The 139,055-nt window shown below is 48.5% G+C and overlaps 3 protein-coding genes across 3 annotated transcripts; 1 reads left to right on the plus strand and 2 right to left on the minus strand.

The window, feature by feature from the left end:
* Positions 1-1,949: 1,949 nt before the first annotated feature.
* On the plus strand, positions 1,950-23,603 carry IGFBP5 (insulin like growth factor binding protein 5; the record flags this gene model as incomplete). Its single annotated transcript, XM_080620897.1, has 4 exons — positions 1,950-2,280; positions 20,628-20,854; positions 21,030-21,149; positions 21,545-23,603. 4 exons carry the CDS (start codon positions 1,950-1,952, stop codon positions 21,674-21,676), a joined length of 810 nt encoding a protein of 269 aa, XP_080477023.1. The 3' UTR covers positions 21,677-23,603.
* Positions 23,604-31,296: 7,693 nt separating this feature from the next.
* Positions 31,297-93,861, minus strand: IGFBP2 (insulin like growth factor binding protein 2; the record flags this gene model as incomplete). Its single annotated transcript, XM_080621198.1, has 4 exons — positions 31,297-31,464; positions 33,684-33,824; positions 36,139-36,362; positions 93,459-93,861. 4 exons carry the CDS (start codon positions 93,859-93,861, stop codon positions 31,297-31,299), a joined length of 936 nt encoding a protein of 311 aa, XP_080477324.1.
* A 35,318-nt stretch (positions 93,862-129,179) lies between these two features.
* On the minus strand, positions 129,180-132,411 carry RPL37A (ribosomal protein L37a). The gene is made up of 4 exons (XM_080621660.1): positions 132,291-132,411; positions 131,559-131,687; positions 130,588-130,670; positions 129,180-129,355 (listed from the first exon to the last, which is right to left on the minus strand). Exons 1-4 carry the CDS (start codon positions 132,291-132,293, stop codon positions 129,292-129,294), a joined length of 279 nt encoding a protein of 92 aa, XP_080477786.1. The 5' UTR covers positions 132,294-132,411; the 3' UTR covers positions 129,180-129,291.
* Positions 132,412-139,055: the final 6,644 nt, after the last annotated feature.

Raw genomic sequence — 139,055 nt, forward strand, 5'->3', positions numbered from 1 at the left:
TGCAAAGCGCTTTTTCTTTTCTTCCCTTCTCCCTCCCCGCTTTGTGCAGGGCAAGAGGCAGAAGAATGAGCTAAAACGTGCAAATTGGACTTCACATGGCAAAATTCCCCGTTTTCTGGCATGCCCTAAGCAACAGCGAACTTTTCCAAAGAGGAATCTAAGAGTTCTTACAAGCAGCCCACCCCTCCCTCCTGCGGGATTAACCCTTGCTGTTTGGGAGTGTCATGGGCGCACCCTGGCACTAGGCAGAGCCTCACTGCGGTTTTACACCGGGCAGAGGGGCAGGCGAGGCGAGCTGGGCACCCTGTGCACACACAAAGGCTCCTTCCCAGGCCAGGGCGGGCGAGAGCGGCTCCTTGGCGCGCATCCAGCCATCTCCCTCCTGTGCTCACCTTGGGAGCTGAGGGGTAGGTGGGTGCACCCGATCCCGGCTCCGATGGCCCCCAGCCCCCCACGCAGAAGTTGGGGGTCCCTGCCCCACCAGCACAGCGTACAGCTGGGGCAGGATCAGGCCGTGCTAACTCACCCCCAAATGCAGAGCCCTGACCTCTCCCTCCCTGACTCCCCACAACCCAGACCGCTGTGCAACCCAATTGCAACCACTTTTCTCCTTTTTTCCTTTGCTTAAACCGTGAAGATCTGAACTTCTCCCCCCTCCTCTCTTCTCTTCCCCTCCCCATCCTCGCCTTTCCCTTCCCCCTCCTCCTCCTCCCCTTGTCTCTCCTCATAATATTATCCTTGATCAGTGCCCGGGGTTTGAAGCCCAGAAGTCAGGAGCGGTGCTCCCCACCCCCACTGGCTCGAGTGCGCACTGATAGGGCCCTCGCTGCTGGCACCTAGTCAAGCTGAGGTGTCATTGGGATCTCAAATTGCAGCGAGGGGCTGGCAGGCAGCCAGGGGCAGTCTATTTAAAAGACAGCCTGTTCTGCAGTATTCAGTCTCTTTAGAAACTTCTCCAGGGGAAAAGTGTTGGGAGATCTACAAAGTGGATTTTTTTTCCTTTTTTTTCTTTTTTTCCCCCCCCTTCCCCGTTTTTTACCGCTCCTCTGCAGACTTTGCAACAAAACACTCCAACTTTGCAGAAAACTTTTCTTTTTTCTATTTTTAAATTTTTTGCCTTTTCTAGTTGTTGGGGTTTTTTTGTTTGTTTGTTTTTGGGGTTTTTTTTTTCCGCTTCATTTTGCCTTTGCAAATCCTGGAAGAGGAAAGCGGGAGGGTTGAACAGAGCCGATCGAAACACAACTTTGCTTCATACCAGGCTTCCCAGCACCTCGCTGAGTCGGGAGGGACTGTTTCTCTTCCTGCAGAAGAAGAGAGAGGGAAGGGGAGCTTTGCATCCCCTCTTCCTTCTGCTGCGTGTTGGGTTTCTTTTTTTCTACCCCTCTTGACCGCTTTGATGCATTAATAGCAGGACACTGGTTTTCAAGGAACTTTGTTCTCTTCCCACCCTGCCTCCTCCCAGCCCTTTGGGAAGAGTGTGTGTGTGTGCGTGAGTGTGTGAAACCGCCGTCCCACCTCCCCAAATCCCCCTACTCCCCTCCGCCTTCCCCTGCAACCTGTAGGCTGTGCAACCCCTGCAGGCTTTGCTCCCTTCCCCCCCCCCCCTTCCTTCCCCCTCTTGCGCTCCCGCAGATTGCTGTGCGAATTCCCCCTTTCGAGGCGACAAAAAGCAGAAAGAAGGAGAAAAACGGACAAAAAAGACAAAAAGCAAACCTAGAGGCCCCCCCTCTCCCAACGCCAAAAGAAAAGCAGGAGGGTCTCGCACCCCGACAATAAACCCCAGAGTGGGGCGCCTGCACATAGGGGCTGCGCTTTCTGCCCCTTTTACTTCTTGAATTTTTATTTCTTTTTCTCTTTTTTTGCCCCAGAAGGGGCAAGCGGGAAGCCAACGCCGCCCGCCCCCCGCCCGCGGCACCCCCCGCGCCCCGTCCCGCAGTATCCCCGCCGCGATGCTGCTGCGGCTCCTAGTGCTGCTGGGCGCCTGCCCGGGGCTGTCGCGGTGCCTGGGCTCCTTCGTGCAGTGCGAGCCCTGCGACGGCAAGGCGCTGTCGCTGTGCCCGCCGCCGCCGCTGGGCTGCGAGCTAGTGAAGGAGCCCGGCTGCGGCTGCTGCCTCACCTGCGCCCTGCCCGCCGGCCAGCCCTGCGGCGTCTACACCGAGCGCTGCGCCCGCGGGCTCCGCTGCCTCCCGCGGCAGGGCGAGGAGAAGCCGCTGCACGCCCTGCTCCACGGCACCGCCGTCTGCCTCAGCGAGAAGAGCTACCGCGAGCAAGCCAAGGCCGGTGAGTGACGCCCGCCTCGCCCTCCCTCATCTTCCCGGCTGCTTTTCCGTCTGCCCGCCTGCTTTTTCCACCCCACCACCGTCTCCCGGCTGCATTTTTCCCTCTTCCTGGGTGTTCTTCCGTCCCCTCCGCTTGCTTTTCCGCCTTTCCGGCTCCCTTTCCATCTTTCCGCTGGCTTTTCTACTCCCTCCCACTGACTGCTCTTCCCTGCTCCCCCTTCCCCCGCCCCCGGCTGCCTTCCTATTCTTCCGGCTGCTTTTCCATCTTCCCAGGTGCTCTTTCATGCATCCGCTTGCTTTTCCGCCTTCCCGGCTACTTTCCCGTCTTTCCACCCGCTTTTCCATTCCCACTCTTGCCCAGCTGCTCTTCCATCCTCCTTCCCCCGCCGTGTGCTTTTCTGCCTTCCCGGCTGCTCTTCCATTCCCCTCCACCACCACCAGCTGCTTTTCCATCTTTCTGGCTACTTTTACATCTTTTTGCCTGATTTTTTTCGCTTTCTCACATACACACGTATACAGACCCCAGCTGCTTTTCCATCTTTCCAACTATTTCCCCATTCCTCCCCACCCCTTCCACCAGCAGGTTTTCCAAGCCCAATGGTTCTTTTACATCTTTTCTTGCTCCTTCTCCACCACCACCACTTCCCTTGTCTGCTCTGCCATCCTCCTATTGCTTTTCAACCTTCTTTTTCCATCTTTCTGGCTACTCTTCCACCCCTTCCATTTGCTTTTCCATGTTTTCCAGCTGCTCTTCCACTCCCCTTGCTGTTCTTCCATGCTCCTCACTGCTTTCCCATCCTTCTTTCCATCCATGCCCTTGTTGAACCTCCTGTTGCATCATCTCACAGCCCCCCCTTAAATCATCACCTCCTGGTTGCCCTATCCCCAATGGAAAGCTTTTCTTCCGCCACCTCACAGGTGCACCCTCTTAGTCACAGCTGCATCTCAGTCCTTCCCCAGTTGCATCATTTACATCTTTCCTGCATCCCCATCCTCACCCTCTCCCTGACCCCTTTCTCTCACCATATCTTCCACCTTGCTGTGGGGCCCAAATTGACCTCTGCAGCTTGAAATACAGGGGAGGGCAGGGCACCTTCTTGCAACCACCTGCCCCATCCTTAAAGTCGTCAAGCACCCGGGGTTTGTTGCTCAGATTCCCACTTTCCCCTCACCATCACTGCAGCCCTGTCTTCCTGCCTGCTTGCCTGCCTGCTTCTGGACGCCTTTGTTGGGCAGTGGGTTTTAGCCCAGGGAGGTGAAGAGAGCAGGTGCATTAAGGGCAGGGGATCTGCGATTGCAAAAAATAATGATGGCGTCGCTAATAATCAGAACAGGTTAAAAGCAAGCACGAAGGCTGGTGTGGTAGCGCCAGTGCAAAGCCAAGCTTCTGAAATATTTGCACCTTGCACGTGACAAAAGCACGAAAGTAAGCACTCCTCCTCTTTGGCACTCGTTTAACTCCTGTTTCTGGATCCTGTAGCTTGTGCAAGGACGCTTTCCCTTTACTCCTCCAAATACATTTGTATTTCTGCCATAAGGTGAAGAGGAGGCAGGGAGGGTGTCTGCATGGCCAGGGGACTGGGGAAGCACTTGGCAAAAAAAAAAAAAAAACAGAAACAAGCCCCCCGCTTTTTTTTTGTTCCATGAGAAACTCATTTTTGCTTGTTAGCAAGCTTCTGCTCATACCCACGCAATGGGAATCCGTTCCTCCTTCCTAGCACCTAATAAATCTTGATGGTTTTATTATTTTTCCCCTTAGCTGCTTGCAGGCGGTGGTTGTGTTGCTATGCTCCATCCTTCAGGGCAAAACCAACTTCTGTGTGTATAAATTCCCTTCTCCCTCAAATGACAACAAATGTCCAAACTCCCTTAAAGCCATCCAGAAACAGCAAAGCTGAGCTTGGTTTTCTGAAGGAGAGCTGGAAGGGGTGAGGGTTGGGAGGGGACCCACACAGGGCAAAGCCAGGAGCTGCGTTCCTGCTGTGGAGCCCAGGAAGCTGGGCAATAACTTGCTGGCAGCAGAGCTATGTGAAGTATCTGGGAGCGCATCATCCCTGGTGTTTATTTACTCTGCGCATGTGTGCACACAGCCAGGGGCAGGCGCTGTGCTCTGGAAGGCAAACTGTGCAGCTGAAGCCCAGCAGCACCTGGGAAACAAGGGCTGAACTTTCCGCCCATGACACAGGTGCCCCATGCAGGCCAAAGGCATCTGAAAAAGCTGTGGTGCTTCATTCCCAGCAGGAATCTAACTTGGTTCCACCTGCTTTGCTCTTCTCAAGGAAACTAGTACTTTAGCAGGTGGTTTGCGTGAAAACCTTGTAATATCACTGGGTTTGGTTTTGTTGGGATGGGGAGTATCTGTTGAATGAACAAGGAGAGGAATAGGAAAGAGGTTGCAGGTTGGTTGCAAAACCACCCCCCTGGCACTACCTGCACTTCCAGTTTGGACTCCCTGAGCGCTGCAGGGGGCTCTTTTTGACAGGTTTTGTTCGCAGCTAGGAGATGAGCCTGGATCCAAAAGGCTGCTGCAAGAAGCTGTGGGAGACCAGCAGGCTCCTCTTGAGATTTGTGAGATTGCAAAAAAGAAAGAAAAAATAAATGAGGAATTCCTGAGGATGGGAGAGGAAAAAAACTCCTGGCATTCGACTGGTAGCGTGTGAGAACAAAGTATATTTTCATAGGCGTGTTCCTAAGCAACGGGGCAAGGAAAGAAATTAAGTTTGACTTGAACTTTCTGGCCTCTGCCAGTTTGGCCAGCAGTGCAGGGACCATGTGCTGGGGAAGCTGGCCTGACCCTCCCATCTGTCAATGACCAAAATTGGCCCTGAGCTGTGAACCACTGAGAAAGAATCAGCACTCTGCAAAATAAACTATGTGACAGCAGCAAGGACTAGATCAAACTGCATTTCTATCTATTCCTGCTCTTGGCGCTGGCCAAGTTCAAAATCACAGATGCTTTCCTCTTTATAGTTGAGGTGGAGAAGCAACAAGCGGTATTGCAAGAGCCCAAGCCTGGGAGGCTGGGCTTGGCTCTTCTGTAGACCAGATGTCTTGCCTGAGGATAAGATGCTCCCGGGTACCATGCCTCAGTTTCCTCATCTTTAAGCTGGGCACAGCTGTACTGACAAATGCTGGACCTACTGAGCAGAATATGTTCATGGTTCGCTGAGAGGTCGGAAATGAAAGAAAGCGTGGGATTAGAGGGCTTTGGTAAGGCTCATTTTAAGTAGACCGATATGTAGGTACTGACGGGACAGTCCCTGTAATCCTTCCTGGCACAACTGTCCTTTACTGAAAGCCAAACATTATGGCCGTAATGGACTGTTCCTGGTAAAAAAGCATGAATGAGCTTCATTTATGGCACAGGCTGCAGGATTCTGTGTTTTCTCTGTTTTGTTTAGGTTTCCTTTGAAATACACCATGTCTTTCCATTTTTCTGCCCCATGCTCCTGCCAGACTTCCTCCTGCTGAGACAGCAAGGTCATGCCGAGTGCCAGGGAGTGGAGGGCACAGATTGGAGCCTGCTGCCCTTAAAAAGGCTTGTGGAAAAACAAAGGTTGTCAAATATTTCCTTCTCCTCTCTCATTCCTGCTCTCTTTCTAGAAAGCGAGCAAGACTTGGCAAGTTTCCGCACGAAACTGTGAGCCAACGATAACCAGGAGGGGAAAGGAGGGGGGTTGCAGAATTAGCCCTAAGAAAATCATCTTTGCTGCGTCAGCTGGAAGTAGGCGGAGGAGGAGCGCTGCCGAGCCCAAGTTTCCTGCGGCGCATGTTCGGTGCAGTCCTTTATCCCTCCACAACTTATTCCCCCCCCCCATTTCTCCTTCTCGCGCTCTTGTGCTCCCTATTCAGGGACGCAGGGCTTCAGGAGTGAGCAATGGGGATGTGGCAGGGCAGGTGGGCAGCTGAGGTCTGGGGTCCAGGGTGAGGGGGAAGGTTAGGGCAGGGGTCGTGGGAGCGGGGCGCTTGGGATGCACCGTCTTGCAGCCATGTGTTGCTCAGGGAGGGACCCGGCTGGTGCAAGCGGCAGGTCCTTTGTGCGAAGCAGCTCCTGAGCTGTCAAGGCAAAAGCTAGTAGCAACAGGCCTGCAAAGCCTCAGATCTGAAACAGGAAAATCTCCATTTTTCTTTTGATCTGAAGTTTCAACAACAATAACAATATATTAAAAAAAAAAAAGTGAAATCCATCAGGTGCCAGCGAGAGCTGGGTTTCTGCGGTGTGTGTACGGGGGAGGGAGGGATGGGGTGGTTCAAACAGGAAAGGAGGGGCCTTGGCTGGAAAGATTTTTCTGCAGCCTGGTTTCTAAGGAAGGAGGGAGAATATTAAGTAGTTGATCCAAATGAAATTCCTGCCGGGTGCCAGCAGAGTTCACCGGAGAAAAGACGTGGCTCTGTGCGTGCGTGCATGCATGATAGATCTGGTCCCCAGCTCCCGCACAGCGCTGTCAGCCTGGACCCGCTCCAGGTGAATGAAGGGAGCCCCTCCAGAGCCTGTCCTGCTGCAGGGGAGAGCTGAGGCTGGCCTTAAATGAGATCTCCCGCAAACCTGAGAGGTGGCTGTGTGCCTCCTCGCGTCGGTATTTAAGCACCAGCATCCTGTGCCCAGATGTCTGTCGCGGCTTTGGCACATCAGTGTGTGACCAGAGTTGTGTGCAACTGGAAGCGTTTGCGTGATTGCGGGTACAGGTGTCTCCTCAGGCCCAGAAGAAGGGAGTAGGAGAGCTCGGGTATGTTTTGTGCCAGCTTCAAGACAGCCCCTGGTTTCTTTTGTCGCGTAGTTTGGCTCACATGTGTCAGGGCAGACAGGGAGGAAGAAGAGAAGTGAGCAGGCACTGCCTTGCTCAGAGTGTGGTCCTCTGCTTCCTCCTAACGTTCGCTGGAAGTTTTACTCATGCTGGGCTGAGAGACATCACAGATGTGAGAGTAGCTGTGGGAGTTTTTACAGCGGGGATGGTTCTCTGTGCTCTTCACCTAAACTGGAAAGCCTGGGAACACTCTGGGAAGGGGCAGGAACCTCCACCCCCTCCTCTGCTCAGCAGGTGAGCTGCTAAGAACAGCTGCAGCTCATTTCACCTCTGTTCAGTTACAGGGGAGATAAAAGGGCCCAAGACACAGCAAATCTTGCCTATTTTTTTACCAAGCACTTAGTAGTGCTGGTTTAAGGTCAGACATAAATGGAGAATTTGGCTGGAACACACCTGCCCTCAATGTGGGCTGCAGAGCAGCAGGATTAACATGCACAGGAAAGATATGCCTGTGAACATACACACACATGTACCATGTTGACACACCCACACATGCCTGCACAATGGTTTAATGTGTGCAGATACACACACAGAGCACTTTTGTCTCTCGGGCAGAATGGTTTTCAGGGAGCACACGCAAACCTCTCTTAGGTGCAGTGGTTCTGCTTATGAGTGGCACACCAGTATTTTGACATCAAGACTAGATACTGGCATACAGACCAGCCTACCCTATTCGCCCACTGAGGGCTGAGAAATGAGATGCTGCAGGTGAGCATATCAAACAACAGGAGCCAAGGAAGGAGACAGATGCAAGATACTCCTCCCAGACAGCTGTGTGGATCTGAACTCACCCCCTGTGCTTGGTAGTGGCTTGTGTTTTTTGGGATAGAGCAAGTCTACGTTAGTTAAATACCTTGAGAGATATCCCAGTGAAGATGGAGATTGCAGTTTGCAGAGGGCAGCCAGTCCACCTCCTGCCCCATGCCAGGGCTGCAGGATATGTGCAGAAGGCAGTGGTGCCTGGTGGCATCAGTGGAGATCATGCTAGGGGCACTGAAGGAGCTGGGACCCTTCAAACTTCTCTTTGCCCAGGCAGCAACAACTGGCCTTTGGGAAAGTGAGAAGAAGAACTTAATTGGGAAAAGATAGCAAAGCTGCTAAGATGTGGCAGGCTGAGGGCAGGAGGAAGAAGCAGCAGGACCTGAAGCCATGGTGCATGCACAAGTCAAAGATGATCCAAAGAGTTTGGCTTGGGTGAACTCACTGGCAGCCAGTATAATAATCACCTAGTCATTTGTAAGGAGATTTTTTACAGGCAGAAAGATAGATACTATCTGTTTATCCTCAGGACGGGTGTAGCTGAAAGTATGAGGAAGCTCTGCTGGCGAGGAGGAGGAGGGATATTTGGTGCCCGCATTCTGGGATCCCCTAAAACCTGGGTCTACTGGGTCTATATAGCAAGAGCCTCCACACTGAGTCTCCTGTGGGGCTGTTCCATAACTCCTGGGCCTGGGGGCTGCCTGTTTGAGATGACTGGGCATGGGTTGTGCTTGATGCCTCGGCCCTTCCTGGAAGGCTCACATCACATCTGGTGATGAAGGAGTGACATCCCCATCCTCTCGCCACTCAACCCCCGCAAGACATGCTCTTCTCCCTCAGCTGTGTAGCCAAGGCAACTCTCAGCAAGATGTGGGTTTTGAGGTGGCTCTTTGATGCTAGTGATCTGAGGGAACCCCTCAGTGTCAATCCGCTGCTTGCAGTTAATCCCAGCAGGAGCCAGCATAATGTGTTTGCAGAAATTTGGGACTTTTGTTGGTTTGATGTGGGCAAATTTGCTCTCAAGGAACTCAAGGAAGCTGTTTCTCAACATGTTTTGATGGGTCTCCTGTCTGTTTATGATCTTTCCAGGACAAGTGTGCTAACTGTCCATCAATCCACGTCTTTTAGATATCAGCTTTTGGCTAGGAGACCACACCTGCACTGAGCAATGCCTGCAGGAAGGTCCAAGCGTTGCCTGAGGGGAGAGAGATCCAGTCGACAGGCTAAACCCTCGGAAGGCATCTTAAATGTATGCCTGTGGAGTCAGTGGGCATTTCATGTGTTGTACGCATAAAGCCTTGCTCTCACTATTACCCTCATTCTGTAGAACCCTCAGATATTCTCACAATTTTTCCCGATGCCTCCACCCCAGTGGTACTGCCTCTTTCATGCAGAATTTGGGAAGGAGGTGTCAATACCCACCACCACAAACCGGCATATCATTCCCTATTAGCCTGGCAGGGCTTGATCCTGCAAGATGCTGAGCACCAGAGCATCACAGATTGGGGCAGCTAACCTCCTCCATGGGAGCCAGCCACCTCAGTCCTCAAAGGTCTGCAAGGCCAAAGCAGAAGATTATGTTGGGTTAGGTAGGATTGGAAAGCTCTTAGCAGCTGTCTGCCTTAAGGGCTGTTGGTTTGTTTGCTTGCTGGATGGACACAGCTGGCTGACTGATGGAGATAATTGTTACGTTGATGGAGATAACTGGTCTGGTTGCTGTTTAAAGCAAGAAGGTTATCCTGAGAGGTACTTCAGGAAATGATCCTTTAGCTAACCAAGAGAGGGAATGTGTCATAAAGGTAACTTTGGATATAAGTTGGCCAATAGTAGTAATTCCTTTGTAGAAAACTAGTAGAAATATTTTCTTTTTCCAGATTCAGATAGGATTCAACCTCCAAAGACAATTAAATCAACAGACCCGTTTATTATTCATGCTTAAGAGATCAGATGTTATGCACTGGACTAATGAAAAAAATCTAGTAATTAAGCAAGCCAGGGAACAACTGGCTTGCAGAACCCGCCTCTCATTTTTTAATTTAAAAGAGATGCTGGAAAAGAAGTTTTGTTAGGGAGGGACTGCATAGTTTTTATAACTGTCCAGCAGTCAGTTATGGTGCTGCCACAGCCACAGTTGTGTCTTAGTAATGTCTAAATACACAGTGGCATACAGTCGCTTTGCTTTGACTTGTGGCTTCAGCTTTCCTAAAGAAATAGCAGAAATGGGTGAAATTTTACTGCATCATTTCATAACCATTTCAGTGTTCAGTTATTTAGTTTTGTAATAGCAGAGGTGGCTTGAAGTTGCTGGAATAATTAAGAAGTGCAACAGGGATTTTATTATTCCAAAAAGGCTTTGGACTTGATAACCCTCTGGCAAAGGGTGATCAGTTTTCTTTCTCGGAATTTCACACCACAGACTGGAGGTCTGTACCCTTTGCTCCATCAAAGGACACATATTTTTAATATTGAAAAGCATCTTTGCATTGTGTTGGACCAAATGGAATTGGTTTATTGGTATGCAGTGATCTAGTGTAAGGAGGGAAATGATTAGGAGAGACAAGAGTCATCTGCCAGGATCAAGCTTGGGCAAGTTACTGCTTATCAGTATTGTCAGAGTGTGAACATCAAACTTCTGCTACTTTTTTGTGGTACTGCTTAGGTGGACTGAGAGATTAAATAATGAGCAGGCCTACTCCAGGTGAAGGTTTTCTGAGAGAAAGAGCTGTTAAGAAAGTAGAAGGGAGTCCTGAGGGCATAGGTGGAAATCTCATCGCTCGGAACTTGTAAAAGTCAGGTTGGACAGTACATGTGACATTGTGTCATCTGGTGCTGACGCAGGGTTGAGCAACGGATGATCTCACACGTCCTTTCCATCTAGTTTAAGGCAGAGCTGTGAAAGTCAGGCTGAGGGCCTAGAAATTAATCCAGGTTAGGCTGGAGGTTGCAATCACAGCTGCACACCTGAAATACTTGTGGTGTTCCACCAGTTTTCACCCTGCACCTGATACAGATGCATCTGCACACTCCATCTGATATGCCTTCACCTCTCTTTGGGGCAAGCAAAGGGTTTGGCTTTCTTGGATCTTCGAGTTACTGGCTGCTATATATAACATAATTGGGGATGGGTCTTTTGATGGAGACTACCAGCCTCCAGCGAGAGCAGCATCTCCTGGATTCAGTTCCAGTAAATCAATTGTTAAATCTTCTGCTTAATACGAAACTAAATCAGATTCAAAACCCTGACCAAAAGGAAAAAGCCACCTTCATCCGTAAGCAGGCCAGAGAGCTTAGCATAAACTGTAGTGGCTACTTTCACAGTACATCCTCTTCTCAGGATCATCTCCTTTAATACAGTCTTCCCGTCAGTTGTACAGTGTTCATAGTACTGCTACAATATCCACAGTGATATCCCAGCTTTTAATAGCCACCAGCAACAGTCTTCTTGGTTATGCTTCTAAGGTCTTCTTAGCACCTGGCTCTACAATGATTTGTCAGATTTGAGTTTCAGTGGTTAGAATAGCATCGGCATCATGGCAGCATCCTGCTTTCAAGTCCAGGTTCCTTGACAGTGCTTGTATATTGACACCAACCTTCAGCTGAGTTTTAAAGACAGACCCCACATAGTCCAAGAGGGCAAAGCTACCTAATCTTTTCCCTGGTGACATTTCCTCCATCACTGCTGTACAGCTGCCTGCATCCAAAGAAGTCCCCATGTTCTCTTCTTTCTCATATAATAATTATAGTTGATGGACGCTATTGGAGTTCTATTCCAACCCATCACACCTCCTTCTTTCCTAAGGCCACGGCAAGATTTTTTTCAAGTGATCTCTGATGACCAAATGAGCAGTTCACGCCCTTTTGTTTCTATTCAGAAGATTTGAAAGCATGTGAGTTTTCTAAGTAGGGTTTCCTTTTTATGACACAGATAAGCCCCATGGAGAAACTACTGGTAAACAATTCAGTGATGCTGTTAAGAGTTACTCCAGATTTTCCTCACCTTTACTGTCAGTTGGACAGAAACTGTCATGCAGTCTTCTTCCCTGAGTTTTCTTTCTTTGTTCGTTTCTGCTCTTAATTCCTTGACAGCCTGGTGGGGTTTTTGCCTCCTTTATAACAGCCAGTGGAATATGCTACTAGGGTGGATTTGTTGGAAAAGATGCAAGACTAAGAAAGACAAATTATTTCATCCTTTCAGGAAGGAAGAATATGTCTTGGTCACTATGATATTGAAAGATGATTTATTTAGATTTCTCTCGGTCATTCTTCAATTCAGCTCTCAGCTTCTTCTGCAGTTTCAGCATATGGAATGGGGAACATCTGCAGTCTCCAGATGATGTGAAGGAAATATGTTTTATCTTCCTATCATCAGTGCATCAGCAACAGGAGCTTCTTGATGTAAATCTAATCCTGAAATACTTCCTTCCCCTCCACTTGGCAGTTCAGTTCACTGGAAGATAACTTTGTTAAGGAAATGTCAGGCTGATACCAGCAGCTGTCTAGAAACAGAGTGCCTGCAATTTTGCATGATCAGCATTCATTTAATTGAAATGGATGGATGTTTGTTCATGTTCTTACCAAAGGGAAAAGCTCTGGAAAGTTTCCCAACTCTTTTACTGGTTAGACATTTTGGGTTCCCTCTTGCATAGAAATGGTTGTCAGTGACAGCCCAAAGTCTCTGGCCATGCAGCCTGTTGACCCATACCCTTACCTGGTCTTGGTGCGTCATGTATATGCATTGCAAACTCCCTTTGCTATAGCCTTTGCTGAGAATTGATCATAGCCAGATTTGGGAGCTCTCTGGAGAGAAAGAGGTGGATCAAAGACAACACCTCTCGGTGAGCCCTAGTCCTTGCTTGTACATGCTAGATCAGAAGCAGCCGAGCCCACCAGCTGGTGCCCATCCTTGGCTCTTCCAGCACAGCAAGGTTGCTTAGAGTCTGTCAAACTAACTTCTAACAATGTATAGGGAGCTCCTATACATTATGGAGCTCCCCATTTCTAAACCTGCTTTTCTCCTTGCACTGGAGAGTTGCTCCCAGAGAGTTTTATTTTGTGGCTGCAGCAAGAAAAGGCAAGTCAGGAAAGCACCATTTGGCACACAGCAACACAGATCCTTCTTTACACTTCCAGTTCCCATAGCTGTACATCTCCCACCTCCATGGCACTTGCTGGCACTGCGGAGAAGTGGTGCTGACCCAGAGATCCATTCCTACAGATAGGCTCTGCGCTTCCAGAGCAGACCGAAACATGAGCTGGTTCCCTTGAGAGCTCCTTTCCCACATGCTGAGCTGTATTTCTCCCCCATCCAGCTCTGTACGAGGACACCGAGGTCATCAGGACAATGATCTCCCTTTCCCATGAATCCTGTGTGAACCTGGGGGCAGCCCAAGCACCTGATATTCACGCTCTGCAGGTGAGCCCTGCCTGATGCAGCAGAATCTGCATCCACAGGTTTCTGCTGAGGAGACATTACTCTCCTGAGAAAGAGCTGGTCTTCCAGGAGAGTTCAGCAAAGCCCAAACAATAACTTCAAAAAAAGGGCAGAGTATGACAGTGTAGCACATCCCTCTGCTATCCGTCCCTGCTCTCTGAGGCTTGTAAGGTATTCCTGAGCTGTTCCCAAGCATCCTTCTGGCTCTTGGATTAATAAAATGGAGATAAGTTTAACCCAGGGTTGTCCTTCCAGCCCTCTGGCAGCTTTTTCACCTCTTTTCTGAGCCTGGTCCCACTGCTCCATATCCTTCTCTTAAAAAGTGTCTCTGTGGGACAAGAGAGTGAGGTCCCAGGAACTTTCAGCATGCTGTCACAGGGATATAAGGTACTGGAATACCCCTGAGCTCTCTTCCAAAAGCTTGTATGGCTTCTGGGACATGGACTGTTTGGACTCTGATCATATGTCTTTGCAGGGGACTGGGCATGGTGGGGTATAGTTGGTGTTTTTGTGGGCGCTTCATGATGCTTTGACTGCTAAAGACTTCCTTCCATGCTCTGCAAATCACAAAGGTGATTTGCCGCCTTTGGCATTTGTTGGGATACCTAATTCCCAGTGAAGAACACAGGGTCTGGGTTTTCTTACCACCACCCCTGTGCCTGTAAAACAGTTTGTCACTGCCGCCCGCAAGAGCTACGTAACAGAGCTATGTAACAGCTGCTGCAAGGGGACCAGTACTAAAGAGGTTGTAAGATTTATCTTTCTTAACTTCAGATCTTTGGAAGCTAAGAGTGACCATTGGAGGTACAGGAGGAGAGGCTGCAGCCTCCAGAGATATGTTGTTCCAACCTAAAATCAGCACCCAAGGCAAATGATGGAGCTGGTCACAATTTGGAGGGTGCAGCATCTCTGCAATGAGTTAGACATGGAATTTAGTCATCCAGCAAAGCCCAGACACTTCTGTATTAGTAGATGGGTATTATTTAACCCAGATCTGTCATAAATGCCTGTTGCACATTGTTGGGACTTGGGGGCGGTGGGGTGGCAGTCCAAGCAGGGCTGCTGTTTTCCTATCCTTCTCAGTGTGTGGTGTCTCCTCCCAGTTTCTCACCGCCCACGAGCATCACCAGCGTGCTCCCTCGCCAGTCCCTGCTAGATGAGCCATGCCGGCCTGCTGCCGAGTCCCCACCAAAGCACAAAAGTTCGTCGAAAGTCCAAGATACATAGCAGCTGGCTCTGCAGCAGCCAACACCCTGGGCTAGCAAGGGACCGGCCAGAGCCTGCATCCCCAGCCCTGGCTGCTCCTCCTCTGGTGGGTGCCAGACAGCCTGGGGCTGGGCGGGCGCCTGAGATCACTGCCTGACCTCACCAGGGTGGTGATCTGGGCTCAGTGACCCCAGCCCCGGGCACAGCACCTGAGCCGGCTTCACTGCCCACCCTGCAGGGCTGTGCACAGGGCTGGAGGTCATTCACTGCTGTGCTAGGGTTGTGCCTGCAATGGGACCGTAAATGAGCTGTTCTTCATTAGGGCAGTGAAAGCTCCCTTCTGGGCTGATCTTTGTGGCCTCCAGGGAGCTCAGGAATGCTTTTGCTCAGTTGTGCTCTCCAGCTGCCAAAGGGCGCGAGATGAGATGAAATGACCCTCCTTGCTCCACATCCCTGCCCTGCCTGCATTCTGAGCATGTAAACACAGCGGCTGACCCTGTGTGCTGATCAGGAGGGAGAGATCTTTATTTTCCCGTCATGGGCACAGGTCCAAGGCTGGAGAAGAACTTGCCTGCCCATCCCAGCAGGTTTTGGTGTAGGTTTGGTACATCCCCTCCTCTGGATTGGGGACAAGTGGGGAGGGCAGCTGGGTGAAATGCATGAGCAGGGTTTTTACCAGCCAGGGTCCTGAGCACAGACTTCTGCATAAGACCGGGACTGAAGAAAAATAGGTACACCTCTAATGTGATTTCCAATAAAACACTGATTACAGGGAGAGCACTGACATTCCTCTTCTCCCAGCCACAGGGAGCCGGGGAAGCTGCTTTACATTGCCCAGCACTAAGCAGTATCATAAGGGATGGGGGAGGAAGGAGAAATGGGAGGATCCTGCCCCTCTGGCAAGTACAGGGAAGAAGACAAACATTGATTTCAGCACTTACTGCCTCTGCCTGTGTGTGTGTAAAGTCCAGCAAGAAGACACAAGCAACCAGCGTGGGGCTGGGCAGATAATGGAGCCATGGTAGATAGGAGTCTGCAGCTGTTTGTGCTGGTGACCTGTTGTTATGGGTGAAGCTCAGAGGGAGTATCCATATCTGGCTCTGATTAGTACTTTGGGGTCCTGATCAATGAGAACTGCAGGAAAAAATCCCTCCCTCTCTCTCTCTGCCTCTCCCTTAAGTTTCTTCCTTTCTCCATCACTAGCCACCAGCTGCCTAGGTGTGTTATCCCAAAATGTTTTCCCTCCCTTCAAAAAGAAAGCCGAAATGTCAGAGATCACACAGCCAGATTTGAAAACCACCATGCTGTAAGCAGTAATGGAATGGAAACTGGGGTCATCCAAAGACAGCTGCCACCAGGGCCCAAATTTACAAAGAGCCCATTGGAAAAGTGGGGTGGTAGCATAACTCGTGAAGTCCTGCAGCTGGGGATATGCCCTCCATGGGCATAGTGGGAGGTAGCACTTAATGTTGAGGGTAAATCCTCCTCCATTGGAGAGTGGAGGCGTTGTGCACCATTGCACTGTGCTATTCAGTGGGAGACTGCTCTATAATCAACAATGTTTCACCCCTGGATAATGTAAGCCTTGATTTCCATCTTGCAATGAGCACTTCTGAACAGAGATGGCTGAGTTTGGGGATGGAGGAAAGACAGGGAAACTTCTCAAAGTCTCCACCAGTGACATTTGTCATTCCTATGGTAGAGGTTTAATTGAGATCCCGGTTAAGTCTTCCTCCAACAGCTTTCTGCTCAAGTGGTGTGTTATGCTAGTGCTTACACTGTAAATAGTAATAATCATGATAATAATCAAGAGCAAGGTTGTGCTATGGTTGTGCTTGTTTTTCTTAAGGTGTATGTGGCTTTTGGGGGAGGTTTTGAACAGGACAGCAAGTTCTCTAGCAGTGGTCTGTGGAAGTAACAAGCATGGATCATTACCAGACGCAGTCAATAAGATACTTTCCCTACTTTTCTGCCAGAAACCAAGGAAAACATGTTACAAAAATTCCAGCCATTTGGATAAAGCTTCCTGCTCTGCTCTGTAAAGTCAGCAGTGTCAGGCAGTGTTCCCACTTGCCCCGCACCCACGTGTGAACACACACCCCTGCCCTGTGGGGAACTCACACATTTCCAACACATCTGAAGTGTGGAAGCACCCGGGCTGGGTTTTGGCCCAGATGCAGGAAAGTGCCTGGGCTGCTCTGGGTGGTATCTGTTGAGGACAGCAGCCAGACAGACAGAAGCAGTTTGCAGCTTTCCAGAACTGTACCTGGTATTTTGCTACACTGCATCCTTTGTGGGTAGGCAAAGTGAATGGGTTGGAAACTGCTCCTGCTAGAGAGCTCCTTCTGGTCAGTCCAGGGTGGGGAGAGGGACCGTGGCCTCAGCCTGGGACAGAGGACAGTCCACACTCTGCTATGAGTATTTTCTGTCTCTCAGGGCTCATGGGAGCCTGCATGGATTTGGACATTAACACCACAGTCCTTCTGGCCTAGCCTGTGTCAGGACCATATGCAGATGCTCACCCCTTTTTCCCTGGGTCCTCCATGGGCACCACAGCATCAGATCAGACAAAAGGCCACAGGCTGGCTTTGAGTTGTGTTTAGTCTCCTGCTTTGGCTGTATGGTCAACATCCTCTTCAGGTGGCTACAGCTGAAGTCTCATCTGCAGAGTAACCAAGCATCCTTGTCTTGGCCAGCAATGTCATTCTTCTGTGTGGCCAGTGAGCCTGGGACTTCCTCCTGAGAAAGGGTGGAGGTGTGAAAGCCATCTCCTGCTTCCCAGTGTCCCCAGGCTGGGAATATGGTGAGCAGGGCCTTCCTGCCAATGCCTTGTGCCCATAGCTGAAATAGAGACATGCAGCATGCTCTGTCTCTGCAAAGAGCTGCCTGCCTAAAACCCAGTCACTGGTTTGGCAAGGTGGGTGGGAGCAGGCAGAAAAGGTCTGTGCAGCGGGCCAGATGCCGACAGCAAGGGAGGAGGAACTCCAGCCTCCTTCCTCAGTCACAAACAGGCACAATTAGGGCTCTTTTGGGGAAACTGGGAGTTGCTGCTGCTGGCATCTCCTCAGGAGCAGAGGTGCAGCAGTGCCAATGCTGCCTGCCACAAGCCAGCCAGGGTGGCAGATGGAGGTTAATGGACAATCTGGAGGGTGAGGATGAGTGTAGGGGCTCTGGAAATGCTGACAAGCATGCCTGGTCCTGGCTGCTGGTTGATGAAGGTGATCCAGCCAGAAGGCGAAGGGGGGCACTGCAGGGTGCAGTCCGCCCTGGCTCTGCCTTTCCCTCTCCTGTTGGCATCAGGAAGCTCCCTCACCAGCTGCCCAGAGCTTGTCAGGAGCTTCTGTGTCAAGAGACCTCTGCCCTTCAATTTGTCAAAATTGGCTTGTTAGTATCAAATTAGGGAATAGATAGGTGTGTGAGCAGGGAGTGCTTCAGCCTTGTTGCTGAAGGAAATTAGGCTATAAAAATCATCAGAGGGTGGATGAAAAGGATCCCTCCAAGGCATCCACGGGGTTCTCACTGGGAATTAAAGACCTGAACTAGACACCACTGCTGAGCAGCAGACGGAGGAGTCCTACCACATCCCTTGCTGTGTTGCTGCTTGACCTGTGGGTGCCAGGGAGAGTGAAGAGGGTCTCTTCCAGGTGCCTTTTTGGTCCCACACTGGACTCAGGCTAGGAGCTAGGCAGCTTTCCATGCATGCTAGCTCTCAGCTCCCTCTGCAGAGCACTGGGCTCCTGCGACTCCTTCCCGTCTCCCCTTGCTGAAAGGGCTCCACGTTAGTCCCCAGCTTGCTCTGGAGCAGCTTGCAGGAAGCAGGGAAATAAGGTGTTTTCAGAGGCTGAAGCTGCTGACCATGTGAGTAGGCTGAGCTGCTGCAAACACCCATTGCACCTCAAGTCCTGGGGACTGGATGCCCTGTGCTGTTTTTCTGACTGACCCTCACTGCCTTGTTTGTTATTTTAGGTTTGCCTAGGTAGCTGTGCCTTTTGTGTTTGTTATTGCAGAGGTAATGAGCTGTGTCCCTCTTGTGTGATTGCAGGGTTGCCTGCCCCGGTGTGAATCCTGCCCTTAATTATGGTCAGTCGAGATGCCCTGGCTCTGCCTTTTGTGGCTCTGGCAATGTGTGCCAGAGGGGATTCCCGGGACAGATCACAGCATGCTTCGTTGCTGTGGAAGGGCTTAGTCACTGCGGCTGTCTCCCGTCTCTTTTCGGACCTTGGGTGCTGCAACTTCTTTGAGGCAAAGCATTCACTTCTGCTGCACCTTGTACAGTGACATTTCCTGGAGAACAAGATCATTCCCAGTTACAACAATCTATTCCCTGTCCCTTGTCTGTTATCCCCTTATAATAGAGGAGCCCTGACCTGTAGGGCCTTTGAGTCCTGCAGCAAGAAAGAAACCCCAGGCATATGCACATCGTGGGGCAAAATGGCAAGAGGACCCTGTCCTGAAGAGACGTGCGAGTCCTGGGGATGGTGCATGGTGTCATTTAAGTAGTGTGGGCAGTTAGAAGGGTGCTGAGTCTGAGATGCTGATCCAGCGCTGTTCTTGTGGAAGGAGAAAACAAAGAAAAGTGCTGCTTTAACATATAAGTGGCCGTGGAAAACTTCCGGGTTCTGCTGGGAGAGAGCAGGTTCACCTCGTCAAGGAGGAAGAAGAGACGGAGATCCGTGGCAGGCTTGAGGACTCAGTGACCAGCCTGTCCCGTGGGCCACCTCCAAGACGCCGTTGCGATGTATGTGATGGGCCAGTGCTGCCATCTGCCGCTGAGCAGCGCGTCTGGCCGTGTCTGTGCCTGTCCGCCGTCACCGGGCATCCCCAAGGCAGCCCGGTGGGGCAGAGGCATCTGCCTTCCCCCTGGGCGGCATCTGGGCTCCGGGGAGCAGCCGGTCTGCAGGGAGATTAATGTTTGCCTTGTTGGGGAGGGAGGTTATCTGTCTTTATTCTCATCCTGAGCCTTTTGTCCAAACAGTGATGTTGGTAGGGGGGCAAAATTAGTTCCCTGCTGACTTCACCATAGGGTTGCAGGAGGGAATGAGCCGGGTTCACTGGCATTGGAGTCGTGGGAGACACCTTGCAGGGAGGGATTTCAATGACTCTATGCTTTTCCTTCTGCTGCTGTGGGTTTCCCTGTGCTCACCCGCCAGACCTAGCACAAGCCTGGTGTTAGTGTGGGGTTGCTGGGAACCAGGGGCTGGGAGAGCAGGAGCCTCAAGAGCTTTAAACTCTATTCCAATTTAGTCCAGAAATAACCCTTTTTCACTCTGGTGGCTGTACTAAATGTCACAAGTCATCTAAGTTTAGACTGTCACCAGCTCGCTCCTATATATAACCACACAGTGCCCCTGCCTGCATCCTGCTGGCACAGGTCACGCTGGAGCGATCTGAGGGATCTATAGGAAGGCAACTGCCATGGACAGAGCCTAAACGTGCTGTCAGTACCATTGGTGGCAGCTGCAGGCAGGCAGCTTTGCTGTCACCCCAGGCTTTGCTGGCTGCTTAGTGCGTGCTAGCAGACAGGGGCTGGTTCAGTCCTGTCAACATGGGGCTGCAAGTGGAATTCCCAGGAGATCCCAGCACTTGTCAGCCACATCTTTGGCATCGCTGCTGAAGTGTCTGCCCAGCCAAACAGTGGCTTTGCTGTGTGATTGACCTTGACTTTGGAGTTGTCGCATCTTCGAGCATCCCTGGCTTTTGCTCTTCCATCTCAAGGTGGGGTGGAGTGTGAATTTGTCACTTAATCCTCTCACCATGGCTAGAGAGAGGCTTCTCTGCCACGTTTTGTGTCTCATCTGGTCCTTACTGGGTGTGAGAGAAACCTTCCACCAGTCTTTTTACACTGACACACTGCAAACAAGGGGGGTCTTATATGTAGGAGCCTATCCTAGACACCCAGTTCTTCCATGCCCTCAGATACCTTCCTATCCTGAGCTTGGGGATCACACAAAAGCTATGCCAAGTCCCACACAGTGGAATAAAGGCAGGGCTGTAGGCAGCAGTTGGGAAAGGGATTTATTTGGTCTCTTGTTCCCATCCTGCCTGGTGCAAAGATGTCCTCTGGGGTTGTGCAGGAGGCTCTCTATGCCAAGGCAAGCCCCAGCCAGCTGATGGAGACCTGACAGTTTGGTACCCCTTATTTTCCAGAACGGGAGTCCCGAGAGCATGAGGAGCCGACCACGTCGGAGATGACGGAGGAGACCTACCCACCCAAGGCCTACCGGCCGAAGCATGGACGCCTCTCCGAGCTCAAGGCTGAGGCCCTGAAGAAGGATCGCCGTAAGAAGCTGACCCTGGCTAAGTTTGTGGGCATGGCGGAGAACACAGCTCATCCTCGAGTTGTCATCCCTGAGCTCCGGCAGGAGTTTGAGCTGGTGGGTGCCTTCACCTTCCCTCCATGGGGCTCCTGTGGGCAGGGCACTGTGGGAAGGCTTTGTCCCCCTGGGGAGCAGGTGCCAGTGTGGGGTCAGGGAATCTGGGGGCATTTGCAGCTGGAGGCTTGCTGTGAAGTTCTCCCCTTCTCACACTCCATCTTCTCCCTGCTGGCAGGGTCCCTGCCGCAGGCACATGGAGGCATCCCTGCAGGAGCTGAAGAGCAGCCAGCGGATGGTCCCCCGTGCCGTCCACCTCCCCAACTGCGACCGAAAGGGTTTCTATAAGAGGAAGCAGGTAAGAGCCCCGTGGAGAGATGCTCCCTGCTCAGGGAGGCTTTTTTCTGCTGCTGCCCTGGATGGAAAGTATGGAGGTTTTCCTCTGCTGGGCTGGTGGGGAGGCACATTTAGTGGTGGGTGGCCTTGCTGATGGCGCCATGTGCCATTTGGCCTGCAGCGAGCATCCTGAAGGAGCTTTTCAGGGAGGAGGAAGAGTCAGAGAGCCCTTGGCTGAATTAGCAGTGGGGATGGAGATGTGCTGAAAGCAGAGAGCAGGGGCTAGGTTCTACCCAGGGGATTGCATTGCTGAGGTGAAAGGAGCAAAGCGCAGGAGTGATCCTGGTCTCCAGCACAAGGGAGCCACACAGTGTCTGATAGCCAGCTCCTAATCTCTGCCCTTGGTTGTCTCTGCAGTGCAAGCCCTCTCGCGGCCGGAAGCGTGGGTTGTGTTGGTGCGTGGACAAATACGGCATGAAGCTGCCAGGGACTGACTACCTGAGCGGAGACCTGCAGTGCCACGCATTCGACAGCAGCAATGTGGAGTGAAGTCGCATCCCCTCCCTCCGCCCCATCACTACCTACCCAGGCTCCCTTCCACCCTCCCCTCCACACCTCCCCGCGCCCCACGACTCCGATTCCTTTCATCTCATGTAAGAAGAAAAAAAGACAGGAAAAGAAAAAAGAGAAAGGAAGGAAAAGGAAAAGGGAAAAAAAAGAGGAAGAGAAAGAAAGAAGTAAAGAAAGGAAAAGCAGAAAGAAAAGAAAAAAGGAAGAAGAAGAAATAAAAGAAAGGGAAAAAAAGAAGAGAAAAGGAAAAGAAAGGAGAAAAGAGAAAAAAGAAAAGAAAAAATAAGAGAAAAGAAACGAAGACAAAAGAAAAGAGAAAAGAAAAAAGAAAAGAAAAATAAAAGAGAAAAGGAGAAAAACAAACCCTGAAGAAACTGAGGACTCGGAATCTGCAGCAGCCTCTTGACGACAAGGACTCAGCAAGGAAAGCACAGAGCCAGAGACAAAACAGTTGCGGCCACTCCACCATCCTGCACTGACCCATGCCTCTCCCAGTGCTGCCTGCGCTTCCCTGCTGCTTGAGCAGAGGCTTCCACTTGTAGGAAGCTCTCTGAGTTGGTGGTTTTCCAGTATGGCTTTTAGGCAGGTTGATTTTATTTGGGGGGGAGGAGGAGGAGATAATTTTTGTCTAAAGGGTCTCAAGAGAAAACCTTGTGGCTGCCAGTATCCTCCCTCCTTGCTGCAGTCCTCCAGAGTCTCCTCCCCACATCACTGGGACTCACTTGACTCTAGTTGGTTTCCATCTCAAATGACCGCCGCAGATTGAAGCAGATTTCAACGCATCGGGAGGAGGCATGGGACTGCTGGGTTTTTGTCTGGTGATGAGCCGGGGAGGGAAACACAGCTCCTGCAATGGCACAAATACCCCTGCAAGAATATTGGTGGACTTTGAAATCATCCAAAAAGGAAAGATACCCTTCTCCATCCAGTTCCTCTTGAATGGGAGGTCAGAAATCTTTTTGGACAAGCAGGACTCTGACTGTTGTCCATCCAGGTGTGGAAGCACTTGTTTCCTGCGTGCATGTGTGCAAGCATGTGTGTGCGCAGATGTGGCTTTTCCTCCTTGCAAAACTTTGCCTTGAAACCTGCAATCTGGAGGGCTTCACTCTTAAGCAGGGGGAAAGATGCTGCCCCTCCCAAAGAATAATAACCTGCTGGACTAAGCATGGGAGCAGAGTTACAGAGGAGCATCAGTGCCTGCGGGATCAGGGTCACACCAATGCCGAGGGCTGCATCCAAGCTGACTCCACAGATAACTCCATCACTGTCCAGGCTGAAGCATCTGTACATGAGGACAGGGGAATCGGGGCCAAAACTCTTCACCACCCTTTGCTGCCATGAGGAAGACCAACTATGGAGATTTCTTTTTAATTTTTTTTTTTTTCCACAGCCAAAAAAGTGGTTTGCTCCAGGGAAGGGGAAAACCAAACCTACATTTTATTTTGCATTGGATTTTTGTTAAGGCTGGTTTATAGCCTTCCACATGGGTAGGAAAATGCTGGTCTCTATCCTTTCACTCATGTTGCCACAGCTGACTCCCACCACCCTGCAGTAAGATACTGCAACAGGCCCTCGCCTTAAACGTGGGGACCCCAATCCTTGTTGAGTGACAGCAGCCACCGCACCATGGAGACCCACTGCCTCAGGCATGCTGGCGCAGCCCTCAGCTGCCTTCCTGACTTTGTTTTTCATTTTTACGTTCAATTTCAGGACTCTTGCCTTTTGCTTCCCCATGACAAGGGTCTCTGCGATGTTGCCGCTGGGAGGAGATCCTGCAGCAAAGGAAGGAAAGGAAAGCAAACCATGGCATCTGGCTGCTGCCGTCCCAGTGGGCAAATACACACCCACTATGGACCACATCCCACTGCCACGGCTGGAGCTGGCAGCTGGCACTGGCCAAAGGACACAGCTGATCTCAGAGGGAAGGTTTCTGCACCCCAAAGCCTCTTTGAGCATCCCAGGCCTGGGCATAGAGGCCAGGGAGTCCACAGCACCACTGGGTCCCTGCCAGCAGGGATGGGACAAGGGGGATTTAGTGACAAGGGGATCTGGTGGAGGCTCCTCTCTGTCACCAGTGAGGCGCCCTCATAACCTCCCATGGCATGGCATCATTCTCTGGAGCACCTTGCAGGCACCCCACCAAGACACTTGCCCCAGTCAAGGGCAGAGCTGGATGTCCCCCAGTTATTTCATTTGGAGTTGCAGCGGGGGCAAGTTTGCCAATGGACTTCAGTGGAGACCCAGTGAGGCATGTTTGGAGCTGGGGGTGAGGCATCTTCCCTTGCTGAAAAGAAGGGAGGGTGCCACCAAATGCAGATCTGCCCTCCTCAAAAGAAACTGCCGGAGCAGGATGATCCTGTGTTGCTGGAGGGGGAGAATGGCAGGTGCTGGAGCCAAGGGAGAAACCCCTCTGGGCTCTGCAGGGCTGATGGAGCAGGTTGGTTTGACCAGTGTGGTGGGTTAATGGTGCAGTGAAGGTGGAGTGAAGAATGTAGTGATGACAGCAGATGATGAGGAGCTCATGCTAACCCAAACGGCCACAGGTTGCCATCGTCGATGCTGTCCCCATCTCCTCTGCTCACTGATCCCTGTGCAAAACCTCCTGTTATAGGCCAGTACCACCTTCCCCAGGACCCTTCCCTCCTTCTCTCTCTCTCTTGCTTTTTTGTTTGTTTGTTTGTTTTGTTGTTTAATTTCCCAAAACTTGAAAGCCTTTGGCTGCAGAGAAAGGAGATGTGCTGCTAGTGCGGGATGGGAGCTTCTGCAAGGTGAGGCTCAGCTCACGGGGCCTGGTGTGGTCGCATGATGTGGCCACCACAGTGACACTGGGAGGGGCATTAAGGGTGCCTCCCTGACCTCTCCCTACAAAGCAAGTCTCAGCCATGGCCTGAGAGCCAAAAATCCATCCCAGCCTCCCTCCCTGGTGCACATCCATTGCTGGGACAGCACTGCCTGTCCTGTCCCCACCAACCTGGGGGAGGAGGATGCAGGAGAAGGCTGCCCAAACCACCTTTGGCCCCCCAGACCACCTTGGCTCCTGGGACAGGGCACCAAGTGAGCCCCCAGCTGCCTGGTCCCTAGATGAACCCTGGCCGGATGAGGCTGTTTGCAGGCTGCACTAATATTTAGGACGAGGGTTGGAGCCTGGGTCGGGGTGGGGGCAAGAACAGCTTCAGGAGGGGTGGCAATGACAAGGTGCTGCCGTTCTCAGCACCCAGCAGCACCCCTTTGCATTTAGGGTGAGAAAAGCAAAAGGGGGAGATGTGGGAGCTGGGGAGGATGGGTAGGAGGGGGTGAGGCATGTGGGGAGATGGTGGCTATTGGTGCATAAGGGAGAGATGTGAGGCTCGGGGGTCTCCAGCCACAGTCTTTGCACTGAGGCTGCACTGGTACTCAGTATGCGAGCTGAGGAAAGAACAAGAATGGTGCAGGGGTCAGGACAGCCTTTCCACCACATCTCCCTGGGGAACAGTGCTCAGCAGCTGGGCTACCCCTTGTCTGTACTGCAGTGGACCTCAAAAACCACTAGTACAAGAGCATTTTGCACTATTTCTCTGCTCTTCCTCCTCTTTTTCTCCCCCTTCCCCATGAAAACTCTTTTTTGCTGTTGGGTGGGTGGTTTTTGGTTTGGGTTTTTTTTGGGTTTTTTTTTTTTTTTTTTTTTTTTTTGGGGGGTTGTTAACTGATTTTAGTTTTTTTTCCCAAATGGAGCATTCTATATTTAATGACCGACAGTTCACCTCGCTTCCAGACCGCTGTCCTGGCCATGGCTAGGATCCCTGCCTACTGTGCCCTGCTCTCCAGCCCCGCCAGCCCCCCACCACTGCCAATGGGACAGGCGTCATTGCACACATTACCCACTGTTGTAACACAGTTGTTAAAACACACCAGATTCCGAGTTTCCTGCCTGGTTTTTATCTTTAGCAATACTCACTACACATTTTACGGTAGCTTTTTATAGCTTTACATACATACGGTAGCTCTGTTTTTTTGTTTCGTTTTGTTTTTGTTGTTTTGGGTGGTTTTTTTTCCAGTAAACAAGAAATACTCATAATCTTACTGGTGGGGAAAAAAAAAAAAAAGCAGTTTGTGAAAAACTGACAGTGGAAGAAGAGCTTAATGCTCTGTTTAGCATTTTGTACTTTAAAAAATCTCACATTTTATTAAAAAGTGAAGATTGCTGTATACTATTTATTCAACTTATAATTTATGTTACTCTTTGATCTTTGTCTTTTCTCATGACAAAGCATTTATTTAATAAAGTTATGCATTCAGTTAGCTTGTGCCTGACCCTCCTGGAGCATCTGTGTGCTGGAGCCTGCTAGTGAGGGGCTTTGGCCCCTAGCATCCCCTGGCCTTGTGCCCCTGGGGACTCAGCCAGCTCCATAGGGGTGCCAGGGGAGGTACAGGGCCTGGGGCACTGGTTTAGGAGAGCTTTCGATACTGGAGCAGTGTGCTTAGTTAGTGGTAAAACTGAAGTTTGAGTTCACAACACACTTAAGCAGAGCTGCCCAATTTTTTTAGAAATATCTTTGCATGTGTATGACAGTGGGGCACAACACTGCACTCAGATGGCTTATGCGGGAGAGGGATGCTAAGCCCCTAGATTCTTGCCCAAACTGAGTCTTATAGTTTGGGATTGGACATGATATTTGAGCCTCAGACCTCTGGGCAGCTGAAGTATTTACCACAGTGTCCTAGAGCATTCCTGTGCCATCTGTGGGGCAGCTCGGCCCAGCCCAGCCAGGTCCTCAGACACCTTGTGGTAGCCCTTAGCCCTTAGCCCTTTGTTCTACCCTGTGTCCTCCCCAGTTCTGGATCTGACGCTCCCTGTGCCCATGTAGCCATCACCCTTCATCCTCCCATTCACCCCCTCATCTCCCTTCTCCTGTGCCCCCCATCCCCTCCACCCACCCGGCTGCCAGCATCACCCCATGTGCCCGGGGCAGGGTGGGAGGCAAAATCTTCCCCGTTGGCCCCCGCTGTGCCAACACATCCGCCATGCTATTTGCACCACCCGGGGCTGGCACAGCCACCCACTCCCTCCTCTCCCCATAGCACAGCTGGTGCCAAACATGCTGCCCCAAGCGACCGAGGCGGAGGGGTTGGAACCCCGCTGCACCTCCGTTGCCACCCCACTAGGCTGGACCCGCTGCCTTCAGGCACCCCATGGTGCAGGAGCCGCACGGCACCGCAGCGGCACCAGGCGGCGCTGGGCAGCGAGGCGCTGCTGTTGCTTTCAGCCATACAGGCACTGGAAATGGGTTTTCCACCCGAGAAGTTAATGCTTTTCTCCCCCGCCTTCAGCTAGCAGGCTAGTAAGTTATACTCCTACCCTCAAACTATCGCTGTCTATATGGATACTGATATGGCTATAGATAGCTATAGCTGTACATAGATAGTCATACAGTCTTACACTAATTCTTTATAGTAAATATTACTGTATTATACTACTGCATAATTTTTATGGTCTACTAAAACTGTAGTTTGCCAGTGTATGTAGTTTTGTGTGTGTACACCAGGGCTGCTGGGGTTTCAGCTAGTACCCTATGTGCAGCTGGCTAAGCCTTAGTGCACAACCACATGTCTGATTACCCAGAGCTCAGGAGGCACAAAGCTGGCCCAGACAAAACCCCAGAGCCAGGATCTAAGCAGTGACACCCATCAAACCCATGCACACACGCATGCAGCCTTTAAGGCCACATTGCAATCCTGGGGAAACCTAAACAGGAGCTCTTTGCACCTCTTGCCTTACTGCTGCCCCTGCCCCTCTGCAAGGTGCCCAGCCAGCTGCAAGCTCCCTTTACTGGGCTGAGGGCTCCTGTTATCCTCCAGCACTTGACCAAGAGGGTGCCCCCGTACCTCGAACTTCTGCCCCCCCAAGCCCTCCCAAAGGCAGTACCTGGGTTGGAGCACCCTTGTGCCCCACAGTGCTACTTGGCATCCCCTGAGCCACCTTCAGCTCCCCCAGGGGCACAAAAGACAATATTAATTGTTAATTTTGCTCCTTTCCTCATGTTCTCCTCCTTACATCCCACTCCCCATCCTACCCATCCTATGTCTGTCCTTGCAGCCCTGTGCACTGACTGCCTTCTGTCTCCATAAGTGTTCCTGGGGCTCCCTGCCACTGCCCAGCCCCTCAGCACACATCGGTCCCACTCAGCATTCTCGCATGGGATAGGAGGAAACAGACGGGGAAGCAGCCTAGTGGTTTTGCCTTCCTTTGGGGAGGCCAAAGGGAAACCACGGACACCTGGATGTTGGCTGTCAAATGCACATGGGGCCTCTCCTTCAATGCTGCAAATTTAATTGAATGCAGCATGGGTTTTTTTCCGTTATTATTGTTATTCTCTGCCTTCCAGTGGTGCCCCAAACATTGAGTTGTGTTGTGATGCTCCTTTTGGCAGCACTTCTTAACCCGGGAGAAGGTGCAGGCTCCTCAAGAGGCCTGTCTCCAAAGCCCCATGAGTGGAGCAGCCCAGGCCTTCCTGCACCTTCCCAGCAGCCCATGTTGGGGAAAGGCTTCACACAGGAACACTAAAGCTGGCTCTTCAGCCAGCTCAAATTTTGCCCTCCTTGCACAAGCAAAGGTCAGAGTCCTTGCAGGGTTTCTCCCTGCATCATCCCACTCAGCCAAGGAACTATTTTCACAGGGGGCAGTGGAGACCAAAACTGTAGCAAGATACCTAAAGGAACCTGGATGATTCATAGAGAACAGGCCCATCTGCCATCTAATAAACAGCATGAACAACTCAAGAAGACTCTGAGGTACCAAGGCTGGGAAGACAGAAAAAACAGAGCACCCTTATCCTTATGGCCTTTGCCCAGGAATCAGCAAAGGTCTCCATTGTCCCTGTGCTGGGTAGGAGGGCCCTTACCTTGCAAAGCTGCTGCCCTGCTCAAGAAGCAGGAAGTTCCTGCTTTCACACAGCCTCTCTCCAGCTCAGGAAGCTCCACAAGCATCACACTGGATAGGGCATTCACACTGCCGTCCTCTCCACCCAGCAAAGTGGGACACAGCCACCCTTTGCCACTAAATCTAGCTGCTGTCAGCAGGGAGGATGGTCTCCACACATATGCTGGCCAGATGTTGACTTGAGGGTACGGTTGCATTTTGCAGGCTCAGAAGATACCACATGTGGAGCAGGAACATAACAGGCCAGCCAACAAGTGACACCAGTTCCTCCCTGCTCGCACAACTGGGACCAGTGACGATGAAAGGCCGAACTCCCATTGCTGCTTGTCAGGCCCAGTGTTTACAAAACCCCCCCCGGACAAAAGCTGAACAGGCCCAAATTTGTGTGTGATGCACTAGGCAAGGAAACATTTCCTATAAGCAGAGGGGAGTGGAGAGGGGGAAGATGACAGTTTTCTGGCATCCCATTTAATTTATTCCAACTTTATGCAGCTCAGCTTTTCCAAAAGAGAAAAAAAAGAAAAACACAAAAGAAAACTTCTTGGTTCCTAAACAAAACAAAAAGTACAAACCATAGATGAGAGCCAGCGTGTGCAAGGTTTACATGAACAAGCAGAACACCCTCGGCTGTTAACAGAAAACAGGTAGCATCATTTTTACAGTTACTTGGCTTTGCATGGAGATGTGGTTTGTTTTCTCTCTTGCTCCCTCTCATACACATTCTCATGTGCACCCACACATCCCTGACTTTCCAAAGGGGTCCCCTTCCCCATCTCTTCCACTGCCACGTCCAAAGCCCTGGAAAGTTGCAAGGGGCTTAATTTGCAGAGACTGCCGTGCCCTTTGCACTTAGGATCTGAAATATGGGGCCAAAAGGGGGAAAGCAACAAATCCCAGCAGTCCCCTTCCTCCAGAGCCTGTGGGCTTTTTGCTTTTCCTTCTCCAGACCAAAGTCCCCAGATGAGGGAGTACCAGCAGTGGGAACCCTGATGGGGTGTTTTTTTAGCACAGTTTAGTGTTTCCAAGGTGTGCTGGCAGTCACCAGGGGATGGTCCCATCCCTGAAGGTCATGGTCAGGTAGATTTGCTGCCTGGCACCCACCATGCAGGCACAGGGTGCTCCCCACCAGCACACACAGTCACCAAGGAACCCCCTTCCTCCACCCTAATTGAACCTAACCCCATAATGGACCTGGGACCTGGAGTCCACTTGCTACTCAGAAGCATTTGCCAAAAATTGGGAGATGCTTTATTCTCCACCCTGCCCCCAGCCTTGATTTCATTTAGGGAAAGCCTGAGACTTCTACTGTAAGGAGAGGATTTTTGCAACTGCTCTGCAAATAGTATCCGTATTAAAAAGGAAGGAGGGGAAAACAAATGGTAGAAAACAAATCTCCTTGCTTAGGTGACAGGGAAGTTATTTATTCTCAGTGTCTGTGTGTTCTGTACAGGAAGAAATCAACAGGTGAAATAACAGCAGAGACATCTCGGAGTGGCATGTCCAGCTCAAAACCTCTCTGAGCGGTTGGATCGCTTGGATTTAATCTACTCAAACGTGTATGTGGGCAGAGGGGTGCATGTGTGTCAGGACCTTTACAAAGCACGATACATACTGTAATTTACTTACAAAAAAAAGATAGCGTGTGCTGAATAGCAAATGCTCACTCCAGTCCCAAGAGAAAATGGAGGAACAAGGGCAGCTGCTTGGGAGTGCAGGTTTTAGATGGGTTTTTCCTATCTAGAATGAAAGAAAGAGTGAATAAGAGAGAAAGAGACAGACAGAGACACTCCCTGGCTTGTTATCCTAAATCTACACAGGCATCCTTCCAGCCATCCCCAGCAAGTTCACTTTAGCTCCCTCAGCATAAGCTGATTCTGAGAAATACTCGGCAATAGCCCTTCAAATCTCCTGGAAAACCAAGTGTTTAGCTTCACCATCATCCAAAGGCCCTGTCATCCCAAAACCTGGGGCTGGCTGTGCCTCAGCACCAGGAAGAAAAGCACCCAGGGATGCTTTAGGAGGCAGAGAGAGCTGTCTCATCTTTAGCCCTTTCCCTCACTGATGCCTTCCTGGGGGATGCATCCTGACTGTGCCAGCATATTCCAGCTGGGAACACAGGGGCTTTCCTTCTTCCCTCCCTCCCACACTGCATCCCATGCCACAACCAATGGCTAGGCTGGGGCACAGGGGACCAGCAAGATGCAAGAGGCAGGCCACACAGTATTTACAGTCTTTGGTCTTGGGGAAGGGAGGGAAAGAAAGGGAAGCGTGGGGTTTTAACTTTTTTTGTTTGCTTTGTCCCACTCCCACTTATGGCAAAGGGTTTTGTTCCCTGGGAAGTGTCAGGGAGCACACGGCATTCTGTGCTGAAGGGTGCAGGAAGATGCCGCAAAGCAGCAGGGATGGCAGGGCTGCAGGGCAAGGAGCAAAAAAGACCAATTCTCTGGCTTACATTGGGTGAAAGACTATAGGAAAGCAGTCCCTTCTCCTTGCAACTCCCCCACCGCCCTTTCCCTCCCGTTATCTCTCCCCTCCCCAGAAGCCGGGCAGCAGGGGAAGGAGAGCAGCACGCAGGACCCAACCCCAGTCTCTTCCAGAGCCTTAAAGAGACACGCTGAAACCCATGTAAAATCCAGCACTGGGGCCATAGCGAGCCGCCTCCAGCAAGCAGGATCACGTCTGTCTACTGGCTTCGAAGGGCATGTGCTCCCCGGTCCTCCTGCTCATGAGCTGTGTAGAAGAGGTGGCACTCAGGGTCCCCGCGGATGGTGGGAGCACCCTGGATCACCTTCCCATGGATTGGGTCCACGCACCAGCACTCACCACGCTGCCCATTCACCGACATCTTGCACTGCATGGAGAGGGACAGGGCAGGCGTCAGAGGAGGAAATAGGAGGACAAAACAACCACACACACCCCCAGGCCCACCAGCCCAAAGCCTTAGCACAGGCAGAGCTGGGGCTTCTACAGCCATTTGGCACTACTTTGGATTTAGGCAAGAGTCATGGATGTTGCACTCAAGACACCCCAAAGTCTGTGCTGCACCAGCAGTACAGGCTGAGGGCTGGACCTCTGCCCCCACGGTGCCAGAGACCAAGAAGTCAATTTTCATGAACCACAAGGACAACTATCCCTAAGATGCACCACGCTTTGTCAACTGTGGATAAAATCATCCATAGAGTCAAAAATTCCTGAGGGAAGAGGGATGAGACAGACTGGCACATGAGCTGTGTAAGCTGCTTCTTACCTGCAAATTGGGCTAAACAAACTGGAACATGAGAGCAAGGCCACCACAGCCAGACGCAAATAGGTTTCCAAACAGGGTTTCATGCTGTCACAGACCACAGGTGGGGACCGTGGTGCATGTGGACCTGGATTCTGCCCTACACACAGCCTTGTTAGAGAGGTTTCTTGCCCTAATGGCAACCTAATATCCACCTCTTGCCCTGGAAGGGCTGCAGGCACTTCGAACCCAATGCTCATCTCTGCATCCCCAGCAGATACGTTTCTGAATAGGGCGTAGTGGGAGACACAGAGGTTACTCCAGCAGACTGGCCTCTGCGTGCACTCTGTGAAGCTGAATTCAAGCCCTTTTCTGCAGCTGGACTGAAGTCAAAAATGCAGTTTTGTTCATGGGAATAAAAATCACAAAAAGAAAGGAGGAAAAAGCCTCCCCAGCAGGAAAGTGCATCCAGACACTCTCCACCCGAGTACTGGCCCACAGGAGGTGGGAGCAACTGGGAATGCTTTTGTTGGCATCCACTTTCCAGCAAATGAAAAGGAGGTGATGCTCAGCTCTGGAAACGCAGATGGAGGGAAATGGGTATCGCTTCATATTTGCCCTGTTTGCCCTTAACCAGGGGGGAAGAAGAGAAAGCAGATTTTGTCCCCTCTCTTTCTCTGCAGCAGTGACCAGTGTGTCAGCACAGGCTGACTTGCTTCCCAGGCACAAGGAGCAGCAAAGACTGGCTTTTCTTTTGTAGCACTCAGTGCTTTGCTGTATTGCCCAGGCTCATTCCCCAGACACGGCTCATCTCCTTAACAAGGAATTTGCCAGCTTTTCTCCATCTACTCCTTCCAAGTGTGCTCATGCTGGGGGTTCCAGCCAGCCCATGGGGCTCTTCAGGGGGAGGCAGAGTGTAAGGGGCCAGGCAGGACAAGGAAGAGAGAGGGGACAAAGGAAGATAATCTCAGAACAACCTACTTTTTCAATGCCCTTTTTTTTAATGCTCCTGACCAAGGGGTAAAAGTAGCCCTAAGGAAAAGGCTTAGCCATGAATCAGGTTTCCTGGGGTTCCCTCCAAAGGCTCGGTTACACATAGCTATAAAGAGTGCTCGTATCCATGTACTATTCACACGTGGCTGCCAGTTAACCCTGGACAAGCTGATGTTTAGCTGCCCAAGAGATTTTTCCTGGCATTTTTTTCCCCATGCCTCAGCCGCTGACACCTGCTGATTTTACATTAATAAAGCCAAGAAGTCAGAATTCAGACACACATTAAGTCATTTGAGTCCTGTTGGGTCCCATAAATACTTTCAGAAGCACGCTGCACCCTAACCCACATCTCACCTGGAAGGAATCCCTCCTGGAGCTGTGGGACCAGCCTCGATTTGTGGAGGAAAACCAGTAAATGCACTAGAAACCTTCCTGACCTTAGGACAAAGTGCCTTCTGCTTTGTCTGTAAGACTGGCCAGCATTCAGCTCCTCCATGCTTTTCTTCTGTAGCAGGGCCCAGCCAGGCCAAGAGCTGGTTCAAAATACATGAAAATAGACCTGGACATATAAGCAGCTCTTGTGGGAAAGAATGGGCTCTGAACTAGATAGATTCTCCATCTCTGGTCTGCTTGCAGCCACATGTGGACATGGGTCTCACACCTTCACTTGCTAGCCCATGGCTGCAGGTGCACCTGACTGTTACTAAACCTGTCCATGCCACATGTGATATTTGTACAACATCAGCCCAGGCCCAAGCATGTCCTCTGTGGCTGCGCATGGTGGACATGCATAATGAGCCAAGGGCTGCTGGAGGAGTGCAGCCAGCCCTGGGACTCTGGCTCTTCTCACTTACCTGTTTGAGATTGTACAAGCCATGCTTGTCACAGTTGGGGATGTGGAGAGAGTAGAGGTGCTCCAGGGGACCTCGCTCATCCGGCAGCCGCATAGTGGAGATGCGTTCAAGGACCTGATCCAGCTCCTGCTGACAACGGGTCTGGAAAGAGCCCAGAAACAACAAAACAAAAATCAAGGCAATGGGACTATTCAGTGTCAATACTTTGGACAACAGAAACACCAGTAGGGATGAACACCTACGTGCACCTGCTCATGACACAGACTTCACCTGCAGCCACCCAAAATCAGTGTTGTATGTCTACACATGCCAGTATGTGGAGATCCACACAGGAAGACATGATCATCTCTCCCACCTGCCTCATGTGGCCAAGAGCCAACATGACACCAGGTCACAGGCCCTGGAAGAGAAGAAGCCTTAGAGATGCTCCCATGGGTCCCACTAGTGAGAAGTGATGTGAAGCAGGACTAATCCAGACAGACCAGGAGTGTTTCCATCGGCATCCTGCACCTGGGATGCAGTTTTGGCTCAGAAGTGCAACTCAAAGCATGTAAGTGGAGGGGAAGCCTTGGGAGTGAGAGCACCCAGCAAAGCTAGCCTCTGGAGGCACCCCTCTTGCTCCACAGTAGCCCTAAGCCAGGGCTCCCAGCCAAGGCAATCTGGTTGAATAACGCCTGATGCGAGCTGGAGTGAGTCCATACCTCTCTGCTTTTGCAGTTGCTGGGGTTGGTTTGTTGGGTTTGGGTTTTTTTTTTTCTTCCAAAGGAGCAGCAGTGTGGGAGCTCTCTAAGTTGATGGTGCCTGCAGCTTGTTTTGAACCTCTGCTTTACCTGTTCCTTGGAGGGATGAGGGCTCTTTTAAAGCCCCTTTCTGTAGAAACACCCTGTATGTTTACACAGACACATACTATGGACCTTTTCACAGAATCACAGAATATTAGGAATTGGAAGGGACCTCAAAAGATCATCTAGTCCAATCCCCCTGCCGGAGCAGGAACACCTAGATGAGGCTACACAGGAAGGCGTCCAGGCGGGTTTTGAATGTCTCCAGAGAAGGAGACTCCACAACCCCCCTGGGCAGCCTGTTCCAGTGTTCCGTCACCCTCACTGAGAAGAAGTTTCTTCTCAAGTTTAAGTGGAACCTCTTGTGTTCCAGTTTGAGCCCACTGCCCCTTGTCTTACCATTGGTTGTCACCGAGAAGAGCCTGGCTCCATCCTCGTGACACTCCCCCTTTATATATTTATAAACATTAATGAGGTCACCCCTCAGTCTCCTCTTTTCCAAACTAAAGAGACCCAGCTCCCTCAGCCTTTCCTCATAAGGGAGATGCTCCACTCCCTTAATCATCTTTGTCGCCCTGCGTTGCACTCTCCCCAGCAGTTCCCTGTCCTTCTTGAACTGAGGGGCCCAGAACTGGACACAATATTCCAGATGTGGTCTCACCAGGGCAGAGTAGAGAGGAAGGAGAACCTCTTTTCACCTACTGACCACCCCCCTTCTAATACACCCCAGGATGCCATTGGCCTTCCTGGCCACAAGGGCACAGTGCTGGCTCATGGTCATCCTGCTGTCCACCAGGACCCCCAGGTCCCTTTCCCCTACAGTGCTCTCTAACAGGTCGTTCCCCAACCCGGTGTTGTTCCTACCCAGATGTAACACTCTACACTTCCCCTTGTTATATTTCATCACATTTTTCACAGCCCAACTCTCCAGCCTGTCCAGGTCTCGCTGGATGGCAGCACAGCCTTCTGGCGTGTCAGCCACTCCTCCCAGCTTAGTGTCATCAGAAAACTTGCTGATAGTACGCTTTTGGGATGGCTTTCCATCCCCATCCCTTCTAGTTGCCTTGACCAAGCTGCCCACTAGAGGGAAACCACGGCCAAGGACTGGAGGGCAACGAGCGAGAGGGAAGAAGGGGACAAGGAGGACTCTGGGCACTTCCCCTGCTATGTGACAGCCCCACAGACCATCTTCAGGGGCTCTGGGCACCCTCAGCCCGGACTGAGGCTGCCCTACAGCAGGCAGACCACCACCGCCTATTCCCAAATCCCTTTGGGCCATCCCTAGCACTTGCTTGGGGGAAAAGGGTATGAGAAAGCCAGTCCATGGGCAAAGGGCATGCTCACACCCCTGTGGAGGTACATGTCAAGCTAGCAGGACCCCCTTTTCCCTGGCTCTGCTGGTAGGAGGTGAAGATACAATGAAAATAAAGCCTCCTTGCCAGCACATCAAAGTTCATCAGATGGTGTACTTGGCCTCAGCTTTAGGCCAAAACAAATGTTTGCTTTTTCTTTTTTTCTCTCTCTCCCTCTCCCCGCTTTTTTTTTTTTCTTTTCCTCCCTCTTTTTTTTTTTCAAGACGTTGTGTTCCAGATGCCACTGAGCCTTTGCCTTCAGCATTTCCCAGTGAGTCCACAGCAGCCTCTCTTAGCTCCCCACATCCCTTGCCCTCTCACCCTGCCCGTTGACAGCCGCGACTTCTTGGAGTCCTCGTGGTTGTGATGAGGCTTGCCGACTTTGCCCATCTGCCGTTGCTGCTCGTTCACCTTCTCCCTCATAACTGCCAGCTCCTTCATGCCCGTCTTCATGGGCTTCCTCCCACCAGCTCCACTCAGGATCCCTGTGGTGCCATCCACATGGTTCTCAGCAAGGATGCTCTCGGACCGGTCATCGCCATTATCTGCAGTAGACAGGGCAGACAAAGAAAGGGTCAAGCTCAGCCAGGCATTCTCTCATGTGTTCCTCCCATCCTGGATCACTTTCAAGTGTGGCTGGTTACCAAGCCATAAAATTTTTGCATGCAAAAATTTTAAATTGCATTAGCCCTTTCATCTGGAAGGTGAGAATAGATCCTTTCATTCTGGAGTTATTACCACACTAAAAGACAGTTTAGAGAACAGGGGAAATCGCTGCTGGAGAAGTTCTTTCTAGTTTTTCTTTGACCTTGTAAATTACTTCCCGGAGAATGTAATTTTCCCATCACAAGTCCAGTTGGGCTGAGGATGCCAAGTGTACTTCAGCTCCAAAACTTAAAACCACAGTGATTAGTAACAATACCTTGAGTCCATCTATCATCCCCCGGAGTATCTCCAGGAATACTTACTCAATATTAATGTGCTAAAATAAATTCTTAGTCCTGCTTTCAAAAATACCTTTCCTCTGTTTTATGGCCACCCCAATTTCCCTCAGAGATCCTGCCATTTCAGTGACCGTCCTTGCTGTATCGTCTTTCATATCGTTTGTCATACAGTGCATTACTCATTTAGCTTCTACCTACTTCTGCTGACTGTGGAACTGCTCCACATGGCCTGGGCCCAACTCTGCCACCGCTGCAAGCTGCAAGACCCCCAGCTAATTCACCCATTTCAAAGTCAGTTAACAGAAACCTGAGGATAAAACACTGGACTTTTGTTAACCTCCCCTACTCTCTGCTTTGTGCCTCTTCCCAGTTCACTGGCTGCTGTTTCTGAGAGCGATGCCTGCCAAAGTAGGCCACAGCGGTCATGATGCTGTAGACATCTGTCCCTCTGGCCTTTGCAGTGGCAGTGAGGACAGATCTCAGTTCCTCCGGCTTGCTCCAGGGAGCCCAGAACATGACAGCTAACCCCTCCTTAGTCCCCAGTCTTATGTGGCTGAGCAAGCACATCTAACACTGTAGCTGGATCTAACATTAAGCTGGCTCTGATTTAAGCAGGAGCTTGGACCAAGACCTCTAGAGGTCCTTTCCAGCCCAAATTAGGATTCAACCCCTGCACATCACCTGTCACCACAATAACCCAGGCTTAGTACATATCTGCATATATCTCTGTATACAGGAGCTCTTCAGCAGCTCCACAGGGCCCACATCAGTGACAGACCAGGCCATTCTGGTCCCACAGTGGTGACAAACAGGAAGTGTCTTTTAGCATATACCAAGAAGGAACTGTAACACTTAGCCTCCCAGCATCAGCATTCTCTCCAGCACCTCCAGTTTCAGCTTTCCAGCACTCCAGAACTCAGGCACTTATATAGAAATAAAGAGATCACATCAAACTGTGCACAACGGAGGGCAAGCAATATTTTCACTTATATCACAACGCCTAATTTACATCTCTTGCCTGCTTCTTGGAAGCCCAAGCACACAGAACATTTACAGGTTTTTAACATTTCCTTTTTTCAGAAGTTTTGTCACAGCATAGCTCTGCTGTCATGACAGAGAGTGAAAAATCATAATAACAAGTGTTTGATTTCTGCCACAGCTTTCCAAGTTCTTTTCAGGTGTTAGAACCCCAGGCTTACACAGGAGAAACTGCAAGAAGAGTTTTCATAGAATCATAGAATAGTCAGGGTTGGAAAGGACCTTAAGATCATCTAGTTCCAACCCCCCTGCCATGGGCAGGGATACCTCACACTAAACCATGTCACCCAAGGCCTCATCCAACCTGGCCTTGAACACCGCCAGGGATGGAGCATTCACAACCTCCCTGGGCAACCCATTCCAGTGCCTCACCACCCTCACAGTAAAGAATTTCTTCCTTAGATCCAATCTAAACTTCCCCTGTTTAAGTTTGAACCCATTACCCCTTGTCCTGTCACTACAGTCCCTGATGTCTCAACTCACTGAGCAAATGTGCAGCTGCCTGAAAACCGATGGCTAGAGAATGGCTGGATCAAAGAGCCACCCCAGCCCAGCATGCCATCCACAAGAGACCAGCAGCAGCTGCTAAGGGACACCCGTCAGAAGGACCAGTGTGCTGCAGACCAGCAGTAAAAGCACTTTCATGGCTGGCGGCTTCATCTGACCCACAGGACTTAAAAGCTACCAACAAACCCATCCCTCAATGGATTTGTTCAATACCCTTTAGAACTTTCTCGCCATCTTGGCCTCAGATCTCCTAATAGCTGGATCGTCCCACTTCCCAGAAATACTAAATGTGTTTGGTCTGCAGGTTTTTAGCTTCATAGGTAGCAACTGAAAAAGCAAACATGGGGCAAAACCAATCTGGCAAAGTCCATGAATTTCCTCAATACTGGTTCCAGACGAGAACTGGGACCAGGTCTGATAGCCAGATGGGCGAGCTCAAAGTCTGGGCTGCTGCCTGGCGATTGCCATCTGGCCGTCATCCTAGAAGCCGGACAAGGAATATTTTGAGCAGGAATCTTCTGTTTATACACCAGTCTCCCTGTTAATTAGAAACACATAGTGAGAAGAGTGAAGGCCATGACGCCGCCCTTCAGACAGGATCAAATGAAAAAGCACCATGCAAGAGACAGGCAAGGCTGGCCAGGCTCTGATTCTCAGTGAACTGCTTAGGAGGGTTTTAGCCTGACATCTTTTGTACTTCTCTCCTCAGTGTCCCACCAAGCTGTCAACAACAGCAGAACAACAAGCACAGCAGCAGCACAGCATCTCAGACACGTTGCAGTCCCCTGCTTCATTCAGAAAACCAATGGTACAACCAGACAGAAAAGCAGGAAACTGGAAGCGGTGCCTTCTCCCATAGATTCTCGCTCCTTCCTGCCTCCAACTAAAATATATAGACATCTGCCCAAATAAGCACTGAGCTAGTAAATGAAGGCAAGCTGGTAAGCCTCTTGTCGGCTGATTCATTCACAAAACCTGCTTCTGATAATATTTTCACTCATTTTTCTCACTTTCCAATGCTAACAAATATCAGCCCAAAGAAAACCACCGATGGGAGCAGAGTGTGCAAGCCCATGTGCATGAACACACCCAGGGATCAGAGAGATTGGTCTTGGCTCCCCAGGCACCATCGCAGGAGCAAGCCTGGAGCAGAGGCTGGGAACATCTAGCTGCTATGGATCGAAAGCTCTCTTCTCCAAGGCCAAGCCAACTCTGATGCACTGTACCTTCATCCTGCTGCCAGTCTGGACTGATCCACCTGGGGCTAGTGCCAGAGCCCCATCACAGCTCTTCCCTCTCCCAAATCCAGCACTGCTCTTAGGAGGAGCTCTCCTCACCTGGGGCTTACAGAGATGACTCAATCACTAGGAAAGGGAGATTGGACAGGAGAGGCTGGCCTCAAAGCCCTGGCATCTCCTCCACAGACAAGCTGCATGCACAGGAGGAGGCTGAGCATCAGGTATGAAGAACCACATTTCAAAGAGCAAATGGGCTGGGTAGCGATGACAAGAGCAGAGACATCAAGACTCAAGGTCAGGAGAACACAAAGCATGCCACAAGCCAAACAACACCTTTTTCAGCCAGATAATGCTTGTTAACACTGCCCAAAAGCAGAGCTGTGCGTACTTGCTTATGACCATCCATGAACCAACTAAGCCACCCACCTAAACCCTACTGGCATGGGATGGGCAGGTATGCAATTGCCTCAGATACACAACACTAATCTGTTTGTCATCCTGGCAAATGCCCTTTCGCTGACCAATTTCAATTCACACTAAAAATATTTGTGAATGGACTGGTGCCAAACTCCAAAACAATTATGTTTTATAGTTCTTCCATTTTCCTATGGCATGTGGAAAACATCTCCTGTGCTATTTTGGATCAAAACGTAGAGAGCTTTGTGAAGGGTGGGACAAGTGTGGCAGGAATTAAAGCAGATAGCTGAAGTTCTCCTGAATGCTGATGTGAAGCCCATGAAACACCTCTCCTCATGCCAAGAAAATGATTTCTTTATGGCCTTCTTCAAGGAAAATTCCCATTGGCTTTAACGGGGCAAGGACTTGGCTGAGGTGAAAGTGTATTCAAATGCCCATTAACTGATGTCTGTAGGGAGCTGCACAGTCTAGCCAACATTTTCAACAGCGGCTACCAATTTCCAGCGCTGAAATTTGGGGAATTTGCTTTGAGACCTCTAGGAACCTCTGCCGAGACAGCAAGAAACAGAGGGGCTTAAAAACAACCTGCCACTTCCAGAGCTACATGAAGAAAAAAGCACCACACAAAAAAAGGCAGCTGCCTGAAGTTAAAAATACATCTTCATCCCTTTGAAGAGCCCCAAAGCATATCTGGGCTGCAGGATGGGACCGAGCCGGTAGCACTCACTTAGCACAAGAGGGCCAGCCTATATCACAGGGAGCACACACTATGCCAAGGACCTCAGCCACCCTCTCCTGCACTGCTCTCTCTCTGCACTTGCTTTCCTTCAACGACAGCTTGCCCAGAGGGTTTCACGTGCATTTGCTTATCTATCAGGGTGTTAGCATAGCATTTCAGTGCTGACTAAGGTCCCAGACCCATAGAAAGTTTCACTTAAGTGGCCTTGAATGAAAGGGCCTGAAGCCCTGCTAGCCCCAGATCCTGTCTGTGCCCTGGGCTGGATTAAGGCTTATATCTCCTTCCCACAGCCATCACACCTTCCATTGGCCAACACTTTCCCTATGAAGACATCAAAATGCTTTGCAGTTCATTAATTACCCTGGAGAGGTGTTCATCCTGGGTTGCACATGATAAAAAACAAAAGGCATGGAAAAATTCCCAAAGCCACGCAGGGAATTGATGAGTGAACCCAGAAGCCTGTGCTCCTGGCCTGGCACTGCACCAGGCACAGGAGTAATCACACTTGGAGCTGCAAATACAGCATCCAAAGAGTGATTCTTCACCCTGAGCAGTGTTGTTTGTCTCATCTAATTTTGTTTGGTTTTTTATTCCCTCCAACACTTCTAGCTTCTTGTAGCCATAAGTTCTACCATTTCAGGATAATTTAAGAGGCTGTTCTGGGTTTTGCTTGCCACTTTTCATTTTAAGGAGCAGAACTGCCCATCTTGGGCTGCCAGGAACCCAGCACTTGTTCTTCACACCCTTAGAGCAGAGACAAGGCCTTTAAACCTCACCTTTAACATGCACAACAGCCATGGCCAGAGAAGTACTTGCAGGAAGGTCGGGAAGGAGCAGACAAACCCTGAGTGCAGCCCTGGTGACCTCTGCCTCATCAGAGTGCAAAGCATTTCTAGGAGAGCCCTGGGCAAAGGTTCCTATGCAATAGCTTTAGTGTGGGTGTTGTTGACCTGGAGCTCGGATACCTCAGAAAACATCTGCCAGCATGATTACACCAGCATTGCAATTTCCTCACAGCAGGAGCTGCCAAGAACAAAGCTCCCCCCACCCCAGGCCCTCTGGCCCATCTACCCCAAAAAGGACCAGGGTTTGCTGATCACTTCTGCCAAACTGCAAAGCGCTCAGCTACAGAGCTCAGCATCCATCAGTGATCAGCTGGCAGCAGAGGAGGAATGTGGGGGCATAGTACATGGTCTGGCCCCAGGCATAATCAAGCTGGGCTAGATGCAGCTCTCCAGAGGCAAATGAAACCAAAGCAGCCTCTCAAGTTTCACTCTTCACACAAAAAAAAACCTCTCTGAAATGCCATAGAAGGAGCACAAGCAATGGGCCATGTAGGAGAGGGGAAATGGACAGAGAAGGGATGCAGAATGGATGTAGAGCAGAGAAGCAGCACCCCTGCCCAGAACAACATTTCTGACAGCTGCCAACTGGATGCTCAGGGGAGGAGCTGAAGAAAGGACATAATTACAGAGCAGTTCCTCCCCAGCTCTCATCCTGGCAATCAGCAGTTCAGGAGCCAAAGGCTGCATCTAAACTGGGTTTAATAGCCACTGACAGGCTTTACTGGGGAGGAGTCATGGATGATCCCTTTTCGGACTCAACTACAAGGACCCCCTCATACCTCCTCCAGGTCTCCCTCCCCAGCCAGCAGCCGGTTCTGCTTAGCCACATCCATTTCTGGACAGGAGACATGGATGTTTAAGCACTAGATTTGCTTGCAGAGGACACACAGCCAGCATTTACAGGCAGCCCAGGGGTGCCCATGCCACCCAGCTTTGGGGAGAGCTGGTCTCCCAGATCTTTCAGTCATGGGCTTCCATGAGACAGATGGAGATCAGCTTGGAGCATCTACATCTGCCAAGGAGCTCTGAGGCCAGATTCCCAGGATCCTCTGCCTGCCTGCACTCCCCAGGGTTACTGAGCCAACTTGCTCAGTAACAGCGAGGCAACTGTACACCACAGCCAAAAAAATTCCTGAATCAGTCTCCAAGGGCATGTTTTACCTCTGTGATAAGCTGTCCACAAAGCACTCTGAGAGCCCGTGGAGCTGAGAGCACTGGGGCTCTGCAGACACCTTTTATTTTTGCCATGAGATCTTTCCAACCCATCTCTACCAGCAGGGAGGGCAGGACTGGGGAGGGAACAGCATGTTCTGGCCAGGGGTTGCTTAGTAAGTTCTTCTCCCTGTCCCAAAAGCAGCTGGCACCGAGGGGTGATCCAAGGGGCACCCAGTGCCTTCCTTTGGCTCAGGCATCCTGCAGGAAATGCTTTATGCTCCTCCAAAGCGCCAGGGACATTGACTCAGGGCAGCACAGCTTTCAGCAGCCTGCTGTACTCTTCTCTGCCCATTGCCGGTGGCTGGAGAGAGCAACTTTCCCTGCTCCATTCACCTAGGTCCAGAGCCAAAGAAAAACCTCTTACCCACTGCACAGTGCCCTATAGTGCACCTGTGCCCTATAGCACACAAACTCCTCTGGCACCCTAGATCAAGCACAGAAGTGACACTGAAATGGGGCTGATGTCAACTGAGGGAAGACTGCAGTGTCCCTTTTCCTGGGCTATTCCTCAGTCAAGTCCTTTTGTGGTTTTGTGGTTTTTTTTCTAATCGTGTTTGTAGACTGGTTTCCCAAGGATACAGGACTTGTGCAATAACACAGCCTGCGTCTATGTGTTTCTGCATGTGCATGCGTTTGCATGACTGCCTGTCTCGCTATTAGCCCTCCTCCACTTCCACCTCCCAACATACACATCTACAAACACGTCAGCAAATGCCAACTACATCTCAAACAGGAACACAATTCTCAAAAATAGCAAGTTTCCACCATTTCATGGAAATGTGCAGGCAGCCTGAAGAGAGATAAAATAGCAAGGTTTGTTTTGTTAGCTTGCTTTCCAAACGATTTGACTGATGGGACGTGTAGCACATCCCCAGCCCACTCTGTGTGGACCCAGCGGAGCACAATCCACTGCTGGGAAAGGTCTGCTCCAGTCCTCCTCCTGCCAACATAGAGCCCACAAGTGTTGTTAGCAACATCCTGTTCCCTTCTGTGCCAGCTGTTCACTACATGCCAAGAGTGATAAGGGAAAATGCTGTTCAGGTCCCTCAAAAATGCAGGAGAACGCTTCAAGTCCCCTCAGTTACCCAACTTCCACTTGCAATCCTGCTTTTCTTTCACCCGTTAAACTTCTTTCCCCAGGCATGGGGCTGCGAGCATCCCAAGGCAGAGACTCTCTGGAGTCACATAAAAGCTGAGGAGCAAGAAGGGTCATCTTGTGTTTGATGACAGTGGTTTTGCACACATGCTTAACTTCAGCATGCGTGAAGACAGGTTGCTCAGGGGAAAGACCTCAACATGTGTGGAAGGTTTTGCTGAGTGAGGCTTTCTGAGCTCCCTGCTGCCATAAAAGCATTCCCCCTTGCTAGTGACCCATATCTCAGCCCTTTCAACATGCTTCTCCAATTAGCCCTTTGCGAAGCTGCAATCTTCCAGCAAAGCCAAATGAATTAACTTGAAAACACTTCCAAGCTTAACTTAATTGCACTGCAGCTTCCCAATTTGACCTTGACCCTGTCTGTAAAACCCCCAGGGTAGCTACTGCTCTGTCATTAGGGGCTTCTGCCTGGATGGAACAAGTCATTAACATTACCAGGCCAAGTCTCTGCTCTTCTTCCCAGCAACTCACGTGCAGCCATGTGGTCTTCAGTACCCCAGACACACCAAAAAGCCTGCACTGACTTCAAGTATAACCTCAGCTCCTAAATCCTCAGTTCCTACAAATTTCCAGCATGAAACCAGATCACAAAACCACCTAATTCATTTCCTACAGGTTCTACTGCTGTGTTTGAATTACCTTTATGTCCCCAGTTTGTTTTAGGAAACACAGGCTCATCTCTGACTCTGAGTCCAAACCCATCTGGGGCTTCTGCATCCTACAGTCCCTATGATGCAAGCACAGAAGAGCTTTCTTTACTGCAGCCTCCATGAGGGTGCCTGCGTGTTAATCATTATCTCAATGATCTCTGTTTGGCATTGGGATGCTGCACCACTCTTTGCTGCAGGAGAGCTAAAGGCTGGCAGAGTTACAGGAGCTGTGAATCTTAATAAGGCTGATTTCCAGGTATGGTGCTCTGCAGCCCACCAGAAAGGTCTGATGAAGGACTGATGGTCTGAGGGACACACAGTCACAAACAAGAAACACTTCTCTGAATTCAGACTAAACGTTTCCTCCTCCCTTGCACATTTTTGAAAAAAGTATAATAATATACAGAACCTGTTCGGACTCTTCTCCTATGTTAAGATTACCACCTTTCTATGTGCAGGCAGTGACAAGCAAATACCAAGTTAGCTGGAGACAGACTGTCAAAAACCGATTTGAACCGGCACCAAGGAAAGATGTGCTACTGGAGAAAGTGCGCACATCTGTTCATTAGGGTCTTCAAACCCACACAGTGTGTCTCTTAGATAGGATGCTTTAGCCAAATACACCTTGCTCCAAGGAGAGGTGGCTGAGGGAAATTTTGTGGTCTCTATCACACATGAAGCTAAGGGACATAGTCTAGGGGTTGTTTCTGACAATGTCCTCTGCTTGATATGGCCCCCTCAAGGATGACTTAGCTCACCAGAATGATGTCCTCTGGCTCTGGAAGCCCAACTGTGCCTTTTGGTACCTGTTCATAACCCTCATCAAGATGAGTGGCTGGTGGAGAAGCAGCTCTGGACAGGACATGAAGAGAGGAGCCTACAGCAGAGTACTTATGCTGAGTACTACCTTCTGGGAAGGCTGCATGCAGAGCGGCCAGAAGCCTGACCTTCTGCCCATCACAAAGGTGGAAAAGCTTCAAGATCAAGAAGAAAAAAAAATGTATTACAAGTAAAGAAAAAATACTTAAAACCCCGAAAAGGTCAGAGCACTGCCACACCTTGCCTGTGAGAGCTGTCCCTCGCCTATCTCTGGTATTGCTCCACTCCCTTCTCAGCCACATTGGCCTCTCCAGTTATTATGACTATTGCATGCAAATAGAATGAACTTCAGCCATTTGTATTACTAGTTGCTAAATAACATCTCACTTTTCCACAATCGATTTTCCAGACAGTGGCTCAGTCCAGGGCTACCCTCACCACCCATCCAAATCTCACTGTGCATTCCCTCAAAGTCTGCCTTTCTCAAAACTCATTATTATCACAGTAATTCCTTCTCCTACCTTCTCCTCAGAAACCCTGCCAGAGCTAAACGGCAGTTACCACCAATGTCACGTCAAGATCTGCCGGACCCACTGTCCCCGTGCAGCCCCTTAGCCAAGCACCAGCCCTTAAAGCTAACAACTGCATCTGCTTTTTCCCCAGGAACCTGCATTCTCCAGGGATAAAGCCCAAGTGCCTCCAAAAAAACCAGAGCACTGAACTGTAGCTGGAAAGAGACAGTATCTACTGTAATTTAGTTGTGAGTCTTTTCTGCCCACCAGATCTCCCAGCTGCCTCCAGCACTCACAGACATTATCCTTCCCTCCTCATGGGGGCTATTACCAAGTTGCCATATCCTTCATTTAAGCCCCAAGTTTCTTTTCACAGATTATGGGGTTTTTCCTCATTTGATGTTGAAGCTAAACAACATTGCAATTATTTCAGGTTACGTCAAAACACTTTGTTCATCTGTTCTTGGGGCAGTATTTCACTCAGTTTTGCACTCAGTGGTGGATTTCTTTAACCCTTGTTTTATCCTTCTCCCAGGTAGGGATAGAGCTGACTTTGAACCCTCATGTTACAGTACCCCATGAGGAGGGACTGAACCTGGTCTCACATGTGTATTTATTATGCATGTTCACTATTTATTTTACAATGTGCATTTACTGAAATAAGGCAGATGCCACTCTCTAGGCATGAAGTCTTTATTGATACAACACTGCTACTGAAATAAACACAAGTTTTGCCAAAATTAAGACTTGTGGATATGTCCCACTGCTGAGTGACATGCATACACGTGCAGTAATGCCACGAAGGGCTCAGACTCATGGACAGGATACCAGAAGGCAGCAATTTACTGCAGATGAGCTGACCTGTAGTAACTGTCTGTGGCATACAATGGCCATGCACGTGCAAGTAATGCAAGTTACCTTTATGATCTTTCAGTGACTTCCAACCTCTAGAACCTACAGCATGGTCAGATCAGTGTCACTTGGCCTTCACAAGGAGAAGTTTCCTCCCACACAGGTGGGAGGGAAGCAGGGCAAGGCAGCCTGCAGCTCTGCCCTGCTGTCATTGCTTTGGTCTCTTGTCTTGATAGAAACAGGGGCTGGATCACACTTTGTCTGCAAACGACTTTGTATTCTGGGCCACCCATGAAGTTGCCCAGGCTCAGGAGTATGCGGACTCCACTGAGCGAAAGGCAGGAAGAGCAAGTCGTAAAACTGTGGTGGAGGAAGGAAGAAAAGAAAAGGGAACATCAGTCAGCTGCATTCCCAAGGAGGAGGGGAGGCATTGCAAAGCTTAAAAAACAGACCCACCACAAAACAGAGTGATGGAGACAGATGTGATAAGCCAGCTGAACCACTGGAAAAGAAGCTCAGATGTGCAACAGTCAGCTTTCCACTCAGACAGCTCCAGAAAGCATTAAACATACATACAGCCAGCACGCTCAGCACCACCAGGGCGCTGGTGTGTTTGCTGCGCACCTGGTCTGCAGAGCACTCCTACCCTGGGGAGGAGGACCCAGCTATCACGTAAAGGCTTAGAAGATACCAGCCTTATAGCAAAGAGCCCTTTCATTGGGGAGCTGCTGGTGTGTGGTGATGGGGTGGTCCCCAAGTTAGAGCAAACCACCCCTGCCTGTGGTAACAAGCCAAACAGTTAAAACACCGAGCTTCTGAGAAAAAAACATGAGGAAATCCCCTGGCTTCAAGAAGCATCAGTGTTCTCATGGAGTTCAACCCAAAACACTGGACAGCTTCAGCTGGCTTATGAGATACTGATGTTTAAGTCTTTCTCCAAACCAGCTCTGCACATGGTCTAAGCCTGGCCCAGGTGAGCCTCCCCAGCCAAAACCCAACCAGCTGCTCAGCCCCAAGTATCATTCACACTGTACATTGTAGGTGTTGTACAGCATGTGAATAACAGGTTTTACGTGGCCTTTATCCATCTTTCTACAGCCAAGAGCATCTGGCAGCTTTTTGATGCATTTCTGAACCCCAAAATTTGCAAAACAAAATGTGGCAGTCATTTAAGTGCATGTAACTCCCCAGGCACAGGATCTGGGGAACTTAACAAGGGGGCCACCACAACCTCCCTCCGGGAGCACTGAGGTGGGAGGCTGTCATTAGATAATTTCCCTGGAGGGCTATAATTAACCCGCCCTCTCTGCTCTCAGACAGACGACCTCAACTGAAAAGCACTGTAACTGCAGCCATCCCAGGGGCAAGGGGCAGGAGCCGAGGAGACAGTGGGAAACATCAGCGCTGAGCACCCACATACCCGCCAAGGGCTTTCATCAGCCCCCAGAACAAAAGCACTGCTGTGCCATTTCCCAGCCAGGAAGCAATGGGCACATGCACCCGCCTCCATCGAACTGGGTCCATAAAACCCCACTTCATTAGAGCCACTGTTGCCACATCTGTTACTGCTTTAAAGCACGTACATCTGGCTTAATGGAGCACTTGAATTTATTGCTGCTTTATCTCCGTTTTCTGAACAGGCCCTGGGGAGATGGGCTTTGTGCATTTTGGATTTGGGGATTTTTTTTTTTTTTGTCCTTCTTCCGTTTTTAATTTTTTCCACTGAAATCCCACCCGAAGCAGGAACAAAACCCTCTGTGACAGTTGCTCACATGCTAGGAGCTGCTTTTAGGAAAGTCTCTCCTCTAGACAATGAACCCCATCCTACATATTCTGGTTTATGTGTTCCATAGCTGCAGAGCCTCAACACACCAGTCCTCCCCTCCCACTCTCCCTCTGCTCCCCCTTGGAAAAAAAAAAAAAAAAATCATGATTACTGGCGGAAGGTATTGCAGTACATGCCAGAGAGAAGAGAAAGAAAAGAAAAAGGATCTTGCTGCCCCTGCAGTCTCTGAAACTTTGCCTCTGCCAAGTTACAACAAACAGGAAAGGCAGAATCAAAACACAGCCCCCACGTCCCCCTTCATCCACCCAGCACAGGCTGCGCTACTGCCAGCTACTGCTCACAATCACACTGCAAGCCTCCCCTGGCACATCCTTCCAGGTGGCCTGAACAACAGAAGAACCCAGCTCAGGAAGCCTGCATCCAATGCATGGGGTGCTTGAAATCCCTTCCAGGAAGGGCAGAGGTCCTCCATGCCCCCAAACAGAGGAGATGTTACCTGAAAGCCCCTCAGCCAGATCCTACACTGGAAAATGCTTGTGTTTCCCTATTAAAGTGGAAGCCAGGCATGCAGTAGCTGGGAACAGAGAGGAGTATTGGCTTCAAAGTTGGCTGCTTTCCCACTAAGCCACCCCAAGTGCTTCCCAGCCGTTGGGAGAACAACAGGACGGGTCCCTCATGCAGGAAGGAGATGCTGGGCTGCAGTATCCTCCCAGGGACCTGTGCCCAGCATCTTTCCATGGTTTTCAGGCCATGATCTGGCATGTGCAGGTACCAGCAGCGTCTCCATAGCTTGGCTTTAAAATACTGCCCTAAATAGCATTTCTCTTAATGCAGTCTGAGGCTGGGATCTCTCAGTGGGCAGCCTAGCTTTCAGGGAGCACCAGATGCACAGCAGATGCATTGTCCTTATTGATGCTAACACAGAATACAACCCACATGTGCAGCTCAGGAGCTTTATACCTGCTAAAAGCAGGACAACCTGCTGAAACCAGGACTACTGCAGCTTCAAGTGGCTAGATGAGAAGTGATGCCTTGCCACATCACCATATATCAAGGCTGTGATGCTGCAATACCCACAATCTGTTTAAGACAGTCAGAAGCAAGCTCCTCAGTTACACCACTTGCTTTTCATGCCTGTCAGGACTGGTGGGGGTGAAGAATGCACATCTTCCCAGATGTGCTGCCCTGACCATCAGCTACTTGTTCTCCTGCCCCCCAACCCACAAGGGAGTCCTGTTCAGCCAGTGTCACACCTTGTAAGCTCTGGCTTTCAACAATTCAGATGGAAGCAGGCATCAATGTCCTGCCTGTCACCCTTCCTACGAGAGTAAGATATTAAAAGTGCTGTCAACTTTCTTAATACTGTGTTCCAGTTCAATTTCATGCTGCAGTGCTGAGTCCAACCATCTTTTATCCCCGCTCCCTGGTATCTTTTCTCAGATGTCTAAACACAAAAGCCACCCATGAAGCAAGCAAAAATGCGTACAAGCAGCAGCCGAATGAGCTCCCCTGGTCCTTCCTGTCCTGATCCAACAAGACTTCAAGCACAGGAGATGAAACTTCTGAATAGTGAAGTAAAAGAGGGTCAAATTGTAACTTAAGTTCTGCACTTCCTATCCCAAAATGTAAGTGGGTGTTGCTGGGGATTTGAGGGTTACTCAGGCACTCTTGCTTCACGGGAGAGGAAAATAGTCCCATCTTTAATAAGAGAAGTTCTTCTGGATTCCTTGGGAGGAAGGCAGTAAGCAAATTATAATTTCTAAACCTCTTCCTGTCCCTTCCCTTCCTCCAGCAAGGCTCATATGCACAAAGCAGAGACATCTTTCCTATCAAAAAATTCCCCCTTTTGGTTTTCTAACTGAACCTAGCCTGGGCTCTACCCACAGGAAGACCAACTCATTGTACCCTCAAAAGGACACCCCATCTTCCAAAGCTGGGGAAGGCAGAGAATTTAGATACTGCAGTACATGAAAAGCAAAACCTGCAACCAGAGCCCCTCACTGTATGTCCTCTGCTCAAGGCCCACGTGCCCCATGAACTGAATATGGCTTACATGCAGCCCATGTTAATCCCCCTTCAGCTGAGAGCCACGGAAAGTGGACAGCGGAGGGCATCTGCAGTGATGCTCACCAGTGGGAGTGGGTTGTGGCAGTTCTTTGTGCAGAAACCAGTCACGAGCCCAAAACGCAAGCTGACCATGACACAGAGGCTCATCCACACAGAGGCTGAGGGAGGCACAGGGCAAACCCAACCAGCTGCACGCAGCTTGTTTGAGGCCCCAGCACATGACTCTTCTTCATGTCTCCCTGCCAAGGCACCAGCATGCTCCTCCAGCACCAGGCTGAGATCTCTGTGATCCGCAAGCAGCTACAGCTGTGGTCTGCAGCAGATGTTGTGAGGAGTATAAGGACTGATCTTTTCCTCTGCTTCTGGAAACCAATGATGTAAGGACTTTTCAAGACAGAGGCTGAACATGGATCTTCATATTTCATAGCTAGCCATCCCTCTATGAATTCCTATACTGCCTTTTAGAAGCCATTTTTAACAAGGACATTTCCAACTTCCTACAGCAATGACTTTCATGGTTTAATCCTGTGCCCTGCTCCCCTAGATGTGCTGCTTGATCTCTGCATGGAATGCTGACCGAAACTGAAAAAACAGCAACCTTCTTGTTCTTTCCACTATTCGCAGTTCCATAGCTCTCCATCTCAGCCCACAGAAGCAAGTCAGCAGAAAGACCTGAACACCAAAGTGCAGGTATTCATGCTCTGTTGAGACAGGTTTTGAAGACCCCCTAATCAGGGGGTGATGTTTGGAAAGCAGTGTGCACCTGCTGTGTGCCACACATGCCTCCAAAATCAACCATAGCCCTTATGAGCAGCTGGGAGCCAGGACACCTCTTCTTTAAAGAGAAAGAAAAATGCCCGGCCTTTTCACAAATACAGAAGGCCTTGGCACAAGCTGAGGGCACAGGAACAAAGCCAAAGCACATGGAAAACAGCAGCAGCAGCAGTTCTTACTGCTGCCTGTCTAATTGGAGAGCTGGGACACCACCCCAGAGCAAGGGATCCACTGCAAGCTCCTGACAAGCTGCACAGGGTGCCCCAACATGGAGAAAGACCCCTCCAGCACTGCCTTGATGGCCCCAGCCCATCAGCACTTGCTCTTGTCACATGCTGCTCTTCCTCAAAAGCCTGTGAAGCATGTTGGCTGAGTCCCAATGAAAGCACCTTCTAATGGGATTTTTCAGATTTCAAGGATATCAGTGTCTGGCACAGGCTGAAGTAATTACGAGGACATCCAACAGGCGATCTGGCATTGATTAACTAGCTATTTACCCGATAAGTCCCACTCTAAAACTCTGCACCAAAACACTTGCTTTTTCCTAATTGTTTTCTCCCTTGCCCCATCCTTGCCTTTCATAAAGCTCAGCTGCAGTCTCTCTCACACTACTCCTCCCTCAGCCTCATCACACTTTGCCTTGCTAAATAAACCATGATGGTGTCAGCCGGGCTAAAGCTGGAAGGCTTGCTGAGGGTTAAAGGGAAAAGCGTGTTGCTCTTGGCAAGCAGATGAACCCAGTTTTCACTGAACAGGCCTCAAGATGGACAGCCACAGCCACATGTGCTTGCAATCATCATGTTAGCATTTGACTCTTCCTATTAAATACTAGGGTAAGAAAAACTTTGGGCTGCTCTCATTTCTACCGGCTTCACTGGGCTGATCCCTACACAGCCACAGATCTGTTCATGATCAAGTTCTTCCAGACCAGAGACATCCCTCAAGCTGCAACAGCTAAGTTGTAGGTAGACTCACTTCACCACAACTCCCTCCTACATCACATAGAAAGTGTTCCCGGAGGAGCAGAAAACAGGTAGCCCTGGAGGGAATGGTTTGTAGGCACCTGTGAAGTTACTGGTGGCATTTAACACCTCACAGGAATGGTAATGCAAATTCTGCAGGGAGAGAGCATTCAAAGACAGGATCTGTTACAGAAGCCGAGACAGCAGGTCCAGCTTCACTGGAGGCAGGCTGGGGCCTCCACCCAGGGGAAGACCAACCCATACAGCAGGCTGGGCAAGCCCTGCAAAGTTTGTTAGAGGTCTTATCATGCAACAGCCCAACACACAGAGAACCAATGATCAATTGGGGTTTAAGAGCAACTGCTGTTTCCACACACAGACCAGACTGCATATCACACTGTATGGGCCACCTCTTCTATACACCCCAAGCAAATTATAAGAGTACTTCCACATTCTGCATGAAGTATCACCATGGGGTACCTCCCCCCCTCTCTCTGAAAGAGAAGTAGGAAGGTTTCCTACTCCCAGGGAGCTCCACAGGAGTAAAATGCACCCAGCACGTCCAGTATTTGGGTTCCCCCATCAAAGCTATATTATCTTTCCTCCCAGTGCCCCCAGAGCAGCATGTGAGATGCATGGAAAGACTAGGAATTGGTGGGGCAGGCCTCTGTCTCTTTTAAGGTCTGCAGAATACTATGCAAATTGATGGGGCAGCAGAAATATGTATTATTAAGGAAGTGTAAGGGGAGAATGGAAACTGCTAATCAATAATGAAAAGCAGAAGTGAATAAAGCCTTTAGAGAAAATTCCCCAGAAGCTTCTTACTCATTCCTAAAATACAGCCGTAATGGAGAGCCACAGAAGAAGGCAGGATAAATTGGTCAGATAGATACTAGAAAAGTGCAACTGGGGAAAATCTGACCATCTACAGTTAAGTATATGAAGACCAAAAAGGAATTTTAAATACCCAACTGTTACTGAGATGAAGACTACTTACTGGATGAGGCAAACACGGACAATCCAAATAATTAGCTACTGGAACAGTTTACAAAAGGGTTGATAGCATCTCCTGTTATGAGGAATTTTAAAGGCAAAACTGAATAGGTTTTGTAACACTCTAGTCAAAACAGCAATTCACACTGCAAAAATCTGTGGTCTGAACTTGATCAGGAGTCAGGCTTGAGGATGGAACACCATCTTTCTGGCCTTAAAGCTGTGAAAAATGAACCTGGGAGCACCAGAGATGGATGCACCTAGAAGGCCTGACATTGCATGGGCTGAGCCCTCAACCCAATACTTCCAAAGAACAAGGCATTGCTCAGATCAGATCTGCTACTGCAGAGCTGGTAAGCATGGGACATAAGTCTCCAGATGATGATTTCTTACAAAAGCAGCCTTGTCAGTTTCCAGGACTGATGAGGTTAGCATAAATCCTTAAATCAGACAGGAAATGAGGCAGCGTTGATACAACAGAGCAGCTCCGGAGATGGACAAAGGAACAATCTCTTAATAGAGCATCAGGTGGTGGAAAATGTGAGAAGTCATCAGAGAAGTCATCCAGACAAATTAACTGGAAAATGGCAGAAGGCTGATGAATATTTGGCCCTGAAACAGCCATCAGCCTCCCTGGGATGTTCCCAGAATGAAACTGTAGAATGAGCTGTAAATAGTCTGAAGTGCATCTTGCTCCCTTGCCCCAAAGGCAGCACGGGTGTGCTGAGGGAGCTCAGAGGTGGGTAAAAGCAAATGCCTAAAATCCAGCTCTCATTGAGTCACAGGAATAAATCACTCTACAGCAATCTACAAAGGACCACTGTAAGATGAGGAAGAGCCTTCTGGAGAGCTTAAAGGCATGTGATGTGTCTCAATTTCTCTCCTGACAGCTTTTGTTTCATTTGCAATTAAAGTATCAGAGATGCCAGCTATCCTTTTCCCTGTTTCTGCTGGGGCTGTTGGCCTCAATGTATCTGATACCTCCTCTGGAGCAACCAGTTCTCTATCAAGGGCTTCCTAAGTTTACCATATTATCTAGTAGTTATTTTAGTTACATAGCTCTAAAACAAGGGCTTTGTTTTAAAGTCTTCTCCCATTTCCCCATTGCAAATATTAACTTTCTGAACACTTGCCATTTCTCCATTCCCTAAATCCCTTTTATTGAAAGTTTAAGGTCACAAAGTACAGATTTCCTCATTTCTGTCCCCTCCTCTCCTCCTCCTCTCCCCCTCCCACCTCCCTCCCCCAACCTGGTGTAATTTGACTTGGCTGCAAGGCAAAATCTAGAGCCTAAAGAAAACAAATAGGACACTTCTGTTACCCTGAAATGCTGAGCAATAAAATCTCAGTAAATAAATAAATAGATGGAAACTTGCTTTAGGTCAGAGTATGTCATGCTGCTTGGTTTGCTACAATTAAAAATAAAAACTATTAAAAAAACCAAACAACCAAACCAACAAACAAACAAAACCAAAAGCCAAACCAAAACAACAGACAGGCAGACTGTGGTCCTACACCTAGAAAACAGTATGAACAAAGACAGCAAGAGATCTCTACATTCTTCATTCCCTTTGAAAATTCAGTACAGTAACTTACCGTGAAACATGAGCACTGCTTTAGCTTAGATCTAACTGCACTTTGAATCAGACCCCACATTCTCAACACAATTTTATTTCGGTGAAAAAATATTGATCTCTAACAACCACTCTCCCATGACAAAACTTCCCTTTGCCAAGCCAAAGGAACATGACATGTGGCCTTCCTCTTCCCCTAGCAAGGGGGCTTTAGGGTAAGATGCAGTGGAGTGGAACAAACCAGAGCCTGATGATGACAGAAGCAACCTAACCTAGTGTTCCAATCCCTTTGGCAGGGGGGTTAGAACGAGATGAACTTTAAGGTCCCTTCCAACCCAGACGATTCTATGATTCTATGAAGGTTAGCTCTACATTTCCGTGTGCACTGACAAAATCTGCTGGAACCATAAGCAGAACTAAAAAGATTTTTAAATTCTTGTTTAAGTAAAAAAACCAAAAAAAAACCAGAAAAAACCCTCCCTAGCAAGGGCCTCCTGAGCCACTGGATGTGGGACTTGCCATCAGCCACATCACACCACCTTCTGTAGCAGCAGAAAAGCAACTGCCCTGCCCTCCAGGTTCCACCTGCAGAAGATATCCTAGAAGGACAGTGCTCCAGCCAGCAGAAGATGCTGTGTTTTCTAGACAGGATATTATTAGGACCAAGTTATGGTATGCTGTCCTCATGCCAGCACCCTTCTCTAGCTTACGGCACTTTTTCCCCTCCCTGTCTTTGTTTCCCTCCTGTACCTCACAAGAGCAGCCAAGTCCTCCTCTGCCAAGCCCTCTCCATGGCACATGCTCCCACTGCCCTGGAGCTCATCCCTGCACCTGCACCTGCCCACAGCCATTTGTTCAAGTTCATGACTGCAGTCCAGGGCTTGCCAGCTGCTTTCAGAGGGACTAATGCTTCCCTTCCCATGCGACACTTCTCCCTGGATATAGGGTGACTGGCTGCAAAGCAGGACAAGTTACAGTCTACTCTCATCCTGGGATCAATTATAACATACAGGGCTTAACTGTCCACTGACAGATTTTGCTAGCAAAAGTCCCATTTAAGTCTTTCCAGCCTGGTCTTTCACTGCCTGTCCCAGCACTCTGTGCTATTCAGTTTTATCCCATTCCTGACCCTGTCACTCCTCCACATCACTTATCCTAAAGAGTCTTCCTAAGCTTTCTCTCTCCATGACAATAAACATAACTCAGTGCAATCACAGGTATTCAACACCTTCACACCTACAGTTTCCACCACAGCTATCACTGCCAACCCATAGCCAGGCACACCTCACTTATTCTGGAGGAGGCCTCTGCACACAAATCCAACCATCCCCACACAAGCCTCTGTCACTCCCTCACCACTGAGGGAATGATCAGGCAAACTGACTTGCCTTGCCACTATTTTAAGGAGTATCTTCTCACATGCATTTGTGTCTATTGCTCCATGGGAGACAACACAGACAACTCATTTTTCAGAAAACTGCAGTGCATCAGACAACAACATCAGCTCAGCTAAGAGCTACAGCAGTCAACACGCCATGATCCACCTTTGCTGTATCTGCTTGGCATTCACCTTTATTACTTTAATAAGGACTTCAGTCTTTTATTACCCTGTCCTCCAGATCTACCAGTGTCATCCACAGCTGAGGCTGGATTAATGGGTCTATATTTGTCTGAATCACTCCCCCACCTTTGGCAATCTGAAATACTGGGTCCCTGTCTCCTATTTGCCACCAGGACCTAAAAATCTTTGAATGTTGTTGGATTCTTTGGTTTTTCTTTTCTTTTCGTCAGCTGGTTTTGTCCTGGTCCCTTCAGGAACTGGGGCCAGTGTTCCTGGCTTCTTTTCTCTGACCAATTTCAATCAATTTAATTATTTGACTTTTGGTTTTTCCCCTGTTTTCAGTGTTTCCATGTCTTCATCCTTTCCAACTGTACTGAACACTGAAGCAAAGTTTGGTTAATACTGGAGCCATACCTAGATCATCTTTAATCTCCAGTTGGTCTTCACTGCACAGCAGCTTCAAGTCTCTTTTTATTTATATAGCTGAGAAACCTGTTGCTATTTGTTTTAATTTCCTTTGCCAGGCCTAACGCAGCTTGACTTTTGGCAATTCTCATTTTATCCCTACCCCTCCTGACCTCTAAGACATTGCTTTTTTGCCAATTAGTCTTTTTTTCCATTACTTGCAGACTCTCTATTTAATCCCAACTATCCTTTTTAAGGTGGCTATTCATGAGCTTCAGGAAGGAGCCCTTTCCTGCTGTATTTTCCTCTTTTGCTTGGGATCCCTGGTCCAGATAATTTCTGTACCTCTGAATTACATAGAGGCTCTGCATCCTCTGCATTCAAGTTTTTGCATTTCTCTGCCCAGATGACTTCACCCAGTAGGTTTCTTCATTTTTCAAAGTTTGCCCTTTCAAAGACAAGCATCCTAGTTCCAGACGTACTTTTGTTTAGGCTTCCATTTAATTTAAAAGGAATCCATTTTATGAGCACAGTCCAAGATTCCTCTGTACAACAAGGCCCTCCTGTAACATCAACACTAGTTACCAAAACAAAACCTAAAATAACACCTCCATTTGCTGGTGCTGTTACTATTTAATGAAAAAATCTGGGCTATCATATCCAGGAATATCTATGTTTTACCTTATTAATACAATGTAGTTGCCAGCGTGTATTCCTAGATATTAAGATACATTCCTAGGCTCCCACAGCAATATTATTTTGGTAATATTATCTTTCTAACAACATTACAGACAGATCTATCCACACAGCTCCTGCCACTCCTCATTTCACAGTCTGCAGCTCTATCTGTCTATTTACCTATTTATCTATCTATCCATCCATATCTATTTCCCAAGGTACGTTGATGAACTGCAGCCTTCTAAGTTATTTTGCGAATACCTTCAAGTGGCCCTATCACCAGGATGGCTCTCCAAACAACCAGCCCATCACAGGAACAACTATACCAGCTCACACCACAGGTCCACATAGCCTCTTCTCCTACAGCAGACAAATAGTGGGTGGAGACTGAGGGGATTTCAACCCCCATTAATTTCCCCAGTCTCCCCTTGAGCACTTGGAAATTTTGAGCATTCACAGCATCCTCTGCAATGCAAACCCACATCTCAGCTACTGATGCTATGGAAAGGCACATTCTTTTATTTGGGCAGCCTCTGACCTCTCAGCTGTGGTCCTTGAAAGAGACCTTCAAAAGGCAAGCTTGGAAACAAGCATTCATAACTCTACTAGATACTAGAAATCCTGGTCTCAACAAGGAGATTGGCTTTATTGTCTACTGTAGTTCTGTCCTGCCTCCCCCCAGATAATCCCACGTTCAACAGATGTTTGGGGTTTTTTCTCTCCCACAGAAAGTAATTTCCTTCATTTCACTTCTTTTTTTTTTTTTTTTTTTTTGCTAACAGCCCTTTCATATACAGGTATGAATTACCTTTCTCTCCAACAATCTACATAATTAACCTTCCTCATTAAGCTTGGAGTATTTGCTCTCAAACTCAGTGTAGCTTTGAAGATTGTCATCTCTGTTCCAAACTTCAACATATGTACCTGAAAGTTTGGCTAACAGCCTAATAAGAAAAGTTACCCTTCCCCACAAAGCCTGCCTTGCTAATGTCCTTAGCCTACTACAGCTAGGGCAACAACACTTGTCTACATAGTCTACATGCTAGTGCTTGTGGGGTCACCAACTCTGGGGCCCTTGACTTCTGATCACAGCCACCCAGACCCTCCTCCTTTCTGAGGATACTATTAAAGAAAACAAAACGCACCACCACATAAAAACACCACCACTAAAAACCTTCACTGAAGATCATTTAAGTTTTTGCTGCTTGTGTCCTCATCTCTGGCCTGCTTGAGATGGACTCAGGACTGTTTTCTCAGTGTAAGGAACTGTGAATGGACTTGTCATGGAAGTCACAGGCTCTGGCATGTTTCTTCATCAAAACCAATGTTATCCAAAAAAAAGGGAAAATGCAAATGAGAAAGGATGAATTAAACTAAGACAAAAATAGATCCTGGTAGACTAAGGAAGTCCTAGTGCCCATTCCGTTGCTGACGGTGAGGCCAAAGAGCTTTGCTTTCAGTACGGTCTTTGTTCCTGCTCCCACTCCAATTTCTGTACACTGTGTTTCACAGTAAAGTCCTTAAAAGCAGCTAATGTCCTGGCCATAATCTGCTTAAGGCAGTTTACACTGGTGCAATATAGCCGACCTCAGGGAAGTAAATCCTGACACCAGGAAGGTCCCATAAACAGTCTCAGAGCCAAGTTCATGAACTGGGATTCAAGAAAATTGAATTCAAGCTGTCTTACCCTCCTTCCCCCTCAAGAGACCTTGAGGAAGTAATTTTATCACTCCATCCAGCAGTAAAAATCTATAAAAAAGAGGTCATAAAAATCCCATACTTGACAGAATGACTGTTAGCTTTAAGCCAGCAGATAGAAGGAAGTCCTTGTAACTATGGCAAGGACAGCCATATAGCCACACTGGATAGATACTTAGGTACAAGTCCCTTGCTCTGACAATGACTGTGCTTTTAGTGCCATATAAATAATTCCACCTTATTTTTCACATTATTATCTCTGCATATACAGGTTAAAGTGAAAAGGGGGAGAAAAAAAAAAGGCAGCTTGCTTTCTCTCTTCAGCCCTGTAAAGGCTGAAGCTGTTTAGTGAAATCTGAGGGGGAAAAGACTGTGGCAATTACCTCACCTACTTTACTCTGAAGACTGCCTCTTCACAAAAAAACTCATGCATTGCAGCTGCCCAAACTAAGACAACACCTGAGCTGTGCATCTGACTTGTGTTTTATCTCAGGCTATGCAGAATAAGCAAAACTGACCCCATGCAGAAACCCAGGAGAGATAGCTGCCTCTGGATGCTAACCCTGACATGGCTTCCACCCCAAACCACCCAGCAGGCTGCAGGAGAAATGCAGCTCTTTCCCCACTACACCAAACACAATCCACCTAACCATATCACCTTGTTACCTACTGGAAAGCTTCTATTCTTGCTTGGCACCAGGCCCTGTGATTACTGAGTGTGGCAGAAGTTCGAACTCCTCAAACTCGGGACTGTCAGGAAAAATTTGGATGTATCTTCATTTACCTCCCATAAAATAAGAATCAGCAATTTTGCAGTATTTGCATTTTCTCAGCTCAGTCATTTTTCATATCAAAGAGATGTACGTGCCAAAACACACATGAGCCTAGGCACGTAAGAGGTAGCAGGAGTCTCCAACTTGCCCTTGAGAAAAGTCAGGCAGGAACAAGCTATTTACTCATGGGGAAAAAGCTGCTCCCAGTCAGTGAACAGCTTGAGGGACCAAGGTTTGGTCTCAAAAGAACTGAAAGACCCCAGGAGAAAAGGTCAGATTCTGACTTCTAGATGTGATAAATCTAATTCTACACCTGAGCCACTTCATTGAATGCTATTGCTGTCACTTAAGATGAACATGTTGACCTGAGGTCTCTTCAGGACAACATAGGCCCATCTCACAATTTGCTGAACAAACCTATTTATAGAGCTAATCTTGTCTCCTAAACACTTCTTCATCGAAGCAAAACAGCCAGGCTTTAAGTGAAGAGATGAGCACCCCTAATCTCATTGCTTCATGATTGGATTAGCTAATGTGGATCTTCAGGTTCAAGCCCTGAAGCTGAGCTCCCTCAAATCCACCTGCTCCTGCTGGACCTCCTGGGGCCTGGCTGACTGAAAGGCTGCAGTAATCAGACATATTATGGAGAAAGTCCTCCAGCCCAGAGCCTTCATTCTCCTTGGATGCATCAAGGTTTATAAGTTCTCCGAAATCAACAGTGCACCATCACAATGCTTACATACAGCAGACAGGCAAGCTGGAGCAACTTGGGTCATCTGCTCAAGATCATGCAGACGTCCATGGCAGATCTGGGAGACAGTCCTAGCCCTTGCTTTTTCCACAGTGGATAGCGTAACTCCAGGGTTAGGCAACTTGACTTGTGCAAGTCCAGACTGACTGCTCCTCCCACCATAACAAATGCTCTTGCCTACTTTCCATTGTATGATCTGGATGGCCATGGGTTTGGAAGTAGGACAAAGCAGAGACAAAGGAACAATACAGCGGTATAAGACAGCAGCCTGGTCTCTCATGTTGCCCTATCTCCTCAGCTGGTTATAATCTCTTCTACAAAATGAAATAACAAGAGGATGACTAATGACTGGAAGATGACAACCCCTTGCTGAAGCAACACAGCAGGGCAAAGGACCCTTGCCAAGGGCAGTGAAGAATCTTATTTCATTGCTTCCATGAATACAGCAGCCATTTACCTATCTCACCAGATCTCATTATGCCTTCAGTATGCTGCTGCAATGAAAAGAAAAAACCCAACCCTTACCTTCCACTGATTAGTGGTCTCAAATCATCTTAGTTGCTCTGAACCCATTTTTCCATAATGAGCTAGGCCAGCTCTATGCTGTTCCACCACAGCTGTTCACAAGCACCTATTAGAGGTATCTCAAGCACCCAGAGAAAGCAGTATGAACAGGATCAGCCAGGAAATCCCCAGATGGCCTAAGGGGAGGGAAAAAAGGCTGCATGATGCAACCTTTTACTGAAATAAACCTGCCTTAACCAGTTCCCATCTAGAGTAATTTCTTTCTGAGGCAAATGAATTTCTTCCTGAGACAGCTGTTCAGTCACTTACAGGGGAGGACACTCTTCCCTTTTCTGTTTCCCCTCCATATTTCTACACCTTGGACCAAACGTTCACTGTCTCTCTTCTGAGAGACACAGTAACTTGTGACCCTGTCTTTCCTTCTGCTCTGATGCCAAATACGTACTAGTTCAAACCCATTCCATAATCATGATTCCCACCTGGATGAACCTCTAGGGACTACAGCAATTTCTGTACCAGCTTAGTTTGAATTTGAGTGTTGTTCTGTGCTGCATAATCAAAAAACGTTTGGAGAAAGGGAACTGGGCTCAGGATGCTGAGGAAGGAACCAGGAAGGTCTGACAGACATTAACTTGCCATCAGCGTGGGTGGATGCAGCAGCAGGTCTTAGGAAAGAAAATGTTTGACAAACCAGAAAGGAATAAATACCTTAAAATGGCCAGATTTCATTCCTACCATTATTCTTGGGTTAGGGGAAGATGAAGCCATTTTCAGCATCTCTTCTGCCCAAAATGACAATGAACAGGATCGAGGAGGCCAGCTGTCCAGGGGACTGGCACAGATGAATGCTTTCCATGTGGTTCTCTGACATCAAATTCATAGTCTTACAAGGGTCTCATCTCTGCCAATTTTCACCAAATGAATAACAAATAAATGGCTTCAAAGGTTATTACATTTGGAACACAATCAAATGATTGAAACACAGGGAGTATCACTACTTACATTGAGAAACATGCTGAAAAAAATCACCCATAGGACCTGACTCCCCAGAGTCTAGAAAGGCTGACAAGAAACTATACGTTTACTTACTAACAAATTTTTCCTTCCCAAGCATTACCCTCCCCAAAGTCCAGCCTAACATGGAAGTACACTGAGTCAAGTTGGGGCTGGAAAAATTCCTGGTGCCAGGCAGTAGCTGCGTGCCACTGCAGCTGGGCAAGGCAGGTAAAGGACTTGACATACTCAACTAACTGTGCAAGACAAGCCAATGAGTCTGCAACGAACATCTCCCCTCTACGAGGCCTAACACCCACAAAAAATGCGATTAACACAAGGTGGTCCACAAGGTTTTTCTTCCAGTCTCCTCCTTTAGCTCCTCACACTCACTGCAGAACGTGTGACCTTCATGACAGGAGCAGAGATGATGCCCCAGGATAAGCTCCAGAGAGACCCAGAAGACAGACATCCATGCAGTGGGAGTGTCAGCAAGTCATCTCCCGCAGCCAGAAACACTGGCTAATTAGAAACATCTTTAAATCCCCAACTGGGGAGGTGCCTGACAAAAGCCAAAACATAATAATGATGATGATGATGATATTTGTAACTGCTGTTACTTGTTATCTTCTCAAAATGTTGACAGCAGCTCTTAGCAAGCACACATCAATGAACAGCTTACATGCACTAATTCTCTCTTAAAAAGCACATGTTTAACCCTCATCAGCAAGAGCACTTCTCCATCCCACATGAAACCTTAGGAATTGCCAAAATTATTTAAAACCCTAGCAAACAAGAGCTCTTGGAGGTGATAATCAACCCCCTCTTGCCCACACGTGACTCTGAAGGTCTGTTTCTCATGCTCTACAGTTTCCAGCTGGGACCCATCAGCAAGCTATCAATTGCCCCTTACATACAGATGAACAGATAATTAGTAAAATGAACTAATTAATATTAATACACTTGAGTGATAGAACTAACAAAGCTTGATTTTTAAGTTTGAGGGGTTTTTTTAATGTAGCTCTTTCCCGAAGCTGATTGAGAGTTGGTTTTATGTTCTCTGATGTCTAATACTGGCTGAATTTCTGCTACAACCCACCAGGAGAGGTGAACAAGGCACAGTCCCACCACCCAGCAACTATTTTCATAAAGTATCTTACAGCTCAATCCCTCCAGTGAATTTTATGGTTCAAAAGTTTTCAGGGTAGCCATAGAGACAAAGATAATCCACACGTGCCCACACATAAGGCTTATTTGGAAGAAAGCCAGGCTTAAAATGGGACAGCCAGTACATTGCTTTGAAACAAGAAAGAGGAGTCATTATTGAGTAGAAGAGCTAAACAAGGACCATGTTTGTACTTTATCACCCAGATGCCTTCCCAGCAGAGTTAATACAGCATGGCACAGCACCGAGATGTTAAGGGGGAAAAGATCTGTGCTGTGACTGTAATCAGATGCTCTGGTTGCACACAGCATGCACATGCTTGACAGGGATCAAAAATGTAATATTTGGGAATTTTAAGGGGTGGGGAGAGACAAAGAATGGGCACAGTGAACCCAGCCTTGCAAAACACATGCATGCACTCGCCTGCACTAAGCGGAGACGCTGAGAACTTCGGCGTCAGGTTCTGGAGCAGCACAGGGAATCCCGCCCACCCTCCCCATCCCTGGGGCTCAGGCGATGGCATGAATAAGCAGGGACAGACATGTTATGGAGCAGCCCACAGGGAAGCAGAAAGCCAGTTGCTCACCTTGCAAAGCCTGCAGGCAAAGCTTGCTCACCCCTGCCCCCAGCTGCTGTGGCAAGATGTCATCCCTCCATGCACAATGCCAGTGGGGCAGCACCCCAGGGAAAGTGCAGAGACAGGTAGCCCCATACAAAGAAATGGGATGTTTAACTGCAAACACCATTCAGCCCTGGCTGTGTTCCCATGTCTCCATGACTCCAGCACATCCCATGCAGACAAAACCCAAGGACAGGGCTGGATCAAGGAGGCCTACAGAGATGATGGGGAGGGACTCTTCATCAGGTACTGTAGTGATACAACAAGCTATAACGGGTTAAAACTTAAACTGAGGAGATTTAGGTTAGATATAACAAAGAAGTTCTTTACTGTGAAAGTGCTGAGGCACTGGAATGGGTTGCCCAAGGAAGTTGTGAATGCTCCATCTCTGGCAGTGTTCAAGGCCAGGCTGGACAGAGCCTTGGGTGACATGGTTTAGTGTGAGGTGTCCCTACCCATGGCAGAAGGGTTGGAACTAGATGATCTTAAGGTCCTTTCCAACCCTAACTATTCTATGATTCTACAATTCAGATAAAGCAGGAAGAATTAAGTTTGAATTCACTTAAAGCAATTTTATGACCCAAACAAAATAGAACGGGCCTGCCGGACCCTGCTAGCTGGGGTGGCCACACTGCTTATGAGAAATTCAGGGCACTTTCTGCAGGGGCGAGACTTCCCAGACTCAGTGCCTGCAATAAGCAGTATTTGCCCTTGTGCCGTATCACCAAAGAGGCTATCGAGCTAGTCAGCAATTCGAATATTCTCACAACTCTCCTGCTCTCCTCAGGTTGGGATGGTTTTCACGGAACATTGTCAAAGCTGACATAGCCCTAAAAACCCCACCACACGTCACAGTCCCAGCCTGAACCCTTCACAAATGAGAGAGGGAGAGGAGAGAAAGGAAAAGAGCTGTGTCAGGATGGAGGACACAGCACAAAGGATGCTAGCACAGGCACGTTGACAGCACCTGGGAAGGGGGGGGGGGGGGGGCAGGGGGTTGAAACAAAGCCCAGACCTGCTGCTTAGCAGCTGGGCTTTTAACACTTGTTGCAGCAAGATATATTAGTAACAGAAATCAGCTCAGAGAGAGATGGGGGTGTCAGATTCAAGGCTTGTGCTGCACTAAGGAAGAGCAGCAAAAGTGGTCCTCAGGGAAGGGTTGATTGGCTTTGTTCTGCTCTGGTTTATATTTCTGTAAGCAGTTCTTCTGACTCCTGACCACAGTCCCAGGAGATGGACACCCTCCCTTAGATATTCCCATTCCACCATCTTGGTGCATCGCCAAAGCATGAACACCCTGGAAACGAGAAAAGCAAGTGAATTTGTATTATTTTCTCTGCTGGAGCTTTTAGGGAGTCAAAGAAAATGCTTTTGTGAATGCCAACAGCTAGCTTTGTTATCTGTAGTCCTCTCCACTGGTCCTTATAAAGTATTGAAAGAGCAAAATGAAAAACAAAACAAACCCATATTACCCCATCTCACAGCAGTTCAGCTCCAGCCCACATCCCACAGACATTTGGATTACCACTGTGAATCAAGTGTGTTGGTGCTGCCCAGGCATCGCCCACTGCATGGCTCCTTCAACACAAGGCCACCCCACAGCTCAGAACCCCCATCCCCTGGGGATGCAGGGGAAACACAAGGGAGTGAAGGTGATCAGGAGCCACACTCACCATCTTCTCAGGACAACCCTATCCTCATTCCTGCTGCAGGTATTCTGCAAACATCGGGCTCTGTGGTGATAGCAAAGGCACAGGAGGAGCCTTCCCTGCCATCCCATCAGCGTGCACAAGATCCCCCTGACAGCAGCATGGGTGCAAGTGCATTTGGGGCAGCACAGGGCACTCACACCCCCCTCAGAGCAGCCTCCTGGGCCATCAGCTGAGCCACAGCAGCCTCCCCACATGCAGTGCTCCCAGGAGTCTCAGCACATCCAGCCCCTCACTTCCACTTCCACCTTAGTTGGTTCATAACAAACTCAAGTGTCTGGGTTGGTTTAGGCTAAGCCATTTTTGTTTCACAACTGGAGTGGAGGAAGAGCAGGCTTGTGCTCAATGACCCTGCTTCCACCAATAGGAGAAACCTCTGCCCTGCAAGGTGCTGATGCTTGTGCCTACACAGATTCAAACCCCACAGAGGTTCCCTGCAAGTGGAGGATTATTTTTACATAGAACTAATGAAGTAATCATTTGTGCCAAACTATGACTTTAAACTGATGCTATACTGGGCTTGCATGGCAAAGTTTTCATAGTGACGGGCAACAGAGGTGGCTTCTGTGGGAAGCTGCTTGAAGCTTCCAATGTCCAATACCACAAATGCCAGCAAGCTCCAAGATGGACCTGATGAACCCCATTCCGATCCCTCTGCACTGCTGGAAGAGGTAAATAAAAACAGAAGTAAAGTTAATCCCAGGAAGAAGGGAGGGATGAGGGGAAGGTGGTTTTAATATTCGGGTTTTTATTTTCTCATTATCCTGCTCTGCTTTGATCGGTAATAAGTTAAGCTAATTTCTCCAAGTCAGGTTTTACCTGATGGTAACTGGTGAATGAGCTCTCCCTGTCCTTATCTCAACCCACAAACCATTTGTTATACTTTTCTCCCACTGTCTAGTTGAGGGGGAGTACAGAGCAGCTTTGGTGGGCACCTGCCATGTGGCCAGGGTCAACCCACCACAGATGCATAGCACAGGTAGGCTTCTATTTGAGATTTAACAGGTGCCAGCAGCAGCTCAGTGCTCTCCTACATCAGGATAAGCAGCGAACACCTCCATCCTGCTTCTGAAATTGTCTGAACAAAATAAAAGACAGAGCTTAGCCACCATCCATCTGAGCCAAATCACTGAAGTGAAGGCTCCTGAGTTTTTCCCATTACCTTTGCACTGGGACTACATTTCTGTTATAGCTGCAGAGTATCACAGTCTGCTTCTGAAATTTCTTCCTGCAAGGAATGTGAACCACTTGGAAATGCTAGTGGCTTTCCTACACGGATGCAGGCAGGGAAGCTGAGACACCAGGCAACCGCAGCCTCTCAGAAAAGAATTTGCGATGAAAAATGACAGCTTTCCCTTCCAGCAGGAGTAACCTTAAACTGGGAGAGGCTCTAGACCCACATTCTGCACTGCTGTCACTTGCTCCAAGCAGAGATCTCAAAGCACAGAGTTGCCAGATAAGGACTGTACCTATACATCAGGACTCTTTCTAAAGCATGCCAGTCAATGAAGAGACTCAGCAGAAGCCTTGTTGGGCTGGTGGACAAAAGGGAGGGGACAGGGAAAAACTGTGACAAATTGAAAATTCAACATGGATTGCATAACTGCATGAATAATTCCTTTTAAGCCAAACGAGATTCTCGCAGAAGAGGTAGTTTGCTGCAGTCCCTCAGCTCCACTTAATGAAAGAACCCTCAGACAGTTAAGTGGTTTACTGACTTTGCGGGGGGGGGGGCGGTGTTGGTTGGATTTTTGTTGTTTGTTGGGTTTTGTTTAGTTTCTGTTGGTTTTGCCTTTTTGTTTTTTATTGCTTATAACCCTGCCAGAAGATCAGTCCCATCTTACAGCCTACATCAGCAGAGAATAGATGGGAAAATCAACCAAACAGGCAACACTAGAGACAGATTTCCCTGGCTGGTCGAGAAACTTGCTCATAATGGCAAAGATGCTCGTTCCCTTTTGCTAGAGACAATTTGTAATTAATGAAAACAATATAAGAGTTATTCATGGGGAGAAGGAAGATCTGCTAACAAATATTTTCTCTAAACCAGAGACTTCTGAAAGCGTGGGATCACATCCCAGCGGGAAAGAGGAATTGGTGAAATGAAGACAAGAAGGCTGGAAAAGCAGGATAAAAACAGTAAGATTTACTTAAGTTATTGAGTGCCATGTCCAGAAGTTGGGAAGCCCCATATCTCAAGCTATAGGATGCAAACCTGGCACCACGTAACACAAGTAAGGGCCCCATTCCCTGCATTTCTCAGCTGCCATGGCAGGGTTAAGCTTTTCCATGTGCAAAATCTAACTCTGCGAGAATCTGTTCTGGCCACATTGCCTGCAAGAGATACTGGTCCCACTGTGTTACCATACAACCCTAAAAGCACCCAAACTGACTTAGACCAAAGGCCCATTTCTGCTCTGCATCCTGCCTCCTGCCAGGGCCAACAGATGCACAGGAGGGTGTCCACACCCTGCAAAATCAACAGCCACCCAAACCCCTGGGCCTAACAAGATCCTCTCAGCAACAGCCAAATGACCCTTCTTTAGAGGCAGCAGTCCCCAAGAGGAAAGGAGAGGGTGTCCAAAGTATTTCACCTGGTGAGAATAGGGAACTGGGGGACAGAAGGGGAAAGAGGCTGTCCCTGAACTGAGGAGAGACCTTACCACTCTGTACAACTACCTGAAAGGAGGTTGTAGAAAGGTGGGTGTTGGTCTCTTCTCCCAAGAAACAAGCCATAAGACAATAAGAAATGGGCTCAAGTTGTGCCAGGGAACATTTAGATTGGATATTACAAAAACTTCCTTTACCAAAAGGAATATCAAGCATTGGAACAGGCTGCACAGGGAAGCAGTTGAGTCACCATCCCTGGAGATATTTAGAAGATGTGTACCCTATGTGGTGCTTAGGGACATGGGTTAGTGGTGGACTTGGCAGTGCTAGATTTATGATTGAACTCAATGGTTTTAAGGGTCTTTTCCATGACCTTTCTATGGAAAAGGGTCAATTCTATGATTTTGATGCAGAAAGTACATTGTTTCCCGAAGGGAGAGCCAGCCATCTCAGAAGCAGTGCTACCCATGAGTGCTTCTTGCTCACAAGCACCCTCATAGATGTCCCGATGTCTAACATGGTTATTGAACCTGCACTATAGCCTTTCCTCTCCAAGCAGGCACTAGCAGAGCCTTTCCTCTCGTACCTGGCCAGTGATTTCCACCAAATTTTCAGGAAGGAAATCACTGGTCAGACCTGTGCACCATCCCACCTGCAGGGAGCTGATCAATTGATCAAAAAAAGAGTGGGAAAGGGAAAACCTTTACAGAAATCAGGCTAAAATGCATTCCCTCCAGTGGGATCTTTAGGAGCCAAGCCCACAGGCTTTGGAGCTCCTTCTTTGAATCCCACATCATATTTTACACTGTTCGCCTAAAACCAGATCCCCAACTCTGCCAAACCCTCATAATCCATCAGCTTCAAGGCCAGGACTGCAGCCCACTCCACAAGTTCCTCCTCCCCTCTCTCAGACAGCGCCAGCTTCTCTTCCTTTTCCATGAAGACCAGTCCCACACTGCTTATTCACCATTTTATATCTCCACCCCAGTTCCCCTTCCTCCTTCTTTTTGTTTCCCACATGAACTTAATGAGTCCTAACTCCCATCCCAGCCAAATCCAGGTCCTATTTTGTTCAGGAGAGACTAGATGTCTATCATGAGCTCCAGGACCAAGCATGAAGACCAGAGAAAGGGACAGGATGGCAGGTTGGGTGTTTTGGAGGCTGCTGCTCATTGGGAGGGTGGGAGAACACCATTCCTTTTTTCCCTACTTGTGTCTCTATTTGGGGGTAGGGATGCATGAAAAGGGTTCAGGACTGCCTCTTTCTCTAGCCCCTTGGTTGGCAAAAGCAATTTTGCAGCTTGGTGCTTCACATCAGCTCAGGATGGCTCTGAGCACCCACACTGCTACCAGGAAACGCTGCTCCACGTGCTCCCACCCCACTCAAGACAGTGCTCACATGGCATAGCCCAGCCTCTCCACCCTCCTGTCCAGCTCAGCTGGGGCACAAGCAGCAAAACCCATGGCCTGACCCCCAGCAGCTGTGCTGCACAAGCGCTGACTCAGGCATGAGCAACACCAGCACCAGGGCATCACCTGCCCTTGGCATCCAGGGCCCAGACAGCCCGCAGCCTCAGCCCAGAACATGCTCTGCCCCAGTGAATCACACACCAATCCTGGCAAGTCCTTTCAAGACCCATCAGTCACCAGAGGGGAAAAAAAAATATTACATGCACACAAAGTAATTAGAGGTGTAACCCTCTCCCCTCCCTCTGTGCAGGCTTAATGCTCCCTTTGTCCGGGCATGTTTGCCTCACTAAGTCTTGCCTCGGGACAGCTTTCTTGACAGAAAACAAAGGTTAATTAATAAAACAAAAAAAAAACACAAGGAGAAACCTCTCATTAGAATGGTCACCCTCTCTGCATGGCTCTCTACCCTGACTGGTCCTTCCTGGAAACAGAACTGACCCATGGCTGTGACCCCTCCAAAAAAGCCAAATCACACATAGCCAGCTGAGGGCTGTCTCCAGCTGCGGAGGGATGGGAAACCAGGCCGTGGAGCAGACCCAAGACACAGCAAGGTGCAAACCTGATGTTTGTTATTCCATCTCACCCACTGAAATCCCAGTCTCCCTGACCATTTGTCTCCTGTGAAATTAAAACCTTCCCCTGGTAGCTTGGTGGCACACATCCTGTGACCTACTGTAGCTCTGCTACCCCTTGCACCAACAGCTCTTGGGAGTGCATTACAGAAGATGGGCTATCAACTGCCAAAGATACTCAGCTCGATCCCTCTTTATCTGAGAAACTGAAACCACAGCAAACTTCACTTCCAGTTTACCACCAGCATTATCAAATGCTTCACCCCCCCCAATGGAAGTCTCTTCTTATAGCATAGACATGAGAAACACAGGTAGAAGTCTGCTTCAAACCTGTAATGTGCAAGTGCAAAAACATCCCTCCCATGTACTCATCCAGTTTACCTTGGACACACATGAGCACTTCTGATCCTGTTAGTTAGAGAGGTGGTGAAAGCACACGCACGTGCATGCTCACCAGGCAGCTCATTAAACCTAATTAGACAGTCTTCCAGGGGGAATTTTGAAATGCATATCCAGCAATTGCTGTGCACTGCTCTTTCCTCAACCCTCTGGATGTATGAGCATGATTACTCATTACATGAAAAATAAAAACCAGTGTGAAACTTCAGGGACCTACCATACTTGCAATTAACAGAGGTGCACTGTAGTTTAATCAGAGTCTTCCTGCTTAGAGACAAGTATGGTGGCAACAATATAGAGAAGGAACACCCAAGCCTCAGGTGGAGATCCAAAGGTTTCCAAGAAATTGACTATCCAGCATACCAAAAGTTTTCCTTGGTGACTTTATAAAGAATTTACTCTGTTGACATTCTGGTGTGTAAGATGTGGAGCAAACACACATGCACCATGAATACAACTCAGCCAAAGTACAAGGGACTGAATTTTGAGGGCTTAGAGAAAATTAAAATATCCTCTTCATGAGCTTCCAGTAAGGAAAATTGTGACTTCAGACCCGATATATCATGTATAGGATATATGAGGATTAAGCACTAAAGTGGAGCATCTAATGCCTTCCCTAAACTGTTCTCCATCCCCAGCTCTGCCAACACTACCAAGCAGGGGCAGTTATTGCCAGCTCCAGGGACATTCCCTGTGCTCAGGATGGATGTCCTTTAAAACTTCTGCTTCACTGCATCAAATCACACAACAGAAACCCTCAACTGGCTTGTTTACACAGGGGAAGCTTAATCTGAATTTGCTTTCTCAGTAAAGTAGCTAAACAGTGTTAAACATGCCAACACAATACAGAGCATCCCTCCTTTGAGTTTGCCTTCTTATTTGCAGGGAGAATTCTGCTTACTTTGAAAAAGGAGCATTTAAATTCTGAATAAGTATACTGCATTAAACCTTCTATAGATAAAACTAATCCAAACTATAATACACATCATTAATTCCTGAGAGCCCCTGGGCACCCAGACCCAGCAGCCTTCCATCATGCCTAATTCAGCAGATCCCAGATGGGTTTGGTAAACTCCTGGTTTTCTGGCTGATGTGAAAGCACCCCAGCAGGTTTGATAAGGAGATGCCAACAGTATTGCTCATCTGCAGCAGCCTATGGATGATACTCAGGAGACCAAAAAAAAAGGCATCTCTTCTGGAGCCCATAATTTCTTTAAGCTATGTTCTTAGTTAGGGTGATGTGTCACCTAGAACTTTCTACTGAAAGCAGAGAAATGATGTCCATTCAAACCATTTATACACACGTAAAATATAAATAAAAATATGCATTTTGCATTGCAGGGGTCTTAGTCTGGTGTCTCCGTGTCCAAGCCTGAGCAACCAAACACAAGCATGGAAAGGCTCCCACTGACCTTTTGGGAGCTGGATATAACATTCACATAGATGCACTCACACAGGGCACAACTAGTTAAGCACAAGGTGGGTATGTTCAGTCAATTTGCAAGCTTGGCTAGTGAAGCCAAAGGGGTTGCAATTTCCATAAATCAAGCAATTCCCATTTTTTTTCACCCTTGCTCTGTCAGGTCTTAAAGACAAAAAAAGAAAAGAAAACAGATACACCAAAAGCTCCTGAAGTATGAAAAATCATGGAATACAATGGACTAAACCAACCATCACTCATTCATACAGGTGACATTTGCAGCATTTGCCTTTTGTTTTTCTTGCTGGTTAAGTATCTAACACGTTCCTACCATTTTTCTTGCTGGTTAAGTGGCATGCACACATATGGCTGCACAGACCAAGCTGTTCGAATTTTATGCTTATTCCAATAAATCAACTTCTTCCAGACACTACAGTTTCAATTTAAAAAACATTAGAAATTAACTTTGAACTGCAGTATATAAAACCAGAGAATAGCTAGCTATCAAAACACAACAAAATCCCTAAATATGTTTTTACCAGTAAGACATTTCAGGAGAAGATTAAGATTTCAGTGAAGTGATACAGCCAGTAAGTGATAGAAGGAAACTGTAATTAAAAAAAACAACCAGAAACTAAACCAAACTGCTTTCCATAATTTGTCGTGACCCTACATTAGGTGACTTTTTATTGTGGATCATGGTCAGAGACAGCAGTGACATTTTCAACTTTTTTTCCATTTTGGTCTGCAAACTTTGCATAGCAGCAATAACTAAAAAGAGAACCTGTAAAAACTGAGACACAATGCAACTAAAGGCTTAGCTGTATTAGACAGTTGGCTTTGCTCTATAAATGTGTTCTTTCTGCAAGAAAGCTGAAAGATAACAAGACATTTACTCTGAGTACTGGAAATTGCAGATATTAGCCCTAGATTATATCCTGTTAAAAACAAAAGCTATGGGAGGGGAAAAACTTTTTTAAAGTATTAAAGTCACAACAGCTTCACAGAGACAGAGAGAAGCAACCTGAATATAAATAAGTGTCCAAAATAGGTCAGCACTCTCTTCTTGGCCACAGAAGTTTGATACTTTTCCCTAGAGGTTAGCCTGGATGGTGGAGGCACACACACTGCAGGGACAGAGGCTTAGCCCACAGGCAGCTCTGATCTTGAAGTGAGCTCCAGTGCCCCAACCACGGTGCCATAGTGAAAGGTGAGGTCTCACACATGGAGCATCACCAGGCACACTCAAGGAAACCGCCACACACTCTGCAGCAGTACCTGTTTCCCCTGACTGTATGGGCTTCCAATACAACATCAGTCCAGTTCCAGGAGGGGTTTGAAATGCTGTGTCCACAGTCAGTTTTGAGTTTATCAAGCAAGAAACATGGTAAGAAACAGGGAGGTTTCCAAAACCCCCACCAAGAACCAGCAGCTCCATGCTTTCAGCCCAGAGCATCCTAGCCATACCCTGGCAAGAAGCAGCTCTTTGTGCCAGGGCAGAATTGGGCCCTGCACAATCCAGTAGACAAAGCCATTACCTCTCCATCAGAGGTTACAGCACCTTAAACCAAAGCAGAGGGCAGTTTTAGACCCAAAAATCAGGACACAAGGTACAGAGCATGCATCTTGGCTGTTCTGCCATTGCTTCCACAGGGGAGGCTGGTGAGAGCAGTAAGGTCTGGCTGCAGGAGAGCCACAGGTTCTCTCTTTTGTTTTTTAAAAGGAAAAAAGTGAACAAGTTATTTCTACAGCACTGAGCAGCAAGCCTGCCAGTCCAGCCTCGGCAGCATTCCTGCCTAGCTCGGCTTGTTTACCACCAATAAAAAGCCCATTAGTTGCACAATGTGCCTGTTAAAAATAACTCAAAAAAAAATTCATTACTGGCAAATTAGTAAGACATCAGGACACACAGACACCTCTGCGTGGTGTTATGGAAACCACAGAGGAGTCAGGCTTCCCTCAGGAAATTTTCCCAAGGAAGACGAGCCCAAAGATTTCTCTACCTTTGAGTGGACCCAGCTAATTTGACAGGTTCAGGACCAAAATACAGCAGTCACCAAACCAACCAACACAGGGTTTCAAATCAAGTGACTTCCAGAGAAAGTAAACTGATCAAGCTCAGAGGCTGCTGGTCTGTGCTAATGAGAGTACAAAGTCCCCCTTGCACAGGGGCAGCCCATGGACGAGGCTGCCATGCTCTGGGGCTTCCCCAGATATTGACACTACCGTGCAGGATCTGATACAGCAGTAGCAACAGGTGCTGACTCAGCACAGCCCCATCCCTGGCCCAGGGACAACGACCTAAATTTTCCCCCTCTATTTTAACATAACTGCTGTAAAAAAATACCCAGCTCCCAGCCCAGTTCCTGACCAAATGAAACACAAAACTCAGCACTTAGCCATGCCACCTGCCACACACACCACTACGCTCCAGCTAGGGAGCTCACAGCAGCACAACTCAGACCTTGCAGCCACAGCTTAGAGTAACTTTTCTGATCACTGCTCCCAAACTTGTGCAATTCAGGGGTCGCTCTGAAGTTGACCCCGGGGTTCACGCAGACAGTGGAAAGAGTGGAGTTACTACCCGGCTTCCCACAACTTTCTTGAGCACCCAGAGCCAAGGACACAAAGGGGGACATGGACCAAGTTCAGGAAGCTGCTACCCTGTGGGTTGTGGGCTGAAGAGCTGAAGCTTTTCACAATACTGTTCCTCTCAGCAAAACCCTCTAAGGACTGAGCACCCCCGGGAGCTGCTCTAAATTTAAGAGCAATATTGCTTTTCCTCCCGAGCCCAACCAACTTACTTGGAGGCTGCCCAGACAAACAGCCCAAATCCCTACATCTCTGCCTAACCCACCATTATCTAGTTAGCAAAAACCTGAAGCTACTGCTTTGCAAGGATGCAACCTAACTTTGTTCACTCTCCCCCCGCCACAGGGGGTGTCTGTGACTCTTCTGCAATTTGTGTGTTTCCATGAGCACCCACAGCCCCTTCCACAAGCCCAGCTGTACCTTTCCACAACCCCTTGAGAAAAAGCTCCTTTCAGAGTATGCCAAGCAGAGATACACATTGAAGACACTGCATTTTTGAAATAAGATGAGGATCCCCTTCTGCTAACGAGATAAGAGGCGATTTCAAAAGCAGCTGCAAATATCCAAGGAGGCGATTGAGATTGACCTTTTCAAAGGAGAAAGCTCTCTTCCTGTGCTCACACAAGAAAGCAAATGTATTTTTCAGACATGCACTTGATCCTCCAGATTAGTAAGAATGAAAATGTGGTCACGAAAGCAGGTGAGCGCTGGGCTAAAGCTTAGCTGAAAATATAATCTCTGGATATAAGAAATAAAGACACCCATCAGCACACAGGGTCTACAGTATCTTCATAACTACTGCTAGTAACAATTCTCCTACAGAACCCTGAACACTGAAAATTCCCAAGCAAGACCCAAATGCCATGTCAGAAGCACTCACTATCCTCAGATTGGAGGACAACAGTTGCATAAACCACACTAAGAGACTCACACCCAGGGGAAAAAGAGGTTCTCTCAGCCTGGGAAGGAGAAACAAACAGCCGATCCCCCTCTCACCTAACATTTAAAGTCAGGTAAGACTTGATGGAGACAACAAAGGGATTAAGAGCTACAACCAAATTAGTAGCCCATGTTTTGTCAGGGATGATGAAAATGCTCACCTGCTTCAGCTATGACCATCTCCAGCTGGAAATGGGTGAGAGGCATTCCCCTGTATTCCTGAATAGGGTCTCTATTCCTAAACCAGTGAGGTTACATTGGGGAATATTTTGGCCTGTCAAAGTCCCTACCAGTTATGTTTTTTAACAAACAGCAAAGGAGCTTCTTCAAACTGAGCCATCAAACTGCAGCGTGCTTTGAATGCCATGCAGGGATGGAGGTGGATGTGGCTATGTCAGAACAAGGCACAGCAGAGCTTTGCTGGACCACTCTCCTCATGGAGACCTCATCAGCCATGCTCCTGCTGAGGTGCCATCACCTCCAGCCCCACAAGAATTCTATATTACCACATCATTTTAACTAAGTAGCTTATGCCAGAGGTTCTCCGGATGCTACCTCCATTCTGAGGGTGTTTAAAATCACACCTAAACCATGATGGCCAGCGACCCACTCCACTCTCCTCCCTGCAGCATAGAAAGCATCCAAAACAATTTCAGGGATGATGGAAGGAGGGGTGACTCCAGTCCAGCAGATTTCACGCCAGACAGAGTATCATATCATCTGCGCTGCTGTAATGTGAGGCCGGCAAAGTACCGTCAGCACTGCCGTGGCAAGGCAGCATGCCAGCACAAACACCGTGTCGGGTGCTCTGGCTGGCTCCACAGCAACACAATCATATCCTCGGGCCAGATCGAGACCAAAGCCTGCCAGCCAAGCTGGACACATGCATCTCCGGTGCCGACAGCCATGGAAACAGAGCTTTGGTTTGCACTGGTTAAGCCATTTTTGGGTGCAGGGCTGTCCCCTGAGCCCGCACAGGGGAAGAGGAGGTGCAAGCCCTGGGAGTTTGCAATAAAGGAGATCTGTGTGGCTGGTGAGTGCAAGGTCTCCTGGGAATGGCCCTTTTACTGGGTTCCAGATGCTGTGGAGTGATTGCTTATACGAAGGCGGGGGAGGCGTCTTTACTGTTTCTCATTTCCTCCTTTTTTGCTTCCCCCCCCCCCCCCGATTTCCTGGTTTTGTTCAGAAGCACAAGAGAGTCATTCATCATTTTTCTTCCAGCACAAGGAACCCTCTCACCTCCCCCTAACCCCTAAATCCCTCCCCATCAGAAAAGGGCACACGTTCGCCAGCCAAAAAGTCTCGCAGCAGGGAAGGCAAAGCTCCCCTACTCCTGCAAACAGCTCTGGCACAAAGGGCCACATTCTCAGCTGGGTTCTCTGGGTGCCAGCCCCCAAAGGGTGAAGGCCAAAACTCAACGGCAGCAGAAATGCTAAGTCAGAAAACGGGTATCAGCAGAGCAGGAAAGCAATTTGCACTGGTTTGAATTACGCGTGATGCAAAGCAGAGAGGAATTTGCATGCTGAGGAGACAGACAGCACTGCAGGTAACTGGAAAGAAAGAGCTAAGAGATGAAGGTCTGCGTATGTCTCAGCCTGAGTGCTCTGATGGGCACTCAATTCACTGAAACCCAGGAAATCTTTCCTTGCAGAGCTGTCCCCCGCCCTCCTCTGGAAACTGGACAGGCACTGGTCCAAGTGCAGTCCAGGTGCTGGACTTGCACTGCTGTACGTGACAGCAAGCCATCAGCCCCAGCTTTGGGATGGGCTTCCAGGAAAACCCTGTTTAGCTTGCAGGAGGGGGGGAAAAGGGGTAGCTACAGATGCAGACATTTAACCCATCTGGAGGATCAATGACATCCCCAGGAAAACTTCACTGTAGGGCTTTTCTCCAAAGGCCACTTGGGTTCACAATCACTCTGATTCCTTCCATGGCTTCTTGATGGCCTTTCCTTGCCCCATCTTGGACAGGGGGTGCCATGACTAAAACCTCTCAGTACAGCTGCAACAGAGAAGAGCAGCTGTCTCCAAATGCCCTTGAGGAGACTGAGTAGGAGCACCCCAAAGTAATCCAAATTCTTTTATAAAGCAACTGAATGTTAGCATGAAGACCAGGACAGTGCAAACACCTGGGGTCTGTTTGGGGCTTTATGGTTTGGCTGTTGATCTGGAAAAAAGGAAATAAAACCGGACATACAGAAAATGTTATGGGTTTTGGTTTTCTTTGGGTTTAATCACCGCAATAACAGCAACCAAGTCAAAAATATCTGCTTATGGTCAAACCCAAGGTTTCTTTTTGGTCATTTTAGAAGGAAAAGAAATGGAAGATCATGGTCAGTATTGGGGCCGGTTGGGTGGAGGGGAGCCTGTGTACCAGCAGCTCCACCGATGGAGTACGTTTATGGCACAATTTCAGCAAGAATTGTATGAGCAATGAAGACACAAGCCACCATTTAGGACTAAACTCTTCCACAGCCACTGAGCCAAAGATCCTGGGGCTCCTCCAGCTACTGCTCATGTTTTGGGCAAAGGAAGAGTCTGAGGCCACTTTTTGCACATCCTGGGTCACTGTGTGAACTGGTGGCATGCTCCATGGGGCCTCTTTTGACAGTCTGGCTATTTCTTCCCTTTGCTTTCTTTAAAAATGCTCAAATGGTAAAATCTTTAGCTGCTAGTATACCTCAACATCTTTGCAAACTTGTTTGGAAGCCCCTTTGTGCTCTAAAGGAGAGAGACACCAATATTTCAAAGTTACCTGAATAAAACCTTAGACTCCGCTCTTTTTTTCTTCTTTTTTTTTCTTTTTTTTTTCTTTTTTTTTTTTTTTTTTTTATTTTTATTTAATGCTTTGGCAGCCAAACCAAAAGGATCAGCCCTAAGCAGGAACCAACATGTGGGCTCCATTGTGCTCCAAACCCAGCCTGTGTCACCTCCAGAGTTCCCAGACGTGCTCATGCAGAGCTCTGTGCCTAACCCTCCCACCCTGGCAGGATAGCCCCTGACGGCTCCTCTCTCTGGAGCACCGGCAGGTTTCAGCAGCTCTTCACTGAGCCAGACAAGTCAAAATGAGCCTCCCAGCACCCTGCTGACAATATGCAAAGTAAACCTGACAGCCGGCACAGGGAGAGGTGAGGCCAGCCGAAACGCAGCAAGGGGAAACAGCAGCAAGAAAGAGAGCACTTTATAGCAGGAAAAAAAATAAACTTGCTGACCAAAAAAAAGCCCAGCCATAACTGGGAAAACGTACAGGGCTCTAGAGAAGAAAAAGCAGCAAAGGAGGAAGGTAAGAGGGGATGGGTACAATGGTGTGCATTTTCTTCTCAGCACCAAGGAGATCCTCAATGGCCCCAAAAAGCCTTTTGCAAATCAGGACCAAGCTCCTGGGTGCAGCAGCTGCTGGATCATTCCTTACCAGGCGGGCTCTCATCCCACAAAAGTCCAGACTTCTGCTGTTGGAAAATAAACTCCAAAAAATCCCAGTGGATTTTGCACTGGAGCCTTTTCAGTGTTTTCTTCACCCTGGCATCTTCAAACTAGGTGACATGTGGCACCATCATGGTTCTGTAGTGTTCATCACTGGAGCAACTAGCAAGCTGTTCAGGCTAAGAAACTTGCTCTCCTGAGATACACTGAGTCTTCCAGAACCAAAGGGTAAGTATCCCCAAGAACAACACACCCAGCAGTACCTGCCTCACTTTCCTGGACTGCCATGTCAGGCTTTTACAGAGCAGCAAAGGCCAAACACTGGCCGCAGAGCAGCAGAACCACATTTGGGGAGGGATGAGATTAATTACATGAATAACAAAAAGCCGGATACCAGCCCCCACCCCATGTAGCTCAGATGGCGGCACAGGGGATGCTCAAAACACAGAAGAGGTCCCAAATGAGGCCAGACTTACCCTGTTCCAGCTACAGACCTGCATCTTGGCCTTCACAAGGGCCAGGAAAAGCCCTGCACATTTTCTTTAGAAAGGAGCACAACAGTGAAAAGCCCCCAGTAGGAGTTTTCCTTTCAGCCTGACCTGGACCGTCCTGTGCATCCGCCACAAGGGCACGGCCACCAGGAGCCAGCTCCCCTGCTTGGGGAGGAGAAAGGGAAGTTAATTTTCACAGCCAACAGAAAATAGGGATTTCTTTTTAGATGGCAGGAATATAACCGTGACGTTTAGTCACTTGATATTCCTGCTTCCTGGGTATGTCTCTCTGCAGGAAAGCCCCTTGCAACATATCCACTGAAGGTCCCTGTGCCAGCTCCTTGGGGAGCTGCAGGGGTTTTGGAGATGTTCAGTCTCACCCACTCTGTGCCTTGGCTCCATGTGTCTAGCTGGACAAAGGACAAACTTGCAGCCTTGGCCTAAGGCTGCCCAGGGTCTGACTCACATGCTCAAAACAGCATTGCCCCACTCTCTCTATGACATGCATGCCAGGACAGGATGGCAGCATGCACTGCACCAGCCCCTGCGCTGCGTGAAGCCAGGTTCAGAGTGGAGGAGAACCAGCACCACATCTCCAGCTCTGAAAAGCAGCCATTCACCACCATCATGATGGGGAAATTGCATTTGCTCCATACTGAGCTGTGAGGATGAACAACCCTACCTCATGGCATTGCTCCTGCAATGCAGCTAGCACCCCCAGCTCCACCACGGGGACAGTATCTAATCTGCAGCGTCCCAGTCCCTGCCGGGCTGTGGCTACGTGCCCTGTAGGCGTTGCACCTACACAGTTGGAGAGAGAAGAGAGCAGCCCAGCTCGGGGTTACTCCAGTACAGGGCAGGCTGCACACCTTGCACAACACACCCCAGGTACCAGCTTCAGGCAGACAGCTCAGTTCAGGTCACGCTGCTGACACTGCTCAGCGCATGATTCCAGGGATTTCCAGAGCACAGCCCAGTCTGCAGCTGCTCATAGAGGTACCTTCTTCGTTGTGTCGCCGCACTGATTTCAGTCTTGCATTGCAGAGCTTTCTGCCACACAGCTTCAAGTCCCACCCATTCACACTTCCTTCTTGGGCAAAATTTTGGGAACTTCCCCCATTAAAAAGGTTTTGTAAATCTGACGGGAGTCCACTGCTTCAAGGGCTGCAAAAGCTTACTGCAGACTCTGCAGTTTTTCAGGATACAGTTTATATGGCAGTGGGCAGCCCACAGTAGGCTGTAAACATTCCCACAGGAGCATCCACATGCTCAATGCTGAGCTCAGTGTCAGTCTCGAACATGGGTAATGATGACAGGAGACAAGCAAGATGCATAATTTAACTGCCGAAAATGCTGCTTCATTAGGGGATGCCATGGAGGGGATATGCAGAATGCACAGGCAAAGAAAAGTAAAAGAGAAAACTAGGGGGAGAAAAGAGAAACATGGACTCAGTTAAATATTTATAGAGCTGCTGCATTTTACTTGCAAGCAGCTTTTTAGGTCAGCTGAGACATTTCAGCTCTGCTGGTCACATCAGCTCCAGGGAGCAAGACATTGCTGATAACCACAACGCAAAGACCCAACTCTCCTAGCACGTAACTCAGAGAAAAAGCAGATCTGGGCAGGGTTGTGCTTCCACTGGGCACAGCCCCAGTGATGAGACCTTCCTTCAGACCATGGCTGATGCTCCTGGATATACAGATGGCAGGAAATGGGAACAGGTAGCAAACAGGATTCACAGGAGCAAGCTCAAATTGGTCTCGTATGTGGAGAAACTCCTATCCCAAAGCATCAAGACACTGCAGTGATGCACTTGGCTGAGGGTTTTCTTGCCTCCCCCAGCACTTGAAGCCTCACTGCTAGCAGTCAGGAGGGCAGCTCACTCAACAAAGACAGTACCACTGTGAGCAGCCAGCTGACTGGGCTATGCATTGGGAATCCCTGAAACCACGGACCAAGTGGTGTCGGCAGCCTGATGGGTCTCCATAGCACTGTGCCCACCTCACAAGGCTCACCCCATATTTTCATGAATTCCCAGCTGGCTACCACCTAAGGGCGGATTACGGGCTTGAGGGACCTTTGTCCAGGATGGTCTGCTGCCTGGTCATATCTGCACTGCCCAAGTGCCTTAAGCATAGTCTGAATTTGCAAAGGTCGGTTTCAGCGTGGGCAGGACCAGCCTAATGGCCAGGGGTTAAGGTAACAAATCCTTGAAACCAGCCTGATAAAAAGAATAAACAAAAAAAATGGGGGAAAGCAATGGCTGAAATCAATAACAAACATTACTAGAAAGACGGAAGCTTTGCAACTGTCCGAGATTAGAAGAATCTATGTCTGCATTATCATTTTTTACTCTTTTTTTGCCAGGCACGTTTTGTTCATGCTGAAAATCTTGTATTTCAGCCCTTTGTTGGCTCAGCTGGCCTCAGTCCTTGCAGGATGGGTCACAATTCTCAAGAGGGCTGAGCAACTGATTTGTGCAGTGGGACCTGCAGTAACTTCACCACCTCCCTTATCAGCTTTGCAGTGTTGGACTCACTTCATCCAAAACAAGGGAAAGAAAGCAAACAAGTTAAACCCTGGTTCACAACAGTAGGGTTGAGCAGAAAGGAGGGGTTAGACTCAAAAGGAGAACCCCCTGTCCAAACACAAGTATCTGATGCAGTATTCATAAAGCAAACACTGGAATGACCAGCAAACAGCACGCATTTTGCACACCTGCCCCTTAACATTAGGCAAATCTCAAGACATCAGTGCTTGTAAAGAGGGATGAAAATAAAAGCACACTTTGTTCATGGACAACCTTTGTTCAAAAGCCACGCGAGAGGCAGTAAGTTTCTACAGGCTGACTCCCCACAAAGTAAGTAAGGGAAAGTTACCAGCTCTGGGCTCCCAAAATATTTACTCAATCTAATGTTATTCCGACTGCTCTTGAGCAGGCCTTTCCAAAGTCCCATGCTGTCATTTTTATGGCATACCCTTGACCAAAACTCAAATGCAGAGCACCCTTTCCCAAGGGCATTTCCAAGCACTCATTGCCATAGAAGCAACGTCCTTGCAAGGCAGAAATGGTGCTATGGAAACCCATCCCCTGGGGAGAGAAGGCTAAAGGTGCTCAGCCTCTGCTGTGCAACATCCAAGTGTCACACTGCATCAAGCTGAAACTGTGGGAGTCATTAAGAAGCCAAGATAAATGGCTTAAGCTGATCAAGGGCCAAGAGGCTGGGAAGACACCCTCATGGAGCAGGCTGGGGTGTTTTAGTGGATGCAATTGATCTAAAATTTGGGTTTAGATCTCATCTGGCCACAAGCCACATCTTGGGAAGCACATCTGGTGGAGGCTGTCGGTACACTCTGCGTGTTTCCTTACAAAGGCTTGGGATACCAGTTCTTATTTTTAGTACTATTTTTAATTCTTCATGTAATGAGTTCAGTGTTTCAGGCAGCCCTGGAGGAGCAGGAAGAACATGTCCTGTAATAAAACTAATTAATTCATGTGGAATTTCTAGCCATTATTGTGAAAGTGGCCAAATTCCTCACTCCTGAAAAGCTGCCAAAATGGCCATTAATCTGGCTGTGGTCATGAGCAGGATTCCTGTGGCCTCCTGCAACACCCAACCGGCCCCCTGGGACAAGAGACTGCAGAAACCAAAGTGGATGTTGTTATTTCCTCACACCGACTCCCACAGCCCAAGTTTTACTAAACAAGACAGTTGCCTCAGAGGGCTCCATGCCAAATTCCTCCCAGTGTCCCCATACCAAGCATGCCCCAGTCATGTGCAGAGAGGTCTAGACCTTCCTAGACCTCAAAAGTCAACCCAAATCAGGTATTTTAGCATTATTCAAAGCTCTGAGGACCAAGCATTTCCACCTGCCCAGCCTTGACCATGCTCTCAGTGCCAGTTGCCCTGAAGAAAGCAGGGTAAAGAATCCACCCTAAAGACATCAGAGGTTGTATTCCCACTACCCAGCTGGTTATACAAGGAGGCTGAGCTTTTCAGGTCCCATCTGCAGGCAATGGGAAACTGGGCTCCTCCACAGAGAAATTCCAGGCAAGAATCTCATCAACTGAAATCCCTCAATAATGCACAGGAATTAAGGGAATCTGTCTCACTCACTGCAAGCTGGAGGTGACAGGGTCTGTGGGGCCTGGCAGTGAAAAAATCACAGAATAAACTTATTTTAGTCACTAAAATCAACAACAACAAAATGACTCAGAATACCCCCAGGGATCTGACCTGTTGTGTAAGAAGGCACCATTTTGCCACAGTCTCTTTTTTCTCCCCCAGTTCTGGATTGCTCTTTAAATTCAGGATGGATTACAGGGTTAGCCTCTAAATAGTACCTCTGGTGCTGTCCCACCACCCAGTCCCAGGAATGGCAATATCCCCTGAACACCACTAGAAATCTAGACCTGCCCCAAATGTCATCTGTAATGGACTGTCCGTCACAACCCGGATTTCTAACAGTCTAAACAAAATCCTCACAAAACCACTTCTGCACAAGCTATGGAGGCAGCACTCGCCGTTCATAATGGCCAAAGGAAGAGGTCCCCTACCATGGCCAGCCACTGCTTTAGGCCTCCTCATCCCAGTTTCCATCATGGCAAATTATGTTCCTGTGCATTCACACCACAGTCAGATGAAGATGGTGCAGCAGTGATTTCCCTGCAATTCTATCAATCCGGATTCCTGTGATGTTCAAAAGAAAGTAAGGTGCCCTTAACACATCTGGGATCATATCAAACTTATGGCTCTTGATTAGTGTGGGTATTACGCTAGAAAAAGAACGGCTGTTGGAGCCCAGTCATGCAGAGAGAGAAGGTTCCAGCACAAGAATGTTGTCCTTGATCAGCCGGACTGTGAGATACCTTTTTGGAGCATGGAGGAGTTCTTCCAGCCTCCAAAAAGCAGTGATAAGTCTTGCTATAGTGTTATCACCTGGCATTTTCCTCACACTGGTTCAACTGCAAACCTAGAAATGCTATGGTGTGGAGGGTCAGCACCCTGACAAGTGTGCCCAAGAAGTAAGACATAATTCATCAATAGAGCTGGAATTTGTCTTCAGCACAGGCACTCCAGGGCGAGACAGGAGTAATGAAAAACAGCCACGGAAAGTCCCAAAACTGTTGGGTTAACCTCACTGCAAACAGAAACACCAAGGTGGCCAACCACTCCGAACCTACAACCTCCACTCCAAACTCTTCCAGGGGCCAAGACCCAGCGGACACAAACCAGGCACCACGTGGAGCCCTTGAGCCACTCACTTTACATTATTTGCAGCCTCTGCAACTACACAACCCCACTGGAGCTATGGGGCAGTGCCCCAGCACCAGCTCCAGCCTCCAGTGGCACAGGAGGATGGAGCTCTCCATCGGCCACCCTCCTGCTTCTCCTCCTCATGCCATTCCTCTTTGCTAAACCTGAATTCCTCTCCCCATTTCTGCTTGCTTTTGAAGTGCCAGATGAAACAGCACCAGATGGAGGCGAGCCGCTCGCCCGCTGAAAGCAACAGGAGACGAGCATTTCCACATGGGCTGCGCGGGAGGGCTGACATCGCGCCGGTTGCAAACCCTGTGTCTACCCATGGCTCAGCTTGCAGCCCAATGAGCTGAGCACTGCACACAAAACCTCCTGGATCCAAACAGAAAATGACCCCCAAGGAACTTTCCCCATGAAAAAAGGAGGACAGATCCTGGCCAGTTTCACTGCTTCTGCTCTTCTGCCTTCACTGGGGATGCTCAGGATCTGTCCTGCTCCTCTCAAGAGCAGAATTTGGGACTTCTAAAATACAGGGTGCTCCTTATTCTACAGGAGATAGGTCATACTGAGGGACACACACCTGATCTTCGGAGGTATCAAAAAGGGTCTTGGAGGACACCCAAAACCACAAAAACACCTTCAACAGCTCACTGCACCCACCAGTCCCCCTAGACTGATCAGCAAGCATTCCTGAGACATGAACATCAGGTGCCCACCCTTTTCTAAACCAGCAAGAGGAAAACCTGGGAAGGTTATCAGATAACCTCCTCACCAAACCAAGAGAAGTCCATTAGCATGGACTGGGCATCCTACAACTAGCCAGAAGAGCTGAGAACAGGCTGCCCTGGCTTAAGTATGAAAAACAAGATCTTATGGGGAAATCTAACTGTGGTCTCGAGCAAAAATACTGGGCAAAGCTTTCTGAGTTTTTCCCAACATTATAGGATTACAGGACTCTCCCAAAGACAACGCCATGCAAGTGACTGCAACAGCATGTCACTGCTGTAGGCATCCTGCATCACCTGGCTGCAAGAACAGGCTGCAAGGAGGCACAAAAACACCTCTATAAAATTGCCTCAAGCAACTAGAGTGTTGGAAACATTATTAATTTCAAGGGCAGAGCATTAGAAATCCCCTCATCCCACCTGAGCTGGTTTATCTGCAGAAAATTGTAAGGGAAAGCAGGGATTTCAACACAGTCCAATTCCCACCAGCGCTTTGTGTCACTCTCAATTACACTCCACAATGAAATACCAAGAAATCGTTCCTCACGGCCGGCAGAATTAATGGGATCTTTGACTACAGAGAGCACCAGGCAGTGGACTTGTTCCCTTACCAGCCAAGAGGCACAGTGCAGCTTTCTTCAGAATAAAAGCTGCAATGTCAAAGGATAGTTTAAGGCTTATAAAAGTGACCTGATGTTTCCCAGTATTCCAGTCCATAAGAAAGGCACATGATTACTGACCCTTTCCTTTCTAAAGCAATTTATTCCTACCATAAGCTGATGCAGCAAGAGACTTTATATTCCCACTGGTACCTAGTAAATTACATGTGGGCAAAACACTGAACAGAAGACAATCAATAATGCAGTTACAACAAGCTGCCAAATGCTGGGCTGCTACAAAGTTCCAATAACTGTGCACTAGCCCCTTTCTCTTAAGCCTTTGCCTAGGATAGCCACCACATCACGTTCACTTGTAATTAGATGTCAACTTGCACGTTTAATGAGGTCACGCTTGGCCAGTTCGCGAATGAGAAACACCTCCCAGCTTGCTGGCAGTGACTGCTGAAAGCAAGCAAAGATGTTTCAGTCAGTCTGCTGAAGGTAGTTTGTCTTTATGGAAATAACAGTAAGACTGGACTTGCAATCTTTTAAACTGGCAGAAAACTCATCCTTACAGAAAAGTGAAGATTTTGCTGAGTTAACTCCCTGTCATGGTTCATCCCAGGTTCAAAGACCAAGACTTGTATGATGGAGTATGGGGATGGAGCACCAGGACAGGGAGGGAGTGGGGCATGACTGCCACTAGATCAGCTCAGCAGGGATGAAAGGCAACCAAGAATAACCTGCACAACACATTAGGACCCCCAGAAGGGTTTTTTCCTTCTCTCCCCAGTCCATTTCAGGAGCATGTACCATAGTTAGCCTCCAAATCCCACAGCACACTCAATACCTGTCAAGCAGCATCTTGCTGAATGTCACAGAGCAAAGGAACAGGTAACACAACTCCCTTCCCCAGGCAGACATCGAGCACTAACACAGCTTCCTCCACAAGGCTAATGCCATCAGGTAAAGCCTCACTCTTCCACTGAGGACAAACCTGCCTCTTCAGGCAGATGCAGTCAGCAAGGACAAGTTGGAAAGCGAAGCTCAATGTGTTGCTGCTACAGGACACCCTCAAAACTGGACACACACACATTGATTCAGGCAGCATCTCCCCAAGGAAGAGCCAAGGGTGAAGAAGGGTGGAAGCGGTAGTGGAAGTGCATGCAAAGGCAATGGCTTTGCATCCCTCTGATACAGAATGGATCTGCTAAGCAGCCACTGGATTGAAGATGCATATTTCACCCTGATTCAGAGAAAGAAGGCAGGAATTCTTTCACCTAGAAACTCAGTACACCACCAAGCTCCACCCTCCTTCCATTAACATAAAAGCTTGAAAAGCACCTTTACATTTTACATTGGCCTTCCTCTTACTCTGTCTGCCTAGAGCAAAAGTTCTTTCCTGAAGGAATCACAGACCCAGGAGGGAAGGCAGATGTGGCCAAGCTCAGAAAGCTGGAATTGCCCAATCCAAACAGAAACACAAGAAATCCACTGGCCAAACTGCTGTTCCTCCTTGCTCCTTAGTGCTGAACATGCGACCAGGCAAAGCAGGTACAGGAGTGCTGCTGGTCACTGACATGAAACCCTGCCTTCACAAATCCAGCTGTGTTTGTGGACAGCAGTGACAGCTGCCTATCAGGCAGATAAATTAGTCCCAGCTAATACTGTAGCCAGGTCTAGAAGAGAGCCAAACACAAACACACCTCTCGCACTCCAGTTTTCACTGTTTTGCCTCCCAAATTGTTTATCCCAGCTCAGTTCCTGGATGTGGATAAAACAAACGACATGGACTTTCTCACAGAAGGAGCTTCTTGCTGTTCCCTTGACAAACACCATGCCCAGCGAGTATGAGCCTGAAACACAGAGGAAAGGAAACAACTGCAAAGGACAAGAAGGAAACAGATCATTTGCCAAGGGACAGCATGAAAACACGTTCCTCCTGTGGGCCAGAGCCTTGAAATCTTCCCAGGCTTCCACCTCCCTCCAAACCACCATTTTCACACAACCACCAACTCCAACACAGCAAAGTCTAGTGGGACTGAGGCAGGGGGTAGCATTATTTTCAAGAAGCTGCTCCACAAGGTGTTATTTATTGTCTTAATACTTAAAGATGACAGTCAGTACAGGGCCCAACAGGTTAGCTCTTGACCAGCCACAGCTGCCACAAAGGGGCTTGGAGACCTGTTCCACCTACTGGCAAAGCCCCAGAAGCAGTGAGGACAGATGAGCTGTGTGGGTTTTCTTCATTCATGTATTATCCTTAGAGCTATTAGTAACTGCATTTCACTTTTAATATTTTTTCCAAGGCAAGAAGCTTTGCAGACTTTTCTTTTATGCCGGGCAGAGCCACTCTAGTGGCTCTGGAGATAGGTATTAACACACTCCTGTGGATTTGGTTCTTACAGTTGCTTTTCTGGTGTCTAATAATGTCCAAGCTTGCTTAAGCCAGCCTGAACACCTGGTTGCAGCACTTGGAACTAACCTCTCTCCTGCTCCTGTGCTTCTGCCTCAAAAGGCATCTAGCACAGGACAAGGGAGACACTCACAGCCTGGCTCTCCTCTACCTCTCGCCCACTTCTGAGCAACACAGTGCCTTCAGGATCTTCATTGCTGTGTTGGACCTGGCCAACCTGACTAACAGGGTCAGAAGTTGTGAGGGCAGAAGGACAGATACACACATGCAGATTGTGATGGATGCTTCATTTCCTTATAAAAGCAGGAGAAAAGCAGAAGTCTCTCTGGCAATTCAGTGGACATGAAAAATGCGCTCATAGCATTACTGGCACAGTTTTCAAGTTGCTGTTAAAATTCCACTTATTTTATGCTACCTCCAGCCTCGGAGTCTTCTGTGTTTTGGAGCAATACATTAAACTGTCTTTTAGCAGCTGCCTGCCAAGGGGAAACGAAGGTTTTGACATTTGACCCGTAAGGAAGGATGTGTGGCATTTGGGGCCATAAGGATTTTAGCTGGATGCTAAAACAAGCTGCGTTTTTAACAGTTAACTATTTTGACGCTGTTTTTATATCATGGGAGTTCAAAGTGGAGTCCCTGACCAGGTGAATGAGGCAACCCCAGCCCTGTACGTTCAAGTTTGCCTGGGGCTGCATTCTTCGCACAGCTCTTTCCATTCGGAAAGGTTACTTTGCACTGTCATGAACTAAAAAAAAACACATTTGTTTTAATAAAGAACTGAGATTCCAAAGCAGGACTCAATAGCCAGCAGTGGGTTCTGAGGCAGATCCCTCAGAATTAGTACAAATATCCTGACAACAAAATAAAACAATACTACAAACCCAACTGAACTGCACTGCCAAAGGGAAAAAGATAATTCCTTTAACTGGTCAGTTTTGAACAGTGGCTCAAGAACCTTTTTTTTTCAGAGTGGAACAAATTTTATTCCTAGGACCTTGTCTCCATTAGAAGAAAATGGATGATTTTCAGCTATTCTCATAACTTGGGCAAGACAATTTTGGACACTGCTGAGATCGCTAAGATCTGCCCTGATCCATCTCCTAGCACAAGTTCCTGTCGTGGAGCATTACTGGCACCCTGCTGCATCTTGCCAGTTCAGGGCATTGATCTGCCAGAACAACAACTTGTTTCCTGGGGCTGGCTTTCTGCAGGATTAGCTCTGAACCAGGCTACTCTTACCCAAGGTGACATCTAAACCCAGCAGAAGGAAGGGAAAAGGACAAGAGCTGGACAAGACCATGCAAGCCCCCAGTTCCAGTTCATGATGGCCAAAGCGGAAGGCAGCATCCCCACCCTCCAGCTGAGACTGGAGAGGCTGAGAGACCCCAACGGTACCTGAAACACCTCCCAAAGCATGTTGTCTCTCCAGTACCCATTCAGACCTGAGCCACCCTGACCATGCTTGGGGAGAAGGTGGCTATCAGCAACTGGGACATTATCTGTCATGAAACAGACTGTTAATATGATGTACAGACAACCCTTACTCTGCTCCCTGTGTCCTGGTGGACTTCAGGCACATCATTTACTTCATCTGCAAAACAGCATGCCAATCTCCCTGAGGTGCTGAAAGAATAAACACACTCGAGACTGGCATGAACTCTGCGAGCTTTGCACACACAGTAACAACCCTCTGTCCCCAGTTCAGGCAGTTCCAGTCAGCCATTAGGGTACGTAAAGTTTGTTAAGTGATGACCTGAAATAAGCTGTTAAAGAGTGTGGTCCAGTGGCATCAAAACTATTTTAGAGGCCCTGATCCCTGGAGGGGCTGAGCCTCCATCTTGCTCCCACCCTTGGTGGGAGTTCATGCACTCGTCTCCCCAGAGGGGTACAAGTTCTCAGCCTGATTTCCACAGACTGCTGCTATTTAGTTCCAACATTCCCAAAATCTTCAAAATACCCAAAGCCTCTTGTGCAATGAGCAACATCCCCTGCTTCCTAGCTACACAGTGGTTTATGTTACTTTCTGCCTACAACCATTTCAGGATTGGCTTTACAGACCTAAGTGGAAGACTAAACAATGCTGGAGCCACAGCAGGAGAATTTGTGGAGTTTCATTTCTTGTTTCGTTTGGGCAATCCTTCTGCCTCTCATCAGGGACAAAAAACTTGCCAACCTCTTAATTTAGGAATAGTGAGAGCTCTGCATTCCAGTCCTGAACCAGCCAAAGGAGCCTTTTCAAGCTGGAAAAGGGAAATAGGGCAAATACCTTTAAGCACATTAAAAAAAGGAAAAAAAAAGGAAAAAAAAAAAAGAGCCTCAACACCTGCCTTTTGCAGGCAAAAACCTGCTCTTGGGGCACTCTTGAAACTGGCCTGACATCAGCATTTGAAAGCAAATTCCAATCCCTGCTCTTTTGGGTGCCAGAGTCCTTTCCCTGTCACTGCTTTAAACAAAAAGCAAACTCTCCCTAGTATATGCTTTGTAGGCATGCTGCAGATGGAAGCACGAGTCCGAACAGAATAGTATCACGTGAAGCTGGCTGACTGGGTTTTGTTTTTGTTGGGGGTTTGGTTGTATTGGTTTTGGAGTTTGGTTTTTGGGTTGTTTTTTTTCTAATGGCTACAACAACCTGTTAAAAGTTTTGTCATCTGAAGAGAGCAAACCCTTTTCTGGATGTCCAAGATCCTTTGCCAAGACATGCTGAACTCTGAATATTCCAGCTGCATGTTTCACATCATGCTAGTTAAGGATGTGGCAGTATTTTTATTATTAACCCCCTATGGACATTACAGAGCACCACATACATTAAAGTGTTCTTAAACTGTGCTATTTATGTGTGCATGTATTACACATAGAGATATGGTTAAATAAATCACACCCATTGTAACAGAATAAAGACAATAAAATCAAGCAAAATACCCAGTCAAGTCACATAATTCTGAAATAAAGTCCATAAAATCAAAAAAAAAGCATCATTAACTCAGAAAGTCACCTCTCAACCTATCACTGCAATGCTTTCTCTCCCCCCACCCCAACTTCTTGTAAAAGCATAAGCTTGGAAGTCAGTGCCAGATTCCTTAAATCTACATGCCCTTGGCTTCTTCTAGAGTGTAAAATTCACTCCCTTGACACTCATATTCTGTAGTCAAGCAAGATTTTACATCAACTTGTTCTCCAGACTCCCAGCTCTCCACAGCCCTTCGCAGCCGGGCAAAGGAGGGAGAACAGGAGTGGGGACTGCAGCATTCTCAGCCTGAGTGCACGGAAGCAGCATCTTGCAACGTGCGATGCTTTCCCTGCTGCTGGTTTTTCTTCGCTCCCCTCTCTCCGTCTCTCCTCTTCAAGCAGGGACTGGGTGCACAGGTACCCAGAGCAGCGTGCACGGGCACCTGGCTATGCTCCCATTCTCCTGGGGAGTGAAGCCAGGAGGTACAGTTCAGTTCATAGCACTTTTCAATAAAGCCTCAACAAGAGAGAAGGGAGGGAATTCAAAGTTGTGCTGCTGAACTAGTTATGCAAAGAAGGGTCAGAGCCGCAGTCATAGCCAGGGGAGCAAAGCCAACAAGGAGGCAGAAGTCAAGGAGGGGTGATTTCAAAGGAGAAAGTGCTGGTTTCTACTCCCAGACCTGATTCGGCAATTTTCAGCATTCCACGGAAAGGGAAAGAGCTTGCGGCCGATCGCAAGGGAGAGGAAGCATTAATAAAACCCAAGCTCAGCTGTATCGGCATCCCCAAGAGCGCTCCCTCCCACACTCATTGCAGCAACAGGTCAGGAGCCTGTTGGCATCCCCGTCCTCGGGGCTGTGCCCTCAGGGGATGCTCCTCTTCCTCCGGCACCCGGTACCTGGATCGGAGGGAATGGAGGGGACCGGGACCCCTCACGGCCGCGGGCAGTGGCCACCGCAGCTCCGAGGTGGGCTCTGCTGGGAAGGCACCCACAGGGAACGGGCTCCTCACAGAGCAAGGCCCCGCAGTCCCTCAAGCACCCCCTTCCCACCAAGCAGCACATGGTCCTCCCACACTAATGCTCCCCGTATGTTTGGGGGTCCACCACCCTCCGGAGTGATTTTACACCTCCAACCCCAAATCTGAACCTCCACCTCCCTCTGCTCGCTAAGGGCTCCCACTCCCCTCAACTGCATCTCCCCGAACTTCACCCTTATCTGCCCACAAGGGTTTTCTTCTCTAGAAGACCCCAACCTGGCCCCGCCCCGGGGAAGTCCTTACATTCCCCCCGTTACACCCCACCCCTGGGATTCCTGCCCCTTGCCAGGAAACCTCTCTAACCCCAGGGGTAGCTGCACCCCCAAAAAAAACATTTTCCCCTCTCCCCCAAGGACGCACTCACGCTCCTTCGCCCCTCCATCGCCTTTTTCCTTCCTGTCCCCTTGTTCCCCCCCGGACTCTCCCCTCTCCGGCAGGAATCCCCCTTCCCTACCCTCCCGAGGTGTCCCTCTGTCCAGGGAGTGCACCCTTCAGACCACCCTTTAGGATTCTGTAGATGTGCCGGTGCCCCGCGGCAACTGGGTCGCGGGTGCGTGGTGCCCAGCGCCCAAGCCCGGTGCGCAGCGCACAACGCACTGTACCCGGTGCTCGGTCTCCTGTGCCCCCCGCCCGGAGCGCGACGCGCAGTGCCCTGTCCCCAGCATCAGGTCGCCGGTCCCTAGCACGCAGGGCGCTCGGTGCCGCGTCCTCGGTGCTCGGCTCTCCGGGGTCCGCGGTGCGGTCCGCGGGGCGCGCGGAGCGGGGCGCTGCTCACCTGCGGGGCGCTCGGCGCTCGCGCCGTACTCGGTCGTGTCGCGGCGGCGGGCGCAGGTGCCCTGCCCCTGCACCAGGGCTTGCAGGGGCAGCTCGGCGCCGGGGTCGGGGTAGCATCGCAAGCCGGCGGCGCAGCGCGGAGTGTAGACGCCGCACGCCTCGGCCTCCAGGCGGGCGCACACCGGGCAGCAGCCGCAGCCCGGCTCCCGCACCAGCTCGGGGCAGGGCGGGCGGGCGGCCGGGGGGCAGGCGGCCAGGCGCTCCGCCGTGCAGGGCGGGCAGCGGAACAGCACCTCGGGCAGCGCCGGCCCCGCCAGCGCCAGTGCCGCTGCCGCTGCCGTTACCAGCAGCCGCGGCCAGGCGGCCCGCGCCGCGCCGCCGCGACCGACCCCGCCGAGCGCCATGGCGGGACTGACGGGTGGCGGGGCCGGCAGGTGGACACGCCGCTCGGCCCCCCGGCGGCGCGGCACGGCGCGCGCGGCTCGCAAAGGAGCGGAGCGGCGCGGCACGGCACGGATCAGTGCGGTGAAGAGCGGAGCCGATCGGGGCCGGGCGCGCCTCGGCGTCGCCGGGTCCTAGAGCCGCCCCCGCGCCCGCCCCCCACCACCATACCTCCCCCGAGGGGGTCGGGGCTGCCCCGGTTGGAAGAGGGGGGCCACTCCAACGCGGAGAGGGGATCAGACCCAGAGGGGGTCGGGGGCTGCTGCGCAGGAGGTTGGGGATGTCCCAAAGAGGAAATGGGGGTGTGAAACTGGGGGCAGAAACACCTAGTACAGGGAGGGATGGAGATCCTACCCCACAAGAGGGTTGCGGTCCTTCCCCACAGGGACATCCAGTGCTGGGGGGAACTGTGTGCTCTCCACACTCCCAGAGAGACCCGAGACCTGGGCTGGGGCGCAGGTGGGGGCCCATGTTCACCCCGTTGCCCCAGAAGTGCCAGGCGAGCCACAAGCAGCCACGTGCCAGGCCAGGTCCCACCATGGAGACAGGGGGCTAAAACCTGGGCCCAGGGAAAGTCCCGCCATCCAGCCCACCACCAAATGCTGGGCCTGGGAGTCACCCTGCCTCCATGGGAGCCGAATCCTGATGTCAGGTGAGCCCCTTTGAAGACGCAGGGTTCTATGTCCATAGCCCTGCCTGCATCTCTAGCCTGGCTCCCCACAGGGCATCTGCACCCTCAGACCAAACCCATCTGCAGCAGGCTCCGTGTCTCCCTACAGCAATGCCCCACAAGGGTGCCTGAAACCCGGGGTACAACTGGGATTTTGGTGTTAAGTACCCATTTCGGAACTCATCTCTCACTGCTGCTGAACTGTCACAGGCTACGCAGAGGATTTTAAATACAAGGGGTATCACATAGAGGTGACTTTATTTCATGAATAAAAAACATTAACAACAAAGCCAAGGGAATGCAGCCAAGCTACTGAAGCTGGGAAACTCAGTATTGTTGTGGGGTTGTATGGTTAAATCCAGGCACTGAGGCAGCCTGAGTTTCCTCAGCCTCCAGAATGTCAGCTTTAGGGCATTTAAAGTTAACACTTGCTGCTGTCATTTTCTGTTGGTTTGGTTTTGGTTTTTCGAATTATGAAAAATACAAAATGCTGCTGTTGATGACTTCTGTGGGACAACTTTCAGCACAGGATTACTCATGGCCATAGAGTTATACAAGATGTTTGTTTGTGGGCTCAACTATCACAGGGTGGGATGATGATCTGCAGTGTTCTGCACACCCCATGAAATGCCTGTGCTACATCCTGGGACCAAGCATGCTGTCCCAGTAACTTGGGTTTTACAAGAGTTTAACCAAGCATGGTCCCTTTCTCTGGCTGCCCATCATGCTGCAGATACCTCATTGTGGAAGAGCTGCCCATTCATTTTCCTTTTTAAAACATACAATTGCTTGTTTGCACCTCACTCAAGCTAGGCAGTGATTTTAACCATCCTTGTTTCACCTCTGGAGGAATCCAGTTAGTTTTGGGGTCCCTATGGCAGCAGCACTCATCACTGCATACAGCACCCATCACTCCGAGCATGGGGGACTCCGAAACTCCAAGCCGACAAAAATGTTTCCCTGAAATTAGAAGCAAATTACAAAGATATTTTTATTTCACTGCATGTTACAGAATCCCTTTTTTATTACAGAACCTGGATTTTATCCTGAGTGACTCAAAGAAGTCTCTTCAAGAAGATAACAACAACAAAAAAAACCCACAGAAAAAAGCTCAGCACAGGCTTTGCACTCATTACTCCCACAAATCACAAAGTGGGAAAATGGGAAGCACAGCACACAAGCAGCCCCTTGAAAGCCTTCCTTTAAAACAGATTTGCCAGCAGATGTTCAATAGAAAATGGAGTGAATTATTTTCCCTGCACACTCACGACTTCTCAGAGATGGAGGAAGGGGGCTCTCGGTACCTTTTTTATGATCTGCCATTGACTTCACTAATGACTCACATTTGGTTCCAATGAGGTATTTTCATATGACTAATGAATCTATATTTGGAGGCATAAGAGGGTTTGGTTAATTATCTGTTTCAGTCAGTTAAATATTCCAACAATTCAAAGTAGGTTTTCTTCCCGTGGCAAATGTTATGCCCCCATGGTCTGTCTTCCCCTGGTGCTTTAAAAGCAGCCCAGCACTTCGACTCGTACAAAGCTGACATCTGGGTTTCTGCATGTGTAAGCACAAGAGATGGCCTGAACTTAATTATACAGCGAACCAATCCTGCATTTTTCAGGTGGCCAATAGGTCATTCCCTGAGGGACGGTTTAAACCCGATTTTTCAACACGCACTTGATGCTTGCAGCGGCCCGTTTTGCTGGGGGCATTTACTGGGGTGCCATTAATAACTCCTGGCAGGGGCAAATTCCTTATAAGCACCGTTGTGTAGGCTGCCTGTGCACAAATCATTTTTCCACAGGGAGAACTGGAAATCTGATGAGAGAAGAGAAGGGAGAGAGGAGGGGGAGGGAAGGGGCTTCATCAGCTCAGCTGCCTGAATTGCAGGAGGACATTAAACATAATGATCCTGGAGGGAAAGAAACCGTACGCAGCTCAGATGTGGGAACGAGCCAGGATTTCCTGCTCATATGCCTCTTTAGTAGGTGCTTGGGCTGTGCTCCTTCTTTTATCGCTGTCATTTTCTTTGTTCGCCACCAAAGCAATAACGCTGGTGCAGATACAATGGATCAGATGTTCCCTTGCCCCTGCTGCTGCAGCCCTCGGCCAGGAGGACCTCTCTGTGCTGCTCTCCGACTCAAGCAGAACAATAAAGAAGATTTTACAGCTGTTGTGGGGATGGGGGGAGGCGCGGAGGCAGAGGGAAAACAGCTTGTGTGCCCGTGGCCAGCTATAATTTCTCCAGTGGGTCTTTGCTGACAGTTTTAGGATTAACAAGTGAGCTCTGTTCCCAGGCATTTACCCCTCTGGATAAGCTGGCCTGTTTGTTCTCAAGGGTTTGTTTTACCCTACGAAATATGGCATTGCCAAACAGATGTAGGCTTGTTCCTAGAAAGGCAAGTTATAGCTGAAGCTGCATCTCACAGAGGCTTTAGCCCTTGGAATTGTTTGGAAATGCTACAGTATTCCTCCAGCCCTTTTCAGGGTAGTTTTTTCCCACAGACGTGCTGGTCGATTCTTTTATAGCTCTGTCCTTTGTCAAGAATGAATTAGGAAAAATAAACTTGCAAACAAAAAGTGGAGGCCCAGCACAGAGATCCTCTTGCTCCCAATGATTAAAAAGTATTTTACAGCTCCGGGTATGTGAGGGGAAGAAAACAATGTGCTCTCCTGCAGTTATTTTCCTCCTCGTTTTCAAGTTCCTGGGTAATGGGGGGAGAAAGGAAAAAAAAAAGAAAAAAGAGGAAAGAAGAATAAAACAGTTTTATTACTTTTAAGGGCCTCATTTTCAATAGACCAACACAAAGTGCTTTATGGCGAGGGCTGCAGAAAGCCTTCTGTGTCCCACAGCTGGCATGGTGAGGGGCAGGTGATAAGGAAGGGAAGGCTGAGAGGAGGGCTGCAAGGATGTGTGCTGGGCCTCATGTGGATATTTGTGGTCAGGATCTTGTTTTCTTCCTGGACATTCTGCAGATGTTGGCCATGAGTAAGGGTTTGCCACTGACTTAAAGAGAAAGAGGGCAGGGCAGCAAGGGGTCTGCCCTCCTGCACCCTGTCCCTCCCCAGGGAGTAACAGGGGACATGCTTAAGGTCAGGGCCCATAGGTGGTTATGGCAGAAGGAGCTCTGCCCCAATCCCTATCCTCTGCATGGGGGACCTCAGTTCCCCTTCAAAAGGAATAAAATAGCCTTAAAATCCAGTTATGGAGATGCCAATTACGGAAACGTGTGTGTGTGTGTGTATGTGTGTGTGTGTGTGTGTGTGTTCATGGTCTCAGGTGATGCCCTGCCTTTGTCAGACAGCGCATTTTTTCCCCTCAGCAGCAATCACGCTGCCAGAGTTTTGGGGGTCAGATCTCCACCTTGCACACTCTAGGAGGGAAATCCCATGAGCCCAGCTCCCCTTCCCTAGGCTGTCATTTGGGACATGGATCCCTGTCTCTCCCTACATCTTCCCTAGGGCCATAAAGTCCTTGACACTTCAGCTCCATGCTGCCTTGCCCACCAGCCACAGAAGCAGGGAGAGTGAAACTTAACCAGTCTTCAGACACCCTAGTTCAGCAGCTTTGCCCACTGAATCAGGGTATTGAGGATGAGATGAGCACTGCAGGGAGGAGGAAGGCACTATGAGACCCACTTGATCCAGCCTGCTCCTAGTCCTGGTTGCTTTCCAAGGCAATCACGCTGAAAATGGCAAGCTTTCAAGGAAATAAAAGAATGGCCCAGAAATAAGTTCCCAGCATCACCTTTTCTTCCTTTTTCCTGCCCACCAGGCTTGGTAAGCAAAAGTGGGTGAACATGGAAGCAGGGATAGTTCTCAACTGAAATGAAGCTCATGTTTTCTCACTTTGAGGAATGAGTGGGCTCATTCCTTCCTCTGCTGCCACACAAGACAGGGACAGAGCTGCACCTGGGTTGCTGCAGGTCTCTCCAGCGCACCCTCTGACTGTCCCTGCCCGCCAGCCTTCACTCCTGGTGGTGACCCGTGGTCGCACCTCAGCCTCTTGTCATTCCTTCACACCAAAACTCATCCAGCATTTTTAATGCTTCCCTCAGCATTTGCTCTCTGGAGCTTGGTTATCTCTGGTGTGAGAAGTGTGGGTACCCTGCGAGCTCCTGCGGCTCTGATCCACACCTTAGCTCTGCTGCTCCACAGGTCACACTCAGATGTAGGTCTGAACCTGCCTGATGCCCCAGGCCCCCCTCTCCATCCTCAAATTGCTTTCCCCAGGTGCACCAGCCTGGCCAGAGGTCAGATGTCAGCATGAGGTCAATTATAGGCTGCTTTCTTTACATTTACCCTATCTGAGATGGTTTTAGAACAGCCCTAAACACACTATCTGTGAGCCAGATCCAGTAATTACAAATGCTTTGGAGTGATCCAGGCTAGTTTGTTTAGGTTTCTCCAGCACTGATTAGAGATCAGGAGAGCTCAAACCACCCGTTACCCGGAAGGCATAAAGCAGCATGGTTTTCATACCTGTGCTCTGTCTCCCAGGCACTGCTGCTCTCCAGTAAGGGTGCAGAGGAGGGCGGCAGAGTGCCATGAGTTTGTCTGGTCTGCAGTTGCCATACATAGCAGAGGATTGTGGATTTGGATACACTGGTAGCCAGGCTCCTTGCTCATCCCTAAGCATCCCTCAAAGATGTCTTCACTAGTCTCAGGTGTTCAAAGGCAGTTTGAAACCAAGCAGCTGACCAGGAGAAGGTGATGCAAAAAGGGTTAAATATTGACCTAGGCTGGTCAGGCACAGCGATTGGCTTATAGGGAAGATGAAACAAGAGCAGAGAGGATTTGTGTGGAGATTGTTCTTGACTTCAGCAGCTACAAGGATTAATTGATTGTTGGAAGAGGACCTGGCGAAGATGAAGGAGATGTGGCTGAGGGAGGAGAAGGAAAAGCCCTTATCTCGGTCCAAAGTAGCATCACATCTTTGCAGAGATACTCCTTCTTTAAACAAATCTCTGTTTGAAGTGGGCCTTGTGTGGCTGAAAGACCACTGCTTCTGTGTTAGTTTCTCCGTTGCAGTCCTCAGGATATGAGCAGAAGGTGACCTCTTTGCAAAGACCCAAAACCTTCAGCACTTTTTCAGACATCACAAAATCCCAGCCCTAACCTGTAGGGAACAGAATTAATACTCTCTGGGTCTGGTGGCTAGCAGCCCTAGCTTCTTACCTTAGGACCTGCTCCTTTGGCCTCAGAGACCTTCCCTCTTCCGGCCCCTCAACCCTGATTTCCCTTCACTGGTAGTTCTCCCACAAACTCACAGGCCTGGGCATAAGAGCCACCACAACACTTACACCTACCGAGTCTTCCAGTGTGCAGTTTGGTTTCCATCAGGATTTAGATCCCCAGGTAGAAGTTGGATTCAAATCTCTTTGCTTCATTGAGTCCAGATGCTAGAGGGTCCAGCTCCTGGGAGAGGGCTGGAACAGCCTCCCAGCCCTGCGACACAGAGGGAATAAGAAATGGGCAGGATCCCCTGACAAATATGAGAAACCAAAGATCCCTCTGACATTTACATTGACAGGCTTTCGCTTGGTGCCTGGTACCCCTTGAGCAGGGCAGTGGGATGAAAGCATTTCAAAGCTCACATAGATGCTGAAGAATTTTATTAGCAGCATCAGCCAACATTTCCGCTTGCTTTGTATTTGCTGTTGGAAATGTAATAACAGCTTTGGAGAACCTACCCAGGAGAGAAAACAGCTCTTTCCTAGGCACCACACTGGGATACTGCTTTGAGTAACAACATTGCGTGCAGGGATGGAGTGAAAAGGGGCTGCAGCCCCAGGAGGAGCAGCGATTCCTTACACAAGCCCACAGAAAATGCTTCAGTGGAACAGGAAGAAGGAAAGTGTGGTGTGACTACATATGAAGAAAAGACTCCAGCTGCTGGTTTCTAGCTGCCCATGTCAAAGCCTCCTCAGGGAGGTAACTTTATTTGTCTCTTGGGACAAATAAAAAAAATACTGGAAAAAAATATAGGCAATGGTCTTGTGTTGGCTAGGGAAGAGGCAAACCATTCAGATTTTAACCCAAAGCACAGAATTCTCCTAGGGAAAGAGAAGTATTTGAAGGTGCGCTGATACTTAACCTTTAACACAAAGGAAACCCCATGCCCCTGCAATCTCCTGGCTGCTGAGGAACAGGAGCTACTCCAGGACTAGTGAGCATGCAGGCTATGCTGCCATTGACCTCCTACCAACTCCTAAAACAAGAATTTCACCAGTCCTGTTTCTGCACCTCTCTTGGCTCTGACTCATGTCTGGAGATGTGGCCAAGGCAGAGGGAGATCCAAGAGCTGGGGGGACAGAGCACCTTGCAGAAACAGGTCCTCATCCCACAGCTCCCCTGGCAAGCTCTGTCCCTTCTCAGTGGTAAAAGCAGAGACTATTCTTAGGGCATTTTGGGGCAACATCGATTCTGCCTTTCTGCCTCCAGACAAAACCCCTTGTCTTCCTCAGCAACAGCACAGGAGAAAAACTGAGGAATAAACCCCATGTAAGTGTCTTTTTCTGCTAGCAGTTACAGATTAACTTCTCTGGTAAGCATCACAGCCGTTCAACTGATAATGGTACTTAACTAAGAAACGAGGAGAAAACCACAGGGCCTCAATTCAGAGTATTTAATCATATGCTTTAATGCATGCTACCTGTCAAGGCAGGTGTGGGAGGGGGTGATCTGGCTGATCTCACTCCATGGCAACGCAATGAGCCCTCCTGCTGTGTTGCAGCCTTGCTGAGACAGCCAGGCAGGTGGGTTCCCCTTGAGGAGACTCCCACAGCAGCAAAGCAAGTCTTTCCATTTCTTCAGTATGTTTATCCCTGCCAGCCTGTGAACACAAGCAGTGACACGCAGCCCACAGGCAGGACCTCTTCTGTGACCTTCTGCCCAAGAATCACTGTTCCCCCTCTGGATCCTCAACTGATTCTTGTTACGCAGAAGGAGCTGGACTAACAAGCTTTCCCCCTTCTTGCTGACGTGGACACCCTGCCAAAGAAAATGCATGACAATAGTAACAGAGATGGGCCACCACTGCTCAAGGCTGTGTATTCCTTCCACCTCAGTAAAAGGTCCTCTGATGACTTCACAAAACTGTACCTTCTGGAGCCCCCCACCACAAGCAAACTGATTATGTGCAAAGCAGAGTGTTTGTCTAGAGACTTCCAGAGGTCCCCTTTAGAGCTGGAAAAGGTTGTTCAGGGTCTGTTCTGGTCCAGTTTTTAATAACTCCAGGGATGGAGATCCCACAGCCTCTCTGGGCTAAACCACTCTCACTGTGAACCTTCTTTCTTTCTATCTCTCCCATCAACTAGTCCCTGTTGCTCCTTCCATGGTGCCCCTCAAAAAGAGGCCTGTTCCATTCCTTATGAACCCTCCCTTCTGAAAGTCAAATACAGCAATTAACTGTCCAGCCCGCAGCCCCTCCTCATCACTTGCAATCACATGCTAGTTATTACCCAGACCTTTTATTAAAGTTTCTGGTGTCTCACTCAGCAGTACAGCATGATTTTAGGTTTATAGCTCTTTGTCTATTTCCAAGAATATTTTACTGGCCTAATGTACAAAGCTACTTAAACCTTAAAATGAAGTCATCTCTGCTGCAGAACACAGCTTGCTAATTAACCCTTCACAGCATGAGCACCAGCATAGACTAATGAAAGGGCAGAGGGCTTTTAGGGAGATAACAGGAGGGATCCAGATCATGGGTTTGCCTGAACATCAGAGCTATAGGAGCCAAGATCTATCATGTTGCTTTGAAAGCAAGCAGACATTAAAGACAAGGATGCTCCCACACAAATAAACTAAATGTGGATATTAAGTGCAGCCCCACTCTGCAAAGCAGCTCTATAAAAATGTCACTGTGGGACTTCCTGTTTATTGTCTCTCTTAGACCCCAGATGAAATCCATCCCACCAAAAAAAAGCTGTTTACTTGAATGCAGGTTCTCCTCCCTCATCCACCAGCTCTAAAACAAACAGTCCAACTCTATGTCCCCAAACCTTACGCAACACCCAGGCTTTTGGGATATCCACCTAGCCAGAACCTGCTAATCCACTTTCCTGCCCCATACTGGATCCATACTTCTCCTTCAGCATCTACCTTTCTCATGGGTCACTCTGCCCACGGGCACTGCTGCTGTGGCTGCAGGGGGATATGGGGAGCAAACACAGGCCTTATCTTAAGCAATAAACCAGCTACTCACTTTTTTACCTGTGAGCTGGAGTAAAGCCTACTTACCTTCATTGCTGGGATTTTCCAGAAAAGCCTAAGAGAACCAGCTCTGTGCACTACAGGCATTCAAAGGCAAATGAGTACTTGATTTCCTACAGCATTTTTAACCCTCCCAGCCTGCAGCAAATAACAGCCCAATCCTGACCCTTTGAAGGAAGCAAATACACAACAACTGGTGCTGGTTTTCCACAGTGTCTTTTGGGAGCTGAACCACACTTTAAAGCACTCTGAGGATGAGCACACACTAATTTGTCCTGAGAATAAAGAGAGAGCACTCCCCCCAAAAAAAAAGGAGAAATATCTGCTTTGCTTCAAACTTGTTTGTTTTGGGGTTTTTAATTTTAATTTGCTTGTTAAACCTCATCCAGGTCTAAGGGTGAACAGTGCACATCCCCAGAAAAAACTGGTCAGTTTTGATTAGGTCAGTTTTGTCCTGCAGCACATGGGACTGCCAGCTAAAACAGTAACAGGTAACAGTGTGAATGTATGGATGCACTATAGCTGTAAAGGAGAAGCAGGCACACTTTGAGCAATGTCTGTGCACACCTTGGGAGAACTGCTCCTTGCTTATAGCTGTCATGCTGTGAATGCTCCATCCTTGGCAGTGTTCGAGGCCAGGTTGGATGAGGCCTTGGGTGGCATGGTTTAGTGTGGGGTGTCCCTGCCCATGGCTGGGGGGCTGGAACTAGATGATCTCAAGGTCCTTTCCAACCTTAACTATTCTATGATTCTATGATTACTTTTCCAGGTAATCAGCTTTCAAGACTCCAGGGCTTGTGATCCAAAGTGGACCAAAAGAAGAGGAAGATGTCTTCCAAAACAGCAGGAGACAGACACAGAAAACAAAAAACGTACAAAAAGTATCTAGCCACTTTAGTGAGGCTGAAAAATAGTTAAAAACTTTGAATATAAAATCATGCCAGTACCAATTCGGGTACCACTGTAGCAAAGAATAAAATATGGTGCTACTGGCCAGGAGAAATGGCAAGATGCAGCCAAGTGAAGAGGGGAAAAAGGAGCTGGATAATGTAATCTTGTCTGCTGAGAGCCCAGAGCAGTCCCTAACGATCTTTCCTGAACAGTCTGATGGGTTTGCTGCTCTGGGCTGACCTGAGGAGCATAGGAGGGGTGGCAGGACAGGGCTGCTCTCGCAGCTCTCTTGCTTGCCCTCTGCCGGGTGCAAGAAGCTCGGCGAGCACAGCCCCGTACTCGGAGCACCTGGGCTAAAGTCAGCTCTTCGCCAGCCCACTGCTGTATTTCTGCGGAGCTCATGTGCTGGGAACTGCAAGGGGAAGGAGTAGGAAAAATTGAACTTAAGGTACGGCACAGCTAGAAATTGCAATGCATACAGGAAGGGATGGAGTGGAAATTAAAAAAAGGAAAAAACATCTTCCTCTGGTTACATGTACCTCTCTGAATTGCCCAATGTCTCAATGACACAAGCTTTTTCTAGCTCAGATTATCAAGATTTGGGTGTCTGTCTTCCTGAAGGAGATCAACACTGCTTTCTAGCGCTGTATTAACATGCCTGGAAGAACAAGAGGTGGATGTCAAGAGAGTACTGCCATCCTTCTGTCTAAGCAGGACTGCTCTGTCCCATGGAGAGGAGATGGGGGCACAGCTGGTACTATGAGAAGACATCCAGCTTTCAAATTCCTCCAGTGTCCTGGTTTCAGCTGGCATAGAGTTAATTTTCTTCTTAGTAGCTGGTACAATGCTGTGGTTTGGGATTTAGTATGAGAATAATGTTGATATCTCACCGATGTTTTAGTTGTTGCTAAGTAGCACTTACTCAAAGTCAAGGACTTTTCAGTTTCCCATGCTCTGCCAGTGAAGAGGGGCACAAGAAGCTGCGAGGGAATAGAGACAGGACATCTAACCCAAACTAGCCAAAGGGATTACTGTACCTACCAAAGAATTTCATGCTCAGTATATAAACTGGGGGTCAGCTGGCCAGGAGGCACAGGTCTCTGCCTGGGGTCAGGCTGGGCATTAGTCAGCAGGTGGTGAGGAATCGTAGTGCATCACTTGTTTTTTGGGGGCTTATTTCACTCTTTGTTTTGTCCCTTTTCATTAGTGTTGCTGTTATTATTGTTTATATTATTACTTCATTAAAAGTGTTAAGCTGTTCTTATCTCAACCCATGGGTTTTACGTTCTTTCCAATTCTCCTCCCTGTCCCACCAGGTGGGAAGGGAGTGAGCAAGCAGCTGCATGGTACTTGTTGGCTGGAATTAAACCACAATATCCAGCCACTTAGCCACTGCAGAAACAACCCTGAGCCCCGTGGCTTTTGTGGGCCAGCCCAACCAAGCAGAGCATAAACAAAAAAGATCTCCTAGGAAATAGCTTCTGCTTCTCTTTATATCACGGGACAGGTCAGGGCAGGGAGCTGCATGGGAGCCAGCCAGGATTCCTGTATACACACACCGCCAACAGCCTGCACACGAGCTCCCACGAGGCTTAAATCATGATCTGTGAGAAAACATCAGCTTCTCTAGACAAACTATTCACATCAAAAAAACCCAGTGGTAATGACAAGCACCTGGAGAGGTTTAACAGCAAGCTCAGCATGATCCACATGGCGCTGTGATATCCTCCCAGACAGGTAGAGTCTTTCTTAGGGCACTGCACAGATCCCCCACTGCTAGTAATACACTGGAAAACCCACCCTGCGGTAGCAGAGACAGGACCCAACCATGTGGCTTCCTATACCCAACACTGAAGCTTGCAAAATCACCACCATTGCCCTCTACACTCACTTTTCCCCCTCAAAAGCAAGTAGACACTTCCACTCCAGCATGACAGTAACCTCTCACATGAGGACAAAGGGTGTCACCACATGCACATTGCCATTTTGCCAATAAACACGGTCATTACTCAAAGAAGGGCAAAAGCACAGTGAACAGTATGAGGAGTTTGGTAAACCAGTTCGCCACATTGGTCTGACTGGGAAGAGCTGTGGGAGATCAGCCTGCCAAGCCCTCCACTGGAGTTGTTCCAATTACCCAAGGCAGGCAGGATAGTGCAGCTTGGCTGGGCAGCTGATGGGATGGGGCATTTACAGGCAGCTGGACTTCCCCTGTGTCTAGACTGATCTGGGGGGGCATTGTTGCACTCTGTGGCTCTCCCCAGGCACCTGGCAGCATGGCAGTGGCCTCTGCTGTCCCCTGCAAAACCCAGCAGCCAGGGTGGAGGAGGCTGTGTGCATGATCCTGAGGAGAACCAGTCTGCAGCTGGGTCTGGGTGCTGAGATGCTCTGGCTGGGGGTCAAGCAGTCTGGCTGCAACCTCTGTGCCCAGCTCTGAGAGCACAGACAGACAAACCTGCTCCATCACTGCTCTGTCCATGCCCCGTTCTGTACATAACTCATGGGTCAGAGGCGACACTACTACTCTACCTGAGCTTGTCCCCAGAATGGGACTCATCTGCTGGCCACATTAATCACACATGAACACTTGCCTCACATAAGGCCCGGAGCTCTGTAGCTGAAATCCAAGACTTAGTTCATGTGTTCTGGGTGATCAGAAACACTGGTCCAGTCCTGAGCAGACACCCAGCTCCTGAGCCCTTAGGCAGGTCCTTCAAACATGAGCAGGCCAGAGCTTTGGATATGTGCTTTCAAACCCGCTCTTGATCTGGCAGCATGGATGTCACAGCTAACTTGTGGCTGCCACAATCTAGCGTGAGCCCAGAAAGTTTAACAGGGGTGTGCTTCACACTGGGACAATAAAGCCAACATTCTCTGGGACAGCAATGAACTGTCCTCAGAAAAGAACAGCTCTGCTGGCATAACTGGACTGGGGACTAAGGCTAGCTAAAGCCACTCACAAATCCTATCACCCACCACCCCTGACCCGCATAGCTCTGCGGGTAAAGTCTGTACCATTGCTCTGGCCAGAAACATTAGACATAACAAATGTATTTTTTAAACAAGGGGGAGGAACATTTTTCAGGCCTGGGGGGTAGAGGCTGTTGGCTTGAACTGCAGGAAAAAGTTCAAGGTCAAATGCTCCTGCATGCAAACCAGCTCCTCTGGCAATGCTTTGCAGCAGTGCCAAGCATCAGTCCTGATTCTGACATCTTCCACACAAGTACCTCTCTGCTTGGGGCACACACATACTTCTGAAAAATATCGGGCTGAAAATCAGTTCTGCTCCTACCTGGTAAAGTCCTCAAGGTAAGGACAGGGTCCAAATAATACCTGAAAACCACGTGACAGACAGCTGGATGATGCTGCCTTTCTCACACCAAGATGCGGGTGTGCTGGCCTATGCTTCTCATTCAGGATCCCAGTGGAAGGTTTGGGCTTCATAACCCTTATCACCTCTTGCAAGAGGGTGGACATGAAGCCGGTTGGGACAGGGACAGGTGGACAAGCAGATCATACATCAGTAAAATGGATCACATTTAAAGCACCTCTGACTCTTCACTGCGGCTTCATCCCACTAAGAAACCAACTTGAAAGACCCTGGGTCGCTCTCAAGGGACACCTATCCAAAACCCCTTTCCAGAGTGCCCAAAGCCTCAGTATTTGTAGTAGTTGTCCCAACCAACCAAAGGGCTATTTTGTGGATTGCGCTCCAGTCAGTTGACAAAAGCAAGAGCTAACACCAGACTGAAGTTCTACCTTGGGCCTCACTACCAACACATAAAGTTTTATGAGCTGGTTTTCTTGGGGTATTTTTGAAGTATTTTACTCTCCCCCTTACTGGAAGAGAAGCAAGTGGTTGAGCGTAGAGAAGGAAGTGATGAAGCCCACCCCACTCACAATGTTTTGTTGATCTCACTTATCTTCCCCAGCCTGAGCCACAGCAGATACTGCACAAGTTAGATCTGTAAGACAAAGTTATCTCTTAAAATATGTCTAGTTGGGGATTTTGGTGAGCAGTATTTCCTGCAATGAAACCGCTTGTTGTAGGTATGCTTCCTCCCCTGAAGAAATGTCCTTGTGTACAGTAGATTAATCACTGTCCCCTGGGCACAGTGTTCCTTCATTTTTATTACAGTATTTTCAGGAAAAATACTGCATCAGGAAATTAACTGCTATGCAGATGCTAAAAAATGTATCTTGTACGACTCAAAGCAATCAGCATGGTCATTTTTCTGCTCTACCCATTTTCAGTTCCCTGCCACCCCTAAAAACGATTGAGGAGGATGCATAGTAGAGGTGCTGCAATTTTCTCCTGAGGTCTTTACCTGCTCTTTAATTCAGCTGAATACTCAACAGAATATTTTTCACGTGCCTGTCCAAAAGCAGCCCACCATTCAAGAGCTCACCTGTGACTTCAAAGCACCCATTAACTGCTTTCTTTATAGTTTCCCTCACTGCATAGGCATCCATCATGCTTTCCAAAGGCTTTGGGGAGGCAGTCACCCTGGGATGGCACTTGGCAGGCTCTGGGCATGGCTGGGCAGAGCCCTGCAACAGGAGGAGGAAGCTCTGGACATCTCATGGGAACACACCGTCAGCGCGGCAGCATGCCAGAGTCAACACTCGTGCTGACCTTCAGCTGCAAGCAAGAAAATACCATAACAGACACCGTGCCACAAACATCTGTGCTCTTGCCGTGGCCAGGTGGAATTACTGTAATGGACTGCTAATTAGCCTGCCCCTGAAACCGGTCCAGGTGCAGCAGTGCTGGGGATTGTGCAGTACAAGAGAAACGGTGGTTGTACTCTCCAATGTGCTCCCCATCTGGGCAGCCCCCACCTCGGCTTTCAGTGGGTCACCTTCAGGCTTCTCAGATCAGCCAGAGTCACCCCATCTCTGATGAGGCCGTTCATTTCAGAACTCTCCACTTGAAGGAGATCTGATGTGCTGATCTGTCCTCCAGGCCGCCCATAGAGACCCACCAGTGGCTGGCTGGCCCACAGGGAACAGATTCTCCCCTTGACAGCTCACCTGGCTCTACAGACATAGTATAGATCTCCTTTTGCTGGTGGCTGGTGATGAGAGAGCCACCCCTGGTGCCATGTTCTCCTCCGCTGCCTGGCTGTATGCTGGGACAACTGGCTTCATGTCCAAATTTTTCAAATATTTTGCTTTGTGGTTTTTTATGCAGTGCTCAAGATATTTTGCAAAAGGCACCTTATAAATTGACTCAATAAATACACATAAAACACCATGTTTAATCCTTCCTTTCACATTCTTCTTTTCGTTATTAAAATGTCCCCAACCAACCGACTCCTTCCCCACCCTGTGTTTAGGCTGGTTCAGTCCAACTTGAAATACTTTTGGCTTCTACAGGAAGACTGGAAAATGACTATTTTATTTCAAGGAAGCTTGTTTTGGAGTAAAATCAGGCCTTGTAAATGGTCAAAGCAAAGAATGGCTGTAAGGGCTATCACATCAGGTGCACAAATAATGACAGCCCTGTGGTGTTTTCACACCAAGGGGCCCAGTATCCTACAACAAGACCTCCATGCACCAGCCCTTCCTAATTGGGGCATCCTGAATGGGAAAAAGTACATACAAAAGAAGAAAAAAATCTCAGGAACAGAAGCTAAAGGACACCCAGACATGGGTTTAGCAGTGTGGGTACAGCCTTGGAGACAGGCAGGACATTCCCACACCAATGGTGAGACTGTCTCCCTTATATGGGACAAAAAATTCCCTGATTGCAGTGAATGACTTCTAAAAGATGAGTTCAGCCCCTCCAAAAACCAGGTCAGGTGGACACTGGTCTGGAATTAACTTTAGAGGAAGACCCATCATACCTGCTTTGGTTACCTCGTCACCCTGGTGTTCGAATCATATCCAGCACCAGGGATGCTCAGCCGCCCAACTGTCTGATCTCATCTGCCTCCAGCTCCCATCTTCTCCTTGCAGCCCAGCTCTGCTCAGCACCAATGGACCATTTCTGGGCCCTCCATGCATTAAAGAAGCAATGGGACAAGTCAATAAGGAGAAGCAAAGGTCTAATTGTAATGGCAGCAGTTTAGCCTGCACTGGCCCATAGTCTGCACCTCATAGGATTCCTCCAGCAGCTGAGAGATGGAGAGAGACAGCAAAGTACCAGAAGAGCATTTTGTACATCACCAGCTAATGCCTGAGTATTCAAGATTTCCTCTGCTACCAGGTGACAGAGCCTCATCTGAAAAATGAGAATTAAGCTTGATTACCTGCATCACAGCTACAGGGCACACCGGGAGACTCATGCGATCCATAGGGGCAGGAGGGCACCCTCATCCTACAGGGCTCTGAGTGACAAGCCCCAGAGGATAACACAATATCCATGCTCTTTAAAAAGCACAAATCTCCCATATAGAGTCCCATCAGTCAAGAGGTCAGAGCAGCTAAGGCACCACACTAGCCTGCATTTTGTTCCTGGAGCCCTAACCCTGTGGTTTAACTTTCTTAAGATTCCTTTAAGGATCACAATGTTCTGGCCAAGAGACCTTTGGGACCTCTTGGGTAAACGTGGGCATTTCTTGTATTCATTACCAGCCTCTGGCTGCATTAATACCTTAGCTATTTCATCACAGGCCTCTCATGCCTGTTAATATGTCTTTTGGACTCATTTCAGCCCGCAAGCCTCTCAGTACCACAGTTTTGTTGAACAGCTTTGTCCTTTTTCAGAAGGAGCTGAGCACTGTGGTCTGGAGGTTAAAGCCCTGGAGGCCTGAGCATGGGACAGCTGGCCTCCATCCCTGGCTCACTGCAGCCCGGGCACCCCATTTACCCTTTCCATCCCTCTAAGCCTGGTGGAGAAAACCAGCAGCAGCAGGGTGACCTGTCCTGTGGTGTTTATGAGAGTAGGAATTACCTCTGCACAGTGCAATGTTCTCACTTCTTTGCTGATAACCCCATAAGCAGTGAGACCAGGCATGGTGCCAGCTCAAATAGCCACATCCAACACTGGTAAAGCTTTACTTGAAAACCTGAAAGGCAGATCAGGCTGTTTTGTCCAGTAAACGAAGGGATAAATCCACCTTTTGACACAACTCTAATTATTTAAAGATGGCCACAGGCCCAAATGGAGCTTTGTCCTCAAGGTCTAAAACAGGAAAGACTTAAGAGTACTTTGTCATGGGATTTTTCTGGATTTTTCCTTGCAGAAATACTTTGGTCCGGGGATCAGGGAGAGCTTGCAAGCAGAGCCAGAGAGAGCAAACCCAGGTCCAAGTTCTTAACAAAAACCAAGCCTTAAGAAGTGGGCATGGCGACAATCTCCAATGCCTTCTCTAGGAGGAAGATGCACAGAGCAGATGAAGACCATAGCCCAGTCCCTGCTCCATGCATTCCTGATGGCTTTCCTGCCCATCTCCCAGAATGTCCATCCTCACTCTCTTTCCTTTGGAGGTGCAGAAAAACTGGAGCTCATGTGCAACCTGGAGTTTTTCACCTCTGTGAGGGCCCAAACTCCAAGGCTTGGGTCACAGGAGCTGGCAACTAAATGATTTGGACTGGCCACCTTGGACTAGCAAGGTTGTGGCCCTGCCACTAGGCTGTTTGAGAAGCACATTCCAGGCAGCTGGCTCTGGTGCCACCTAAGCATGGAGGCTTTCTTCCTCTTTAAGGCTTCTAACAGTGGTTTAATGAACAAGCTAGTCAGAAAGAAAGGTTGTTAAAATGTTGTTCCTTTTCCCTGCTAAAAAATGTCATTATCCTCGACCTCTTTTTCATATGTTTCTCAGGTTTAGGATGAAGAAATAAAACCTCCAAGGCTTCCAGCAAAGGCCCATAAATTTGTTTTAAAAGAAAATAACCTCAGAGTTGGGGTTATTTGGTCAGTTTCCCATGAAAAATCTAGGGAAAAAATCCTCAGCGAGACATGCCCTGTTGAAATGCTCTGTTTCACAAAAAGGACTGGTTTTCATCGTAGAAAAACAACTTCTGTAAGAAAATTAGAAGCACATCTGATGAGATAGTTCATACACGTTTTGTTCAATAGGAGTGACTGGATGTGGTATTCTTATATTCTTACGCTGTCACACTCTTTCTGAAACTGCCAGTAAAAGAACCTGCACCCTATAGCCAGGTAACTAAATGAGATTGATGCATCTTTGCTCTTTTCATTATAGACAGGGATTTGTTGCTCTTGAAGGCCTTAATTTGTAGTATTCAACAGCTTAACAATTTCCCCACCCCTTTTGCTCATTAATTGCATCAATGAAAGGAATGCATTTGATTTATATCCATCTACGTCAAAAACCATTGCAAGTGACACTTTTTAATCGGAACAATGTATTCAGCAAGAAGAGAAATGTCACAGTGCTTTCTAGCATGACAATAAACTGATAGGTCTTGGAATTTTTAAAATAGGGATAAGGTAAATTAATTCAAATTGTTCTTTCTTGTGCTAAGTCTGAAGCTGATGCCTTGCCAAATCTACTATAGAAGTGCAAATTGGTGAGGGAGAAGCAATGAAAGATATGAACTTGTCACTTATTTTCCTGTTGCTCCAGACAGGATCTCAAACCATCTTGTCTGAAACAGCTGGATTCATGGCACACACATACTACCCAAAGAGAAATCCTTGAAGAAAATCCCTTTTTCCCTCAGTTCCCTTCACCCTTCAAGGGAGCAAATACAGGTCTCTCCCAACTGTGAACTGCAGGTGGTGACTTCAAGGACCTTACCTGTGGGCAGGAGAGTGAGGAAGGAGGAGCTGGAAACGATATTGTCACTTCTGCAGGCAGATATGCAGATGCAGATAAACTGGCTTATTGCTATCCAAAATGTACAGCACCCCTTCAAAAGAACTATCCGACTATGCTTGTGCCTATCAGCAAGCCCACAAGATCTGCCAGTGTTTCTTCCCATGAATGCTGTTGTGCAGGTCTGATCAGTGCAGACAGTTCCACACCGGTGGCTCTGGAAACTTCATTCATTTTGCGTAGAGGAGAAGCTGGCCAACTGAGCTTCCTGCCTGAAGCTTCAGATCAAACAGGAATGGAGAAAGAGAAGCCTGTCTTTTACCAGTGCCCTCTGCAGACAAGTTTGTTGAGCTGAGGTTTGGAGCTGTGGCTGAAACATATGGGAATGAAAATGACTGAGAACAAAAGATGGATGGGGACAACAAATTCAGAGATGTATCTTCAAATCTGAAAATGTGACATGAGCCATTCAGTCCATCAATGACATAACTCTGAGGTGACTTGGTTGAGGCAATGATTATGCACATGGAGAAGAAAACAGATGGGGACTTCTCAGCCTGACAGACTGCAGCATAATGCAATCATTGTATAGCAGCAAAATTGGCCAAATTCAGCAGAGAAATAAGCTTGGTAGAAGAAATTGCCCATTGGCACCATGCCCCAGCTGTGATGGCTTCCCCATCACTGCCAATTAAGAACAGTGGGTGGATATTTCCTTAAGAGACCTGCTCTTGCAGTCCTGAAAACTAGCACTAGGACTGTTCAGGATAGTGGATGATTAGCATCCCCTTCATCTTACCTGAACCACTGTTCAGCCAACTGCTGTGGACTAGTTGAGATGAGCAAGGCAATCAGTTCATCAGAATGAACTGATGACCTACATTGGGAGAGGACTATGCTTCAGCACTGGGCTCCTGAACAATGCAGTTTGCTGGCCAGATATTTCTCTCCCTCTGCCTAATCCATCGGCTCAGAAACCAGCCAGAAGACACCAAAACCATCACTCAGTTTGAAGTCTTGCACAAAACAGACCACAGAGCCTGCCCCAGTAATTCCTGCATGAATACAGTGCAGTCCTGAGCCACTGGGAATACAGGGCTGGAAACAATAGCTTTGGAAAAACAAATCAAACTTATAAAACAAAACAAAAAAAAAGAAAAAGGAGGGGGAGCAATAAAAGTCGTGATGAGTCAAGGAGGTAATTATGTGTGATAGCAGGGTTTCTTTGGCTGGAGACCAGTAAGAAACACTGTCTGCATCCAACCCCTAGGATGTGCATGATAGTGCAGTTTGTGCTGCAGAGAATTAAAAGTCTCCAGACCGGAGAAAGGTGAGGGAAAAGGCAGCAACCTGAGATGGGGACAGGCCTAACTCAGACACGAACAAGTCATTAAGTTAATGTCTCTCAGCTAATTGCACACACAGAGACGTATCCTGCAAGGAAAACAGCCTGAGAAACAGCCTCGTGGAACAGGCATTAAACAAATGCATTAAGCAGAACAGTAATCCTTTTTCAGTGCCAGCAGGGTGTGAGGCATTTCTCATCCACAGGACCGCAGCCATTCAGTCACAGTCAGCCCACGGGAATCCCACAGAAGCAAGAAGCTGCAAGAAGCTACAAGCCCCCCCATCGTCACTTCGTGTACAAAGGGTCAGGGCAAAGAGGAAGAGATCTGGCTTATGATACATTTGTGCTGTTAAACATACCTCCCTGGAAAGAACTGCAAGCTCCACGTTCAGATTTAGTAATAAAATCATGAAATGGGAGCAGAGGAAGGAGGCCAAGACTCCTGGGTATTGTTCGCAGCTCTGCCCATGTTTGCTCAGTGATTCAACCCGGTATTATTGGGTCTTTTAGAAACAGGCCATGAGTCATCAACACCATTGGTTCCTTCCCTCTCTAGAAACCCCTCAATCCAGGAGGGTGAACATGGGGGAACAGCATTTTTCTTGATGAAACTGTCCAGCCTCCCGGGTTCCCCCATCTTTTCTCATCTGTAAACCTCAAGCTCCTCCAAGCAGGAACGGAGGATGGATAGCCCAATGCCCTCAGATGTCAGTGCTTGAAAAGTAGGACCTGCTGTTCTTTAAAGCCAAAGCCAGAGGGGACATCAGGAGGACAGTTTGCTTTCACTCCTCCAGTATCAGCTCTTCCTGAGACATTTCTGACAAGTGTTTGCCTAATCTCCAAGTTGTAACTTCCAGAGATGACATTACTGCCACCTCACTTCATCACTGTGGCCATCCTTAGGGCAGGGAAGTTGTTCCTATTGCAGAATTGTGTAAGTTTTCACCTGGAAAGGAGCTCCAGAGGTCTCTGCTCCAACCTCAACTCAAAGTAAGCCCAACCAGGTCTACTTGACTAGATGTTGTCCAACCAACACCTAACCTGTATCTCTCTTGCTGCAGTTTTAACCATTATTTGTGAGGTCTGCTATGGATACAGAGGTCTGATGAGACCCTTTCACCTTACAGCAACATCTGTGTATTAAAAAAAATGCTTTCAAAAATCCTTTCTTTCTTCAGATCCTTCCCCTTTCCTCATAGATCTTGAGACCACTGATCTTTTATGCCTCCTCCCACAGACAGGCTGACTAGTCTCCAGCCACACAGATCTTGAAGCTGCCAAACTCATGAAGACTACTGTGACTGTAAATGCGAAGAGTTAGAAGCATGTGCCTTCCTGCATGGAGAGAGAAGACAGAGAAAAGCAGGCAAAGCAGAAACAGTTCCTCAGATGCTTGGAATACCAGCCTTCCCTTGGGCCACTTTTCCTCATGTCTCTGACAACCTCTAGCTTGAAGATGCATAAAACCCCCAAGTGCTCACTTCAGTTGTTGATAGCTGTTGTACTTCTTGCTGTGTCTGCTCTTGCAGTCCTGAAACCTAGCACTAGGACTGTTCAGGATACTATTGCATGCCCCAGTTCTTCCCCAGGGCTAGCAGCATGAAAAAGTAGAAAACCTAACTCATGAGACATTACCGTTACTGTTTTCTTACAGGGTCCTCCTAAAAAAACCTTCCACCCAGAAGAAAGCTGTTTTGTGCCATGAACAGACCAAACACAGTCCAACTGCTGACCAGCAGACTGGGAGGAGAGGCTTATGGTGAGATGTGTTCCTTAAGATCCAGAAAAGTTAGGACCAGGCCTCCCTTGGCTCTAAGTTCACTCTTGGTTATTCTCTACTTCTCAAATCCCTTCACTGAATCAACCTGTCCTCCTGGTACTATCCTGTTAGCTGTGCTTCAACATCCTTCGTTGCCTGTCCCCATGCCCCAGAGCATTTGTCACCTGCACAAACACCAGAAAAACTGTCATTTGACTTCTCTTCAACCTGCCCTAGCCCTGCATTCTCATGTCCTTCCCCTCCCCAACCACACATGCACTTTTAGGGCTGCGAAACTCCAGTCCAACAGTAGGAGCTTTGGGAGAACAGAGCTTTATAAAGAAAAGGCCTTGCCATGTTAACTAGAGGCACCTGCCAGCCAACAGCCCAGCCTCTGAATGCGCAAGGAATTTTGACCTCACATAGTGAAATTTCCTAGAACTTTAAACCTTTGTTGTTGTTTTTGTTGTTGTTGTCGTTTCTTTGGCTCTCTCTTGCTTTTCAATTTTCCACTTGGCAACTGTGTTGAAATGATGCAAGGAAGTAGCCACTGCTTAACTGCAAATTATTAATTAGATGCCAAGAAGTCTGTGCATGACTGCACGCAGGGCAAGGGGGGCTGTGTCCTACATTACAAAATCAACAGGCTGGATTGGCATTGCTTTTCTGCCCAGAGATATAATTTAGTGGCTGGTCTCCATTTGCTCCAGAACCAATTCCTAAAAGAGAAGGCACTTGCACAGTCTATTGAGAAGGAGAGTGGGTGGGAATAAAAACCACAACAAAACCAACAAAAAACCCACCCTTGGTGACCAAGGCCTGATCCTTTAGCTGTTGAAACTCTTTCCTAAGAGCCTCAATCACTGTTAAAACAAATACTAATTGTTCTGAGCTAGGGGCTCGCTATAAATAGCCTGACTGAAGACATTGTGCTGTAAAACACCAATTTGGTGACATTGAGAAAGACTTCAGGTACTTAGGGCTACCCAGGTCTCTGAGTTTTCCTAAGACTGATTGCCACCGCAGTGGGAGCTGACACCCCTCTGCTGAGACAGCGCATCTGCCCACACGCGTCCTCCCAGGCTGCTGCAGCACAACTGAAAGTAGGTTTGCACAAGCCATGGCTGAAGGCGCTGCGGTTTTCGGTGCTGTACATACACTTTGCCCTAGACACGTCTCTCTGCTCAGAGAACCTCATAGTTTAAATACTGGAGACCAAGAAACATCCCGGGGGGGGGGGGGTAAGAGGGAGGGGGGAAGATATGTTCCAATGGGTAATTACCCTCATTGTTAAAAATTAACAACAAAACAATAATCATAGACAGCTGAGCCTTTAGTGCCTTTTATAGCAACATTCCCACAGCTCTGCGAGAGACATTGTTTGGGATTCACAAATAAATTTTCACCCCAATTCAGGATAAATCCTTAGCCGACTGTTTCAGATGCTTTCCCAAGAGGGAACAGCTACTTCCCATGTTACTCTCCCCATGGCATACCTTCCTGACATGCATATCCTGGGCAGCAGGGCTGAGGGACTTTAATGTTTGTAGGAGCCAAGCTCCAGAACGTGCTTATGCACCAAAGTTGCTGTATCCCTCATTTTCTGGGTGTTTTTACTCACAGCATTGCCCAGCCTTGGCACTGACAGAGAGCACTCTCCAAAAGATTTGCTGGTAGCGTATGGCCCAGGGCAAAGGGAGGCTCAAGGAGAAGTGTATGCATATAAAAAGCTGTAGTCAGCTCATCTTCAAGAGGTGACCAGGAGATGGGCTGAAACTGATGAAACAACCCCAGATCCTGCAAGCCAATAATCTTGAAGACTGGCAGAGGTCTGACAGGAAGGGTAGAGGGAGGTTGGTCAGCTGTAATGATGTGCATCCTTGTAGCCAAAAGAGCATGTTTGGCTTGGAGTGCTCCAAGTGCCAAATCCTGAGTGGTCTTGGCACTGTCATTTGAAGGCAGACCTCAGCTGCACCCTGCTCATTTCAGGCTTGGGTATCATCCCCTTCACCACCCATAAAAATTCATATTTCTGTATGCCGGGAAATGCTAACCAAGATCGGGGTGAGGGTTGCAAGTGGCAAGAAAACCCTTCCACAGCTCCTCTAGGCACTGCTGCTGATCACAGCTGCTCAACAGTATGACATGAAACCAGAGCAGAATGTTGGAAACCATCACATCGACCCTGTCAGGGTTAGCAGGAACAGACAGTGCTCAGTCCCTGCCATGAGAATCAGAAAGTGTCAGTAGTCCAGACCCAGAAACATCCCTGGGGAATCTACTCCAGTGGTTAATCACCATTACCCTTAAAAATTAATAACAAAACAATAATAGTAGACAGCTGTACTTTTCCTGCCTTTTATAGCAATGTTCCCACAGCACAGTGAGGGACATTGTTTTGGGTTCCGAAACAGCTTTAGGACACATTCATGTCTTCATCTCTTTTTCCATAGCCTACCTCTCACCTGCTCGGACTCCAATCACCAGACAGCGGCCAGCCTGGCAGTTCCACTGCCATAAAACAAACCAGCCAGCAGAAAAGCACATGGACTTGGTTTTGTGCGGCAAAGTTTTGGTAGGAAGGGGCTACAGGAGTGGCTTCTGTGAGAAGCTGCCAGAAGCTTCCCCCATGTCTGACAGCCAGTGCCAGCCAGCTCCAAGATGGACACACTGCTGGCCCAGGCTGAACCCATCAGCAATGGGGGTAGCACCTCTAGGATAACATAGTTAAGAAATGGGAGGGAAGAGGGAACTCCATGCAACAGCAATCGCAGCCAGTGAGAGGAGTGATAATATGTGATAGAAACAGCTGTACATACACAAGATGAATGAAGAAGGAAGGCAGGAGGTGTTCCAGGTGCCAGATCAGATTCCCTTGCAGCCCGTGTTGCAGACCATAGTGAGGCAGGCTGTGCCCTTGCAAGCCTATGGAGAACCCCACACTGGAAGAGGGGGTTGCCCAAAGAGGCTCCTGGCAGGACCTGTGGCCCCATGGAGAGATGAGCACATGTTGGAGCAGGTTTACTGCAGGACCTGTGACCCCATGGGGGATCCATATTGGAACAGTTCATGAAGAGTTGCAGCCTGTGGGAAGGACTCATGCTGGAGAAGTTCATGGAAAACTGTCTCCCATGGGAAAGACCCCTCACTGGGGCAGGGGAAGAGTGTGAGGAGTCATCCTCTGAGGAGGAAGGAGCAGCAGGAATGTCCGTGATGAACTGACCACAACCCGCATTCCCCATCCTCCTGTGCCACTGGTGAGAAGGAGCTAGAGAATTTGGGAATAAAAACAAGCCCAGGAAGGAGGGAGGGGTGGAGGGAAGATGTTTTTAAGATTTAGTTTTATTTCTCATTAACCAACTCTGATTGCATTTGTAGTAAATTAAACTAATTTCCCCAAGTTGAGTCTGTTTCACCTGTGACGGTAATTGCTGGGTGATCTCTCCCTGTCCTTATCTAAACCCATGAGCTTTTCATTTTATTTTCTCTCTGCCTCTCCAGTTAAGGAGGGGACTGATAGAGCAGCTTTGGTGGGCACCTGATGTCCAGCCACTGTCATCCCACCACACAGACACATACAGTAAGTTTGGTCCTAGCCTGGGTGAACCTTAGCATTGTGGTCAATGGCTCGATGTCCAACTGAAGACCGGTAACGAGTGGTGTCCCTCAGGGATCGGTGTTGGGACCGGTCTTGTTCAACATCTTTGTCGGTGACATGGACAGTGGGATTGAGTGCGCCCTCAGCAAGTTTGCCAATGACACCAAGCTGTGTGGTTTGGTTGATACGCCGGAGGGAAGGGATGCCATCCAGAGGGACCTTGACATGCTTGTGAGGTGGGCTGATGCCAACCTGATGAAGTTTAACCATGCCAAGTGCAAGGTCCTACACCTGGGTCAGAGCAATCCCAGGCATGGCTACAGGTTGGGCAGAGAAGAGATTCAGAGCAGCCCTGCAGAGAAGGACTTGGGGGTGTTGGTCGATGAGAAAATGAACATGAGCTGGCTTCAGTGTGCGCTCGCAGCCCAGAAAGCCAACCGTATCCTGGGCTGCATCAAAAGGAGCGTGACCAGCAGGTCGAAGGAGGTGATCCTGCCCCTCTACTCTGCTCTCGTGAGACCTCACTTGCAGTATTGTGTGCAGTTCTGGTGTCCTCAACATAAAAAGGACATGGAACTGTTGGAACAAGTCCAGAGGAGGGCCACGAGGATGATCAGGGGCCTGGAGCACCTCCCATATGGAGATAGGCTGAGAAAGTTGGGGCTGTTCAGCCTGGAGAAGAGAAGGCTGCGTGGAGACCTCATAGCAGCCTTCCAGTATCTGAAGGGGGCCTACAAGGGTGCTGGGGATGGACTCTTCATCAGGGACTGTAGTGACAGGACAAGGGGTAACGGGTTCAAACTTAAACAGGGGAAGTTTAGATTGGATATAAGGAAGAAATTCTTTACTGAGAGGGTGGTGAGGCACTGGAATGGGTTGCCCAGGGAGGTTGTGAATGCTCCATCCCTGGCGGTGTTCAAGGCCAGGTTGGATGAGGCCTTGGGTGGCATGGTTTAGTGTGAGGTGTCCCTGCCCATGGCAGGGGGATTGGAACTAGATGATCTTAAGGTCCTTTCCAACCCTGACTATTCTATGATTCGATGATTCCTTCACATTCTGGGTTGTGGAAAGAGTTGTTCAAAGCAGGCTTATAGCAACCTTTTAGACGTTGCACTCAAAGTTATGTAAAATATTTTCCTTGCCCTGGTAGTTGGCAAACTTTATTTTATAAGACAAATGGAATTTATTAATGTAAAATATTTATCAAGTCTTTGTACTTTTTTTCCAGGGGACTAGAGAGGTTGACCAGGAGTCTTTCATCTTTCATTGGCTTCTGAATGTTAAAAATGCAGCTGATTTAGAGCAAGACTACAAGCCAGAGTCTCTCTCATTTCCATGCAACCCTTTTTTCTGTAAATGATGGCAAGTTCTCCCTTTGACAAAAGTACCATCTTCCTGCAGTGATGGCAGGGAGTGTATTCTCAAAGGCTAGGGTGATCTCCATCCTAGAGACGAACAATAGAGGTAAAAGGCAGTGTGCATGGTTCTCTGTGCTTAGATCTCCACAGATGGGCAAAACACGAGATACTCCATGCCTCAGGGACCTCACATCACCCAGGAGGGTGCCTGTAAGGTGAGAACACACCAAAAAGGAAGGGAAATATTGGCAAAGGGGAAGACAGTACATCAGCCAGATGATCCCCACATCAACCACTCTGGTCACTGACTCCACCCTGTGTCTAATGCCTTGGATTCTCCAGGTCAGCAATGAGAAATGACTCATCAGTGTTTAAGATCCATGTTGCAAAACCCATCACTGTCTTAAGCTGCTATGCACTGATTCAGTAATAACCCAAACGGAAGCTCTTTGCAACTGTCAGGCTGCTGATGGACCCAGATCACAAACGAGTTTCTTTAGGCTTCTGTAGCTGTTTGATTGTTTATCATCATCTATCTTTTCCTTTGACTGTTTCCTTCTTCATTTTGATAGCTACCAGCATAGCCTACAACTGAGGACTATAAGGACTGTCACATTTTTGTCAGAGATGGACCTACTTCAGAATAAACACCTCTGCTTGCTAGAGGAAGTTGCATGCATTTCTTTCTTATTCTTCATGCACAAAGAATACGCCTTCAGCTGACTTAGGTTAAAAATAAGTTGGCTAATGCCTAGCTAATTTATCTCTTCCCCTTCTTACCTTGCATGACTTTGGTTTACTCTGCATTTAAGGGTTTTTCAAATGTTCCCTTTACATATTTGCCTTTCAATCTCAAATTCAATCTATTACAGTACAAAGTTTCAAACTCAACAGCTTAAACGGAAACAGACATGATTGACAGAGACCAACATCATATCTTCAAGCAATCAATTTGGACTCACAGGTGGGAAATCATATTTATTTGGAGGAATTGGGTCGTCTCTCTACACTTTTAAGAACTGGTGCAGTTCCAGAATTGCCTGAAGGGAAGAGCAAAGCATAAACTTGCAGGACATTTGTCTCAGGGTGGGCAAGGGCTTCAAGGGTAAAATGTTCCTCTTGCAATATGAGATTTAATCAAAGAAATGGAGAGGCCTCACAGAGCAAATTCCTGAAACCAAAGTCACAAGTTATAAATAAATTTTTCCTGGTGTGGACAGAAGTCCCTTAGGAAAAGCCCACTGATTCACGGCTGAAAACACTCCAGTTTTGTGAATAAAGTGGCAAAAAGAAGTTATTATTAACATGAGAGCTACCAGGTCCAGGAAAAGCAGTTCTCTGCTCTCCAGGTTACTGGGCCCATTTGACAGGAGTGGGTCAAAGTCACAACAGTCTGAGCAGACAGAGTGTGAACAAGAAGCACCTTAGTGGAAAAGTGGGGAGTCATCACTTGGCCTGGACTACCCTTCCAGTTGTTTCAAGTATGGCCTCTTCTGTGCCAAGGCCTGCTCTTGGCTTTCCAGCACTCTTGCTTACCCCTTTAATGTGATAAATGCAGGCTCTGTGGCCTCACAGCTTAACTTCTTCTGCAACAACTTCCCTACATCTCCTGCTGAGCTCTTTCCACAAAAAGCAAATAGGACTGAGCACAGGGAGGCAAACTACATCCCAAATCGAACACGAACACTTGCTCCCAAGGTGTGTCCATCAGATGATGGGAGGCCAGGAGAGCATGTCAGAGGCAAAGCCCAGGAAACCTTTTACAGAATTCACAGTTGAAAAGGGCAGGCCAAAGCCTCAGGTGGTGAAATCTAGCAATATTGGGTGAGGAATTGCACAGAAACAAGAAACCCAGGCAAGCTCTCTCTCTGCTGCCACAGGGGCAAGGGGCTCTTCCCCTGGCCATGTATCAGGATACTTGGGCACTTTCCCATACTGACTGCTCACCCTCTGGGCCAGGAGGTGAGTAAGAAAGGACAAGAGAAGAAACAAAAGGTGAGTAACGGTCAAGGGAAAGTTGGGAAGGCTGACTCTCCAAATGCTTATGCAAGATTGTCTCTAGTGAAGCTCAAGGGTGGTTTGTAGCCTGACCTATCAATGGATGCCAGAGTCCTGGGAGGTTTCCTTTAGGGAGACACTGGAGTTTCAGCCATGCTGCACTGGCTTCTCCTGGCTTACTTCGCCTTGGCAGTTTCAGATGCTAGAGCAGCACTGCCCTTTGCCTGGGGCAGAGGGAGAGAAGCAGCCCATGCCTAAAGTTCTAATCTGCAGCTCTGCTTTTCCCTGACTGGCTGTAGGAACCAGCTCCAGGACGGATTCTACACTGGTATTAACCATTGGGGAGAAACAAAAGGGGAGCACTACAGCTTCATTCACTTGCTAATAGGCTACTGAAAGAGAGACATCAAATCTACTATTGCAGTGAAAGGATGCAGTCCAACTTGCTAAAAACAGAGGAAAAAAGCAAGGCAGGGCAAGGGAGGAGAAGAAATAAATAAGGTTTTCCAGAAGCACCCCAAAATCCACGCTTCCAACTCAACAGGAGCCCCACGAGGCTGAGCATGGCAGTGACACCAAACTGGTGAACACCAAAGAGGCGCTTTTTTCAGCTCTGGTTAGAAAAAGCATTTCTTGCAGAGCTGCCGTAGTTCATATGCTCAGAGCAACAGTGTGCAGAAAGAAGAAAGGTTCTGGTTTTTCAGGAAGGGAGGTGGAAAAAAAAAGAGAGAGCACAAACCGTGCACTGGGAAAGCCACACCGATGAGCTTGTTAACATTTGAAGAGACTGCTTGGCGTGATTCCTCACACAGATTCCTGCCAAGAATTTGCAAGAGGAAAGTATATTTAGCAATCCAAGGCATGCCAAAGCCTTGTCAAGAGAGAAAAAAAAAGTTTTGAATATGTGGAATAGCAATTAGACATTTTCTAAGCAGCCATTTTCAAAATGCATCCAGGCATCTAACAAGGGCACCTGAGGCATATCCACACTCCGCCACACTCCAGGCCTACAAAGACATCCACTAAGGACCGAATTCTCTGAGGAGGGATATGTTACTGATGGCAACTGCCCATTTCCAGAACACTGCGGCTGGTTTCAAGCTGGCTGGTCTCTGTGCCCCTGAGCCACTGTAAATGCAGTCTCATGCCACTGCATATCATTTCGTAGCATCCTTTAAGGAATCATTTCTCTATAGCTGGGAAATGGAGAGGTGTTGCCTGCCCACTTCTTTCATGGAAGCTGGACCAGCTCTGCAATGCTCTGTGAGCCCAAGAGAAGCTGCTGAGCATCCAGGTGAGATGAGCAGCAGGTGGAAGCTAGGACAATATGTTAAATCGCATGGTGACTTGCAGCTTGTTGAAGTGGTGCTCACATCATACCCCAGCTCTGGCCGATTCTCTCATTGTCCAGTGCTCTGAGGTGCAAAGCTAGCAATAAACCTCATCACTAAAGCTCCTTTCTTTCTAGGGAGACACCTAGAAAATTTTCCCAGAACAGGTGTATCTGCCCCAGGAAAGTGACTCACCAGTATCACTCACTCTTGTTTCTGAAGTGCTGTTGGGAATCTCCATAGGATGCAGCATGGAGGAAGAGGCATGAAGAAGCTCAGGAAGGCAATGGCCTCTTGTGCCCTTTATTGTGCACAAGGATGAAGGCAGCTGACCATACAGTACAGCAAGGCCAAGACATTTGCTGTTCACAGAAGTTGGAAATCACACTGGGAAATGCTTCTTAAAACATGGTACCCATCGCTTGTAACTGTCAGGCTATATTACAGTCTATATACTTAGGAAAGAAACAAAGCCAGAAGGGAGTACCTGCCTATGAGCTGAATTCACACTGCCTTTAAGTCATGACACAGAGAAGGAACAATCAATGTCTGTGGCTGACGTTTCTCATCCCTGTGGGCCCTAAGCCCCAAGAGTCTTCAATATGTAGCATAACACAAACACAAATGGTATCCCCAAGCCTTAATATCATTGTTTGTGATCCACCATAGGCCAAACAGGCTGTCAGTGAGCAATAGGGCAAAAGAAGTGAAAACGTGGTAAAACCAAAGGAATAATTTTTCTTTTGGAAACAGGTAGATACTTAACAGAGAAATCAGAATGAGGATGGTTTCCCTGAGCTCCTTCAGGTTTTTGTTTCCAAGTTCCTTTGGGCTCCTGAAACACCTTTGGGCACCAGAAATACCACCTTGATTACAGCCACCACGCTTTTGGATTATATACTTGATCCTGAAAAAAATCCCATGGGACTGACAGATTGCTCTGAGAAAAGAGGTCCCCTTCTCACCTGCTCTTCAAAAGCAATCAAGATTGACCAACCTGCTCAGCCACATCTACAAAACATTCCATCAGACTCAAAGTCTCTGTTTCCATCAAATCCTCCTCCAATTTCCATAGCTGTAGCAATCCAGATGGGTCAGACAGTGCCGTAAGCTCACACCCTCCAAGATGCTGCCAGCACTTTGCTCTCTGCTTCTACTGCATCTAAGGCAACTCCATCCAAGTTCCTGACTAAAGCTCAACAACTGAAAGCAGTAAGTAAAATTGCTAAGAATTCCTGTTTTCACCCTAGATTCCCAGGATCACCTGGCCAAATCAACTAGCTGCTGATACAACAAATTCTCCTAGGATATATCCAGGGTTTGGATAGAGCAACAACACAAATTCAGTTCTGTTAAAGGCGACAAGCCACCATAAAATCTCTGTCTCCATCCTCCCCATTCCTATTTCTACCTCCTCATCTTTGGCACAGATTCCTGTTCCAGTCTAAAATCATCGTCATGGTCTATTTTGGGGGAGGAAGCATGAAACGCTAAGCTAAGAAGCTACAGTAGCCACACAGGTGAGCAGACAGTCTTCCTCCTGCATGGAAAGAGAAGCTGGGAAGATGCAGCCAAGCAGCCGCCGTGCAGCACTGAGCACAGAGCGGCAGTGTCGCCCGCTGGCCGCTCGCAGCATTGCCAGCTCACAGCGCTCCGACCACAGCACCCTTCCTCTTCCCCGACCTCTTCACCTTCCTCCCTCCTCGCGCCTTGGGAAAACGTGAGGGACTGGCAGGCCTGAAGGTTCAGCAGCACAAAACGCCTCTGCTCAGAAGCAGGCCAAGGCACCACAGCTCCTCTGGGAGAACACAAGCAGCCCAGGAGACCTGTGGACACAGCCCATGCAGGGATGCAGGCAGGACCACACAGTCCAGAGAAGATATCATTTCACAAGTTTATCTTCTCACTCTGCCCAGCTTCCACCCTCTGCGAATATTAATCCCAAAGGTAATTAAGTACTTCCTCGGCAGGAATAGAAGTCACCTTAGATAAGATACCTGTGCAATCACCTTGGGATATCAACATAATGAAGCATATCCTCTGCATCTGTCAATAGCTGCTTCATAGCAGTCGAGTGGGCTTTAATCAGAAACCTGTGCTTTAATTATGACCTCTGCATTAATGAAAAAGCACAGAGGTATGCAGAGTCATAGCTCAGCTCCCAGGAGTGGGAGGGTAGAGAGACATGGAAATGTGACCCAAGCACACTGAGTCAAGAATAAAAGACAAGATGCAGAACACCACCATCGTGTTTGTAAAAGGCAGGAAGAGCTGGTAACACACATCCACACCACAGCTGTCACAGCCAGCTACAAGCCTTTGAGACAGCAGGTAAATCCGAATTTCTCAGGAGCAAGCTCACTACCTTGCCACTTACATCTGGATTCATTCAGTGGGTCAAGAACTCCAGAAGAGAGAAAGATGTGTTCAACCAGGGGACACCTGCAGCTGTTCCAAGCACTGAGCAGTACTTTTCTTTAGTGATCACCAAGGCATAACAGCGACTGTTTGGTGGCAGATGAGCCACATCTATTGCTCCTGTATCACTGCAGCTCCCTGTGAATGCCTCATGTTCACAGTGAGCAGATGAGTAGGAATACCTCATGCAGGTGGCGCCTGAGTTTCGGACCTCTTCTGCAACTTCACTAGAAACAGCATTTCCCCCTCCCATCCTCAAGCCCACCACCCAGGCTGCTGTTTCCAGGCTGTCAGGCCTCCCCTGCTTCAATTGCTGCACAGTGTCTCCTTGCAGAAATGAGGACTTCCACAGAGCAACCCAAACCTCACAAAGCCCCTTTTAAAGGGCAGAGCTGTACAGCTGTATCACCAAAGGATGATGCACAAAGCATTTTACCAACAGAGTCTTTCTCACAATGAAGTAGCAAGCAAAGTAATCAGTGCTCATGTGGTTTCACCACAATTTCCAAAAAAAGGGTTCACATGAAGACACCTTTAGTATAATGTATGTTGTCTTTATTTTGATGCAGTTTTTCAGGGTTTTTTAAGTAATCATTGCTCAGAAATCTTCTAGAAAGTGCTGAGGTGATGCACAGATGTGTGGCTGGTATGTCCTGAGCTCACTCACCTCCATGTGAGCTGGTGACTACAGCGGCTCCCCCACATCCTCATCCCCTATTTTCCTGGAGGTCCAAGCAAGGACACAGAGCTGTTTCTGCACATTCAGTCTATGCCAGTTCCCCAGCCCTTCCTTCCTCTTTGAAGCTGGGGAAAAGGTTCCTACTTCGGTCCAATTCTGAATTTATTTTTCAAATAGATCAGGTTCATTAATGACATTATTGTCACAGCTCATGATCACTCAAATCCACTTAAAGCTTAAGCTGCCCCAAGAGTAAGCAACCACTATGCTTCCTGTTTACTATTCTTCCTCCAGCAGCTGACCAGGGTTATTAGCAAGACTCATGTTTTCTGACCTGTATTAAGGACAGAAGAGATGCTGTAGTCACCAAAAACTCAGACAAAAACAAGCCTCAAACCAAATCTCACCTGACTATCAGATCATAAAAAGTGTTCCAGCATCTTGAGCTTGACAGTCTAAAGAGGTGGTCTGGAGGCAATTATTAATTCAAACAGCAGCTTTTTCTCCAAGGCTGATGTCCCAGGAGTTGGCTCAATATGAAGATTTACTGTTGCAACTTAGCATGGATTAGACAACTTGAACATGCAGCCCTGGAAGCCTGCTATCACACTTAGAAAGAACAAGCCTCAGAGAGCATGCAGGTGGAATAATGTCGAGATCTGCAGGCAACAGACATGCTATGCGTTGTAGTAAGCAATCATCTCTAGCTGGTGCTGGAAAATTAGTGGCACTGGCCAGCAATAGAGGATGATAACAGCTCTCTGACCATTCCAACCTCTGCCCCCAAGCCAGCCATGATGCTCCATTTCTCTCCATCTTGCAGCACGTGCCCTACTCCCCAATCCCTCTTCAAAGGCAAATGGGAAGAGACAGAGGAGTATTTTATGCGTTCTCTCCCCTGCCCTTACATCTGCGCATTCCTCCACTCATGGAACATTACACCATTCCTCAAGGCACAGACACAAAGGACAGATCAACGATGAGCCAGGCTTCTTCAAGCTATTTAAGCTTTCCTCAGACTCACCACAGTGCATTCAAGCAACAAAGTATGCAATTACCTGGAAAGGAAAAGTGGTTTCTAATGGCTTCACCAATAAGAAGAGTCACTCTGCTGATGGATAACACTACTAATGTTGCCATAGTTATATAAATACAGTATACATGTATTGGATTTGTGTAGCAAGGTTTTGGTAGCAGCTGGGATACAGGAGTGGCTTGTAGGCCAAATTGCTAAAAGCTTCCAGTGTCTGATAAAGCCAATGCCAGCCAGCTCCAAGATGGACCCACTGTTGGCCAAGGCCAAGCCCATCAGCAGTGGGGGGGTAACACCTCTGTGACATAAAGAAAGAGGGGAAAAACCCCTCCAAACTGCACAACAGCAACTACAGCCAGAGAGAGGAGTGGTAGTGTGTGATAGAAACAGCTCTGCAGACACCCAGGTCAGTGTAGGATGGGAAGAGATGCTCCAGATGCCAGAGCAGAGATTCCCCTGCAGCCAGTGCTGTAGCCTGTGGTGAGGCAGGTTGTCCCCATGCAGCGCACAGAGGCCCAGAGTGGAGCAGATTACACCTGCAGCTCAGGACACCACACTGGAACAGAAGGATGGCTGAAGGAGGCTTGACCCTGTGGGAAGCCTGTGCTGGAGCAGGCTCCTGGCAGGACTTGAGGCCCTGTGGAGAGAGGAGCCCACACTGAAGGTTTGCTGCAGGACTTGTGACCCCACAGGGGGCCCATGCTGGGGCAGTCTGTTCCTGAAGGACTGCACCCATGGAAGAGACCCACTCAGGAGCAGTTAATGAATCACTGCAGCCTGTGGGAGAGACCACACAGTGAAGAACAGCAAGAGTGCGAGGAGTCCTCCCTCTGAGAAGATAGGAGCAGCAGAAATGTCTGTGACCAACTGACCACAACCCCCATTCCCCATCCTACTGTGCCACTGGTGAGGAGGAGGTAGAGAATTTGGGAATAAGACCAGGAAGAAGGGAGGAGTGGGGGAAAGGTGTTTCTAAGATTTAGTTTTTTCATTAACATGCTCTGATTTAATTTGTAATAATTAAACTAACTTCCCCAAGCTGAGTCTGTTTTGCCTGTGACAGTAATTGCCAAGTGATCTCTCCCTGACCTTATCTCAACTGATGAGCCTTCTGATATATCTTCTAACCCTCTGTCCAATTCAGGAGGGGACTGATAGAGCAGCTTTGGTGGGCACCTGATGTCCAGCCACTGTCAACCCACCACATACAGCAAGACAGATCGAAATTATTGTAGAAAGATGATCATGATTCCACTCCATTATTACATTTTTATTGTTGAAATAAAAACAACAATAGGACAGATCTTAGCAGAGGGGAAAAAAGGATGTTTCACAAGGAGAATGGGAAGTAGTTTCTACTGGTCTTTCAATTCCTTCAGTCTTCTGATGGCAGATTTGACCGTCACCGCAGAGGTGGTACTGGAAGAAGCAACAGAATCATTCGCAGTAGAATCATAGCAGCAGAACAACCCATGACTGTTATTTTTTTGAGAAAACATTAATCATTTCCAATAGTCACACTCTGATTGCATGGTCAACAGGGGCTAATTCCACTTCGATTTTCATGACAACAAAGCAACCTTTTGAAGATGCAACTTCACAAGCTACATCTTAACTCAAATTAGTCAGTCACGCATTGACGACATGCACAAGCAAGTGGGCTCAGATTACTAGTGACTGTTATGTGTGGGGCAACAGTGTCTTTTACAAGAACTGTGGGGGAAGGAGAGTAAAGGAAGGGAGTAAGCAAGAGGACCATTACAAGGACCATAATGATTCAATGCTTTTAAAACAAAAAGAAAACATGGAAATCATTTTTCTTGGAGTAAATCTGGTTTTGCTTATTGTATCTGTGCCTATGACTGAAAAAGCTGGGGGAGGCGTAAACACAAAAAAACCCACAGCTTAGGCTTTGAAAGAAGAGTTCCCTCACATAATTAAGATTTTTATACAGTCAAAAGAATCAAGGAAGGGAAAATAATCCCAAGGCCTAATAAATTATCCCCAGCAGCTGTTGAAGCTCTTTTCAGAGTAAGTCAGTGGGACATCTGTCCGGTATCATCCACCCAATGATTCCACCCCAAGATAGCTGGATGAACCAGCCATTCTCTCTGTTCCTTTTCTTCCATCACCAGAAAACTGGCCCAAGCCTATTACCTCACACAAGCAGCAACTGTAGTTTACAGCTCCAGTAAGAAATGCTACTACAGCTGAGGCACAGAGGAGACTATTTTAAAAAAGCATTTACAAGTGTTTCAAATTCCTTATTTGAAGTTTAGGAGAAGATGCAGTGTTTCCATTTCTGAATAAAACAACTGCTTCAATAAAGCCCAGCAAGATAAAGAAATTTTGGAGGGGCCCACCAAAACCAGTAGCAGTAATATGGTGGGTAAAAAGCAACATTCTCAGAAGCTGCACAACAGACACTGGAAAAAACAGCAATCAAATCCAGTTTGATCCATTCCAAAAAAATTTAAACAACGCATGAAAAAAAAACCCCACATATCACTGACTGGAAACAGACCTACTTAAAGGTTAGTAGATTAACACTAAAAAAATTAAAAAAAAAAAAAAAAGAAAAAAGAAAAAAGCTCTCTTATGTTTCAGGTGGGTGACAATAAATGCTGATAAGAGCCTCTTTATTTCCTTACTTGTAAGTCCAAGCACCACCAGCAACTGTCTTCATGCAGGATCCACAGTGCCAGATACCCACAGCCTTCCTCTTCATCTTGGTCTGTAATAAAAGGGGAAAAAAAAAAAAAAAAGTAATGCACTCTCCATCAGCTGAAAAAGCCAAACTGTTGGACCCCCTTTGAATAGCATCTAATGAGTGAGTGTGGGGTACTGAAGCTCCTTTCACCAGGGCAAGTCTCCCATCACCAAAGACAGTTTGCCTAGACCTACACTGCATTTAGGCAGCTCTGCAAATGGGGTTATTGACATTCCCACATCACATGAGCAAGACACTAAATATAAAATAAAAAAAACAGCTGGAAATATTTTTAAATTTCCAGCCACTTAAAGATACCCACTTTACAGATATAGAAAAAAATTATCTGGGTAAAGTACAAGCTGATGAGCCTCTCAAACTGCCAAAAAACAGTTAAGAGTCAATTTTGATTATCTACATAAGCAGATAAGATTACTTATCAGAATTTCTTTTCCATACAGAGTTCTACAGCACACAAACATTAGCAACTGCAATGAAAAGTTGTAAGTGGGAAAAGCAAGCTCTCTTCTTCCTCCAGGTAAGGTGTAAAGTTACTGAAGAGGGGAGGAAGCTCAAATTCATGCCTTAATTATCAAAATAGCAAACGTGTTGCTTTAATTCAGTTAGGTCTTTTCATTAGATACCTAAAATGTGTGGTATGACAATATTTCTCACTATTTTTGTAATAAAATATAACTTGTTTTCATTTAACTACCACTAAACATGCATGTGAAATGTCTACTATTTTTATTTTATAAAGGCTCTGACAGTAGCCTAAAGCTCAAAATAATCACTGTCTCAAAACTAGCGGAGTTCCCTTCAGCAGAAAAATTAACAAAGCATAAAATCACATTCCTAACATCAGTAACCAAGTTACTTAGAAAGACATTTTGAGGGAAGGAGGTCTCTCACCTTGCCACAGAAGGAGCAGGTATACTTGGCATGCTGGCTAATCTCAATCTTCTTCACCATCTTCCTAAGAGACGCACCATAACGGGTACCATATTTACCCACAATCCCAACCTTCTTGGTGCGCTTAGCCTGTTGGGAGACAAACCAGAACAAGTTCAACTTTAGGGAAACTGCCATCTCGGCTGCACCCCTCACCTGACACATCAAGGTGCTCGACACCCAAAACCGCCGCCGCAGCCGACCGACGCCTCTCCCTGACGCTGTAATTAAGCGCGTTAGTTGTGCAAGGCCGGGAGGCTCACGCTGCGCAGCCTCCCAGCTCCTACCGGGCCGCCTCGGGCAGCCAAGCATGAGCAGAGCCACATCTTCCCCGCGGGCCCAGCCCGCTCTCACATGGAGCGCTGCAGACCGCAGAGCCACCCGCCAGGCACCACCAACCCCCACAGTGGTCCCAGCGCTGTGACCCGGCACCGCCTCTCCTTGGGACCCCCACCCGCTCACCAGCGTCTCCCCATCATTCCTTCAACCTGCCATTCCTCTCAACTCGCGCCATCTCCCACGGGCCGCTCAGGCGGGAGCGAGCCCGTCTCGCAGACAGTGCCGGGACAGAACCTGACCCCACACAGGTCCCGGCCCATGCCCCGCCGCAGCGGGCTCTACATCGCCCTGCGCCATGAAGTGCCGCCGGGACGGATGGCGGCGGATGTGTCACGACACCCCAACCCCACTCACCATCTTCCTGCGTAGCACCGCCGCGGAGAGAGTAAGCCCTCGCTGCGCAGGCGCAGTATGAGCCGCCGACGGAAGTGAGGGAGGAGTCACCCGGAAGTAAGGCGGGAGCTGGTGTTTGTGTGTGTGTATGCTGCAGCAGCGAGTGGTCGTGACCATGGGGTTATCTAGAGCCTGAAGCGCATAAACAGGAACGCAGCTGCACCTTGATGGTGAAAGATGCATCGCTTAGAAAGCACCGTGCATCAGGATGAAGCCTCAAGCGGTACAACAGCCCCGGCAGCGGTGGCGACGGGAGCCGCCAGAACTCAGGTTCCTGGATTTGCGCTCTAGAAGGTCACGCCAGGAAAGGAGATCATACAATCAGCTAGGTTGGAAAAGCCCTTTAAGATCATCAAGTCCAACCTTTACCCCAGGACTGCCAAGATCACCACTAAAGCATATTACCGAGGGCCTCATCTGCACGGGTTTTGAACACTTACATTCACTCACCTAATTTTTAAAGAGAATAGTAGGTAGATAGAAGTAAAAAAAAATAAGTGAGGATGAATTCTCGTGTTCAGATACACCAGCCCAAAGCCCAGAAGTTTCAGGATAACCACACCAGGTGCAGCATGACACCTGCCTGGTTTCCGTGGGGTCATCCAGCATTAAGACAACCATCCATAAAAGCGTCTGTGTGCCACTTGGAGGTGGGCTCCTGACACTCAGATGGTGCTCCTAGATGCCCGGTGCTCCTGAGCTACCACCAGCACCAAAGCGCAGGGCCTGGACCCAGTAGGGCTCCTGCACTGCTTGGACCCAGTACACATGTCACTTGCCTGTACCAGCACCGCTGAGCTGCAATGCTTGTAACAGGATTAACAATCATTAACAACCCCTTAAGAAATGTAATCCGGTCAGCCTGAGTGCTTTTTAATGCATAGAGCTGCCTGGAGCTCATCCTCTCCCCAGAAGGGAGCCAGGGCTGCCCAGGTGCTTTTCCTCCCATGACAGCCCCACCTGCCTCAACCCGCAACAGCCTCCTCTTCATTTGCAGCCTACGTAATTAATGGGGAATTAACACATAGAGCACATGCCACCACTATGCTAGCCTTTCGCTGGCTGGGGTCTGTACTTCAAGATGCTCAAGGGCAGACACCGCAGCTGCTTTTGCTCTGGAGGTTTGAACCCTCAACTTTTTTAATTCCCTCTGTTGCACCAGGCTCCCTGTTTTCCACTCATCCCTGCAAGCTTTCCTCCTGTCTGAGCAGGAGCTCCTCCTGGGAGCTGTTGGGCCAGAGCCTTGTTCAGTGTGAGGACACAGCAGGGCTTTAGGCAGTGGTATTTATATCTCCCTCTGTTGAGTCAAATTCTGATTTGATATATCCTAGGAATATATTTACCCTTTTCAGATCCTTATTATGATGACCACAGGATACATTTTTGCTACCAACATATTAAAAAAAATTAAAAAGTTCCTTTTGATGTTTTTGGACCATTTTGTAAAAAGAAAAAACACAAACACAACCAAACAACCATCAGCCAACATACCCAGGACAGAGGATCTGCTGCTGGTCTGTACCTACGGAGTTAAAGTATCACTGTGACAATACAGCATGTGATTGTATCCTTTAGGTGTCAGCATTATAGACAGCTCTGCCAACAACTGAACCCGCCCCCCTCGGATGACTGCTATTCCCAGCACTGCCAAAATAAACGTACATTTCCAAGTGACTGGGAAGACGGATGGATGGAGATAGGCCGGTAAAGCTCCAAAAGCCTTGCATCAGTAGTCCACCACTCTGAATTCTTCTGCTTGCTGCAGGCTGGCCAGCTTCATGTGCTGAGGATGTAGTTTGAACTGCTCCAGTGTTCAGGTTGTTTTTCCCTACTGTTCCTGATTTGGCATCCTTCCTCGAAACATACCTTTCTTTAACATGGGTGAGAGCACAGACACAGATGTACAAGCAGGCATCCTGTCACAGTTATATGCTCCAGGTTCCAGTAACATGGATCCTTCCCTTTACTGGGCTTTAGATAATGCCAAAATGTTACAGCTACACCATCACCTGATGAGCAGTTGTCACGATGCCCAAGAGCATCGCATGTTCCTCAACCTGCCTGTAGGTCTCACTGGCAACCTGCATACTACCTTGTACAAATCCCCATGATCAAGCCTTAGAGACCTTGTCTGAGCCTGCTGGCAGCTTCCCAGACACCTCCTCATCATATTCATAACAGACTAATGGTGTAATTAGGTTAAGGCCTGCACAGACTTTCCGGCCCCTTGAGATATAATGACGAAAAGCACTTTCCTGCAAGATTCTTCTCCTCTCCATCTAAGTAAGGATAAAGTGAATCTCAAGTGTACTTGAAGAGCCTTTGCAACTCTGCAGCAAACCAGCTGAGATTCTATGGGTCCTAACACAGAAAGAGTACACCTAGCATTGCTCCAACAGGGATGGGATTTATCAATACATGGATAAAATGAGTTTATGAGAAGCAGAATTCACCAAGGGTACTTCCAGCAGATTTCAGAAGAATACTGTTGTGAAGTAGCTGTAGCTTTACAAGTAGTATGAAAATTACTCCCACAGGAGATGATGGTATGGATATACAAATAATGTCTTCCATATTTTTTTTTTAGTTGGCAGACAGCAGCATTTCTCCTCTCTTACTCAGAGCAGCCCTCTCTGCAGGTTGAAAGATCACATGGCCTAGAAGCAGATTAAATAATCTGTATTCAAGAACAAAGACATTTAAAAATGTTGAAAGTTATCTCCTGGCCAGCTGTTGCAGCAAGAGAAATGATGTATAACTTTCAGTCTAAAATCCAAAGATAAAGCATTTCCTTCAGTTGGCCAGCCACATGATCCTCAGTCCTACTCTGCTTGCACACACAACAAACCACCTTGTGCAGTCAAGAATGAAAAGCAAGTCTCCCCTCAGCACAACTGCATGCACAGTCTGTAGGGCATTTCCATTATGACACTTCCTGACAATGGGATCATCAAACCCTTCAATGCAGGAAAAAATATCATTATTCATCAGATGATCTTGTAGCACAAACTTTTCCTCCTCAACCGTGGAAGAGAGATCTTTTTGTCAGTGTCTGGTATCTGCGCATAGCCAAGCATGCTGCCTGCACAGCACATTGGCTCCTGGCCTCAAGACACTAAATGTAAGCCTCCAGTTTGTTTTTCTCCACCCCTGTTTAGAGCTTATGGCTATAAACCATAGCTAACTGGTACCTCCATGTAATTCTGTCTTCTTACTCCCTAGTCACATTTGCTTAACACTAGCCCATTTCCCAGTATCTTTGAGTATGAAGACCAGAAGTATGAAAAACATTAACTTGGGATCACACTATACTGGCAATAATGCACACACACAGAAAATTGAATATGACCATGCAGATGTGCCTGAGAAGACCAGTTGTGATAAACAGAGCCATTCACCTTTACATCAAGCCCACATCAAAAATGGCCTCTAGAGCTTTTGAAGAGGCATCACTGCTGTGAAGTGGAATCAGGGCATGCCTAAGAAACAACAACTGTATCACAGCCTCCTGAAAAGAGCCAAAGAGCAGGTTTGCTTGGGCAGCACCGATGCTGGGGATCAGTTCATAGGCCTGAGGGCATGTTGGAGACTATCACAAATCCCAAAGCAATCATATCACGACAGGCATTTTTAATCACTGCACCACGCAAGTTGTGCAGTGATTAAAAAAGCACCACGGTGCTGCTTTAGGCATTCTGTATAACCTGCACAGAACTGTAATGGGAGCAAATAACACATTCTAGGGTACCAACCTAAACGTCTTATTGAAGTTGCTGTTGATTCATCTGTAAGCGTTTGCCGAGGTGAGCAGCTCCAGAGAGCTCCTTCAACCCCGGAGGGAGAGGAAACCCCGCGTCCAGAATCCTCAGGTCTCAGAGGCGAAAGCCACCGAGGGAACCTCGAACCCCCGCCAGATGTTGCCCAGGAGCCGGCAGCTCCGCTGAGCAGAGCGCGGACTCACAGGGGCGGTGCCAGGAGGGACGGCCCCGCCCTGAGCGGGGAAAACCCGACCCAGGGAGTGAGCGCTCGCCTCAGGCTCAGGTCCCGCTCAGGGAGCTCTGCTCTGGGTGCGCCGGGGGGGGCAGCGTCGGCAGCAGACAGAGCCGGTGAGAGGGGAGGCTGCAGCGCGGAGCTCGGGGTGCAGGAAGTGCCTGCGCTGGGCTTGTGAGGCGAGGGTGCGCAATGGGCAGGGCTGCGCTCGGTGCGCCCCGGTGGAGGTCCTGCTGCAGCAGGGGCTGAGCTGCGGGGCACTGTCAGTAGCTGAAAGGTGTCAGGGGAGCTGAGAAGGAGCATGGACTGCTTGCTCCAGGCCCAAACTGTGCAGGGGCCGCAAGCGTCCGTCATAGCTCACACAGAAAAGAAGGGCAGTAATCCAGGGAGCTACTAACAAAAAATCCAACAAAAAATGGAGGAAGAGGTGATTGTCCTGCTGTAATCAGTGCTGGTGCAGGCTGACCTGGAGTACTGCGTGCAGTTCTAGGCCCCACCATTTAAGACGAACATGAAGGTCCTTGAATGCGTCCAGGAGGGGAACCAAGCTGGTGAAGGGCTGGAAGGCATGTCCTGTGAGAGCAGCTGAGGACACTGGATTGACCTCACTGCTCTCTACAGGTCTTCCCAAGGAGGAAAAGTGGAGGGGGAGGTGCTGATCTCACTGGGATCCATTGATAGGACATGAGGGAACGATTCAGAGCTGTGCCTGGGGAGGTTTAGAGTAGACATTAGGAAGCATTTCTTTACCCAGAGGGTGCCCAAACCAGGAACAGGCTTCCCAGAGAGGTGGCCAGTGCCCTCTGCCCATCAGTGTTTCAGAGGCATTTGTACAGCACCCTTAATAACATGCTTTAACTTTCAGCCTCCCCAATGTGGTCGAGCAGTTGGACTTGATGATCACTGTAGGTCTCTTCCAACTTCCAGTTTTTGTTCTTTCTACTTCCATCTTTCCCTAACAGTACATGCTGAGGAGATACTGGATGACATTTCTTCCCAGCCCCGCACTAGTGGAAGGGATTGCAATGGGTATCGTGCCCCGTCATAGGCATTGACTCTGTCACTGTGGGCTGTGCCTTCTGATGGGGGTGAGAGATGTCAATTATCTCTGGATAGTTTGAGCATCTGAACAGATTTGTGAAAAACACGTGTAAACTGGGATTTGAAACTCTTCTGTGTTCATTGGGTTTATTTGGGTTTCCACAGGATAGCAAAAGACCACATCTCTGGCATCAGTGAGGCTTCAAGCCCTCAGCCTGAAGCAGGATGTGCTCCTGAACTAAATGATTGCAAATCTTGTTTATGTGGGCTATAGCTGCTCATTTCCTTGTGATTTCGCTCCGCTCCCAACCCCACCCCTCCCCAAATACTGGCTTTTAAAATGCCTGAGTTGTTGCTTTTGGAGAAACAGAACAAAACACAAGAGCCTGAGAGCAACACCACTCCATCAGGAGTCCATCTGGCCCAATACTCTGTCTCCAGTGGCACCCCATACATGTTTAAAGGAGAGTATATGAGGAGTGCAGGTCTACTTCTGTCAGGGTCCAGTGGGTGTTCACAGGCCTCAGTGTCTGAGACCGGCCTCCCTCGGGACCTGCACTGCAGATGGCCCCTCAGACCTATGCTAGAGCTTGTCATGCAGAGTTTTATGCATAGCATATCATAGCTGTCTGTTCTATTCTGTTCTGTTCTATTCCATTCTGTTCCATTCCATTCTCTTCTGTTCTATTCTGTTCCATTCCTTGCACTGACAGTGAGGTGTATAATGATGAGACCATTATTTACCTGAAATGCCAAGGGGTTTTCAGCACCAAAAAACACTTTCAAAGACACAAATCAGAAAGGTTACAGGTGGAAAGACTATTTTATTTCTTTATAAATAAAGTTATTTTACTTATTTTAGTTCAGCTTAGTTTAGTTAATTTTAGTCTAATTTAGTTTAGTTTAGATTGTATTTTCTTTTTCTAAATCTCTCAGAGCTGGTGCTCGCAAGCATTAACACAGTGCACATGTGTAGCCAGCACCAGGCTGACACATCCTTCAGTTTAGCTTAAAAAAACATCCCTTGTGGCCTGACAAAGGAAAGCTGGGGTAGGAGCGTTGCCATGGTGGTGCAAGTGCAATGCAAGAACCCAGCCAGAATGGGCCAGGGAAGACCTGACAAGGGGGGGTGCTGAATGCTAACAGACGACAGCAGCAAGTCCCGTGGCAAGTCCCTGGGGCCACCCTGGGAGTACTGAACGCTGCCTTGCCCCGGATGCGGGGTATGAGGGCCAGCTGCGTGGAGCACGAGCTGCTGCCTTTGGGCCACAATAACCCGAAGGAGCCCCATGAAGGGGCTGTGCTCGGCTCCAGAGGAGGCAAAAATCCCCAGGGACACTTGCTAGTCCACCTGGGGAGAAAAAAGCCATCGCCCCCCAAGCTGCAGGACACGAGGGCCACCTTCGTGGAGCATGAGCACCAGGCGATAACCCAGAGCACCAGAACCAGAGAAGCCCTGACAAGTGGTCATGCTCAGTGCTCAGAGGAAGGCAAAAAACCCCCAAGGCCAGTGCCAGTCTGCCCTGGAGGAAAATTCCTTCTTGACCCCAGCGCTTGCGTGATCCGCTACTCCCTGAGCACATGAGCAAGACCTGCTCCTGGTCCATGGGCTGGTTATGCCTCTAAGGGGACAAGGGGACACTGGCAATGCCTTTTCTGCCTCTACCTGGAGCCATCTCAGTGGCTTCCAAGAAC

Source organism: Psittacula echo (assembly GCF_963264785.1).
Source record: "Psittacula echo genome assembly, chromosome: 6".
Taxonomy (NCBI): domain Eukaryota; kingdom Metazoa; phylum Chordata; class Aves; order Psittaciformes; family Psittacidae; genus Psittacula; species Psittacula echo.

Excerpts from the sequence above, each read along its gene's own strand:
- RPL37A (XM_080621660.1), bottom strand. Across the intron at positions 130,671-131,558 it reads CCTGCTCCTTCTGTGGCAAG|ACCAAGATGAAGAGGAAGGC; the intron begins GTGAGAGACCTC and ends CTTTTATTACAG. Across the intron at positions 129,356-130,587 it reads GGTGGTGCTTGGACTTACAA|TACCACCTCTGCGGTGACGG; the intron begins GTAAGGAAATAA and ends TGCTTCTTCCAG.